The sequence below is a fragment of the Phascolarctos cinereus genome, unplaced genomic scaffold (assembly GCF_003287225.1).
Source record: "Phascolarctos cinereus isolate Bilbo 61053 unplaced genomic scaffold, phaCin_HiC Scaffold_3;HRSCAF=262, whole genome shotgun sequence".
In the NCBI taxonomy this organism is placed as follows: Eukaryota; Metazoa; Chordata; class Mammalia; order Diprotodontia; family Phascolarctidae; genus Phascolarctos; species Phascolarctos cinereus.
In genome coordinates, this window is record NW_027555736.1 from 129,863,788 (window position 1) to 130,007,966 (window position 144,179).

Consider the following 144,179-nt stretch of genomic DNA (forward strand, 5'->3'; position numbering starts at 1 on the left):
GAATTACTCACTAAGGAATGTGGCTGCTGGTAATACCAGGAGGCATCCTACTTAACAGATGCCTTCCAACTACACATTCAATAAGACAAGAACCTGCATGTGACATTGAAAACAGGGTCTATATATTTGCTTATGTGATGTGACTAACCAACTTATATTAAAGTAAAACTAAGACAATGTGTGTAAACTGCTTTGTTGTTATATTGACACATGATAAAAATAGCAATTATCACCATCAATATATAAGCTCTTCGAGGACAGGGAATGCTTCATTTTTGTCCTTGTATCCCCAATACCTGGCACATGGTAGGTCCTTAATAAATGCTTGTTGCTGGCTAGCATCATCATGAATCAACTAGCAATCATATTAAAGGCTTTTAATGTGCCAGCCACTCTGTGAAGTGCCAAAGATACAAAAGAAAAGCAATAAATGACCGCTCTCAAGGAGTTTATACTCAAATGATTATTATATTTTTTTAAATTAGCGATATAAGCATTTATTTATTTACTATAATAGTGATAATAAGAGATAAGTACTAGATTGAAGAATTACCTGGTGTAATGAGGTGTTAAGTGTCTTGCCAAGGGTAATGATGTGTCTGAGGTGGAACTTGAACCCAGGTCTTCCTGTTTTTGAGACCAACACTCCATCCATGCTTTTATAAGCATAATAATAAACAACAGAATAAGCCCCTCTGCATGTTATCATGCTAATTTCTACTCTATCACAGTTAGCTATATCAAGATTTTGGTGTATATATTGTTTCTCATTTCTTTTAATTTTAGAGTTAAGTGTTTCTGTTTGCTCTTACTCTATTATGAATGGTGCTTTTATACATACATATATATTATTTTATTTTATTTTTAATTTATGGAATAAAACAAGCATTTCCATAATTTTATATAATAAAAAGATAATTGCACATGAAACTGCAAATCTATTACGTACAACTTGCTATTCCTTTAAATATATAATAAAGTTATTATGTAAATTTCTTTTCTTTCTTTTTTTTTCTTCCCTCCCCCTTCAACCTACAGATGGCTACCATTAGATGTAAATACGTATAATACGTATATTTGTAAAATCATTCTATACATACTTCTATTTATCGGTTCTATCCGCATCTATATTAAAATGCATAGGACTACCTTGAAACTATTTATGCTATTTACACTCATGGCTTTATAGGAATATTAACGAGGCTTAACATATCTTAGGTTTGTGTCAGTATTATATTCATGAGTTCTCAGGAGATGACTAAGAAAAGAAAGTTTTAACTGTTATTTTTCTCCATTTAAGTTAGTTTCCTGCATTGACCAAATGAAATATGCTATGCACTGGGCCATCAAATTGGATGACCTTTTTTTCCTCTGGAAAGCTCTATTTGAGAAGACATGTAGACATATTTTTACGTAGTCATTAAGTTTAACTGGGGGGAAAATTGTTTCTAACCTAATAACTGAATCAAGTGTCATATGCATGCCATTTTAAGACACACCTCTTTTTTCAAGACTTTCTTTTCCTGTATTTCAAATTACTGTGAAATTACAGACTACACATTTGATTATTAGATAGGAGCATTGAAACTGAGGTAAAATATCTTTCATATCCTAAAAAACCTGATGAACCAAGTCTTTTTTTCCTCCTTTCCTTGTGAACCTGTCATTTTTTCTCAGATTAAACAGCTAAATTGAGCCACGTATGAAGAAAACATTGTGACTTATTTCAAGCAAAAGTAATTCTGGTGCAGATAACTCCAAACTAAAAGCAGAAACCTCCCACACTGCTTACCAATAGGAAACAGTTTTTGAATAGCTGTTTTCTGAGATGCTCTTCAATCTCATCCACAGGTTAAAGGTCATCATCTCCAAACTATTTAAGGTCCTACATGCACATTATGGTAAATGATGGCTATAAAGCCCTCATCAAGCCAACCTGGAACTCATACACTAGAAACTTTTCATGACTGTAGTTGGAAATAGTAGTTATTTCCCAAGACAAAGTTCAATGTAGGAGGCAGAAACTGATATAAAAGACAAGAACTGAGGTAAGTAAATGAGGAATCTAATACCTAGAAAATTGAATTTTTGCATATTCATCTTTGAGTCCATGAAAAACCTAATCTTTTTTGCAAATTGGCAGAATTTGGAGGAAAATTTATTATGTTAATTAAGCACAAAGTGAGGTGGCATTGTAAAACTTTTTTGTTTGTTTTTTTGTTTGGTTTTGTTGTTTGTTTTTGCTGAGTTTGAATTATAAAATGTAAGCATTGATAGGGACCAGAGGACAACTAATAAAATTACCTTGAACAAGAATTCCTTTCGATACAATCAGTGGTCAATCAGTCTTTTGCTTAAAGACCTCTACTGAAAGAGAACTCACAATCTTTGGAAGCAACATATCCTAGGTTTATGTAGTCCTAATTTTTTCATATGTAAAGTTGTAATATGTCTATAGCATTTAACACATTGCTCTTAGTTCTAGTTTCTGGGGCCAAACCAAATTCATGCACAACAGTCCTTCACATACATGAAAACAGCTATCATATGTCCTAGGAGTTTTTTCCTCTTTTAGAGGCAGGTAGGCAGCAGGGTGATACTAGCTTTGAAGTCAGGAAGCCTTGAATTCAAATCCTGCCTCAGACACTTTCTAGCTGTGTGATCCTGGATAGGCCATTTAACGTCACTCACCTACTGTTTTCTCAACTGTAAAAGGGGATAATAATAGTATCAACCTCTCAGGGTTGTTGTGCTGACCAAGTAAGATAACATACGGCAAGCAGTCTTCAAACTTTCAAAGATCTACATAAATCCTAAACATTCTCTGAACATGCTTCAAGTGACCAATATCCTTCTTAAAATATCATGCTCAGAACTAATCATAGGACTCCAGATAAAGTTTGACCAGGATGAAATAAAGTTGGGCCATCTCCTGCTTTGCCTTAAAAGCTATGAGTTAATCTGGGTTCAAATCCCATATCTAACACATAGCACTTGTGTAATCCCAGACAAGTCACAAAATCTCTCAGTACTCATGGGCAATTCTCTAAGACTACAAATTTAAGAGAAGGTGCTGAACTGCATTTTCTTCCAAGAGCTCCTTTCATCAATGAAATCATAGGTCTAGTCAAAAACAAATACTAACTTCATTACTTTAAATCTCCCTTAAGGTTTTCTCTGTATTTGGGTTTGTGCCACCCACCATTTACAGATGGGATGCTTTATTTAAATAGGTCTAAATATGATGTAGCCTATTATAGAATTCTTTGCAATATATCATTGGTATTATTAAAGGTTTAGTTGAATGTTATACACTAGAGAATCTTGTAAAATATATGAGTGCACATATTTTCCTGCATAATATAGTTATGATCACAACATTCTTACAACACTCCAGGGAGGGATGGTATTGGCAAATGTGTGTGGCAAGGATGGTTATAAGAATGACATGCTGCCTCATGAGCTCCATTTCATGCAAGCTAGTTTCATATAACTAAAATCATCTACTATAGCTGGAATAAAATGTGGTGTCTTGACTATTATACTGTTCTGCTAGTCTTTCCCTCATTATATCAGTGTTAAAACAAAATTATTGTCTTCCTCATCTTCAAATTCCAGGATGCAAAGTACCAAAAATGATTTTCCCCCATCTTTATTAGAAAGTTGCTCAGGTTTTGAGTCTGTTCTGGGCAACTGTGATTTACTTGGCAAATCAAAGACTGAGGTTCTGTGGTTAACTGTCTCTATGCAGATAAGACAAAATGATTTTTATGTGTGGTCCAGGCATGACTATTTCTTGCTTCCTAAGAGAACATCATTATGCTTTGACACTTAACCAGTATGTTTATTTAAAAATTTTATTGATCATGTCTAAGACACTTCTAGCCATACCATAAGCTCTTTATATGACTGGTTTGTCCTATCTCTCTTCTTTCCTTTGCTTTGATCAGACTATTGAAAACTCATTCTGTGAAGCCAAGTCTGTATGTGAGATTTCTTTTTTCTAAAGATTTCAAATATAGAGCTTGGTGTGGCTTCTTAAATATTTTGGAAAGCCTCATTTTTTCTTCATAGACTCTAATCCAGGGCCCATTTGTCAATAAATTCAAACCTTTCCAGCATTCTTTTGCTCATTCTCTTCCCACTACCAATCCTTTCACTCTGTGAAGGTCCTTCCATTCCTACAAGGCTGACCCAAAACCCAGTTCCTTGATGACATCTTTGCCACAAGCCCAGGCTACAACTGTATTTCTTTTCTACAAGCTTCCTTATAAGTTCTGTAACATTTACATGCAATATCACTCAATTTATGTATGTAAATATCAATCTAGATTGTAAGGTCTCTGAGGGCAGGAAATATGTCTTATAACTTGTATCTACATAGGTACACAAGAATAACATGCTGAATAAAAGGGTATTAGGACTTATGTCCATTTCTAAAATCAATCAATCAATCAACAAACATTTAATAAATACCAATTACAGTTAGTGTCAGACATAGAATAAGCACAGGAGTTATAAAGACAAAATTTAAAAAAAAATTCCTTAACCTCAAGGAGCTCCTTATTTTCCTTAGTTACCACAGATCTGTCCTGATTATATCCATGGATCTTTTTAAAAAACATGATAACGGAACTAAGCTTTTTTAGAAATCAATGCAATCTTTTTAGGCACAATGAAATTACTCTGAAAACATGTGAAAGGTACAGTTTGGGTTATTTTGTGGAACAATGTCATGTAGAAGAAAGAGTATTGACCTTGGGGTTGGAAGCCACTGGGTTCAAATCCTGCCTCTTGACAATTATACTTTATGTGAACATAGGTTATAAATCATACATCTCTTTAATGCTTCAGGCAACTGTAAGATTCTGAGTTATTGAGATCTTCAGACAGTATGTGACCTTGAACAAGTCCCTTTATTTCTTAGGCAATTCCCTAGAATTACAAATTGCTCAATTTGGTGGAAGGAATTTCTGTATTGAATGTCCCATGTCTGAACCAAAAAGAAAGACTTTGGAATTTTTTCTGACTCACGCGGAAGATTCATCTATACAAAAGATAATATAACATAGTATCATAACTCGAACTCAAAGCATTTTGAGCTCAAGCTTCTCAGAACTCTCAGGGATAAAGTTTGGAAAAGGGTATTATAGTCACAAATTTTTGGTCTCAAGTGACTTATTGAACTGGCCAACAGATGATTGATTGAGCTTAAAATGATGCCTGATGGTGAGGTATCATGCATATTGGATGAAACATACCAATTTCTCATGAACAGGAAATAGCCTCAGGATAAAAATAATCTCCTCCCTTACTGTCAAAATCTTGACCTAATGCAATAAACCATTTGGTGCTTAAAAGGAAGAGAAATGAAAGGTTAGAGATGTGGGCTTTTTAACTTTCACTGTCTTACTTTAGAGATGGAGGTTTAAACAGTTGATGCAAGTAGAGAACCTGTTTGATGAAGGCATGCAAAATTCTGAAAAATGACTTGTTGCACGGGGGAAAAGTAACATAATTCATCAGCACATTTCAACAACGAATACTGTTGGTGGCACTTTATAATCTTCACACATTCCAGAAGTCCCAGTGATCTGCAGCTTCGACCTATGGGATACACTTCAGAAAAGTTACATAAACAACACCGAACCTTAGGCAGAGGAAAATATACACTTTGAACATGTTGAAACTATCCATATTAAGTCAGTTTAGCACTTTGATTAAAGAGTTTAATCAATCACCATCCTAACCTGTTTATTAATCACTTTATCAAGCAGTTGATGCATTGCTGGTTTTAATAGAATCCATTTATTTTGATTTCTACCTACTTCATCTTTCCAAAGGGCTTTCCGAATCAGCTGTGATAAAAAAAAAAAAAGAGGAGGGGGTGAGAAAAGAGAGAGAGGGAGAGAGGTTGGTTGCATCTAAACACTGGCTAGAAATCCCCACCTACACTAATACATACTTCATTATCAACACTCAGCACCGACTTAGCCAATTTATTAAAGAGAAAAAAAATCTCCCTGGAGTGGGGCTTTTGGTGAACCACACGGTTTAGCTCAGATAAACAGAGGCCATTCGTTTGCTTTCACACCTGACACCCTCATGATGTACGATTCTAAGAAGATTAATCTTCTTCTCCCTCCGCCCCTCTTTGTTAAAGGCGTTTTTGTGCTCTTCCTCCTTTTCTTCGTGTACACTTACACCACGTTGGGTTACTACTTGTGGTTAACGTGAAAGCCCCTCATTTCCTCGGGACAGAGAAAACAAGATTTGTAAGAATAATACATTGGTTATGTGGCTTAAATCCTTCTCTGAGGTTTTTAGTTCCCTATGACTTCAGCTCAGTTGAGTTGAAAAGGAAGTGGAACTTGGAAGAGATCCACACAGTGAAATTCATCATGTTTCAGCTCCATAAATATAGTTGCTCAGAGCTGGAAACATGTTCCTCTTTTTATGAGCTGGTCTGCTTAATGGAGACAGGAATTTAAGGAGCACAACAGCTGATGGGATTTTTTTTTAATTTGGTCTATTCTCATGGATTTAAATGGGTGACATTGACCTTTGCTATGCATTGCAACTGACTTAAGCAATATACCCAATAAATGTTTCATCCTTTTTTCCCCAACAAAATAAATGAATGAATGAATACTATTTTCCCTAAAGACTTTCTTAACAAAACTTTAAAATGGGTGTAAAATCAATCAAAATATGAGTAACATTGGCAGAAAGGTGAACACTAATTTGATTTAAAATCCAATTGAGCTTACTGCACATCCATTCTCTGCAACAGAACGAAAGAAAAAAAACCCTCAGGACTGTGAGTTCATCATCCTCATCTTCTTAATTGAATTGAATAAATTAATATTTGTGTTTCTATCATTTACACAAGTAAATGCAAGGTTAGATTGCCATGATTTTCTATTCTGAAAAACTTTTCTTCTCTAAATTTGGTTTTGATTCTGCCACTTTGAAGAGACTGAGAATATGACCTGTAACAGTACTGTTTGTGGTGGGACTTAGGAGCATAAAGCAACTAAAAACTGAAATGTGTCTGAGAATCTGGGTTTGAATCCCTGTTCTGTTTCTACTGTGTGACCTTAAGTAAGTTACTTAAGCTCTCTTGGCTTCGGTTTACTCATCAGAAAAAGCTAGATGGTTCAGTGGAGAGAATGCTGGACTTGGAGTTAGGAAGGACTGAGTTAAATTCAGCCTCTTACACGCATGAGCTATGTGACACTAGAAAAGTCATTTAATCTCAGTTTCCTCATCTGTAAAATAGGGATAGTAATGGAACTTTCCTTTTAGGGTTCTATCAAGATAAAATGAGATCAATTTTGTAGAGTGCTTCATAAACCTTAATGCATTATATAAAAGCTAGCTATTATAATTATTTTTATTCTGTAAAATTAGATCAGACTAGATTAAGTCTGAGTTCCCTTTCACAAACAAAATAGAGAAACAGTATCTATATTTTCTTTGGAAAAGCCTATTGAAGCTGGCATTAGGATATTTTATCAGCAATTGGGAGCTACTGAAAATTCTTGAGGAGGGGAATGATACATCTAGAAATGTACTTTAGGCAGATGATTTTGTGTTGATTATGGCTCAGAAACTTTATAAGGCTAGAAGTTGGGGCCCCAAATAGGAGACTATTGCAATTGATTTGGTAGATTAAAAATTGTACTTTCACTGATGGATTCATAAAGTTCAAATGCCTTCAGGAATACTTATTTAAATGATTTCTGTATTCAACTAATATATGTCAAATTCCTACTGTGTGCAAAGCATCTTTCCAGGCACAGAATAGTAGGCAAAGATAAATAAAAGATGGTCCCTCACTCAAAGAAATACACCTTCTACTGGGGAGTGGGAGAGGGAGAGATAAGACATATATACAAATAAAGGGAATACAATATGTAAGTTCACGAGAGATAAAAAGAAAATATTGTAAAAATTTCTTAAAATGAAAAGTGAATAGTCAAATCCCAACAGTATTAGAATGAATGAGTCTGTTGTATGTGTTTTAGCAATGAAAAAGAAATGAAGTAAATATGACACCACTGGACAACTGAGGAAAAGAAAGGAAGCAAAGAAAGATGAAGTGAGGGAGAAAAGAAATGGGAGGAGATAGGAAAAAAAATACGGTGTGAGGAAAAAAATAAAGTTTTATGATGCAATCTTCCTTGATGACAACTGATCCAGTGGAAAAAACACAGTCTGTGAAGGCAGAGGATCTGGGTTCAAATCCTACACCTCAAACTTACTTCCCTTGAAAAAGTCATTTAATATCCCTGGGTCATATTTTTTTTTCTTTTATATATAAAATCAGAGGGTTGGACTAGAAGACCTCTATCTTCCCTTTCAGTTCTAGAGCTATGATCTTGCTTCCTAGACCAAACAAAAAGGAGTTTGGGAGAGTACTGCCATCCCCAAATTACTAGCATATTGATTTTTGTCCATAATCTTATAAAAATTATTTTTCTTTTTCAGTTGTTTCAGTCACATCCAACTCTTCATGACCCTCTTTGGGGTTTTGTTGGCAAAGGTACTGCAGTGGTTTAACATTTCCTTCCCCAGTTAATTTTATAGATGCAGGAACTGGAGATAACAGGACTAAGAGATCTGCCTAAGATAACATAGCTAGTAAGTGTTTGAGGCCAGATTTGAATACAGAAGTTCCTGACTCTATCGCTGCACCACCTGGCTGCCCATAAGAATTTGAGAATTATAGATTTTATATGTAATCCTTTGCTCCCTCCTATAAGTCTTATGTAGGGTTGGAGGTACCATCCTGTGGCAATTAGATAGTGAAGGGGATAGAGTACCAGATTTTGAGTCAGGAAGATCTGAGTTCAAATGTGGCCTCAGTCACTTACTAGCTATGTGGCCCTGAACAAGTCGTTTAACTTCTGCTTGCTTCAGTTTTCTCATCTGTAAAAGAGGGGTAACATTAGTCCCTACCCTCAGGATTTTTGTGAGGATCAAATGAGATAATAATTGTACAACCCTTAGCATAGTGCCTGCCACATCTTAAGCACTATATAAATGTTTTATTATTATTATATTTGATTGAATAAATTGATAAATTCAAGAATGATGTAGCTCAAGGTAATATTTCCCCAATGTCAGAATTAATGACTAAATGCTCCATTCAATGATATGAAGGAGTGAAGGAGGAGTGCTAAAGAAAAATAATGGTTATAATTTATTTGTTACACATTGAACTAATTAACATTTGTTAAATCCAAAGATCTGTGCTAGGCATTGAAGAAGATAAAAAAAAAAAATTAAAACACGGCCAGCTCCTAAAGCAGCTTAGTCTTTTTGTCTGAACTTGATAGAAAGAGGTGACAACATGAACAACCCCTGGATCCCTGGTTTACACTTAAGCTGTGACTCCTCAACTGGGTGAAAGTAAAACACTCAAAGACCTGTTTGCTTTGGACTCTTAATTTCCAATCAACCAACAAGATTTTATTATGCACTTGCCCTATACCAGGCACTGTGCTGTGTATACAATGAACAACAAAAAAGGGATCCCTACCTTTATGGAGCATATATTCTCTTAGGAGAAAAAATACAATATCTATGAAATAAATACAATACAGGGAACACTATCAAATGAGGGAGTTGGAAAAGGCAATTATTTGGGCATTATGTGAATAAAATCTTTCTTCACCCTGTGCATAATCTCTGCAAAAATTTGATATCATATAAAAGTTACCGTGTTCCTATATTTCAGTTTTAGGAGTCTCAGGATAATCTGCCTAGTAATCAATCATGTTTGCAGAATGCTCTGATGATATAGTGTCAAAGTATTTCATAATTTTTTAATGTTATTTATCCCATTCATTCATTATTTGTTTATCCATTCATTCCTTTATTCTATATACACATTTTTAAGCATATTAAGAAGCACCATGGAATAGTAGATAGAGTCCTGAACTTCGAGTCAGGAAGACCTGAGTTAAAAGCCTCCTACTGATTTTTTCTAGCTATGTATCTCTGGTCAAGTCATTTAACCTAACTTGGCCTCAGTTTCTAGTCTGTAGAATGAGGGGATTGGACTAGGGGGCCTCTAAGGGTCTCTTCTAGCCCTAAATTTATGATTCTACCTGCCTCTAACTATTTATTGGGCTGCACATCATATTTGTATGAGTATTATTATAATGTGGATAACACTATTCAGCCACAGTAATGAGCATGTATTGTTCAGACATTCCAGTCGCGTCTGACTCTTTCTGAGCCCATTTGGAGTTTTCTTGGCAAAAGATGCTGGAGTACTTTGCCATTTCCTTCTCCAGAGTAGTGCGCAGACTGAATTGATTTTTCCAGGAGTGGTATAAATTGATATTGATTCATCGATATTGTTTGGAAAACATGGTGTAGTGGAAACAGCCTGAGACTACAACTCAGGAGATTTAGGAGATGTTATTCCAGCTTCATTTCGTTCATGTCAAATCACATCTGGGATATTCTATTCATGTCCAAACATTACATTATAGAAATAACATCAATAAGATGGAGAGGATCCAGTTCTCAAATGAAATAACATATTTAAAGCCCTCAGTACATTTCATCACACATAGTAGACACTTAATAAATGATGATTCCCTTCTCTCATCTCATTCCTTTCCCATCCATACAAGGGCAGCTAGGATGGTGGAATCATCCTATTATCCCATTATCCCATTATCATATCAATTAAAGGAACTGAGAATTCAGATCCTGGAAAAAATGGTGGTGGGATGGGGCATGGTTACTGTCTTCAAGTATTTGAAGGGATGGCACATGAGAGATAAAATCAGTTTGTTCTACCTGACTCCAGAGGGAAAAACCAAGAGTCATGGCTAGTATCGGTAATGAAGCAAATTTAGGCTAGATACAAGGACAAACTTCCTGACAACTAAAGCTATTCCAAAATGGAATGAGTTGCCTTAGAAGAAAGATGTCTCCCGCCTCTCCCGCTGATAGTATGCAAGCAAAGACTAGATAACTATTCATCAATTACACTGTAGAAGGGAAATCATCTGGTAAAGGTTGGACTGTCTAGATCAAGAGTGGGGAACCTGCAGCGTCAAGGCCACATGTGGCCCTCTAGGTCCTCAAGTGTGGCCCTTTGACTGAATCCAAACTTCACAGAACAAATCCCCTTAATAAAAGGATTTGTTCTTTAAAACTCGGACTCAGTCAAAAGGCCACACACAAGGACATAGAAGGACACATGTGGCCTTGAAGTCACAGGTTCCCCACCCCTGATCTAGATAGCCTTTAAAGACCATTCTAGCTTTGAGATTTTGTGATTCTCTGAAGGTTCTGGTCCTGGTTCTGTCAGTAACTGTGTGACCTTGAATAAGTAATTCAGTGACTCTGTCCGTGATTTGGTTTGTTTGTTTGAATGGGGAAGAGGGCAATGAGGCATGGAACTATGGTTTTATTGGTAGAGGGAACTTCCAGTGCGGAAGCATCAGTGCTTATTGGTATTTTATGTTATAGAGTTGCATGTGCAACTGAGAATATAGGTGACTTCTCCATGGTATCATAGCTAGTATGGATCAGAGGCAGGATTTCATCTCACTTCTGCCATGCTACCTCTGTTTTGACTTATTTTTATATAAAATGATGTCACTGGACTAGACTATTGCTAAATCTCTTTCAACTCTTAAATTCTATGGTCTCCCTTTTAATTAACATATCATGCCCTAAACTCCTGCCATTGAAATTTGACCCAAAATTATGTGTACACTTCTTAATTATATTCTTCTACTCTGATCTCTATTCCCCATTGAATGAATGAAGAATTTTCTTCAAAACATCTTTTACGTACCTACTATGTGCTTGACACCATGCTAGGTGTTGGAAATACAAGTATAAAACTGTTACAGCCCTTGCTTTCAAGGACAGTATATCCTAATAGGGGAAAAATAGACAGGACAGTCATGGTCAAGGAAAGAAATTTTGGTCAGGGAAAGTCAGACGGATGGTGAGTAAAGCCATAGTAAAATTGATTATCATTCCTTTTCCAGAAACAATGGCAGCATTAATTTGATTACTTCCCTCAGAGCAAGAAGTGGAAACTGAGGCAAAGGGGAAGATAGGAAATGGGAGATGAGAAAATTCAAGGGATATGGGGATTGATTGATGAGTAGATGCAAGGTGCAACTTGGTCCTGTAACAGTTAGTTGTAGTGGGTTAAGTGACTTGCATCCACTTACTTCCTCACCTAGATTGCATTCAGTTACAGCAACTGATCACACTGTCATATCAAGTGATGGGCCCTAATGCATGTGCGTGTTAGTACAAAAAAATCATCGCTTTACTACTGATGTAAATATATTATTCTCCTTTCTACCTACAACCACGGAAGAAAATAGAGCTATTTGCAACATTTAAAAATGGAAATCATAGCCTTCATTAGCACAGAGACAGACAATGGATTTTATAGCAGCAGACTAGAAGAATAGTTTCTTGCTACTTTCCTAGAGTTGCTGCCATCTCTTTTGCCCAGTAGTAGGGATGGATGCCCAGGAATAAGCGCAGTTGCCATACTGGCTCCATAGTCTGCACAGCTGGGTCACTGTCCAGATATACATTCTCTTCCAACTGGCTCACAACTGGAACTGAACAGTCACAGGGCTTTTGTCCATCAGTTCCAGAAATATTAATTATAGCTATAACAATGCTGTCGAGTATCTCTACTGCAGACTCCCCAGGCAGTAGATCTGTGGCCCAGCTGTGAAAACCATTTCCAGGCGACGCTCAATTGTAAGAAATGGTCATACAGCTGAATTGTGATGGATCCAAAAATGTTAATTAAGTAGGGGACCCTGTTGTAAAGCAGCAGCCTGTAGCCTCCCTAGGAAGTAGTGGCATAGACACTCGTCATTTTGTAATTTGCTACAGTCGACATGGCTTTTGCTTCCATTCAGAATTTTGTGTTTTGTGTAAAGATAAAACTTTTGAGTGGCTTTTGCCAATTGAGAAAGATGGCACTGTGACAGGGTTATAGGACAGACAAAATTCAAAAGGTATTCTCTGGAAGGATTTGGAGTTTTAACTGAATCGAGTGTTACAATTGCAAATGAGGAAGTATTTTAAAGACCTGGAAGTAAATCAGTGAAGCTGGTCACCCCCATATCTGAACCAATTCATGAAATAAGTGATGTCAATTTGGTTGTCTTCATACCACCCTCCTGATTATCAAATCATCAATTAGCTATTCCCTTATACTCATAGAGTCTAGACAGAGCTGTCTTAAATCTCTGCACTTTTGTGGTACTATGGAGCCAAGGGTTTTAGGAAAATGAGGGAGGAAAGACTGTGCTTTCCACAGTCATAAACACTGCTCAGTGATGGTGTGATTATGGTATGCTCAAGCATTAGCAAGTCAAGGTTGGCCTAGGAACAAGGCAGAGAGAGAAACCAAGAGATCACATTATCCCTCTCCTCCCACCTCCCACCCCCCAGGGTCTGGCAAGATATTCCTTCTGCAAAATCTCATTAAAAGGGTTTTTTAAATAGGAACCTACTAGAAAATCAAAGGTATCCAGGGGTGGAGAATCTGCAGACTTGAGGCCACATGTGGCCTTTTAGGTCCTTAAGTGTGGCCTTAGGACTGAGTCCAAGTTTTACAGAATAAATCGTTTTATTAAGGGGATTTGTTCTATGAAGTTTGGATTCTATCAATATCCCACACTTGAGGACCTAGAGGGCTACATGTGGCCTTGAGGCCATTGGTTCCCCACTCCTGGTAGGCTCTATACATGAATGATAGACACTAAGAAAGACTGGTTGTGAGTAGCCAGATAGACTCTGTGGCATTTTTTAGTGTTAGAAGATGAAATCATTGGATTGAATGACCTTTTTATTTATTTATTTATTTATTTATTCACTCATTTATTTATTTATTTGTTTGTTTGTTTATTTATTTATTTATTTGCTGAACTAGACTATGTAGAGGACTTTGTAGGCACTTGGGTCAAAATCTGAAGTCTAAATCAGCAAGGATTTAAACCCCAAATATATTCAATGTACACATTGATTTAGTATTTTCCTTTTTCTATCAAATTTGGGAAAGGAATATAAAATGTGTGTATGTTTATATGTATTTGTATATTTGTATATATATCAATACATACATATATCAAACATACACACACACACACACACATATGTATATCCTGATGTGTATGAATGTAGGTATGTATGTATGTATCTCTTGGCACCCTTGAATTGGAGACAAAACTACTAAAACTCATATAAAGGGTTTTGGATCAAAAAAGGAATTCACTGTTAGGGAAAAAAAATAATTCTGCTAGCACCTTCACTAGTAGCTGCTCTGATAACACATTTAAAAAAAGGAAGAAAAATAATTCCCTAATTCATTTACCTACCTTGAAGAATCAGAATATTCAAAATTGGGTATGATTTGGAAAAATCTCCTGCTCTTGTGTGACCAGTCATCTGAAGACGTAGGCAGTGTGCCCTTTCTGAAGCCTTTGTACTAAGTTTCAAAGCTGTGTTTCTCTTAGCTCAAAGGCTTCTGGAAATGGTAGTATCCTCTGTCCTTTCTTAGTGAAAAAACTTTGATATTTGAGTTGCTGTTTACAAATATTGAAACTATTATTCTTGGTTTTGCTGAATGGCTTTCCCAGATGTACCTTCTCTCTCCATGTTCTCTCCCTTGATCATCTCATTTGCTGACATGGATTCAATAATCATTCTATTCATAATGCTCACAAATATACATATTCAACCTTAATAAATCTATTGAATGCTACCTGATGGATATCTCCTCCTCTCTATCCCCTCATCATCATCTCAAATTTTATATATATATATATATATATATATATATATATATATTTCAATATAAAGGGATCTTATCATCTTTACTTCTAAATTTATTCCTCCTCCAAAATTTCTAATTCTGTTGAGTGTACTACTATTCTCACCCAGTTTCATAATTTAAGTCCAACTTAAGTCTTCTTTAAAGCTACCACCTTCTCTCTATATAACCAGTTTCCAAAATATTGGTTCTATACTGACGTTTCTTGCACCTGTCTTCTCTTCATTCATATAGATGATACCTTTGTTCATTCTACTCATTCTCCACATAGCTTCCAAAACAATCTACTCAAGATATGTGACTCTATCATTCCCTTGCCTAATAACCTTCAATGATCTATGTTTCTCCTAAGATAAAATATAAAAACTTCATTATAGCACTGAAGGCCCTCTAGATCCTGACTCTCACCTATGTTTCCAGCCTAATTTCATAGTACTCCCCTTCGTGAACCTTAGATTCCAGTCCAATTGTGTATTTATCATATTCAGCATTGATTATCCCACCTTTATAAATGCCTAAGAGTTGTGCCTCATGCTTGATTTGCACTCACTCAATACCATGTGTCAAAATTCTTCTCTTATTTTAAGGTTTAGTTCTGGTGTCACTTTCTCTGTAATGTCTTCTCTTGGCCTCACCTTCTATTTTACAGTTCTTCAAACAGAGTAGGTAGTGCTTTTCCCAGACTCAAATTCCCTTTTGTTTTTGTATCTGTGCATGTGTTACATTCTCCAATATAGAATCTAAGGAGTTTGATGGCAGAAAATATTTCATTTTTTGTCTCTATATTGCCAGTACACAGCTACATGTGATAGGCATTTGGGGAAAAAAATATATTAAATTTGACTTTGTTTATAAAACTGATGTTTTTCTGTAAATTATAAGATATTAAATAATTATGTAATTATCACATGGATAATTGTTATATTTTATCAATTTGGACCCTGTTACTACATCATAGAATGAAAAAAGAAGACTCTGAGTACTTTGGGGGTACACCAATGGAGAGGGAGTAGGAATAGAGAGTTGACTTATGATTTAATTGTTATATAAAACTTCCAAGTGAGGAAACTCACTTCCCCAGTGCAAGTTACTCCTATTCTCTGTAATTTATTATCAGAGAGAGAATTAGAATATTGAAAAGGTAGATGATTATCTAGTATGTGTCAGAGGCTGGACTTAAAACCAGGTCTTCCTGACTTTAGGACCAGCACTCTATATTATATGTCACAATCTCTGGCAGTTTCTTGTCATGCAAGAAAAGTTGGACAGAATACTAAGAATTGGTTATATCTGATTTCTGTGTACTAGCTTATTTCAGTGTCATAGAATTAAAAATTTTGAGAGCCAGGAGAGACATCAGATGCCATATAGTCCAACTTGTACCTGAAAGGAATCCCCAGTAACAGCCTACTCAAAAAGTGCTCTACTTAGAAGTTTACAGCCTCTTTTGGGAATCAAAAAGACTTGAGAACTCACCATCTCTTGCAGCACCCATTCTATTTTTGTACACCTCTAATGGTCAGGAAATTTTCCCTGAATTCAAAAGGCACTGGTCTCTAATGATATATTTTTTGGCCATGAAAAAGGTGGGAGATGATGCAGAATGCCCCCTAATCCTTTGAAACCCACTTTGCTAATTCCTCCAGTGATATAAGTAAAGAGGAAGAAAAAGGTGCATAGAATGTACCCTTTTAAAGATAATTTATAAATTTTTAAATAATAGTCAATTATTAGCATTTGAAATGCAAGTTTCTTTTTTCAGTGACCAATATAAGGACACACTATTGGAATAAGTGAATCATATTCATGTTGAAATGTTCAGTATAAATTAAACCATAAGATAGAAGGAAATTGTGGTTAAACAGAAACATCACTCAAAGGTCCCTCCTTGGAGAGGGAAAGGAATGAGTTGGTACATTTGGTTTGATGCTGCATCCAAAGGCAAAAAAAACCCATAATTTATTCTGAAATTCTGAGATTTTATATTACAATGCTAATGAAGAACACTTGTGATAGGACCACTATAAATTAATTAAAACTTATGTATCTGTATCTATTGCAAAGGATTAAGAGGTACAAAAATTCCACAGAAAAATCAATAAGCTTCTTAATTGAATCAAAGTGTATTCACTCAGTGTAAAGGTGGACATAGAAAATGACAGAGAAAATGTTAGAAAATATGGCTCAGCAGTAAGAAAAAAAGGAACCAAGAGTCTATAATAAGAAGCTTTTTTATGCTGTACAACATATATATACACACACACACACATACATATACATATATATGTATATGTATGTGTGTGTATGTGTACATATAATATATATGCATGTGTATATATATACGTATATATGTATATATGTATACATATATACGTATATATATATATATATATATATATACATATAATTAAAGAAGCACTGAATTTGATGGCAAGCACCTAATAAAATCATTTCTCATCCCAAATAATTTGTTACTAGGAAAAAATCATACTGCAAATAATAGTGAATGTTGTTTCTAAATTGTTGGATTGAAAGATTAAAATTAATACCAAATTCAAAGGAATAATAAAATATGATAAAGACATATTCAAATAAAACAGCTCTAATTTTATATATTTAAGCAAGTTATCAATAAAAAATGAGAAATAGATAAAAGAACAGATAAAAATTATTTCTTAGGAAAATTTAATAAATACAAATTAATAAATGTTAATCAAAAACATTTATTAAACATCTATTATGTGTCACTGTGTTTAGCACTAAGGACACAAAGAAAAAAAAATGAGTCTGCCACCAAGCAGCTCACATTCTATCTTACTAAAGAATGGGGAAAAACAAAAACAAAAACAGGGGAGTCATTAACTGAGGGAATCAGGAAAGATCTTATTTAGAATACAACATCTGAGTTGAATTTTGAAAGAAATAAGTAATATTAAGGGATAAGGTAAATAGGGAATACATTCTATGCATGAGGTACATCCTGAGCAAACTCATGAAGCTAGGAGATTGAGTATTGTGTGTTAAGAACCACAAAGTCATATTGGAGTTGTGACATGATCAGCCCTATGCTTTAAGAACATCACTTTGGCAGCTGTATATGAATTAACAAAAGGAAATTTGAGACAGAGAATAATAAGGATGCTGTTAACAATTTTTCAAGTGAGATGTGATAAGGATTTGAACTATGGTAGTGGCTGTATGAATGACAATAAGTAAACAAATGTAAGAGACATCCTGGATGGAATATAAGTAACAACTGGAAACTGATTGATCTATGTGTTGAATGGAATTGAAGAATGGAGAATTACTCAATAGTGTGAACCTGGATGACAGAAAGGATGGTGGTGGCTTCAACAGAAACAGGGAAATTAGGGAGTGAAAAGGACATTAGGGAAAAAAATATAATAAATCCTTTCGTGGACACAGTGAGTTGAAATTGCTAGAGGATATGCAGTTCAAAATGTCCAGTAGGCAGTTTGTGATGGGGAATCAAGTTCCAGAATAAGATTGGGGCTGGATTTCTTGATGTGGGAAACTTTTGCATAGAAGTGATAATTAAAGTCATGGGAAATAATGAGTTTACCAAGGGGGAGTGTAGAACAAGTTCTCTTAAACTAGTGTTTCGAATATGTTATTTTCATATTTTCATAAATGTGTTACATTGTTATTTGTTTCCTTTGTAATCTTGTGTGTTTTATTTTATGAATATTAAAAAAGTACTATTTGAGAAGAGATCCATAGATTAAACTGCCAATGGGGTAGGTCCAGGAAACAAAAAATTAAGAAACAACCCCTTGTGTAGAGACAGAAGAGAAGAGGCCCTAGGAGACAACCTTGGGGTATCCTCACGATCAGGGGCGAGATATGGATCATAATGTGGTAACAGAGACTGAGCTATCTACCAGATTAGTAGGAAGAGAAGCAAGAAAAAAGAAGTAAGACCTTTCTTTCGAAAACCCATTCAAGAGAGATTATCCAGGAGATGAGAGTCTTCAACAGAATCAAATACTTCAGAGAAGTCATGGAAAATGAGTTCTGAGAAAAGGCCACCCGATTTTACAAGTATTAGATTATTGCTAATTTAGGAGAAATTAGTTTCATTTGAGATTAGGATACAGATTTCAAGGTGCTGAGAAGTGCGTGAAAAGAATAGAAGTATAGGCAACAAGAATATACAGATTTTCCAGGAGTTTGTCTATGACGAGGAGACAATAAATTGGAAAATAGTTTGAATGATAGTAGGATCAGGTGAAGGTTTTAAGTAGAAGGTACTGCTCCTTTTTTTGTGAACATGCTTGCTAAAAGCAAATGTGTGTGTGTGTGTGTGTGTGTGTGTGTGTTTGTGTGTGTGTGTGTATGGAAAGCACAATTCTATATTAAAGAAAAAAAGATGAAATCAATTTGTGAAGGATATAAAGTTGTGTTCCTTTACTATTTGAACAGTTTGGTCAATGAAAGAGATAAGAAAAAAAAGGACTTTTGTCTATTATAAATAAAATCCAGTTATGAAGAAATATTTTTCATTAAAATATGATGGAGATATGGGTTATTAGAAGAGCTAGATAAGTGAACTGAAAGAACCTATTTGAGGAAAGATCAATGACTGTTCCTGCTGGGCATTGTGATCCTTCAACTCATTTGTATGTGAGTTTTGTTCTTGTTTTTAGAGTTTGAGAGGTTAACACTGATTAAGGTGGTAAATCAAATAACTATTTAGAGGCAATGGGAAGATTAAATAAGGAATGTTCATTTTAGAAATCACAGAAAGATGGATTTTATGAGGTATTTTGCCTAACAGAACGATGAGGCCCTACCAGAAAGATCTGACTGAACCATTAGAAATAATGAAGAACCCAGCTGAGGAGGAATTAAAAGAAGCCTAGCAAGAGTTAAGAATGGAGAAATTAGCTCAGTGTGAAGATACACACAGGAACAATTAATTACCTAGCAAAAAGGTTTCAGACACTGTACTTTAGGTCTGCTGATTAAAAGAGAAGAATTACTTTGTGGACTGTCAGAAGAAAATCCTGGGAGCCTGATGATTGGAAGAGAGATTAACTCTGTTGAAGTTTGGGAAAAGTGCTTGGTTGCTGTAAACTTTTTTTTTTCCCGGCTTGAGAGGAAAAGTCAAAAGGGAAAATATAAGCTTTATGACTACTTTACTCTAAGCATAGACTGGTACCTGATAAGAAAACATAAAATCCTAATGAATGATGAGCTGGCTGGTTTCTTTGCACTGACCAGAAAACTATGAGTTTGCCTTAGATGTAAAAAGATACTGAAAACTGATTTATGACACAGCATCCTATTTAGTGAAGAACTGACTGAGCTTTTCTATATTTCTACATTGCTCAGAGAGCCAACTTGAATAACTTGGTAGTTCTTTGGCTGAATTGAACTGCTTGCTACTATAATATATAATATTTTTATGTGTAACAATGAATTAAATAAGCCTGTCACTATTTCATCAGTTTGTAAGTAGATGAAAAATGGATTTGCACTAGCAAATGCTATTTGCATAGCAAGAGAGTAATGAAGACTAGAATGAGAATAGCTAGCAAAGAAGTGGTTCATGTGGGCAAACTGGTCCTGAAAGGACCAAGGTTATAAGGCCTATAGTTGAATTTTGAATTATTCCAAGCACATGGCTTTTCATCACTTCTGGGCCTCCTTAGTTTTCTGTAAATGTGTGCCCCCTCTGCATGCATTTGTGGGAAAACATAATGCAGATTTATGTATTGACTCTGATATTTTGATTATTACTACTTCTGCTTTATATTGCTTAATTATTTTTACTTTTCTTTTGTAATTTAGTAAACACTTTATGTTTGAGTAAATGGTATCATATCGATTAATTTTATGCAAATGGGAAGTACAGTAGATATGGGCTCATCAACTACAGTGACAGGCAATAGGAGTATATCTTCCCCTGTCATGCCTCAAACACAACAAGAATATCTCTAGGACCCTGGAATAATGTTCAGTCATAGCTGTATAGTCATGGCCCATCTCTAGGAACCCCAGAGCTGCCCATATGAGGGCAGATTGGGGCGACTGAACCATCTCAGAGAGTGATTAGGGAAGATATACCCATAAAGGAGTTTCATAAGGATGGGGTAGATCTGGGCATGTGTTCAAGAGGAGACCAAAAGAGTTAGCACTCTAGAAAGGAAATTTTCCATCAATGGGAGTAGAGCCATCATATTTGTTACATGAGAAAGTACAAATGGTATTAATGAAAAGAGAATTGGGAAGAGCAGCTGGACTAGATCAAGTGATGAGTCAAAAGGAAGTCCATGCAGCAGTTATAATAATTTGAGGACATTGAGAGATGAAGTTTCAGAGTATCTTAAAGAGAGGAAATTTGGCCAAAAAAAGAGATGTAGATGTTATTACCATTAAAAAAAAAGTTGTTTTTGAGTAGGTAAACAGAATTAATAATCCATTAGCTAATTTTTTTAAGAGAGAAGAAAAACATTTCCAAAGTTTTTTTAATGAATATTTAATATTAACAATGAAAGGAGAGGAAATAATTAAAATTGTTATAACTTATTTTATTATCCTATATGACAACAAATGAGAGAAAATAAAGGAAATGAACATCTAAAATAAAGTTAGAAATAAAAATGAATATTTATTTAAAAATACATAAATTAACTAATTATAGATCCTATAATGACAAAACACATAAAGAGTTTAAACAAGTTATAATTGATTTGTCAATGCAAAAACTCCAAGACCAGATTGATTTACAATTAAATTCTATCAAACATTTAAAGAACAAATGATTATTATGTTACAAAAAATACACTTTTAAAAACTCCTTTAATAATGCAAATAAAATCCCCATACCAAACCAGGGAGTGGTAAAGTAAATGAAAAGAACTGCAGACCAATAGCACTTAGGAACATTAATGCAAAATTTTAAAAATAAAATTTTATCATAGATAATAAAAAATATATCAAAATATTAATTATGACTACATTAGATTTATAATAGTAGCATAAGTCTAGTTTGACATTAGGAAAAAAATGGCACAAGTAATCATGCAAATAATAAAGTCAAATCATCCCAAATGATTATATCAACAGGTTTAGGGGAAACCTTCAGCAAAATATAGCACACATTTATGTTGAAAATGCTTTAAAAAACACATTTATGGAAAAATAACTCCTTAATGTACGCAAAAATAATTCTGCTACTCTAGTTCTCATTGCCTGAAGATCAGGTATGTTACACTCTCCCTGGTCACCCAGCCTTCCCCATACCCTCGGGAGCTTGGCTGTGGGAGTTTTTCATTCCTGGCATTGTTTCAAGCCACCACCAATTTATTCCCCCACTTTCAGGGGTCCAAGCCCGCCAGTTCCAATCTAAGTGGTTAACTATTTCCACTATTTTCTACTATTTATAATTCTAATATTTCTATTATTTCCAATTCTGAGGGTCTTTTCTCATTCTTGATCTTTCTTGACCTACCTGTAGCATTTGACATTGTTGATCAGATCTTCTTCCTGGATAATCTTGGGGGTTACCCCAACACTACTTTTTTTTTCTTTTTTTTTTTCCTAACACTGCTTTCTACTTGTTCTCCTCCTTACTTGTCTAACTGCTCTTAATTTTTGTTTGCCAAATATTTGCTCCCTCACTGTGGATGTTTCCCAAGGCTCTGTCCAAGGCCCTCTTCTCTTCCCTCTCTATAATCTCTTGATGACTTTATCAGCTCCACAGGTTTAATTATCACCTTGGTACTAACAATTCAGCCTCAGTATTACCCCTGAGGTTTGCTCCAGTGTTGTCAATTACCTAGCAGATATTTCAAACCAGTTTTACTAGAGACAGCTTAAGGTCAATATGTACAAATAGAAATAGTTATTTCTTGCCCTCATACATTCCCCTTTTCCAAAGTTCCCTATTTCTGTTGAAGTTATCATGATTCTTTTATGTTTACAAGTTTAGCATCTTCCTTGAGTCCTCACCCTCCCTTACATGACATCCATTCAGTATCCAAAACTTGCTGTTTCTACCTACACAACATCTTTCCAACCCAATCACTTCTTGAAACTTGCATAACTATGACATTATTATGGACTCTCATCACTTTTTTACCCTAAATGATTGCAACAGCTTCATAATTGGTCTTTTTATTTCAAGCCTCTCCTTACCCAGTCCATTCTCTGCACTGATGCCAAAGTAGTTTCTCTTAATCTTCAGCTACTCTCTCTTTCTTCTAGGATAAAACATTAACTCTTCTGTTTAGATTTTAAAGCTCCTCACAACCTGACCCCAATCTATTTGTCTAACTTCACTAGATATTATTCTCCCCTCAAAACAAACACTGCCCTATCCAGACAAACTGTCCTTCTCTGTTCCTCAGAGACAACACCCTATATCCCATAGCTGTAACTTGTCAGTGGCCTTACCCTATGTGAGAAAAACACTCTCACTTCTCCTCTCTGCCTCATAGAATTATTTTTTCTTCAATCCCTTTTTCTTTATCCCTAAAATATCAAATTATAGTTGAAATCTTATCTGCTAATTCCCAATGAACAATGTCATCAATCCCAAAATACTTAGTTTATAACTAATTTTTAAAATACTTTTGTGTATTCTTAGTACATTTATTATGTTTGTCCTTATTTAATAGAAAGTGTTAATTATGTGACCCTGGGCAAGTCACTTAACACTGTTTGCCTCAGTTTCCACATCTGTAAAATGAGCTGGAGAAGGAAATGGCAAACCAATAATAGTATATCTGCCAAGAAAACCCCAAATGGGGTCACAAAAGGCCAGATATGACTGAAACAACTAACCAACAACAAAGTTGTTGAGTTGGTACTATATTCTGATTAGGCAAATTTAAATGACTGGGTTGCAATAATCTCACCCCTAGAAGTTCAGTTATGAAACATATGAATGGTTGATGATTACGCTCTTATTTGTATATAGAGAAAACTTTCTAACAATAGGCCGAGGAGTTGAGATTCAATCCTACACCAGGAAATATTACTCTTCTTTGTATTGCTCTGAGAGTTGTGCCTTGCCTTCATATCTTAAACAAAGGGACACAAGGAAATATAAAGGTCATGGCCAACCAAAGGCGTTTATAAGAAATAAGATTAAGGACAGACTTAGAAATAGGTGTCAGCGACATCCTGAGGAAGTAAGGAAAGGGAAAGGATAAGGATCACTAATTCTTTTCATCTTTTTTTTCCCCCCTCAGCCCTCCAGCCACCTGAGTAAACTCTCATCATAAAATAAACAAATAAACCAAACCAGTCTTATACCTTTCTGCTTTCTCCTCTCCACTCTCCTGGCTTAGACTGGGAAATGTGGCTATTGCTCCCAGTTCTGCCAAGGCCATGCTGCTACTTCTACAGCTATAGAGTAAGATTAGGGGAGGGGGAGAGGGGAAGAGGATTCTTTTACTTCCTTCTCCCTACGTTCTCTCTCATTTTTTCAAGGGTTCCCTAGACCCAAATCATTTTACATTTCCTGCCTCAGTAGATGATCAACTTCCCCTTCCCCCACCCCCAAACAAAAAACAAAGAACCACCAAGTACCAAAAATCTATTCATATCCAAGTCATTCTTATTACCGTCTAAGGAAGTGGTGTACTTATGTATGTCTTTGTCTCCACCATTAGAATATAAGTTCTTTGCAAGTTGAGATTGCCCTGTTTATTATATTTGTACCTCTTTATAAGTAGAGATTGCCTTATTTACTATACTTGTATCCCCAGCATCTACTACGATGCCTAAGATATAGTAGGAACTTTATAAATGCTTATAGATTTATTGTTGTGTTGAAGTCATCTTTCCTGATGTTCTGCAGGCTACTTTCAATCATGCCCACATTTCTCCATTGTCCTTTGAGTTAAAAATTTAATTCTTCATAATCATAGTTTTCCATGTTTGACATTCATATAGTATCTTTGGAACAATATCCATATTAAAAGATGGATTTTGGGGAATGGGAGACATTTTGGATTATTGAAAATAATACACAGTTTTCCAAATAAAATCCAGTCTGTTCTCTTCCTTCTGTGCAACTCAAAACCCAGACCATTTTTTTTCTGTTCTGATGGATTAATTGAATGAACTGACTCTCTCAATGAGTTTAATAATGCAAGTAACATGAAATCACTGTCCAGTTGGTTTTTCCTGTATAGATGACTCATTTGGTCCCTCTTGAGAGTCTATGGATCTCATTGAGAAGACAGTCTATCATCCTGAAGCATGAACCAATTAGCACAAGCACAATCTGTTTAGTATATCATTCATGATAGTGGCAAATGATTTCAGTGAATATGTCTTTCTGTTCATTGCTATCAGTAAGAAGCACATAGAAGTTTTTGTTTGTTTGTTTGTTTGTTTTTGTGGTTGAGTCTATAAAGTAATTTTACCCAAGCTTAATAAATGAAAAAGAAACATCATGTTAGTATACAGTTTTTAAGTCATAATTTTCCTCACCAAATCTAATGCCTCAGAAAAAAAACAGCCCAAATAATAAATATGCAGAATATTGTATTATCTTTCTTTTGAGTCAACTCTACTTCTGAATTTGTGATTCACTGTAAAATAATCACTCATAATAAATATCTTAGTCTTTTCCTTTTCACATTTTCATCAACGATAGCCTTGTTGTGATCATAACAATTCTCCTAATATATTATAAAGATAAGAAAGTAGGTATATAGGTTGGTAATTACTCAAGTGTTTTGGTTGTATTTCTTGGTGATAATATCATCTACGATTTTTACCATTTTTTTATAGCTTCCTCTCTTTGTTACATTGGAAACCAATTAAAAAGTACCTTAATTTTTTTTTCACCTCTCACGTGGATTTCTTTATTTCTGAGTGTATTTGACTGGAAAGAGTTGCTCTTTGTAACTTGATCTTATTATATGCCATCTTCTCTCCCCACCCCCATGACATATCAGGTCTTATTAGAGTTCAAAGGTGATGATTCCAATATTACTGATGATGTGATAGGTATTTTTTTAGAATCACTAGAAATGTTACCTTTTGCATTGTGTTTTAGATTTTCCTTTCTGTTTCATTTATCAATGTTCTTGAGATAACATAGGGAAGAAAATAAGCATTTATTAGGTGACTTCTGTTGGCCAGATGCTAAGAGCTTTCCCAAATATTACCTTCTTTTTCCACCTGGCTGCTCTCTCATACTTCATGATCTACAAAAACTCATAATTTAGCAAAATGAAATCAATTCTAAGACTCATACCTCCTTAGATCTTTTTCAAACTTGGCTAAAGGACTTCATACCCTAAGTATTGGGCTCCCTAACTACCACACCCTTTCAGCTTCTTTTTATATATTTTCTTCTCTCAGTATGTAGTAATCTTCTTGAGGGCAAGGATTCTTTTGCCTTTCTTTGTGTCCTCAGCACTTAAATACTGCCTGGCATATATTCAATATTTAATAAATGTTTATTGACTCTGACTGACATTTTGTTCAATACTCACAACAACTCTGTGAGGTAGATGACATTGTAATCTTCATATTACAGTTGAGGAAACCAAGACATAGAGAAATTTAAGTGACCTGTCCAGCTAATAAGTGTCTGAGGCCAAATTTGAACTCAAGTTCCCCTATCCAGATCCAGTGCTCTATCTATTATGCCATCTAGGTGTCTAATTGGATGTCATGCAAAGCTTTTGGCACATATGCTTTCTCTTCCACAGATTTTTATTCTTTTGTGAGGCAATACAGCCAAAATATGTCATCATGTAACATGTTTTTCAAAGATGATCATAGTCTAAATCAGTGTTGTGCTTCATTAAGATATAGGCTCTAGCAAAGGAAATCAAGTATTTGCTGACTGAAGTTGTGTCTAAACTTTTGGGGCATCTTTATTGGGATGAATGACTATAAATAAAAAGTATTTCTAGTTTTGTTATGAGAGTATCGGTATAAAATAAAAGCACTTACAACTTTAGTCCATTTCATGCACACTTGCGATTCATTTGCTTTAGTGGTCAGAACTGTCTTCATTGAACCATGTCTAGCAGGTGGGATATTGGCATCCCTGAATTGTTCTGGTATATCTTCCTTTCTTGTGATAACAGAACATGAAGGAGTGTTCCTCACTCTACTGTACTCCATGTCAAATTTATCATCATGAACATTTAAAATAGGGCCAGCCTGCAACTCTATGCCACCACATTTGTTTGACTGACACTCAGGAGCATTTGTGTCATGTTAACTAGGGTTACTAACCCCACCATTGGTATCTCAAGATCTTAACTGATTAGTATTTTAGGGCTCCTATTCGGCCTTTACATCTACCATAGCAGTCCCAGGGCATGAAAACAAAAATAAAGACAACAAACAAACAAAATAAAACAAGCAAACAAAAAAAATCCCTCTTCTGTACATCACCTTGTCTAGAATTCCCTGACTTTTCAGTTGCCCTACACTTTCTCTCCCAATATGGGTGATGGAAGGGGAGCAGGGAAGGGAGATACAGAGGTCCCAGAAGTATGGTTACTCCTAGTGATGAGTAGAGATACCTCATGTCACCACAGAAAATGAAAAGAAGGCAGGTAGGGAAGGTCATATTAATATCCATCTATATCTATATTATCTATAGCTCAATCAGTTGTATATGCTATATATATATATATATATTATATATATATTTTGTCTGTGAGTGGATATATATCTATAAACACATATGCGTATATATACCCATAGGCTTACACATATATTTCACATACATATTTTTATATATATACATATACATATATATATAGATGCATAGACACAAATATACATATCCAAATTTATATATATATATATATATGCATATAGATGTAGATTATATAAATACAGATAGATACTCATATACATATACAGAGTATCCCAAAAGTCTTAGTTCAGTTTTAAAATTTAATAATTTCAAATATAGAAATGCTATAAACTTGCAAAAACATTTGAGAAGTTATGTAAAATTTTAAAATATTTGTATTTTTTTCTATCAAAAATTCGACATGACCACTCTCTTGTGCTGTGCTTTGCTCTAGTAGATTTTCAAACTTTATAAAAATTTTATCATCTGCTACTGCTCAATGACTGAAAAGACTGTACTTGTAATCCTAGCCTTACCATCCAAAGAATGAGATTCTAATGCATACATGACAGTTTTTGTGTGACCGCATGAAAAAAAAGTCTACTGGAGGCAGATCAGGGGACTGAGATGGCCAAGTAAGAGGACCTCCTCTACCAATCTAATGGTCTGAGAAACTTTCATCTAGAAAATATCACACACAACAATCAGGTGCCCTCTCTTGTTAAAATTAAAATTTACTATTCAAAATTCTCACAACTAAGTATGAAAGACATGAAAATAATTTATTTTGTAAGTTTGTAGAATTTATATATCTGAAATTATTAAAGTTTCCCTCAGACTTGTAGAGTATACTGCATATGTACCTATTAGCAGACAGTTTCATATATAATATATTTTAATTTATTATGGCATGTGATGTAGTATAATATATCTTAATAATATATCAAACTATAGCACATATATGTATATAAAATGTTGAATTGGCCCTATAAAAAAGAAAATTCAAACAGGAATCTTTGATGAAGAGGAGTTAGTATGTATATTCATTTTCCATCTAAATTTGTGTTATTAAGTGATGGGGATTTGAAAATCAATGTGATGTTGGTTTCATCAAAATATTGTTTTGACTTATAACTAGATAACTGGATATATCAGTAGATAGGTATAAATATGTAGATAAATATTTGATAGCAGATTTGTTAAACACTTACTATATTCCATGAACTATTCAGTGTACGGGGGGATACAAATACAATGAAATAAGTCAGTCCCTGCTCTCAAGGAGCTACTATTCTAAAGAAGGAAGGCAACATGTGTTTTTCAATTTTTCTTCTTCTTTCTTCAATATTGACTAAATGAAGAAGTAGGATAATTCCAAAATATATTCTTGATGAATATAGACTATTTATTTATTCAGTCATCCATCCATCCATCTATTCATTCATTCATTTGTCCATTTATTTACTTGTTTCTTTGTTCAGTTATTTACTTGTTTGTTACAAGAGTTCAGAATAGTTTCTGTATACAGAAAATACATATTCTTCCAAAGTATCCTGAAACAGGATTGCATGATATAGAAATTATTCAATGCAAGTAAATCTCAAGAAAATAATAACAGCAACAACAAAGCATTGCTAACTTGGTTAAGTTAAATCATGAGTGGTAAATATTTTAAGAGTGGACCAAAAAGCAACCACTTGAAGCAGAAAGTTAAACTCTTAGAAACATTTGAAAGATACACTGATTTGAGGCACTTTTTTTCCCCCAGACATGTGGCCTACTACATTTAAAATGAAAAATCCTCAGACAATCCTAATCACATTGTCAGTCAGATAGTCATCTTCTGAAAGGGGATCCTTCACCTTTAAGAATGCATGTACAATAGTGATATGTAAGCAGCTCAAAGCCTCAATACCCCTTTTTTCTGCAAAGCAAGGCTGGGTTAGGAAAAAATCAATATGTTGGAAGTAAAGGTCAGACAAGGAAAAGTGACATGAAACAGAACTAAGGGAACAATATCCTTCATGAAGACTGTTTGAAGTTTTCTTTACCGTTGTGCTAGCTTCGGTGCATATATATTTTATCCTAGAATAGAAACCTGTATTCTTGCAGAAAAGTTATATTTTAAATATTTATCAATTTTGCAGTGTTCTTATTGCGCATTATCTTAATCCCGTTGACTAAGTTTCAGGAAACAGTGGATGTTTTAAAGTGCCTATTGCATGCTTTCTAGTTTAGTTTAGTTTAGTTTAGTTTTTTTTTAAGTAATACAAGTACACACATGTATTTGCCTACTTTTTTTTTTTAACAGTTCTCGATTTACTTTTTCAAGTGGGCCAGATGTACTACTATAGTCCTTAAAAGGGTCAGGAACATCTCCTTATTTCCCCACTCCCTCTACTTATTGCTTGGGTATAGTTTTAAAGTAGTCCATGAACCCTTTTCACTCTTACAACACATTTACCCACAATTAACAATCAAGCCGTCCTCCCTTCATTCAGGCATCCATTCTCTCCGGGCCTCATTTTCCCTGCCTCTCTCTTGATCTGCCATTGTGCAGAGAGCTGTTTGTGCCATCGCAATCTGCCCTCCTTACCAGCCGCATAAGGATGGGGGGAGGGGGGGCAGCACACAGCATTCAGATGCTGAATAGCAAATTGCTCTTGAGTGTCCTTGCTTCCCCCGGCTCTCCCCCTTCCTCCAGAAGGACAAGGGGGGCCCTGAAAGCAACTATACATTTTGCTTAGTGCTCTTGAAAACAAGCGTTTCACACCTGAAGCCTTTCACGGCAGCCCAGAAGCACCCCTTCAAACCACTTAATTGCCAATTGCTTCAGAGCTCGTTGTGAAAGTCCATTATGTCAGCCAGCTCCATGGCGAGTGACAAAGTATGGCAAATGAAAGAGTCCTCCTTCTTCCAGGGCCAATGCAGCATTAAATATCCCCAGATCACTGGTTTTCTTGTTGTTAACAGACAGCGATTGGCTCCCGTGGAAGGTATGCACAGAAACTGTCTAGTATTGTTTTTAAATGAAAGATGCAATTTTCCTTGTGTTCTTTGTCAAAATAAGATAAAATAAAGAGATACCAAAAGGACTCATACAAGATAGCTTCACACATAACTTGTTTGTGATGGGGTACCTAGTAGAATAGTGTCCTTATCAAAATTTGTGTGGCTTATATGGTGTTTTTTTTTAAATAAATTTTTAAGTGTGTACTGATTCTCTAAGTTAAGAGGCTGTATCCTTGAGGTTCTGGGAAGCGAACAATACAAATATTCTGTATAAAAAGATCACCTTGAACAAAAATGAAACCAAACATTTATTCACTATAGAATTGTTTTAAAGTTGCAGCCCTGGAAATTGGTTTTAAAATGTTTTGGCTCTATCTTCTTCCAGTCACTGCAATAAAATAACTAACTAACTAAAAAAAATAAATAAATGAATGGATAAATAAATAAGTAATGTCACTTTTAGGGTAGATCATCTATCTATATATGTCTATATCATATAATGCTCATAGAAAAGTAAATTATTTGCATATAGTGTTTCTGCATAATTATTCCAAAAATGATGCCACCAAGGTTATGGAGTCATATTAATGAAATATGATTTTGGGGGAGGATGATAAAGCCAAACTGAACTGCCTTAGTGTAGGAGTCTTTGGAGTACATTCATGCTAGGTGTTTTTTTTTTCCTTTGAAAGCAGTCTAAGTTTATATGCTGTCTGTTTTTGTTGATGTTTGTTTTAGAGGAAAAATAACAACATCCTTCTAGTCTGATAATGGAAGACTTTTAGAAGCATGTCAACATATCCTCAGATTTCAAGGACATTGTGTGGTTTATTAGGTATACTTGCAATATGCCTTAGAAAAGCTTTCTGGCTTTTATGGCAGTCTTGAACCCAAGGTTACTATAGAATTCCAGTTTCCCTTCTTATGAAGAGAAAAGGCAGCTGTAGGTGAGCTTTCGTTTATTAAAACATATGGAAAATTGGATGAATACCTTGAGTTGAAACGCTCTTCAATTGTGACTGCACTGAGGGAAGCCTGGCCTCCCTAGTTTACATTCAACCTTCCTTCACAATTAAGTATCATCCTTTTCAGCAAGGACTACTCCCATGTTTCCTCTCCTGGCCCCCCAGTCCCCCCCACCTCTTCACTGCTATTACCCATCCACTCCCACATCCCTTGTGCTTGCCTAATCATTTAGATCAGGCCTACTCTTCAGACTTCTATGGCTGATTCTCTAGGCGTCCTCTTCTTACTGTCATGATAAGCCCCTGTTCACTGTCAGTCCCCTCTTCCCATTTAATTATGCATGCTATGACCTGAAATGGAAATGTAACTGTACCAGACCCAGGCTTTGGATGATTTAGAGACTCAAGTAATTTAAGATGCGTTGGGAAGTAGAGAGTATATTCTCAAGTGGGGAGGGGGATGTGAAGAGGGAATACTGGTTTATGGATCCAAAGCTTTTTAAATAGTAAAAATTATCCCAAAGCTCTTATACCTCACACTTTAAGAAAGAACCTCATAACTGCTGTTCTTTGTCGGGGATCAAAACTCTTAAATCAGTTCCCCAGAAAGAATATATTGGCCCTGCAGAAGACAAGCATGATTTGTTACCCAGGGTATTTTCTGTTTCTTTATATTAGCTTCCTAAGGTCATTCATTTATAAGGTTTGTCTGCAGGAAAGATTCAAATGTATTAAATTTGACCCAGTAACCAGCCAGCAGACTTACTAATATTGTGGTAGGAATGAAAAATTACCCATAGTTTATTTATGTGATAGGCAGTATGGTATCATGGAAAGGAGGGAGTGGCCTTGAAGTCAGGAAAATCTGGGTTCTATTCCTATCTCTGACATCAACTGACTGTGAGGCCATGGACAGTTCAGGTAATGCTCTAAATGCTCTAAGATGATCTATCAACTGATGAAAAACTGTTTATCTAATATGGTAGCCAGAGTCTCTATATCAGGAGTTCTCTGGACACAGATGAAACCACTGTTTAGAAAAAAAGAAAAGAAATATTACAGTGAATCCATAACATCTCTCCAGCCCCACCCTTATACCCCACCTCCAATAGAAGAGGTAGAGATATGTGACTGAGGAACTTTTATAGCTACATTTCAAAAATTCTTATGGATCCACTACCTCCTGATGCAACCTATTCATTTTTTTCCTACAGCACTTTTAATTTTGATATTTTTCCTTACATGGAGATCAAATCTCTTCATCTTTCACCTTAAACTGCATCTAGTTCTGCCCTTTGAGTTCAAGACAAACAAACCTAATCCCTTTTCCACATGACAGCCCTTCAGATTTTGGTATCATAGACGTAAAGCTAAAATTAAATTAAATGGGCATTAGTCTAACCCCCTCATTTTATGGATGAGGAAACTGAGGCCCAGTGAGATTAAATAATTGTTCTAAGGTCACACATGTAATGAATGAAGTGGAAAATTTAGATTTGAGGGCTTTGGTCCTCTGACTCCACATCCTTTGGTCTTTCTAGGGGAGCATCTTGATCTGTCTCCTACAAAAAGTTTGTCCACAGTCTCAGAATGTGCTCCCGTAACTTCTGAAAGACAAGGTAAGATCTGTTGAAGACCAAAAGAAGAACAAAGAAATGACCATTCCCTCACATGTCATTAGTCCTTTGGAATAAAATCTCATTCAAACATATTCAGAAAAAGAACCTGCTCTATTTTCACTGTGCCATTGGATTTAATCTCATGTGTGTGTGCGGGACTATGAGCAGTTAGAGGAAATCCATGAATACTATAGAATACACCATTATACTAGTCTTTCCACATTTGAACCTAGCTTTTAGGGGATAAAGATCTCATGCTAGCATAAGTCAGAGATTTATGTCATATATGAAATACTGCATATAATTTGGGGGTTTGTGAAGGTTACAGACTTGTTCATGAACAAGTGCTTGTTTTTGTGAAATGTGTTTTCTCTCATCTTCCCTTCCTGACATCCATCCCAAATTTCCAGAAGCCTTTCAGAAGGGTGAAGTAACAATTTATCTTAAGGAATACACATAGTATAATTGCTTTTGCAACAAAGCCTCCTTCTTTCATTTCTCTAGCAATCGTCCATTTCCCTTGATAGATTCCTGCTTATGTTTAGACAACATACTCACTCTATCAGCTGTTTTCCTCCCTCTCCCTTGCCACCACTCTGCCAACACTCTCATACCACTTCTCTGGCAGCATTTGTTGACTGCCAAAATTCATAAAAATCTTGCCTATGGTTGAGCTGATTTGTATATTTTTCTGGTACCATATACTAATTCTTACATTGTTACTAGGGTGCTATAGTCATTTCACAAAACAACAAAATCAAAGAGTTTTCAGTCTTCATTGAAAGAAAGGGCCGACACCATTCAGTTGGAAGGTGTCAACATTCATTGGAACCTGAGTTTATACCCTTGGGAAAATTTTAGACTGAGAACATCTGGGTTTGTCAAAAAGTCTTTTCAATCTGTTCCTCCAGACCTTGGAAATATATTTATATTCTCCTTGCATATAACTTTATCTCATAAACAATTTTGGTTTTTACCAAACTTTTGGAAAATAGAGTTCTTGTGTCAATAAGTATAGTCTTCTACATTAGGTGACCCAAAAAATGTTGGGCAGTTGATCAGAGTAAGTAAGTGATCAGGTTACATGGCTTACTTAATAATTTATGTGATTTTTTTCTATTTCTAACACACACACATATAATATATATGTTACATGTATATATGTAAAAGTGTATGTGTATGTGTGTGTGTGTGTGTGTGTGTGTGTGTGTGTGTGTGTGTGTCTGTGTGTATTTACCTTAGGGCGGTCAGTCAAGTAGTATTTATTATACATCTGCTATATGCTAAACATTGTGCTAAGCATTGGGAAAAGCAAGTAAGGCATAAACCTGATATCTTAATGGAAGCAGTACCTATTGTCAGCCAATATGCCGTATCTTCACCCAGCAAATGAATGATTAAAATATTTTTCCCATCAAGGCATGAAAAGAACTGACCTATCTATCCAAGGCCTCATAGATCAGGAAAAGCCTACTAGAAATGAAAGAAGGGATAAGAAAAAAAGAAGTAATACTTTATCCTCTTTATTTTACTTTGTTTTGTGTTCATGTTTGTGTAATATTTTTAGATATGTGCATTTTTTTTAGCCTGAATAAAAGGTGGCATGGAATAATACATGAGAAAGCTCTACCTGGAGTCAGAAAGACCTATATTTGAATCCTGACTTTAACAGTTCTTCTGTGATAATGGGCAAGTGACTTTGGGCCTCAGGTTCCTTGTCTCTAAAATGGGGATAATGATACCTATAGGACTTACCTAACAGAATTATCATAAGCTTCAAAAGAAATTATCTATATAGAATGCTTTCCAAAACTTAAAAGTTAATTTTTTTATTAAATAAATTAAGATATACTATAAGGAGATGTGGAATTAATGAAGAAGAGTCAATATAACTTGGAGATAGAGTCACCATTAATTTTATGGGTCAAATAAATATTTTTGCAAAGTGAATCTTTTTTGACAACTATTTGAAAGATTTGATGATCTGAGCATTCTGTTTGGTTTAGAGAAGGTATAATTAACAGAAATAGTCACATTAATTCCTATAGTCGATGAGCACCGTTTCTCCAATTCTGAATGGATAACTGTTTACGGAATATCAAATTAAAATACTTTCAAGCCATGTGCTCAGTATTGAAGCAAAATGGCAAAGTTTTGTTTTATGTTGAAAGAAAAAATTAAGCTAAGATTATTTGAGGTGTTGTATTCTTTCACTACTCGTAGAAAACAAGTGAATGTCTATCCCTTGATTGGGATAAGTTTTGAGAAGATTTTTGAAAAATTTACATTAACTGCCTCAAGCTAGAACCATTGCCCAAAAACAGAGATTCCCAAAGCCAGTCTTAATACATTTTACAAATCTATAGTAAAATGATTTTTTATGTGAAATATTTGACTAGTAAAGGTGAAGTAAAGAAATAATGCATCTTTTATTGTAACATTATAGAGTTCCTTACAATGCTATTTGTAACAGGAGAAATCCCTCCAAAATATTCTTGCTGACTTGTATCGTGAGCATTTCATACACCACCACTTTAGCAGAAGTGATTACACTGCATTTTGGTTGGAAAATCAGAAATGCTATTTACTGAGATAAGGCTCACTATGGTCTTTTAGTCCTGAAACCATTAGTCTCTCTGAAAATAAAAACACAAAATTTCAAAATGAAAACATTTATTCCTTGTAAAGCTTAGAAAGATAAATCAAAAAAGTATTTTTAAATAAATTGAAAGTCATAGATTTGATACTTTTACATTCTTGATTTGTGTCAGACATATTGCAAGAAAAGAAAGTCACTGAAACATGGTTCTAGTTTTAATTCTTGCTCTGCCCCAAACTACACATGTAACATATTAGCATTAAATAACCCCAAGTGAACCACCAAATCCAACTCCATTCTGTTATCAGACTGGAATGAGTATAAGCTTTAAAAGTAGTTTATTGATTCTTTTTATTTTTATGTAACAGTCACCTCCTAATATTAAACCTTCTCTCACCCCAGATACCTACCAAACCAAACCAGATACGTAACAAAAAAAACAGTTAAGTAGAACCAGAAAAAAAAATGCAACTGCAGTTGACCTTGTATGTAAAATTCTGGATTCATAGTTCCTCACCCCTTTATTGAGATGACCGGAGTATGTTTTATTATGCATCCTCTAGGTGCAAGATTGGTTATTGTACATCTCCAGAATTCAGAACTTCGGCTCGGTGCTAGAAATAGACATTAGAGTTGAATGTAACCCTGTGATCCAAACACTCAAAATAAAATGGAAATTCTATGGGTTTTGAACCTTACAAAAGATAAAAACAAATAGTTGATAATGAGAAAGAAAAAAATAACTGCTAAGGAATATTATCTCTGACATCTATTGAAGAAGACCCCACATTATTACCATATCTTGCAAAAGAAAAGTTCTCGTGGTGATGCATATTTTACGCCCCCACTCTCATGGCAGAAAAAATCTAATTTTAATGTGTGCATTGGCATGTGGTGTTTATGGAAAGAAAGTGTGCATGTGTGGGTGTATACTTAACTACTTGGGAGATATCTGAAGTATGATTCAAGTTTCAGGAGGCTTTACTACTTTTTAAAGTCATTAAACCAAAACACTAAGAAACAACTTGGATCACTCCACTTAACAATCCAAGAAAAGCAACACGGCATTTTCATATCATGAAATTGATTTTATTTTTTATGAATTATTTAAGCAATTCTTGTCACTCTCTCGGCAGATGAGCTAGTTTCACCACTGGGTTCTCTCTTAAATTGGCAGTTGCCTTTGGAAGGCCTAAATCAGACATATTTTGAAAAAAATGTTAATCAAACTATCAGATTAAAATCTGCCAGACCATAAGGTGATCGAGTCAGGTTCCTTGTCTCCGGTATATTTAATACAGTGCCTAACACTGTAGGGATTGAATAAATGCTTATTGATGCATTTTAATAGTCATTTGAAATTTGCTATATTATTCTGCTTTTTGGTGGAATCCTGGAAAATGCTGGTATTACTAAATTAATAGATGAAAATTTTAAGAAACTTGAAGACAAAAGCTTAATGGTCACTGCATTTCATGGAGGCCTAGTGCAAGCTGGTCTGAGAATGTTAAATTAATTAACTAATTATTATTAGTTTTCAACATTCACTTCGGTAAGCTTTTGAGTTTTAAATTTTCTCCCCCTCCCTCCCCTCCTCCTTCCCCAAGAGGGCTTGAAATCTGATACAGGCTCTACATATACATTCCTATTCTACATATTTTCACATTAGTCATGTTGTTGGAGGATGTTAACTAAATATGAAATAGGAAGGGAGAGAAAAGACTGAGATGAATAAAGAATATACCGCACTATTTGTGGTATATTGGTGGTCTTGATTCCTTGGTTCCCTCAGCCAGTAGTTGGGTGTCTATTTTTCCTTTTCTCACCAGTGTTTGCTAAAGAAATCTGTGTGGTGGGGAATCACTAAACTAGATAACCTAACAGGATAGTGTCTGTCTACTCATATTAAAGAAAATGGCAGCTAAGCCCTTGAGTATCCTGCATTTCTAGTAGACTTTTATTAAACTTCCTCAATAGCATTCTTGATAGAAAAGATTTTTGTCTTACATCCTTTTTATGCTCCCTTCCCTTTGAAGTTACAAATACATATAGAGTGTCCCAAAAATCTTAGTGCAATTTTTATCTTTAATAACTTAAAACCACATTGAGATTTTTGAGACACCCTAGATTTTCTGTCATCCTAAAGCATGAATCCTTGAGTTATATAATTCAAATGAAATTCACAATAATTATATGCATAGGAAAGAAGAAATGGGACAAGTATTGAAATGTGATTGTGTTTTAGTTCACTCATATGGAGATCAGATGATACATGACATCAGTAATTCTTACCAATGATGAAGGCATAGATGACATGTATACCAGATTTGTAGATGGCATGTCTTTGCGGGGAAGCTAATTTATTAGATGACAGAACCAAGATCCAAAAAAGTCAATGTATTGAAACTAATTAAATGCAATTGAAAGGAATTACATGTAAAATCTTAAACAAGGATCCCCAAAAATTGACTACTTAAGGACAAAATGAGAGAAATGCACCAAGATAAAATTTATGTGAAAAAGATCTGAGGATTTTGGCAGACTGAAAGTTCAATATGAATCAATAGCATGCAGTCTCAAGGGAAGTTATAGCTCTGATAGCTCTGATGTCTCTGCATGTATATATGTATATATAATCTATTTCAATATCATATTCAGTAGTTGGTACTATATTTTATTAAGGACATTAGTAAGCTAGAGATAGCTGCAGAAGAGATTACTTGGAATGTTGAAGAGATTAGAAACCATGCCTCACAAGAATCAATTGAAAGAGGTAGGGTTGCTTGGCCTGGAGAAGAGAAAGCCTACAGGAGGCATGACCATTGTTTTAATTGATATAAAAGACCATTATATAGACTAGGAATTAGACTTTGGCTTAGCCTACAAAGGGCAACAAGCAGTGGTCACAGGCTGATTTCAGATTGATATGAAGAGTATTTTTTTTTTAGGCAATTGGGGTTAAGTGACTTGCCCAGGGTCACACAGTTAGTAAGTGTTAAGTGTTTGGTCTGAGGCCAGATTTGAACTCAGGTCCTCCTGAATCCAGGGCCAGTGCTCTATCACTGCGCCACCTAGCTGCCCCCCAAAGACAAACTTTTTAACAATTGCAGATGTCCAAAAAGTTAAAATCAGCTATGGTAGGAGGTAGTGATGAAATAATTATGGTCTTTAGGGTCTTCAGGTTAAAGGGAGGGACTGAAGAAGAGACAATTCTTATTCAGGTATGAGCTAATTATGTGACATCTGGGGGCCTTTCTATATCTGACAATCTTTGATTATAGGAAATAAAGATATGAGATATCACTCATAGTTGAGGATCCAGGGCACTTAATATCAAGTGAATACACTTCCTCTATGTTCATCTGCCAGATAATCAGAGTGATATTTTGGAAAGAGTGCTGTATTTGGAGTCAAATGGCCTATATGTGAAGGACTTTTTATTAGCTGTGGGCTTTTTTATTAGCTGTGACTTAGGAAAGTCATTTTTTCCTCTATAGGTTTCAATTTCCAAATTTGTAAAATGAGGAAATTGTATAGATATTTTCCAAAGTCCTTTTAAGCTCTAAGATTCATGTGATTCTATGATTATGGGTCTACTAGAATTCAGCCCTATTTTACCAGAAATTTCTATGACAGGTCCTCAGGCAAATCTCCAACAGAATTTTCATATTTATACATGAGAAAAATTATTGAAAGCCATTTCAGGGGTTTTGCTCTTCTTATTAGGAGGCAGAGAGATAAAAAGAGTGTCATGGGTATATAAAGACATGGGGAAAGGAGTTCTAAGTTAGAGTGACATGCCATCAGAAAACTTAGATTTTCCTCTCACTTTACTATATGACCCTGACTCCACCCAGACAGCTTGGGTAAGAATTGTTAGGGATAGCACTTTCACCTTTGCTCCTTCTTTGTCTCTCTCATAACCTGTGCTACCTTGTCCTCATCTAGGAACAGTGGAGTAGGAAGAGTAACATGGTTGACCATATTGCATAGATGAGCTGGTTTTCTGTGTTCCTTCTGGTGAAGTGGAAGGCCACAAGGTCTCATCATCTGCCTTGCCACTGAACAGTAAGGTCCTTTAATCCTTACTATTTGCTTACCATTATGTCCTTCAGATGTCTAGATATTATACCCTAAGGACTCTTGAACCTTGCTATAACACCCTGCCAATATATCATCTCAATTTCCAGAACTATCTGAGCACCGCACAGAAGACATCTCTTCTAGCTATTGTTGCTCCCAGTTACATTAAGCACTCCTTGAGAGTATGTACAGTCTCACTTTTTCTATTTGTATCTCTAGTGCTTAGCACAGTGTTAAGTATATAGTAGATACTTAACATACTTTCTTTGTTTTTCTTTCTTTTTTGTTTCTTTCCTTCCTTCCTTCCTTCCTTCCTTCCTTCCTTCCTTCCTTCCTTCCTTCCTTCCTTCCTTCCTTCCTTCCTTCCTTCTTTCCTTTTTCTTCTTTCCTTCCTTTCTTTCACTTTGATAAATATTTTCATCTTTGCAGACTTAACTTCCCTATTTGAAAAATGGAGCTAACACTGCTACTATCCAGTTTGTAATATCAGTATCAAGTGAGATAATGTGTCTGAAAACATCTTGTATCTTATGTAAAATGTTGTTCAAATATAGGCTAATATTATTATCATTGCTACTATGGAAGTGTGTAGAAAAACAACATGGATATGTATTAACAGAAAAGGAACAGGAAAGTAGTAGTAGCTTAGGTGGCACTAGTTGTGAAAGTACAAAAAGGACTCCAGATATTGATATGAGAATCATCATCATCTTCACCATAATCATCATCTCAAATGTGTAAAGTTGCTTTAAGACTTCTAAGACATTTTTGTCAAGTAGTAGTTGGAAAATGAAATATAGTAGCATGGCTTAGTAATAAGCCAGATATGTTGGAGCAAAGAAGAGGGTAAAAATTGCTCTTACTTTAAAATTCCCATCAGAATGGAAGTCAGAAGAATAGTAATGGGAAGATGCAGAGTTTTGTTATTAGAATTCATTTGAAAAAAATTGGTGGTTATTCAATAAGGGACATTAAGTTATTCCATGGGTTATTTCAAGCCTTACTGGTTTGGAAAACACCATTCTATAATTGCTTTTGTATCCTTTAAAGAACACATATGACCATCTCACCCATCTACTCAATAAACTACGACGGTTTTCTATTACTTCCACCATAAAATATAAAATCTTCTACTTTGGTGTAAAGCTCTTTACAACCTGTACCCTTCTGAACTTTCTAGTCTTCTCAAACTTTGCTCCCTTCCTCATGCTCTATAATCTAGCGACACAGGCCTTCCTATCTATTTCTTGCACGGAAGACTCAGCTCTGTGACTTTTCACTGGCTATTGTCCAGTATTGGAATATTGTCTTTCTTTTATTCTATCTGCCCCCTGCTTTCCTTCAAGATTGAATTCAAACCTGCCTTCTGCAACAGGACTCTCCCAGCCTCCCCAACTCCAAGTGCCTACTTTCTTGGCTTACCTTCCATTTATATTGTATATATCTTGTGTGTATATTGTTATTTGCATGCTGTCTTCCCCATTCAAATGTGAGCTCCTTAAAGGAAAGGACCTTTTTTTTTGTCTTTGTGTGTGTGTGTCCCAAGCGACTATTTAATACAGTTCCTGCTACACCATAGGTACTTAGTAATTGTTAATGACACACTTTTCCATCTCCACTTGCCTACACTATATCTGGCCACTTATTTATTTATTTATTTGTTTGTTTGTTTGTTTGTTTGTTTGTTTGTTTTGGCATTTGGGGTTAAGTGACTTGCCCAGGGTCACACAGCTAGTAAGTGTCAAGTGTTTGGTCTAAGCCCAGATTTGAATTCTGGTATTCCCGACTTCAGGGGCATTGCTGTATCCACTGCATCACCTACTTGCCCCTAAAGTGCCTTTTTTAAAAAGGTTTTTTTCCCCTCCAGATTAAGAAAGCAGCAACAATGGCCTACCACGTTAGAAAATGGGCCTTTTTCAGAAGCAGTAACCTTGGTGTATATTTTGTCTTGTATAGGAAATGCACTTTTCCCTCAAGGAGCCCATATTCTAGTAAGAGAGAAAAATAGATGTGTACAAATAGCTGTACTCTTAAGTCAATAAATAATAAGTGAGTCAGACTATAAGGATTGTAGAAAGATTCTGAGGAGGGGATCACTTACAAATGGGACACTTGGAGTTAACTGAATGATATTCATGTATCTATATATTTTATGGCATACATGCACTGAGAGACATACACACGTCTATGTACATCTAAATCCATAGTGGCCACTTTGTAACCTAGTGGTCTTATTTAGAGTCTAAGAGGAGTTTGGAAATTATTTAATGAAACTGCTTAATTTACAATCAAGGAAACTGCAAACAGATATGTTCAATGACTTGCCTAAGTTCATCTACCTAGGTAATGTGAAAGATTTTCTTTAGGCATATGAATGACATAAATGACCACCCTTTTCCCAGGCATACAAGGCTGAATGAAAGCATCCTTTGTTACACCTCTCATTCCTTTACTCTGACAAATCCAATCATTTAACAAATCCTACATCCTTTTAAAATTGATCTCAAAAACATTCTTTCCTTCCCATTCCTATTATCAGTAACTTAATTCCCAGTTTGCTGCAATAGCAACCTAAATGTTTATCTAATTTTTTTTTTGTCTCTCTCCTTTCTAATCCATCCCGAACATATCTGACAGATGACTCGTCCTATCACGATCGTTTGATCATGTCTCCTAACTGCCTGAAACCCTCCAATGGGTTGAAATCCTATGAGTAGACATGAGCTCCCTCATGAACCAAAAGAGAAGAGCAAAAGGCCAAAATGAAAGTTGTGTCTTTGAAGCAAGCAAAACCCAACATACTGCAATGGAGATAGTGCTAGCTTTAATGTTAGAGGAGATTTGTGTGTCCTAGCTCTGTCATTCACTGTCTTTGTGACATTCAGCAAATCATTAAACTTCTGTGGACCCAGTTTTATCATATACAAGTGGATAGGGATTGGATGAGATTTCTCTAAAGTCATTTTTTGCTTTAAAGCTATGATCCTGACTACCAGATCACAAAATGACCATAGATTCTTCAGTGAATCTTAATAATCAAATCAGATCAAGTGCACCCAAGGCCATTGAAATATATAGAAACTAGTCATTAAGGGAGTAGATAAACACTGATTCAATTAAGAAAAGGCCAATCCAGTTGTTACATAGTTTCAGCACCAATCTTGATGATTCTTAGTTTGATCAATGGGCATAAGGTTCTGAGGAAAGCATAGGAATTAATATGATTGGTTTCAATGAGAAATACTGTTTTAGGAATATCAGTTTCTTTTAATTGTTCTTGATTACTCTTTATTTTTTCTCTTTCCTTCCTTCCTTCTTTCCTCCATTCTTTTTCAATTGCCCATCTTTGGATATTCTGGTTCCATAATCACCCTTCATCCTTTTCTTCCTCCTCCTCCTCATCAGTGAATATTTTTCATTACAGCGCTTATCCAAAGCCAAACACCTGGAACTTAATAAGTACTAGATTGAATCTGAAACTAGAAAATCTGATGTAAGGCAAAGACTTTTGAATATCTGACATTTTAGACCCTCTAAATTTGAGGAATGATCCAAAGACATAATAAACTTTAACAAATTAATTTTTGAATAATAAAAATATTTACAGTAGATAACATAATAGAAAGCAATGTAACTAGTCTTCCTTTTCAATATGCACATGATGCCAGCTTCATAAAAAGTCCAAAAGAATATTATCACCTTTGAAATGAAAGAAGTCACTTTTTTGGCTTTGTTTGGAAAATATTCACTTAAATGGCTAATTGGCCAGATGATGGTGATGATAAAATATTCAATCTCTGAACTACATGGGAGAAATTTTCAAAATATTGAGACCTAGAAGAGGAATAGAAGTCACATGAGAATAGGTCAAAGTTTATGTCATCCCTATCACCTTGTTTCCTAATGAAGTCATCCTGAAGTTATCAGTGAGTGTATAAAAGCTGAGCTTTCATTACAATATTTTTATTCACCTACATAAACTAGCTATTTAATGTACTTATACAATAATTCATAGAATACTAAATATAAAGGTACAATAACAGGCTAGTGACTATTTCTACCCAAACTCCATTAAAAAGATTTTTAAAATTAGGCTCTATTTCTGTGTGTATGCATACACATATGATTTCATTTTATTAATATGTGTATGTATTTAAATATATATACACACATATATATATATATAATTACATATCATGCATATATAAACAAACTTTTGAATCCTTTTCTATTAATAATAATAATAGAAAGTGAATTTTAATGCTTTGCAATTTCTAAAGTGCTTTGCATACATTATCTTATTGAGACTCAAAAACCATCCTGGGAGGTAGGTACTATACATATTAATAGGTGAGGAAACTGTCTACAGCCATACCATTCTGATCATACTCAATCTCACTGATTTTAGAAGCTAAACAGTCAGGCCTGGTTAGTACTTGCATGGATACCACCTAGGAAAATTGGATGCTGTAATTTTAAAAAAGAAAAAAATATAATAGATGAATGAGGAAATTGAGACTCTGGGAGTGTGTGACTTGTCCATGATAACACTGAAATTAGTATTTCAAGTGGAATTTGAACTCTAATCTTCCTGGCTTTCTATACACTATGCCAGACTGCTTTAAAGAAATTAAAACATTTGAGAAACATTAATTGCTACATCAATTAGGCCCTCATTATCTATGGTTCATTTGTAATTTAAAGATATAAAAACATGGTGAAGTAAAATTGAGCAGAACGTAATATAAAGATATACATACATATGCAGAAAGATTAAACTTTTTCAACATTATTGTAATGGCAAATTGAGAAGAAACCTTCTGGGTTTTCCCCATTTCTAAATATCCTCCAAGTCTTGAAGACACATCAGTAAGTACTATAATATCAGGAATCATGGTTAGTGTTAAGTATGAGCAGAAATCAATACACAATGGTTTGTGGAAGTGTTAACAGAAAATCCCATTAACCATATTGTTCATTGTTTAGCTGTTCTAAAATTAAAATGTGTCTGATGTTCCTTTTCAATATGAACAGCTAACCCAGACATTTGTTTTGTGAGAAAACACACTGTACTCTCTGTGAAACCTTTAAATTTGGGGGAGTAGTGATCTAAAACAAGCTACTGGCACCAAGGATTGTAACCATGGGAGAGATTAAAATTGGTGGGTAATATTATTGCTTTCTCCATCTCATAGCTGCAATGAAATGTGCTAATCACTGAGCAAGTCTGTTTGTTTGTATGTGTATATGAGATTCCCGTTGTGGTGGAAGGTCTGATTGGTCCCAGACCTCCCAGTTTTCCAGGTGGGTTACAGTCTGTGTGTGCGTATGTGCTCATTGCTTTCATTTGGGAACAGCCTGGGTGTAAAATTTAAAGGTACAGTAATGCTAGTTTCTCACTAGTGTAAATAAGGTAAAATAGGTTCATTTCTGCTGGGCTTATTTATCCACTGACTTACCCTAAGATATCATCTAGTTGTTGGGTTTTTTTTTTTGGTTAAGTTTATCATTACTCAAATCTCATCTCTTTCCAAGTCCCAAACAATAAATCTTTTTTGAACTTTTTCTTACATGGGAAAACATAAATTTCTGAAGACAAACACAAAACCAAATGTGCCCTTATCAGTTTCTTTTCAATATCTGGGGAGCAGAAACTTTTTTTTTGGGGGGGGAGAAGAAGGAGATGATTTTAATGCAATGCATGTGGACATTTTTGTAACGTATTTTATTTTATCTTTGTTCCCGTGGAATCCTGATCAGGGTGAACACATTTCTTCATGGTTTTCTCCCTTCAACTTTTCTCTCTTCTTTGAAAGCTATTGAAGTTAGTCAGACTGCTGTTGCCTTGTGGTGTTCAGGCCTCCTGGCCCAGGAGACCCATGGGAATTATTCAGAGCTTCCTCAAGTTACGAAGAAAAAAAATTAATCAGAAAAATAAGTATTTCTGCTGAGATGGAGAAAAGTGTGCATGGCAGAACAGCTGTGGACCACCAAAAAAGTCAACTGGAGAGGGGAGGAAGCAGAACTTTAAAGAAAAATACTCTGAAGGCACTGCTTTAAAGAGAAAATGAATCAGAGAGGAGTGCTGAGGTGCTAGAATGCACTGGCTAATAACTTTAAATAGTCCATTGAGTCTTCCGGAATTTTTTTTGTTCTTCTTTAAGAATAATCTGCTTACATCGTTAAGACCTCAGCTAAGCTCAGTAACACAAATTACCAGATGTTGTATCCCCTAGTTTTTCCATCAAAAGACCAACCACCAAGCTTGTTGAAAGGAAAAGGTCATTGTCCCTCCCATGCAATAAAACTATTTTTTGCAACTCCTAACAAATGAAATGAGAATACCTTTCAGCTGTCGAGGGAACCTATCTCCCGCTTCTTCGAAGTCTCTGTTTGGCTTTGTTATTTTCTAATAATGCACTCATGTGTAAGCTAATAATGTGAACAGAGAGAAAATGAAGAGACTTTAAAAAAAAGGAAAAAAAGCAGAATGAATTAGGGCAATTGAGGTCGCTCTGTCTCATTTTTGCTGGAAGGATTTTAGCCCTAGTTTTTACCTTATCGCTTATTACACAATTTATGATAAAATGAGATGTGATTCCATTCTTATTGTTGTCCTATAGCCTATTGAACATGCATATATAGAATTCATTTCAGATTTAAACACTATCTTAATTATAAACTGAATAAAATGGACAACCTATCAGGTTCTCTAAATTGCATTCTAACAAATAATTTCATTTTTCTATCACATTCCTACCAATGATACATTGGGCACAGCAGTGTTGAGTAAGCGTGCAGTTTCTTGTATAGTTCTAAGATTATACCAGAACAACTATTAGGACAGCTAATAATTTGTTTCAGGGCATGTAAGTTTGGGGACTTCATGTTTTGTCATACTCTGAGTAAGCTTCTTTAAAAGTAACAAGAGAAAATCTTTTAAATTTATCTGTAGTTTGATTTATTTATTTATGTATTCATTGATACATTTAAGCTTAAAAACACATATTTAAGACTTTCTTTTCCTCTTTCACAAATGATTTTACATTTATGCCTTCTCAATGTATAGAATATGCAATAAGTGTAGGTAAAGGAACCATGCATATGTCTAAACTTGCACAATAAAAAAAAACTCAGAAGAGAAACAGTTTTTTAAAAAAAATCTAGTGAGTAAATGAAAAAGACAAAGGACAATTTAAATAAAATAAGCTGTAAATAAAATTTCCTCCAATAATACTAATGTCTCTGAAACTAAGAAGTTTTGCCTTTTGTCTATGGCATAAATATAAACTTTTAATATTCATTTTAGATATGAAATCTCAATAAGTATAAATTATTAATCTAAATATATAATTTACATAATAAGGTACCACATACAATCACAATTTATGTATGATACAAATTCTATGTTTTTATTTTAAGAAAATACTATTTATTTCAACTGTTCATACATGAACAGGAATGTAGTGAAAATGTAAGTGAAAAATTATTGACCACATAATTTGAAACTAAAAACAGGTAAATATATGGCATTTATGGAAGACTTTAGAACTGAAAATTTGTTCTTTGATAAAATTTTAGGCAACAGCACTATTTTAATTCAATTAGGCTTCATTTTCATTCATGGTGGGATCAAAGAAAGTTTTTTAAAAGGTTGTATTTTCAGATTATAAGTTAATATGTCTGATCTTAAAACTAATGCATTCACTTTGAGTAGATATTGCTATTCAGTTTATATTTTCCTAAAAACTATTTAAATACTAAATTTGAATTTTGTTTGTGAAGTTCTCATGACAGACTGTGAAAGCTTCATGATACTGTAGTGTTTAATCAAAGTGTGTAGCTTCTTAAGTTTGTAAGTAGGCCATACATTAAGCAGTTGCACTGAAATTCTCTGAGAACCTTCCTCTGTCCAACAGTGCAGTAGCTCAGACACTTCTGAACATTACAAATAAAAGTCTAGTCTATTCACATCTCTCTCTCTCTCTCTCTCTCTCCTCTCTCTCTCTCTCTCTCTCTCTCTCTCTCTCTCTGTCTCTCTGTCTCTCTGTCTCTGTCTCTCTCTCCTCTCAGCAGAGTTGTTCAATGCAAAAAAAACATAATTTTTAGTCATTTTTTCCAATTTAAATGATTTGCTATCACAGTTACTCCATCTTTTATCTCTAAAATAGTTTCAACCCTGTTAATGTGTGCATGTACTTTTTTCTTATCAGCCTCTCGGCAGCATTTGTGATTCATAGCAGTCATCAAAGTGATAATAAACTCATTCACAATACTAACAAACATGGGGCTTCCAGTTATTTACGAGGCAAATTCACTGGAATGCTGGGCAGTGGAACAGGGGAGAATCAAGATGGTGTTGATTGATAAATTGACAGGTTAATTTACAAGTGGATAATAGGAGTTAGACCCAGAGGGAAAGAATGAAGGCCTGTATTCTAGCTTGGTTGCACTGCCATCTGTCTTATGCCAGGAAATCTGCAGGAGCAGTGGTTGTCAAGATCAAATGCATACACATTCTTCATAACTTAAAGACAAAGACGCCCATTTACTACTATTGGATGCATTTGTTGGCATGGTGCTTCACACAATTGACCCCCAGTATGTCAAGAAAGAGTACCAAATCTCTCTCTCTCTTTTTTTTCTTTTTGCATGAACCACTTAGAACACTCTTTAGGCGTACATTTAGGGCAGTTTTATAACATTAAAATTGAATAGTAATTTGTTTTCTACATTACATTTCATAGGCATGCAGTCTTTTGTGATTCTTAAGAATTTAAATACATTAATTTTAATTAATATGCATATGACATATATTTATTTCCAATAGTATGAATCACTATGCTCTTTTTTCCCACTCATTTTTAAATACAGTATTGACTGTTTAAGTAATATATAACTTTTGATGCGCTTTGGGTATGGTTGCAGCTGATTAGTACATGAACTTTGACAAAGGTGCATTCTTATATAACTTTGTTCATAGATTTATTTTCTGTGGATTTAATTAATAAAACATTCTTTCAATGACTTTTTTTAGGAAGTTAAAGGAAGTAACACAAAAGGAAATTGATCAAGAAATGTCATCAGCTTTAGCTACTTTTTTCTCTTCTAAGGTAAGAGAAAATTTATTTTTCCCTCCCCACTCCTAGCTCTCTTTTTCACTATGGGAAGAAAAAAACTTGTTGGAAGGGAAAAATATTAATTTGGTTATCTTCAATGTCTTCATCAGTACTTAAGTTTCGTGAAAGTTGCAGGACAGTAGTACACGGCAACGATGCCCTCTATTAGTTAGATTCAAAGTTTGCAACTATTGCCACTTTGGAGAGGCTCTAATCTTTGGTCCTCAAAAATCAGCAGGAAGGAGATTGTTAGTGAGGAGTGCAGCTGCTTCCCAGACAGAGGGTCACATTTTCGTATCTACCACCTGTGATTCTGGGGGCTGAAGTCCCAGAGTCACAACCCAAACATTTCCCCTACCTACATAGTCATATTCTAAGATCATACCCTCCTACTGATTTTAAAGTTTATTTAATATTATTGCACTATTAAAATTCAGTAGAGTTGTTTGAAAGAATGCTTAGAACTTTGAAACATTTTCAGAGAACATTAATAAAGCAAAAATGAATTGCCTGTCTACCTCCTTCATTCATTTACTGCTATTTTTGTATAGATTGATGCCTATTAATCAAGCTATTAAACTATTAAAAGCATCTTCTGAACTGAATACCTTGATAAAGTTCATGGAAAATATCTGATAAAGAATTTCAGAAAAATAAAAACAATTAACTTTGCCGACTGAGATTTTAGGATGTTAGAAGACTGAAATGTCTTCTTAAAGGCAAATTCCCTTTTGGAAAGAAAGTCTATCTACATATTTTCTAATAGCTTTTACTACTTTGTTTAAACCTTCAAATGACTTACTAATTTTCTACTAAAAAGTATTAACTTCCAAAAGCCACTTTGTAAGCCTAGGACAACTGCTATATTTTAAAGTGCCTATTTTAAGTTTATGATAGAAATAATTGTTAGGGTTATGAAGTAGTAAATTTATGTGTTGATTTTTAATCACATAAAAAAGTTTAATTTATGAGTAACTTCATATTCTATGAAATATGAGTAAAATTTTCACTCTACATTTAAAAAAAAGACATTCTTAGAGACTGCTTTAACATATGTTTTCCTTTAATCTTCCTGAAATGTTAAGAAATTTTAAAAAAAGCAGGAAATGAAATTCTTTCAACAAGAAGCATATAAGAGACAATAATTTAGAAATTTATAAGTTCTGCTAGCATTTTATCTATGCAAATTTTCTACTAAGAACATATTTTGAAAATTCAATCTAATATTTTAAAGCTTCTTCATACTACTCTAATGCTGTCACTAAGGGCATATATTCCCCCAAGCCTCAATAGAGTTGTTTTCTTTTAATACAAGTTACATTTAATTCTGAACTCAGTTTATATCTAAGGAAAAATACATTTTAGTTGATGCATTTTGCTAACTCTCGTGATTAAACGAGAGTAGCCAGTGCTATAAACATGGGTGTTATAGTATAGAGGGGGGTAAGATCAGATACAGGAGCAGACAGCACCTTTTAATTTTAAATGATATTTAATTCATTATAAAAATAATTTGGTCCCCATAACCACGCTCTCCTCAATGCCAGCCAAGTATATGTTTCTAGCCTTTTATCACTGTAGCTGCTTTAAAAAAAAAAAACTAGGGCTGAAAAGAACAAAAATGTATCAGATCTGAGATTCTGACCAATTTCTGAGTTAAGCCTAGTGACAGGTAAGTTTTGAAGCAGACTATTCAGATGCATTGATTTTTGCTGTTCTTTTCTTCTTATTTCATATGTCACATCAAGGCTTAAAAATTAGATGAATATAAGTTGGTACCACTGATCATTAGTCTGCAGGAGGAGCTTTCAAAGTCAGCTAGCTATGCTTAGTAAAAGTGACCCTGGGTCTATGACCACCCTGCCTGCAGGTAAGTTGAAGTAAACCTCATCTTGCTGCCTTAGAAAACTTGGATACTTTAACTATCAATGTAGCCCTCTATTTTCATAGAAGTCTACTAAAATTATAAAAGTAAAGTATTAAAAATAAAAAAAATTCAAATTGTCTTTGTTCACTTTATTATTCAAAACCCTTTGAAATGAAAGATCATTTCCAATCTCAGTAAACAAATTTTATGAAACAATCCATGAAACTAATACTTTCTTCAATTGTACACTTCCCTGGATAACATGTTGACATCCAATCATTCTGTTTTGAAGAGTTTGCAATAATAAATAATAATCAATGCTAGAGACTGAAGGATACATCAATTATATTTATTTTAGTCCAGCAGCTTCTCTCTGTGTTGTGTATGTGTCCCAATGATTTTTCATATTTTCCTGTAAAGCATACGTTGGTCTAATTGGCAATATAATTGCTGACTGCTGATTGAGACTAAATTATACTTTGTGACCAAAATTGCATTTTATTATAGGAAATACAAAATATTGTCATGGTTCTGAAGTTTGAATAAGATATTGTGAAACAGACAAAGGAGAATTGTAGAAAAGGTATCCTAAAGCAGAGCTCTCCAATGAGAAATGCACTCTGGTCCAGAAAGAGTATATAAAATTTGGATGAAATAAACCAAAGGTATAAAGTTCAGGGAATTATCATGACATTCCAGATTGAAGGTCATTAGCAAGGAAGGTAATGGGTTTGGCAATATCAGAAATTGTCAGCTTATTTTGAAGACACTGACTGAAAACATTCATAACATTCAGAGTCTTAGCAGCTGTATAGTTTATGAAGTCGATGGATGAATACACAAGGAGTAAGCTGATTTTAAACTAAGTTAAGTTATGAGTTCTGTTTAGTTTTGAAGTAGGTAGTAAATCTAATTTAATGAAGAGATATTGATAATTGAATACATATTGTCAAATATAAAAATATCCCAGGAGTTTTTGGGAAAGGGAGGAAATAGAGTATAGGGAAAACATCAGCCATGGCATCTTATTGGAAAAAGCATGCCTTTTTTTTCAGAGGGTATAAAATTTCCTTCCAGTCAGGGTCACATCTTGTACCCTTAAGAAATGGTATGTGAGCCCACAGAATGAGATCTTGCTAAGATTGTAATTTTATATAATTTGAAATGTAGCACCTGCAGGGTCTCCCATGTAGGATCACATAGAAAAAAGGAAAAGTGTACATCTTTAAGAATAGGATATCTATCTAATCATTTTGAATTTTTAAATCCTCTTTAATAAAATATCTTTTTAAATATTTTAGAAGATTATATGTATGTATATAGGCATATATTATGTTATGTATGTATATATTCTTGGTTAATAGAGTATGGATGAATACTAATTGTAACTTTAGAATATGTAGCATATATTTTTAACTTTAGGCAAGTTGTTCTTTAAATTAAAATTATTTGCTCTCAATCTCTTTCCCTCCATGTATGTGTAAATATACACATATGTAAATGTAAATATATACATATGTCTCTCTATACACATGTGTAAATTATATAATATATACATACATACTAAAGGAGAAATTTAATAGTTTTTTTTACAAATTAAAGAAGTAGATTATTTTTACAAAGAGAAAATGAGATAAAATATTAAAATGAATCTGAATTGAATGTACTTTAGCTCGTATAAAAAGGTAAAATTTTTGAAATGCTAGACCAGATTGCAGAATGGACGGCCACTTCTTAGCAAAACTCCTATTCCATCACCTCAAAATGACAAAAGATGTGCCTTACAAAGCAATTAAAAATACAAGAAAAAAGAGAATAAAGGAAATACTTCCACACAATGTAAAACTTTCTGAAAAAATCATAAAAGTTTTGGTTACAGGCTAACCCCACTAATCTCATACATCCTACTCCCAGAAACAGCATAACTGACTCTGAAAAGTATGAAATATAAACTTTATTGTGGTGGCTTCTATCTTGTCTTCTCTCAAGAGGGAAGCAATATGACCTCTTGCCTATCTATACCTTAATGTGAATAAAGCATTGAAATTCTTCAGCACTACAACAGAGAAAGTAAATAAATCAGAACACAAATGAGGATACAGTACAAATATTGGTTGAGTAAAAGGTTGGGGTTTTTTTAATTTTTCTTTTAGAAAAGTATGGGTATTTGCCCCAGATGCAATCATTTCTTCATGGAATTTACCCATACCAGGGATCCAGCTGAACACTCTCTTCCCTCCAGGATGAGAATATTGAAGCTAAGCATCCATGGTTGTCTGCGCAGAAGAAAGAAGGTGCAGTAGAAAGGAAAAAAAATGTCCAAATAGTGAAGAGAAGAGGAGTAGAAGAGACTGGATATAAAGGAATAAATCGATATTACTTACTGTAGACTATCTTTGCCCCCAAACAGTCAATGAAAAAGAAAATAAAACAAGTACTGTGGCCACCTAGATACAGTATAACTAGGGCAGGAAATACAAGAAACATTCATAGGAAAGGAAAAAAGCTTTAAAAATTGTTAGAAGAAAAAAAATTAAAAGAAAAATTAGGGCAGAATTTAATGTAGAAATAAAAATTCTTAATGAAATAAACAAGACAATGGGTAATTAATGAATCTATCAAAAGAGTAGAGGCTCTGAAGAAAACAAGAATTATGATTTTTTTTGAATTTAAATATAAACATAAAGAACATTTGATAGAAAGCCAAAGATAATGACATTAGGAGGACATATGTGTTATATATAAACCAAAGTGACTGATAGGATATAGAGTTGACTTAAATATCAAAGATATCTTAGAAAACATGATAAACAAAATAGCCTAAAAGCCATGCTACAGGAAATAATACAAGCAATTTTCACAGAAGGAAAACATATATAGATATAGAAAGAGAGAGAGAGAGAGAGAGAGAGAGAGAGAGAGAGAGAGAGAGAGAGAGAGAGAGAGAGAGAGAGAGAGATAGGAGCCATTGGCCATTGATAGTGGAAAAAACATAGGTCTAAATCATGAAGAAATATACCAAGTAAGCTTCAGAATTTCACTATCAAACAGCAACTATCGTAGGGAAATGAAAGCCTTCAAATGCAGAGATGAATCAATCTAAATAACCATGCTCTTGTGAGCAAGAAGGCTGCAAAGTCAAAGAACACGCAAAGAGAATAAAAACAAGATTTTAAACGTACATTCTTTTGGAAAAATAAGAGAATCACAAAATAATACAATCTAAGTGTAAAAAAAGTTGGAAATTTACCTGGTATAGCTCTTCTCATTTTATATAGAAATGAACTGTGCTGTGGGGCCCCAGGTAAGTCAATTAACCTCTCTGATCCTCAGTTTCCCATTTGTAAAATGTGTTGTCTAGAGTTGATGATCCATTAACTCTCTTCCAAATCTTGTGAAGGTAGGAAGCCTACATTAGCCTAAAGTCAAAAAGTCAGTCAATATTAGAGTAGTCACAATAATAGATATAGTATTGTTATATGGGGCATTGAAAGTGGCAGTTAAAATTCATCTGTTTTAACAGATACAAAATGGAAAAGAAAGTTGAATTCACATCTTGCTTCATTTTTTGAATCTCTAAAATAGAAATACTAATACTGCATTCTCATCACACACATAATACTTACTAGCTGTGTGACCCTGGGCAAGTCACTTAACCCCACTGCCTAGCCAAAAACAACAAAACAAAAATAAAAATAAAAATAAAAACGTACCTGAAAGGCATATCATCAGAAGCCTTTACATTTAGTAGTTAAAGTAGTCAGATTTTTCCAAGAAATTGAAAGTAGTAAATAGTTGACAGAATGTTTTATATGTAGATCTCTGAACTGTCAGATTAGTGGTTCATTTCATTTGCAATTGCTTTGTGGCAGAACACAGTAAAAGAGTAGGGACCTGGAAAATGATGAGCCAGGAGACATTAGAAGTGTCTGGAATCAAGAATATGGTGAGGGCATTTAGGTCCAGAAGATATCAATGGTTCATAGCCAGGGACCAAAAACTATAGGACTGCTGTTTTCTGGTGCCTTCAGTCAGAAAATTAAGTTGAAGTCACAGCCAAAATAGAGGAAAACAGAAGGAAATATGAATAAACAGATACTAGCGGGTGTTCAGAAATACTAATAAAATAATGTGGCAGAGGCAACATGAAGTTTAAATAAAAAGACAAGGATTGGTTTAACCTATGTGATAGTAGAAGTCTTCAGGAAATCAGGGAGTAAGGAAGTGAGGCCTTAGTGAAGAGTCGAGGTAGAGTGACCAAGTTAGAGAATTACTGGGCAGTGGAGTCAAAACTCAACTACATCATGACTAGGCATAGAAACAGAATCGACACTCTGGGTGACTGGGTCAGAGGGATAAGGGACTAGAAACCCTCCTGAAATTAATATTGAGTCAATCTTTGCCAAGCTAGGGATTCATTATGATCATCATAATCTTCATATTTTGAAAACATTTATCAAGTTCTTACTATGTAAAAAATACAAAAAGAAGCATGATGCCTGGCATCAAGGAGTTAGCAATCAAAATGACTGGCCAAAATATAGGAGTCTCAGTGTCTTCCAGCTCTGAGTCTTAGAGATGAATTCTTTCTCTCTGAAATTTCCACTCCTAATCCTACCCTCTAGAATCAAACAACAACAAAAATCTAATCCTTCTTCTATATTACATATGCTCAATTATCTGAAGATAGCTATGGTGTCTCTCTTAAATCTTTTCTTAGAACAGGCCTCTAGATAATATGATGCATAGAGGGAGCACTGGGCCTGTAATCAGAAAGACTCAAGTTCAGATCTGGTCTCAGACAGTTACTAGCTATATAACCCTGGGTAAATAGTTATTGTTGTTGTTTTTAATGACGATCAATGATATCAAGATGTTGGGGTGAAATTGTGGATGATGGGTGATATCTTGACTTGCTTGCAAACTGGATTTCAGTGAGACAGAGTTGGCAAAGTCATCAGCCTCACCCTTCCAAGGCCATCAAAATCCAAGGGAAGGACAAAAGTCAAGACAGCTGGTAATGGCCCAGGGTGCAGTCGATGAACTTGGTGTCTGATCAAGGTCTAAGCTCTCCACAGCACTTGTTTCAGCTCCCTTTATGGACATTGAACAAATGGTTCTCATCTTCTCATCCCACCGAGGGAAGTCTTCACATGCCTGGCACAGACGTCCCCCTAAGTCACCCATAGGCTTGAGGCTTGTCGGTTATGCTCCACCTGGTTTAGAAATCCTGGGCAAATTAATCTATATTTGCCTCAGTTACTCATCTGTAAAATGGAGATAACAAGAGCATCAACCCTTCAAAGTGGTTGTAAAGATCAAATTAGATAATATTTATAAAACAGTTAGCATAGTGCCTGGCACATAGTAGATGATATATAAGTGATTTTTCCCTTCCCTTCTCTTTTCTAAACTACACATCTTCAACATCTCAGAAGACAAAATCTCCACTCCTCAAACCATTTTCTTCTCTCTTTTCTGGATAGCCTCGAGCATATAGCACGTCAATGCCCTTCCTAAAATATGGTGCCCAGAAATGAACATAAATAGGTCTGAAAAAGGCAGAGTAAAATGGTACTATCATATCACTTTTTAAATGAATTAATGGATTAAAAAAAATCTTAAGACTGTACTTAGCATTAGGGATAAAAATACAAGAGATTTACTGTTCTCAAGCAGCTTACATTCCAAAATATGAAAATACTTATATAGGAACATGGTGGCCAGGGAAGGGTGGAGTCACAAGGGTGCTAAGTTGAGCCAATCAATTGATTGATAGATCTTTTCAAAAGATATGGTAGTGTTGATCTGATATAGGTGGAAGAAACGGAAGAGGAATGGGAATATCCTTGTAGATACGTGGCAGGAAGATGGCAGTGAAATAGAGTTGGCTGGCTTAAACTAACTAGATGAAATCTTTTCCCAACACTCAGCCCTGTATCAGGGTAAATGTAGAGACAGCAACCTAGGATGGCACAACCAGAAGATAGCTCTTAATGAAACCTTGGATCACATTAGCTTTTTTTCTTCCAGAACATACTATTGCTTCATATTGAACCTGAAATCCACAAAATCCCCATGATCATTTTCCTCCATTATAAATAGACTCATAACAATACAAAGTAGACTGTGATGTGACAAATTAGTAAAATCTTGGAAATTTTGATGAAATGGAAATTGAAATCTTGGTCTGATAGACACTTCTCTACCATTATCTTGATTTTCATTGACAAAGATGGAAAGACAGAGGAGCACATGGAGGGCAAAGGCATCCCACCTCCACCAGAGGACTGCATAAGAGTGCTTGTGGTAGTACTATTTTAAGGGCATCTAGGAGAACTTTAGATATGGAGCATGTTTATTTAAATGTTAACCTCTACAATGCAACAGCCAGGAATGTGCTGGTAAATGTTTAACAACCAGCTCTCTTAAACATATGGCATACTTTTAAGTTTAAGCTACATTAACATATTCTCTATCACTTTCTTTTGTTGTTCAGTAGTGTTCAGTCATTTTCAATTGTGTCTGACTCTTCCTGACCCCTTATGGGATTTTCCTGGAAAAGATACTGTAGTGATTTGCCATTTCTTTCTCCAGCTCATTTTACAGATGAGGAAACTAAGTTAAACAGGGTTAAGTGATTTGCCCAGGATCACACAGCTAGTAAGTGTATGAGGCCTACTTTGAAGGCAGAGCTTCCTGATTCCAGGCCAGGTGCTCTATCCACTGCACCACCTAGCAGTCCAATTATAATATGTCAGAAAGAACAAATTGAAAGGTCAAAAAAAAATTGCTGTTGGCAGATACCCTGGCAATAATTTTTGTTTGTTTGTTTTAAAGAGTCTAACAGCTATCTGGAGGAGGGGGAAAAAAAACAACACACACACTCACAAAAGTTCGGAATTCAGAAATGATTAGTGCCTTTTTCTATTAGGGGAAATAGTTATACATGTTATACCACATTCTTTATATATTTATTTTGTCTCATTTGATCCTTGGAACAAACTTATCATCTTCATTTTGCTTAAGAAGTAACTGAAGTACAGAAAGAATAACTAATTTATCCTTATTCACACATCTACTAAATATCAGAGCCAAGACAGAAAGTTTTCCTGACAGAAAGTTCTAGAATCTTTCCAATATGCCATGCTGCTTCTGATTGTACTAAGAGACATCTTTTCACAAGAAATGCAACTTTTCAATCAATAGTAAAGTAAGCTTTGGGTGTTGCTAAACTGTTAGGGATAATACTGAAAAGAAAAATAATCAAGGATACTTAGTATTAAGCATATTTCTATGTTTACAAAAGGTAAATAGCAGAGTTCACAATTCCCATGTGGAATGATCAATATTCGATTTTTAGAGATTTGTCATTAATATTCTCAAAATAAACCATTTTCTCTTGGATTGTTGACTGAACAAAAAATAACTCACAAGGAAAACTAAAAAAAAGTCCTAAGGTGTTTTAGATCCCTAAACAAGACAGCTTTCTTAACAGAATAAATCAAGCAGAATAGATAAGGAATAGGTGCTATTATTATCCACATTTTATAGGTGAGGAAATGTATACTGAGAGATCAGGATAGATATCTGAAGCAAGATTCAAATTCAAGTCTTCCTGACTCTAAAGTTCAACACTATCCATTCTACCACCTAGCGTCATCAGCTGACCTTTGATCTTCACAACTCTGTGATTCAGTTAATTCTCAAATATGCATGTTAGATCATTGATGGTAACATTTCCTAAGTGCCAATCACAGCCATTCCATGCATGCCCATCCTGTGTAAGTCCTGTCTGTGTCTTCTCATAATTTTGTCATAGAGCGCCTAGAAATACACTTAATTCAGCAATATACTAACAGAAGTACCATTAACTGAGAATTAAACTATTACATTTTTTCTGTAAATCTTGAGTTTTTATCACCTACTAGCACTAAGCTTGCACCAGAGGCATGCCAGAGCCAGCTTGAACCAGCTCACAAAAGCCAATTGTTAAATTTTTATCATAATCTTCTACACCTCAGAAATTGTCAAACGCTATAGACCTGGGCTTGATTTATATTGTTTTGTTAATTGTCTAAATTTTTAAAAGTGCTGGAGAAAATGAGAATAATTAGATTAAACTTAACAGTTTGTCAGGATTACTTTTTTCAAAATCTTTTTGAGAGCTAATTGATAAACATTTGCTAGACTGCCAGCTCGATGGTACATTAGATAGAGTGCCAGGATTAGAGTCAGCAACACCCGAGTTCATTAATGCAGCCTCAGACTAGCTGCAAAACTTTGGGCAAGTCATATAAACCTGTTTACCTCAGTTTCCTCATTTGTAAAATGAGCAGGCAAAGGAAATGGCAAACCACTCCAGTATCTTTGCCAAGAATACCCCCAAAGTAACAAAGGGGTCACAAAGTAACAAAAATGACTGAAATGATTGAACTAAAACAAAATGGCAGTGGCTTGGGTAGTCTTGTAAAGTGTGTGATTTCTTTTTGGTAGAATCTATTTCTTTTCAATATCTTATCCTTCTCTCACCTCTCTAACCCTGTAATTTTCTAGGGATCAATGCCGTTGCAATGGATTTAAACTTTATTTCTCATATATTTGGTGTCAAATCTGCTTCTCAGCACCTCTCAAGTCACATTATGTAGAAAGCTGTGTACTTTGCATATATATTCAGTATCTTACTACCCGTGGAGAAGTAAGTTTCCATGTCCTATGGTAATAGCTTTTGTTCACTCTCACATCACATACGAGTATGCTTCACTTAAAGAAAACTCCATTGGTATTTAAAAATCCAAACTCATGAAACAAATAAATAAAGGAATAATTATTCACATCACAAAAATGCATTGCACTATGCAAAGGGGTTCACCACAGGTATTCTCTAAATAAGATCTCCCTTAGTGTACTGCAGTGCTTATTTAGAGATCATTACCTAATGGAGAGGTGGAAGGTACAGAGAAACTTAAAGCAAAAAATGTTAGAAACCTTGTGGATTGAAGATCAATCAGAATTGAAAATAAAGCATCTCTGGAATCACAGTGTAGGTCAATAAGAAAATATGATTCATTCAACAAAATTGATTTATACTAAACTTTTAAGGAACACATTTATCGCTGAAAAGAATACAAACCTGCACCAATAAAGCCCACTGTGCTCTCCAGAGGCCAATAGTAGACATTAAGATTTTAATAGAATTTTGCAATGACAGCCCTGCTGGAGAAGGTCTCTAACTTTAAGATGCGATGTTTAGTTCATGTTTAGAGGTATGCAGAAAATTGATTCAATATTTGGGCTGCCAGGGAATTTCTATTAATAATACCTATAGATTCAGACACATTAGACCATTAAGAAAAGCATGGACTAGCACAAATGTAGCCGTGTAGCAAGCCAATTTGATTTTATATAGTTTATTCAAGATTTGGCTCAGAACTCATGCTTCTATTAAGCCTTCCCATCTTATCCTATCCTGTATGGCCCCATTTTATAAGTGTATAATCAACATTAACATAGGTTGATAAACATGATTCTTTGACTCTGTTAATTTTAGTTTATCATGTGCATATTCTGTCTCAGCAAATTAATGGGTAAGTTCCTTAAAGGCAGGGACTATATTTTGCTTGTGTGACATAACAGGAAGAACAATAGCCTGGGGATTAGGAGACCAGGGTCCTACTGTTGGTTTTATCAGTAACAAGTTGCGTGACCTTGGGCAAATTACTTCTTTGTGTCTTAGCTTTCCTTATTAGAAAAATAAGGAAGTTAGATGTAGAACACTGGATTTGGAGTCTGATGATAGGGTTTAAATCCCAGGTGTACTATGTACTTCCTGTAGAATGTTGGGTAAGTATTTTGTTGTTGTTGTTGTTGTTTGTTTGTTTGTTTTAATTCTTTGAGGCTTCATCTGTACAACGAAGCTGTACTTCATAACTTCTGAAGTCCAAATCCATGTTCTTCTGATTTCTAAGTTTCCTTCCAACTCAATGATTTAGCATCAAACATAGTCTTAAAGAAGGTATTTAATAAATGCTTTCTGAATGAGATGGACTTGAAAGTGATTATTAATCTAATGAATTAATGAATGATATTGATGATAGCTAATACAGATATAATGCTTTACAGTTTATAAAGCCCTGTCTTATATACATCAATCTCATAAAAACAAAATAGATAGCATTAGTATCAATCTTAAAGGTTTGAAATCTCTTTGTATTTGCTTTTCACAACAACCCTAGAAGATAGGTGCAATTATCATCCTCATTTTATAGATGAAGATATAGAGGTTGAGATAGTTCAGTGTAAGTGTCTAAAGCAAGATTTACTCAGGTCTTCTGAACTTCACAGTCAAACACTATATTCACTTCACTGCCTAGCTGCCATAAGTCAAATACATCTGTGATCTCATTGACAGTAATATTCCTTTAACCATGACAATCACAACTTTTCAATCCCTGCCTATCCTCTGGAACTCTTGTCCATTCCTTTCATAATTTTGGCACAGGAAGCCTACTTATATGTTAGAGCCTTCTTTCTCTTTTTTTTCACAGTACAAGCATGTCAATAGAGCGCACGGGGCTGTGTCCATAATGCTTGTCATTTGCTGAGGCCATCTTCTTTCTGAATCATACATTTCTTTGATAACATACTTTACTATAGGACTTATTACTCCTATTTTATATATAGGTGGAAATAATTTCCAGTAGAATTAAATAACTTGCTATGTGGTATAGCCACAGGCAATTTCCTACTGGTCCGTTTCACAGATGACTGATAACCTGAATATTGTACCTATGTATACTTTAGATTCTAACAGTTGGTTTAGGGGAACTGTGTTAAAGCAGAAATATTAGCTAATATGTAGCAATTGTATGCTTTTAAGATTTGTGAAATACTTTACATATGTTAATCTCATTTTATCCTCATAACAAATCTGTGAGGTAGCTGCAATTATAGCCCCCCCTCGCTTAATAGATGAAGAAATTGAAGCTGAGAGAGGTTAGATGACTTGCTCACATAACTATGTCTGAGGCAGTATTTACACTCAAGTCCTCATGACTCCAAGGCACTGTACTGTGCCATCTAGCTGCCCCTGTTTACCAACTAACCAATACTAAAGAATAATCTGAACTTTTCAGATGCTACGTTTTCAATAAAACCAAATTCAGATCTCTAAAAAAAGTATAGATATAAAAGAAACATATATACACATGTAAATATATACATATTCTTTAATTCCAACACTTTTGCCTGAAGTACCAGGCATAAAACTATTAATGCAGAAAATTCAAACATAATGATTAAAAAGAAGAAATACGGGTTCAGAACAAGTAGTATAATTTTAAAAAAATGTATGAGGAAAGAGTGGAACTTCACAGTCAGTCAATGAAAATTTATTAAGTACTTAAGATTGTGCGATCCTTGAGGATTAGAATTGTCTTTTATCTCTTTTTGTATCCTCAGAGCTTAACACAGTATCTGGCATGTAGTAGACACTTAATAAATGTTTAAGTGTCAGTACCAAACACTAGAAAAAAAGAAAAGAAAAAGCATAGTTCCTGCCTTCAAGGAAGCCACATTCTATTGGTAGAGTTTGCATACTGCCCTCTATTTATATTAAAGTTATATTTCTGATAAGTGGAAGATAAGCTTAGATGGCACAAGGTGAGATGGGCTCTGAGAAGGACTCCTGGAGAATAGAGGACCTGGGCTGAACCTTGAAGAAGTTGAGGAAGTCAGGAGGAAGAGGCAAGAAGAGAGAAGATTGCAAGCATGGGGTCAGTCAATGAAAAGGTATTGTAAAGAGACAAAATATCGTGTGTGAAGAACAGCACATGGACTGATACAGTTACATGATAAAAGAACATGAAGATCAGTAAAGTGTAAGAAGACTGGGAAGGAAGAAATTAGACTGTCTGGTTGTATAGATCTTTAAACACCAAGAGGAGTTTGGCAACAAGAGAACTACATTTAATGTAATAATACGTATTCACTAAGCTCTTCTCAAATGCTTCTGGGATGTCTTATTATGGTACAGAACTTCTGCTATTTATGCTATGCCAAGCACAAGTTTTGATAGATCCTACCAAGCTAGAAAGCTTCCAATATAGGCCCAGTGACAGGATATAATCGCACAGTACCGTTAACCTTCCTGGCTATTTTTTGGAGGGTTTCTTTACCAGATTAACTGCAAGGTGACAGATTTTTCCCCCAGTAACTAATTCTCAAAGACCATCTATCAAGTCATAGAAAGGCTGACATTTCCATTGATGGTGGGAGAATAATCATTCCAATGGAATTAGGAATAATACAGTATTGAAATAAGGTTGTGGTCACTCAGATTCCATGAAAATGGCAGGACGTTATCTAAGTTTCAATTATCTGTATTTCCTTATGCTGCTAAGAAATAGCATAGCATAGAGGATGACCTACTGACATTAGAATCAGGAGGACCTGGACTCAAACCTTGCCTCTGACACATACTGCCTAGGTGACCATGAGCAAGTATTTAATTTCTCACTGTCCCAAGCAACTCTCTAAGACTACAAGTTAGAGATGAGTTTCCAGTCTGCATCAGTAGAGGCAATTTCCACATTGGGATCCTTCCACTATAATGAAATCACATAACCCTTACTCTCTCACCCCAAAAGGCAATTCTTATTCACTTAATATTTCAAGTGGACATAAAGATGAAAAACACCTTCTTAGACATTACTGGTATATGCTAGCAGTGTTGTGAATTGGTTGAACCATTCTGGAGAACAATTTGGAACTATGTCCGAAGGGTTATAAAACTGTGCATACCCTTTGACCCAGCAATACTGCTACTGTATCACAAGCAGATTAAAGAAAAAGAAAAAAAAAGGAATGGATAACAGATATTTTTGGTGGCAAAGAACTGGGTATTGAGGGGATGCCCATCAATTGGGGAATGACTGAATAAATTGTGGTATATAGGACAATAGTACTATAAAAAATAACAAGCCAGATGGTTTCAGAAAAACCTGGGAAGTCTTATATGAACTGATGCAAAGGGAAGTGAGCAGAAACAGTAACAGTAATATTGCAATGATGATCAATATTTTAAAAAGAAATTAGTGATAAAAATTTCTATGTACATGCACAGGGAAACATGATAATAAACAGGAGATCATTTAAACAAACAGCATCTTAACTAGAAATTTAAATTTTGTTATACCTCAAACCTTTGGAGACATTACTGGATAAAACACAAAGTAATAATGGCTTGAAAAATTAAACAAGAAGGGAAAAGGAAGTTCTCACTACATAAATAATTTAAGCAGTTTGTTGGATTAGATGCATTATCATTCTATTATCATTTACTAAGCATACACTTGATGATCTTATCTAAAGAGCTACAAGAACTTAAAAGTAACTCATTTTGTAGCTTAAAAAATTAAAAACTAGAACAAGAAAGAAATCTAGTAAATATTCCAACAACATACAATGAAATAGTAGTATGACTAAGTATATAGTCTGGTCTTCGAGATTTTCAAATTGCTAGTTCTATCCTAAATGTCTTTAGGTTCTGTTCTCCAGTATCCAACATAAGACCTAGCTAACCTAAAAATGAATCTGTGTGGAGAGAGTACATGCAAAGTGAAAGCATCAAAATTGGTGAAGAAAGAACTGGGTTTGAGAATTGGCTCTATCATTTACTATCTGTTGTACTTCTGTGAAAATTCTTTCTCTGCCTCTGTCTCTCTGTCTCTGTCTTTCTTTGTCTCTCTCTGTTTCTGTCTCTCTCTCTGTCTCTGTGTTTCTCTGTCTCTCTCTCTGTCTCTCTCTCTCTCTCTCTCTCTCTCTCTCTCTCTCTCTCTCTCTGTCTCTCTCTCTCTCTCTGTCTCTTTCTGTCTCTCTCTCAACTACTAAGTTTCCTCATTTGTTAAATGAAGCTACTGGCGTTATCTCTAATATTCCTTCCAGCTCCAAGACCTAAGAGCTTATTACTTTTACTTTAGTCCCTGTAAGGAGCCCTTAGTTGGCAATAATAGTAATTTTTATGGCCTGTTGTCTGCACTTCTGCTGTCTAATCCAAAAGGAGTGATTCCAATGGTGGAAACTTCAGGTGAGTTAGTAGAGGATAGCTATCCCATGTATCCTCAGTGTTACATTATATAACCCTAGTTAGTTCCTCCCTATTTCTCCTAGGATAAGATATAAACTCCTCTCTTTAGTTTTTCAATACTTTAACCACCTGGACCCAATCTATATTTACACTCATTATATGTTACTCTCCTTCCTGCAAACTGTTATTCAAGCAAAGTGACCTTTTTTTCTGTTCCTTACATGACGCTACATTTCCTATATCAATGACTCACCATCAAATGTCTCCCTTTATTAGAAGCATCTCTTCTTTTGCCTCATAAAATCTCTCTTCTTTCAACACGTATTTCAAACACTACCTTAATTTTAAAATTTCTAATTACATGTAAGAACAGGTTTAATATTCATTTAAAAAAATTTTTAGTGTCAAATTATCTCCTTTACTCCTACCTCTCTCCCCTCATTGAGAAGGCAAGCAATCTGAAATAGGTTATACATGTACAATTCTATGAAACTTATTTCCACATTAGTCATCTTGTGAAAGGAAACACAGAACTCCCCCCCAAAAAAAAAACAAGAAAAACAAAGGAAGTAAAACAAAAACCAAAGAAACAAAAAGAAAAAAACCGTGGTTCAATATGCATTGTTTCCATCTGTTCTTTCTCTGGAGGTAGATTGCATTTTTATCTTAAATCCTTCAGAATTGTCTTGAATCATTGTACTGATTATAATAACTAAGTTATTCAGAGTTAGTCATTACATAATATTGCTTTTACTGTGTACAATGTTCTCCTGGTTTTGCTCACTTCATTCAGCATCAGTTCATGTAAGTCTTTCCAGGTTTTTCTGAAAGCATCCTGTTCCTTATATCTTATAGCACAATAGCACAATTATATACCACAACTTATTCAGTCATTCCCCAATTGATAGGTATCCCCTTCATTTCCAATTCTTTGCCACCACAAAAAGACTTGTCACAAATTTTTTTGTACATATAAGTCATTTTTTTTTTATTATTATCTCTATGGGATGTATACCTGGTAATGGTATTGCTGGGTGAAAGGGTATGCATAGTTTTATAGCCCTTTGGCCATAGTTCCAAATTGCTCTCCAGAGTGGTCAGATCAGTTCACAACTCTACCAACAGGGCTTTAGTGTCCCAATTTTCCCATATCTCCTCCAACATGTGTCATTTTCCTTTTCCATCATATTAGCCAGTCCAATAGGTGTGAGACAGTACCTAAGAGTTGTTTTAATCTGCATTTCTCTAATAAATAGTAATTTAGAGTATTTTTTGATACGACTATAAACTGCTTTGATTTCTTTGTCTGAAAACAGGCTGTTCATATCTTTTGACCAGTTATCAATTAAGGAATGACTTTTATTCTTATGAATTTGACTTATTTCTCTATATATCATATGTATGCATGTATATTTGTGCATATCTAGGCAGTTTGTCTCTAAATTTATCTGTGATGTATGTTTAATTTTTACTTGAAAAAATGGGGGACAGAATGGGAGAAAAATGAAGTCCTAACAGGTGCATCAGTCAAACATAGCTTCATGCAATATAGATCAGAATTTATCTTTTTGGCAACACTCTCTCTGCTGGACCCTGACACTCCATTGTAAAAACAGAGATGATTTTTCCACCACAACAAACAGCTGGTAATTTTTTTCTCCCTTTGCTTCAGCTCAGAGGAAACAACAGACTACCTCTGTGTATGCCTTGGATGGTTATGCTAGTCAACAATTTTGCTTTGCAGTCTAGAACTGTTTGCCCCAAGGTTGGTCCATGTGCAATGTTTGGTGATTTAATATTTTGATTGTGTTCTTCTCACTGACATATTTTTTTCCTGCCCACACAAAAACTGAGTGAATTACAATTAGCTTTGAATAGAATAACTTAGAAATTGTGTACTGAGAGTACAAGCCTCTATTTCAATATCAGCCATCTAGGGAGAAGAAATCTGCCCCTCCCCATTTATTCCAGGAGTTGCCATTGTTGATCATCTATCATGCCAAGACAAAAGGGAATCATGACTGCTAACTTCAGAAATCTTAATTCACAATGTAATCCTCCAAACCTGAAAAATAGGAGTATCACTTAACTCAAATAGCTGTCACTCATCAATCCTTTGTGTTTTCATATCTTTACCAATCAGCAGATTTAAAAAGCAGACACCAAACAGCGCTTGAGAGCAACATTTTTGGGGAGGACTCAGGTTTTTCCTAGTCCTTTAAAGCCTTTTTATTTCCATTTACAATCTTTTCTTTTTGCAGGATCACATTGAAAACCATCATAAAAATCAGAATCTTATAGTCCCAAATAAACACTTATAATAATATCTGGTATTCAACAGAGCCTTTCATCTGTGGATCTCAAAGAACACTGTTGCAATTAGGAAGTAAATATGCTGTCATTGTTTATTTAAAAAAATGTAAATTACATAGTACAAAAAATAAAACCCAAAATAGAACCCTGAGCATCATGCTTCTGACCTTTTTTACCCCCATTTACAGAAACAATTATGTGGGCAAGTCACTTAACTTCTCTGTTTCAATGCTTTATCTATAAAAGGGTAGTAATAATTGAGGTAATAACCTCACAGAGTTGTTATGAAGGTAAAATAAGATTAATATACGTAAAGTGGTTGAAAATCTTAAAAGCCTATATAAATGCTAGATATTAGCTAATATTTCTGATATAACTCAGCTTTCCTAAACCGGTTGCTAGAATCCAAAGTGTACATAGGTACAATATGCAGGTTATCAGTCAAGTCACTTAATTCTGTTTGCCTCTGGTTCCTCATCTGTGAAATGAGCTAGAGAAGGATATGGCAAACCACTCCAGTATCTTTGCAAAAAAAAAAAAAAACTCCAAATAGGGTTATGAAGAGTCAGACATGGCTGAATAACAAAAATTAGTAAATTATTATTAATCGGTAAATGTATTCTTCATTACTTACAATTTCACTCCTTTTATTCCTTCCCCCCTCCATAAATGAAATATGGAACCTCTCTAGTTCTGTAAAATAAAGAAGATACTAGTTTTTAATCAAACTTTTTTTTAAGTTGTAATAAAGTACTCCCATTGTGCTTTGTGTACTGTGCATTTTGGGTCTGATCTAATTGGTCCTCAATCCCTGTTCTTTTTCTACTTCAATATGTCTTAGAGAGTGCTGCCATTAATCTTCCTAAAATTAATTCCATTCATTCTTCTACTCAAAAACTTTCAGCAGCTCTATTACTAATGAATAAAGAAATTTCTTACCCTGGCTTTCTAGGCCTCCAATGATGTGTCCCCAACCTACCTTACTATTCTCATCTTTCAATAATTTACTTCCCATGCATCACTTATCTAAACTATTCACCATTTCCCCAAACATACTCTAGCACTTCCCAGCTCAATTTTATTTGTATTATTCCTACTGCCTAGAATGTCCTTACCCTCCAGTTCTACTTGGCCAATTTCTCCATCATTCAATTCCTTGCTCAGATTCTACCCTCTCCATGAAACATTCCTCCATTCCTATAGCCGGGAGTCATATCTGCCTCCCCTCAATACCCTAACACTTTGTACTTTTGTTTTTGAAATTCTCATTCTACCTTACATTGTAAGTCAGTTATGTACATTTCTTGTATGTTCTACTATTGTGTAAGACAGGGTTGCAATTTATTTATCTTTTTATTCTCTACTGGTAGCATTATATCAGAATGAATGCTGGACTCAAACCCAAAAAGACTAACTGACACTCTCTCTCTCTCTTCTCTCTCTCTCTCTCTCTCTCTTCTCTCTCTCTCTCTCTCTCTCTCTCTCTCTCTCTCTCTCTCTCTCTCTCTCTCTCTCTCTCTCTCTCTCTCTCTCTCTCTCTCCCCTCCTCTCTCCCTCCCTCCCTCTCTCTTTCTCTCTCTCCCCCTCATCTTTCTCTCTTTCTTCCTCCTTCCCTCCTCTTCCTCCATCTCTTTCCCCTCCCCCAGTCTCTCACCATTACTTTCTCCCTCCCTCTTCTATTCCTTAAAGCAGAGCAGAAATTCCTTAACCTGTCTTAATGATAGATTTGTCATTCAGAAGATGAAGTAACAAAAAAAGAGAAATTCTATTCTAAATTTGATTCTCATCAACAAGGAGGAACTGCTTTCTAGGGTTGAAATAGTCATCCACTTGTAGAGCAAAGGATATAAATAGTCTTCAAGAGAAGAAATATAAAATATAATAAGAGAAAAAGCAAAATAAATTGCCCATCATAGTGTGTTACATTTGGTCCATCTATTCAGAGCAATAATTTGAAATGATTTAAGAAAGTAAATTAGTCATACCCTCTGCTCTAGCAATGTAGGAGTTTACCCAAAGAGTTAAAAGACTGAAATTTACCAAAATATATACAGAAACATTTTTTCATGATAGACAAAAAGTAGAAAAATAGCTCAAGTCTATTGATTGAAGATTGACTAAAGAAGCTATAGTAGGTAAACATAAAAAATATAATTTGCATGGGAAGAAATGAGGAATATGATGAATTGCTAGAAACATAAAAATATTTATATGCATAACAAGGAATGAAGGAGCAGAAGAATAATATTTACAATTACTATCATAGTATAAATACAAAAAATTATGAAAGGCAGCTGAATTCAAATTAAATACAGTGACCAATTGATGCTGCAAAACAGAACAAAATATAAAACATATTTTTCTTTTAGTATAAAGGTTCCAGGAACTATTACATATGATATCATTTTTGCTTATAATGTCTATTTGGCCTTGCTTTACTATTTTTCTGTATTCTAAGAAAAGGTTCTTTTTTGTGATTAGGAAATGATTGTGTGATAAAAAGACACCTCTATTTTTTAAAAAATGAATAATGAGGACAGTGGAAAGAAGTAAACAATTCATCTTAAAATTTTAGATAGAGAAAGCAAATCAGGGCATAGCTGTGTGGTAGAATATTGTATACATGGTTAGAAATTATTTTTATACCAGATTTTTTGTTTGATAGCTTTTATTTTTCACAAAAGATGATTCAAACAGAAAGTATAGGTTTTAAGTGACCATGATGTAAAGAGAGAAGTTATCATTTAAGCTTTTTTTTTTAAATTTGCAATTGCACCAAAGTGGTATTGAAAGTTAACAAAATAAATAGCAGAATCAGGAATATAAAAAAACCTGGCAATCTAAATGTTTGGCCTAATCAAATAAGATGGAATTTAATGGGAATAAATATAAAGTTTTACACTTGGGTTCAAACAACCAGGTTCACTAGTACAGAATAGAAGTGGGACATTCCTCAGAAAAAATTTCCCTAAAAATAATCTTCTTATAGTGAACTACTAGCTGAATGAAAGTCAGCAGTGTGAAATGACCTCTCAAATGTGATCTTTGGCTGAATTGAAAGGCATGGTGTCCAAAGCAAAGGTATAATAGCCTTATTACACTTTGACCAGGTCAGACATTTGGAGAATTTGTTTATTTCTAGGTACCAAATTTTAGGAAGCACACTGAAAAATTTGAAAGCACCTAGAAAAGAGTCACAAGATCATGCGCTATGAGGATTTACTTGAAGCACAGAAGAATGTGTAGCCTGGAAAAAAAAAAAGAGATTGAGTCAGGGAATAATAAACTGTCTTTAAATATTTTACCAACTCCCATATGGGAAAGAGCTTAGATGTATTCTTTTTGGTCCTTGGGAAAGAACTAGTAACAATGAGTGAAAATCCTCAAAGACAAAATTAGGATTGACTTTCTAACAGTTAAAACTGTCCAACTGTTAAATGGGCTGTGTCAAGTGATTGGGAGGGAGGGGTGCTCTCCCTTATTTAAGAACTTCAAGCTAGGAGAACACTTGGTGGGTATGTTGTAGAGGGAATTCTTCAAGTTTGTGTTGATTCAGGGGTCTTTTTAAAATCTAGTTTCAAAGGTTATTAGAGCAAAAGAGGAAGAAAATTGATAGAACACAGTCTCCTTCCACAATCCTAGAATACCAATAAAAAAATACCTCTTCTCCCACACAACCCTATTAGCATGGAAAGCCTAAGCCTAGGCTTGGACACCAGAATAAGCAGCTATGAAAGTCGTCAGAAGTGTACGGACTACAAAATAATGGGAGCTCAACATCAAATTTAAAACAAAAATCAACTGACCCACCTGTAAATTACATAGTTTTAAGTATTGATAGGATACTTAGATCCTGGGAAACCTGGTCTCTAGACCTTTTCTTTCCACCACTCCACTTCAATAGCCAACGGTTTAACTCTTTAGATTGTAGTCTCTTTGAGGGTAGGGTTTATACTTATTTTTTCATATTTATATCCCCAGTGTATATCACAGTGCCTGGCACATAGTAGTTGCTTAATAAGCACTTATTGACTGTGTGTCAACCAGATATAATTTACTTTTCCACATTGCTGTATTCTGAGCAAAAACTAAATATATCTACTCCATTACCACTCACAAGGCTCCTAGGGATCCTGCTTAAATGATCTCTTTACTGTGGGAGTGGAGCTAGATTTAGTAATTAATCAACCAACTTCTTCCCCACTTTGAATGTAACACAGATCTGCCACTCAGTCTTCCTTTAACGCCTCCTCATTATGTGAGGGAGCCCCACATTTGGTTACTAAGTCTAGATTCTTAGACATCTTCAAGGTATATAGACACGGGAGATTGGTCATTACAATTTGCTCCATGGCTCCAAATGTTTGGGGCCTAATTTCATTCTACTCATTCATTCCTCTTTCCTGTTTCTATGATTATTAAATTTCCTTCTTTACTCTCATTGCTTCTTCTTTGCTGCTTAGACAATAAAATCTAAGGAGCTGGAGTTAGGAAAATTTATCCTAAGGTGGATAAGAATTATGTATGTACTAAATAGTGCAATCCCTTGTATAACTGGTCTGAATTGAGTTTTCTAATTCTGGAATAAATATTTTTATATTGAAAATACATTTTACAGGTTTGTAAAAATAAAAATGTGGGTCAGACAAAAGGCTGCAGAACAGTAACAAGTAACAAAAATAATATATTTCTCAGAAAATGTCAGATTGGAAAAGAAAGTGGTGTCTGGTCACATAGCGAGAACAAATCACAATAGATAAATATCCACAGTCCTTTCCTGGGACCCACAGAATAAAAAAAAAAAAACCCAAAAGATGACGTCTAGGGCGTTAGACAGACTTATGGGAGAGACTGAGAAAGAAGTATACAGGATGTTAAAAGCATAGGAAAGCTGAGATTTACAATGCTGAACTGATGAAAACATTGAAGTATTGAATAATATTAGAGAAGGAATGACAACTATAACAAAATCGGCTTCTATTATTTGCTGGGTCAACAGTACTTTTGCATGCAAAGCATGACTCATCTAAGAATGACAGTAAAGACTGTAGGAAGATAAGTAAAAATCTCAGAAAAGTATTTCATTAAAATGAAAATTAGGTGAGGGAGGGAAACAACAACAAAAGAAAGATATCTTCAGGACCCTGTGTAATACTTATAAACCAATGATAGCTGCTACTGATTCATGAATCATGTAGGGATAATGTCTAGCTCACAGCACTTGAGTATGTAAGTTACTTCCTGAAAATTAAGATGGATTTTATCCCAATTCATGTATTAAGGATGTAATTGAGACTTGTTTGCTTACCGAGAAGGCAGCAAGATTAAGAAAAATTGATAGCTCATTTTCTTATGAAAGGGTCAACACATTACTTAGTTACCTTTTTTGAATCAAACCTATAGTTTTCTTGGAATGATAATAATAATAGCTAACATTTATATAGGTCTTTAAGGCCTCCAAATCACTTTATATAAATTATCTCATGTGATTCTGAAGAAAGGTCCTCAGAGGTCACTTTTTTTTTTTCGCAGTAGTCTTAGGAAGTTTCCAAGGAACTGAGAAGTTATTTACCCAGAATGTGACTGGCTCAGGATTACATGACCAGTATACGTTGAAGTGTATAAAGATTAAAGATGTGTAGTAGCTTGAAAAAAGTCATAGGTCCTGAACTCCAACTCAGATTTCCTGGTCCTTCAGTCCCCTGTTTAAGCCTACTATCCAGTCAACATAATTCCTGGAATTCTACCACCATCTTCCATCCTTAAGCTTATGGAACAAAGAAAGACATAAATTTACATTACTACTGGGACACATAACATCTCATGAGATGGGCATCCCTCACCTTTCATTCTGTTCATTCATTGTATAGCTCTATGATCTGTCTCTAATATAATTTTTCCCCAGGAAAATACTTTAGTACCTTAAACTGTCCAAAACCCATTTGATGTCTAGACATTCTTTTTCAATCATCCAATAACGAGTCTCTAGAGGAAACACATTTCATACTGATGCAGACGATAGGATGTTCCTGATTGTTCTCTTTCTGCACCAGTAATGCTCCCAATCTCACCTGCACTTTAAAAGATTTCTCAAAGTCAGATCTAATTAATACAAGCTTTCTATATTAAAAGGCTTGGTAATTAACTCATACTTTCTGCTGTTTTAAGATCTTTCTAGATATTATCTATAAAATATACTTTAGTAATGGTAGAGTCTAATATATAAAATATATTTATTCAAAAATATTCTTTTGTCTTCACTCATGAAATCATTTTCACTTTACTCTTTTTAACCAGTCTCCTCATTTTCTATAAAAGCTTTCTCTATATAGATTTTCTTTAGCTTCTACATAAGCATAATTCAAGCCCATCAAAAGTCTGTTTTATGGATATGGTTTTATCTTTTGTTCTCATATCTTTCTAGGAATGACTATCAGTATGTTTTAACATTACACAGCTGAAAAATCATCACAGCATTTACTGAAATACCTAGAAACAATTGAACAGGTGTTGGAGCTATGAATAATCCAAAGAGAAACAGCAAAAACTTTAAAAATTAAAAAAAAACCTAAAGAAGTTTTAATAGTACCTTTAACAGTAGGACAGAAATCCTCATTCAAAGCTACTAAATGGAAAACATGATTTTATTTAACCATCTGATAAAAATGTCATTAGTCATGCTTTCATGTATTGTATTCAGTTTACATAGTGTAGAAATAAATGTAATTCCTGTTCTATCTTAGAACGATGTCAATATTTTGAATTAGGATTTCTTCTTTTTCCTTTACACACTGTCCAATATCATAGGCACATAGATAACTGGTTTTGGGGGATCATAAGTGTGCTTCTAGACAGAAATACAGTGTGAATTATACAAGATGTTAGGAAAACCCATGTACAGAAGACATTATTATGCAGGCAATGCTATGACTACAGTACTGTATTCCTACTGATGATTTCAGAAAATCAAGAAATACATAGATTAGATGTATGAAAACTATAGAAATGCCCCTCAAATTTCTAAAACTCTAAGAAGACAACCATTTATTTCCCTGTAGCTCATTTATGGCGATTAATATTCAAAGCTCCTCTTCCCTTTCCATTGCAAAATTCCAGATTCATTCACAGAAGATAAGAGTAACAGCAACGAGAGAAAAAGCAAATAGCACCTAATAATAATTGATTAATCAACAAATATTTATAAGTGCCTACTATACGTCGGGCATTGTGCTAAGTGTGGAATACAAAAAGAGGCAAAAGACCATTCTTGTCCACAAGGAGCTTGCAATCTAATGGCGGAGACAACTTGTGAACAAATATGTACAGAGCAAGATATGCACACAATAAATAGGTATTAAGACCTGCTAAAAGAAGGAATTTTAGTTGGAACTTAAAGGAAGCTAGAGAGGTCAATAATCAGAGAAGAGCTTTTCATGTATGGTGGACAATCAGAGACAATGTTCTGAGTGAACAATATGGTGTGTCTTGTTAATGAAAAGGACAACTGATCAGTGACAGAAAGAAAGGGGAGAAGTGGATGACTAGAAGTTGGATTTCTATAGAACACTTTGAAGAAATCCTCTGAGCTCAGCCATTATTTCCATTATGACAAAAAGGGTATTAGCTAGGGAAATCAGGGTTGAGTTACAGGAACAACAAAATTTCAACTATTATGGAAGGCAAGAGGTACAATTTAGAGAAGTGTATCTATGTGGAGATTGTGGTAGTTGTATTTCTGTTAATATCAAGTAACAACTGTGTGTGTGTGCACAAAATGAAAGTTGACCTCACTGCAAGAGAAAAATGTGAAAAAGTCATAGGAAGAGAATTGTAGGTGAACTGAGAAGTCATCTAATCCTACACCCTTCATTTTATAGGTGAGGTAATTGAAACTCAAAGAGGTTAAATGATTTGCACAAAGTTGGACTAGTAGTAAATGGCAGAAATGAGATTAGAATCTAGGGTGTCTGATTCCAAATTCATCATTCTTTATACTATACTGTGTTAGAATAACGTGCCTTTACTCTTTTGCCAGTGAGAATAAAGTGACCTGTGAAAAAGTGGAAGAATTAGTTTTTTGTTTTGGTTTGGTTTATTTTTTGTCTTTGCAATTCTAGAGACTAGCACAGTGCCTTGAGCATAATAGGCATTTATTAAATTGTTAAACTTAACTGAATATTTTTAACCCAAATCCTGTGATATGGTCTCTATGTTGTTCCATGCGTAGTACTTTGTACCTCTGTCTATCTAGTCAGTTTTCTTCAACATTGGCCTTCTAACTGATAGTAGTCATTCAGCTGAAAGATACCTGGGCATGAGTGCAACTCAAGTTCAGTGACTTAAGCATTATTTGTTTCACCTAATATTGGGTCTGAAGAGACTGATGAGATTGCATGGTGTTAGTGATTTAGGTTACATCCCCAGCTCTGTCGTGGAATCCTGGAACAGGGAGAGGCTTAGTGCATTAAGGCCTGCTTTGGGGGAAATCTTATTTAAAGTGATGTCAAGAAGAGAGGTTAACTCTTTGAATATGAGAAATTATTTGCTATGCAGCTAGTATCCTCTGCATTTGGCTTTCAGTGTTCTTGTGACCTTCTGACCAGTTTATGACTTGGTGTCAACACAGCTGTCCTGACTGGACAGAGGGTGGATTTTTTTTTTTTTTGCTTTTGTTTTGTTTTGGTGCGGTTGCTTTTTTCTCTTCTTTGTTGCTAGTTTGTCTTATACATTGTTTCCTTTGGGTATTTTATTTGTTAGTACTTGTTCAACAAGTCAACAAGCATTAATTAAGTGCCTACTAAATACCAGTCACAGTGCTAAGAGTTAGCAATATGAGGAAAGTAGAAAATAGTCTGTCCTCAAAGACCTTCCAATCTAATGTTATAGACTAGTATATTCCCATGGCTGGGAATCTATAGGGATGTATCTGTATATTCTCACTAAATATTTGTATTTAGTAAATATTCTTTTTTTCTTTTAATCTACTTATTTGATTCAATCTCTCCAGATAAATGGATTTGCAATTAGGGTGAGTGTGTGTTTGTTCTAAGACATTTAACCTTCAGTTTCAATGTGATATTCTGACAATGCTTATGATTCAGTGATAACAGAGCCGGTCTGACTGGGCTTTGTGTGGATTTTTGCTCTGTTTGCTCTTTCTCTCCTTTGTTGGAAGTTAACCTTATATATTATTTCCTTTGAGTATATATAAAATATCATTTTGGTCCTGATAGGCCCATGACAGTAGTAAGATCAAGGGGTGGAATGCCTTAAGTACTATTTGTTTTGCCCAGAGCATGGGCCCTTGGGGTTTATTAACCTGCATGATATTGAAAATGTGAAGCATTAGGCCTTCCTTTATCATTGAGTTCAGAGTGCTAGATTTTGGCTGTCCGCTGTACTGCCACTGCATCTGGTTCCGTACAAGCTCCCTGTGTGTATTTCTACCTATCCTGGAGATTTCTTCTTGTACTAGGGTTTTCTGCCCACTCTGGCAATTTCTTAGGTTCCTTTCTGCTATTGCTGCTTCAACATACATAGCCAGGCCAATATGTGATCTGGCCAGGAGATTCTTGGGGTGTTTGACTGCATGAAGGTTGGTATTGCTGGTGTCAGCAGCTCTCTTTTCTATTGCCTATCAGTTTCAAAGTGAATGTTTCTCATGGTATCCTTTTTAATCATTATTTCGCATGATAAAAACTTGGGGGTTTTACTGGAACAGGTATAAAAGAGTTGAGCAGGCCACCTCTGTTCAGGTAGCCATCTTGGTCAGAAATGTCCTTGTGCTCAGGTGGTCAGGTATTTGTTTATAGAGAAAATATGGCATGGTATGACAAGAATTCCTGAATTTGAATCTTTCTTCCACCATTTACCAGTAACTGTATTACCTTAGGACAGTCATCAGTTTCCTCATCTGTCAATAGTCTATTAATACTTATGCTATCAATATCACAGGACTTTAGTGAGGATCACAGCTGATGTTATATTTAAAGCCAACTGGTGTATAAAAATAAACCATTTTAAAATTAGGTAGCTCTCAAATTTTTTTTCACAAAAAATATTTAAGTTCTTCCACAGGTAAAACTGAAGATGAATCAAGAAGACATAAGTTCTAGTTCTCCCACAGACGGTTACTGGTTGTGTGTCTCTGGGCAAGTCTTTTAACCTCTTTTGGCCTCAGTTTGTCATGTGAAACTGGAACTGCTCTAGATCTGATGGCCTCTAAGGTCTCTTCCTGCTCTAAATTAAGATGTTAGGAAAACTATTTTCCATTCAGATGATAATCCTAAATTCAGTGCTGATAGCTAAAGAGTCTATTTTTTCAGCCAGGCAGAAACATCTTTAGAGGGAAAATTGGGATAGAAGTAGGGGAGAGGAGGTGATTCAGGAGAATCTCTTTGTCTACTGAGATAGTTAACATACTCATTCATGAGAATGAAAGGGACAATCAAACAACAATTCTATCTGCCTATTGAACAGTAAAATATATTTTCACTGAGCAAAGTCTATTTACCAATATTTCTCTCTGATACATTTGAATAATACACAAGTTCACTTACTTTGCTGGATGTAATTCTTATAATTTTTTTAACTGAAGTTGTCCTGAATTCTAATAATTAGATTCTTGGAGATTGGCACAATTTAACTGCCTGCTTATTAATCTTTACTGAAATTGTGGGTCCTTGAGTTTCAAAATTACATATAAAAAAAGTCAGTTCCATTTGTTTTGTTTTGTTTTGTTGTGTTTTAAGCAGGTGCTTTCATGTTAGAGTGTTCATTGCAAATTGGTATTTTGAGAGTTAGAAGAGCTAGATGCTAATTAGGAAGCTTTTTGGCTAAAGCTCCTCAATTAGTAGGTTAGCATTTACTTAAGTAAGTTTGAATAGAGGAGTTTTAATGGCTTGACTTCACTTTTGTAGTTAAGCTAATAAACGTGTCAAGTCAAAGCAGAGACCTAAAGAAACTTTTTCTGGACTGAATGTAATACCATCCTTGCAATAAATCCCCTTCACAATGATTTCCTTTCTTAACATCCTTTCTGTTTTGAAGCAACACCTACTATTTGTAGTCACAAGGGTACAATAACAAGATTAATTTCTCTCAGTTAACTATGTTATTTCCTGAATTATGAACCATTCCTTCTTTAAAACTGCTTCACATTAATTTTCATTTTTTTTGTGGCACTGCCTTAGTATTTGTGCAAGCTGAATTAATACACAGTAGAATCTCTAATATAAACAGTGAAGGCTCTGTTTTTCATCAGGACTGGGAACTCCTTCCATTTTCATTAACTGACAACAAGCTGCAATGTAAAGGGCATTGTGATGTACTGGATAAGATGCCAGCCTTGAAGTCTAGAAGACAAATGTACAAGTGTGACCTGCCATGCAGTGGTTATGGTGCCCTGGTCAGGTCATTAACCTCTCTGCGCTCTGGGCAACTCTCTCAAAACATAAGATACATACAAGTTGTTGACCTGCATTAGTAGAGGAATTTTCCTCATTTGGGAGTTCTCCAAGCCAATGAAATAATGGGTATCATTCGTATCCTTATGATTTAATAGATAAATCCTGAAAGAGTTGCTCAAGGGACATAAGGGTCAAGTTACTTACCCAAGGTCACAAAGCTAATGAATGTCATAGGGCAAGAGGAACCTAGTCTTATGCTAGCTCAGGTCTCTATTGATTACATCATGCTGATTGTTGCTTTTATTTCTACTATAATTACTAATGCCAATGATAATAGACAGCAAATACTAATGTAGTGTATTAAAATTTCTAAAGTACTTTAAACACAAGCATCTCTTGAGGTGGGCACTGCAAGTGTTTCTGTTTCCATTTTATAGATAAGGAAACTGAAGCTCAGGGAGAAAAAGTGGCCCATAGTTATTAAGCATGGCTGCAGATCTTCTGGTGAAAAATCTGGAGGAGCCTATGGCCTGACAATCCCTAACTGCTTTATTCAAAGCAGTTATATCTGAGCTCCTACTCTACTAGCAAACTCTGCTCTCTTCTTGAGCTTTCCTTATTTCAATCAATCAACATTAATTAAACACTACTATATACTAAGCATTGTGCTAAATGCTATTTCATTGAATAAGGGCCTTGGCATAGTGGAATCAACTCTCCACAGAAGTAGACAAGCAAGTTTGGTTATTGCACACAGTGCTTAATTAGCATGGACTTTATAAGAAAATGAACAGTAATAATGATAAAAATAATGCAATCGAATGGTATCACTTCCCCTGGCTGTCCCACACTCCTGGAAATTCTCAGGAATAAGACCAAGTACAACGTGCTCTGCACAGCTGCTGTACTATGAATGGGCACTCGTTACTTAGCTCATGTTTCCAGGAGGGCAAACCTTTAGATAAAGATGCAGAAACTCCTGACTTGGGATTCTGACTTAGTCTAGGGAGTAGAAGTTGAGACAAGTTGCCAGATGTAGCTCATACAGGGCTGGTGCTTTCCCCATCCTCAGAGGTCTGAATGCTGGCAGGTACCTCAGACCACTTTTGGCTATCACTAGCCTATCATGATGAAGGGTGAATGAACTGAGACTACCCCCTTCCAGTGTACCTCCTATCACGATGATGGCATCTCTTTCCTCCAGTTGCATCTTTCTTCACTTCCCATTGTCACTTTCTAGTCAAAGACCTGCATACCTGAGCAGCTTGGCAGGGGTGGAACATGAGGAATGAGAAGGGTCCTATATAAATAGAACAAAGATTAGACAAATACATAAATAAACATTTTTGACATATTTATCAGATTTTGTGCATAAACCAAATGATAAGTAAGCGCTGTGGAGGGTCAGGTGGGAGATAGGACAAGGAAATTGGATTTTAAAATGAGGGGCCAAGGGAAATCTGAAGCTTTTCTTCTCATTTCACTGGTTGCTCTAACTGTTCAACTTGGTGGCAAACTTTACAAATTCAAAATACTTCCCTCTTTAAGATCGCTAAGATAGCATCATGAATCCTCAGCACAGGGAGCTCATATCTGCATAGGAAAATGTGCTGCATCTCTCTGACTGCTAATGAGACACATACTAACTTTAGGCTTCTGCCTTTATATTATGTGAGCTCTCTGTATAATAATATTATCTTACACAATACAGTCAGATCTACTAGATATGCTTTCTTCCCTTAATATTGATCCTGTGTGTGTGTGTGTGTGTGTGTGTGTGTGTGTGTGTGTGTGTGTGTGTGTGTGTATGAGACTGTTCTTTGCAAGGAAATTTCCTGGAAGTAGCGTTTAGGCAATAATGACTAAAATAGCATTACTTTTACTGTGTTTAACAAACACGATTTAGTACTGGCTGATCAAATATTGTCGGTTCATCTTAAAAAGTATTTAGCAATGAGATGCATTGTTTTTACATATTGTTGCAATTAAGTTCCCTCAGAGGGAAGTTCATTGTTGTTGTTAAAGAATTCTCTAAATATTGACAAAAGATAAGAAATGACTTTCATTAACTCTGAAAATAAAACATTCAGAAAAGGTGATTCCTCTTCTCAAATACTAAAAAAAGTGTCTTACAAAAAGCAGAGACTTTAACATAGATTTGTTCAGTCATTTCGTTGTGTTCAACTCTTTGTGATCCCATTTGAGGTTTTCTTAGCAAAGATGCAATGGTTTGCCATTTTCCTGTCCAGCTAATTTTTTTTACAGATAGAGGAAACTGAGACAAACAAGGTTAAATGACTTACCCAAGGTCACACAACTAGGAAGTGTCTGAGGTCTGATTTGAACTTGGGAAGATGAATCTTCTTGACTTCAGTCTTCAGTACTCTATTCACTACATCACCTGGCTGTGCCAACATAGTTTTAGGGGGTTGTAACTTGAGGGAGTGGGGTTTAGTGGAAAGTATGCTGGCATCAGATTTAAGGGAACTGGTTTTGAGTCCTGGGTCAGGCACTAATTAGGTATATGAATTTAGGTGAGTCCTGTATGACCTTTCTAGGGCTCACTCTCCTTACCCTAAAATGAAGGGTTTGATTTGATGATCTCTAAGATACCTCCTATTACTAAATTCTATGAAAGAGGATGGCTAAGTATTTCCCCAGTTTCAAATTTTCTCAGATTATTTATTTTAAAGAAAATGTATGATCTACATGGTCACTGTAAGGAATGACTAAATTATTCCTCACGCACCAAAAGCCTACTTTGCATTGTGGCATGGCTATAAGCCTGTGCTCTCAAAGACTATGCTGGCAGAATGCACTCTTTCAGGGCTTACTGAGCAGAGAAGCCTATAAGTAAGCATTTGGCAAAGAAAATGCTGGGCTTGGAGTCAGGAAGACCTAGATTCAAATTCTGCTTCTGCTACTTAATAGCTATCCCTTAACTTCTCAGAAACTCAGTTTCCTCATCTGTAACGTGAGGACGATAATACCTGTATGGTTATACGTCAAAGAGTTTTTATGAGGCTCAGATAACATATGTGTAAAATGCTTTGCAAATTTTTAAAGTACTATCTATACCAAGACGGTGATGATCATGATGATGATGAGGATGATGATGACATTCAAGAACTAACATCACTAAATTTATAGAGGTTAACATTAGAAAGTTGACCATGAAGTGGTGAGTTCCGTCAACCACAAGAACTCAAGAATACTGTTTACTTAGGTCTACTAGGGAGATTTTGGTCTGTGATAGTGAAGAGAGTACCCATATGAATGCAATCATAGATTGTTCAAGGATTGAGGAATAGAGTGTTTTCAATTAAGGCGCCCTTAGAAGTAAATTTCTTTTTTAAAAAAATCAAAGACAGTGACCAGAGTAAGGGTTTTCAGGGTCTTCAACTTATCAAAACTTTTCACACTTAGTCTATTGTCTTGGACTGATTGATTAAATAAGATATGTCTCAAATCGTTTTACAGGAAGGGAAACTCTGGTTTCAATTGTATAGGGAGCTGTCATGAGAAAATTTCTCTACCAATGTGAGCTGGATCTGATCATTAAATTATAGTCACAGAGTTTAATAGAACACTGAAATATTAAAGAAATTACTCAGGGTTACACAAAGTGTGTCAGAGACAGGATTTGAACCCCATCTTCTTGATTGATTCTGTGAGTTGCTATCTACACCCTTGGGCATGATGCCTCTTTACGTATATGTATATACATACATGTATACGTATATATATATATATATATATACTTGTTTATAAGAGATTTTGGCTTAAGATGCAAAACTTTTTATTAGATTACATATACCATAAGCACATCATTCACACATACACACGTATATCTTCAATCAATTTTAATCACCAAAGGATGATCACCTTATAGATCTTGAAATGAGGAGAGCAATAGAACTTCATTTCCTCCTGAATTAAAACTCTAGAAAGTTCAAAGAGGCAGCATAGTAAGCAGTGCCCTTGAGATAAATCCCCCCAAAGTAAGAACATAAAGGCATAACAAATGTCCCATCATGCATCGTTCTGCCCAAGGGTACTTTTTATTTTGATCTTTAGCCTGAAAATATTAGAGAAAAATACAAATCGTTATAAGGAGATAGTTAGGAAAATTCATGTTTTAGTACTTATCCCTATAGGCATATATCCTTGATGTTTTGCTGAATTAAAGCAAACCAAAGACTCATAATTGTGTGTTTCCTAGAGCCTATTTCTTTCTGTGAATTATAATTACTTCCCTTCACATCCTCTGCATTCTGTCCAAACTGGCAGCTAGGTGACACAATAGAACAGGAAGTCTTTCCCTCTCCTTGTAATTCTAGTACCTTCCCTCTGTTAATTATTTCCTATTTATCTTGTATATGTTTGTTTTGTATGTATTTTTTTGCATATTGTCTTCCCTGTTAGACTGCAAATTTCTTGAGGTTAGGCACTATCTTAAGCTTCTTTTTGCATCCTCAGCACTTAGCACAGTGCCTGGCACATAATAGGCACTTAATAAATGTTTATTGATTGATTAATTGATAGAGATCTGGTCCTGTCAAATCAAGAAGACCTGAATTCAAATCTATCCTGAGATGCTTAATAGCTATGTGAGCCTGTGCAAGTCACTTAACTTCTGTTCACTTCAGTTTCCTCATGATAACATAAAGGGGATAATAATAGCATTTACCTCCCAGGGTTGCTGTGAGGATCAAATGAGATAATATTTGTAAGATGCTTAACATAGTGTCTGGTACACAGTAGGTCCTCAAGAAATGATTTAAAACAAGACAGAGTATCTACTGTAGTTGTTACCCAAACTTGTTCATTGAAAAACGGTATCAGCATGTCCTGAAACGGTAATGGGGAGGTGGGATTTGAACTAGACTTTGGGTGGGTGAATAGGATTTGGGTAAATTAGAACATCATGAGCAAACAAAGACGGGATTAAAAAACACTCACAGCATGTTTTAGAGAATTACCAATAGAAGAAATCAAATATTCCTACTTGGGCCCAAACTGCCTTTTATTATTTTACTTAAGTAATCATTATATAGCTTATTTAAAATAAATTAAGCATTATTTGTAAGAAACATATTTTCTCATTTTTGCACAGTACTCTGGTAATATGGAAGAAAATGTGAGTAGAAATATGTAGGAAAATGTGTAGTAATGTATTGTCTGTTAGTCTTTTCTTGTTTAAGGACATTTCCTTTATGTGATTTATCCCTATCTGAGAATGTTTTCTGTCCAAAATTGCATTTTCCCATTGAAATATCCTTTGGAAAGTCATAGAGATTGGTCAATGGACTCACCTTCCTACTTTGTGTTCATTTTTGGGTTCATTTCTGTTTTCCTTTTCTTCAGCCTCAGGCATTGCTGTCTGCTCAATACTTTCTACCCCACTAAAGATGGAATGAGATGACGTATTATTTTTTAAACATAAACCACACACGACTCAGAATCAGTAATTCACCTGCTCTCATTTGATCAGTGAATTATTAAGTCTGACATCAGTCAGTGCCAGTTGTGTATTTTTGATAAACCGCCATTGTCTGGCATGTACTGTAACATCTGTATATTTCACACCAGGGGCATCTGTCTTTTTCAAGAAAAAGATGAGGAGCTTGCCAGTTGTGCAAGTAGAAAAATTGATCAAGTGATAGCAGTTATCACCCTAAATACAGTGTGTCTTTTTCACTATGATAACACATGACACATTTGGATCATTTTTTAATCAGTCATCAACATACTTTTACAGAAAATATGTATATACCATCCATGTAACCAAAGCAAATTTAATATTCAGAACATCAATCCTAAAAAACATTATTTCTCATATTTATCTCTAAATTTTGTTTTGTTCTAACACTATCTCTTTTGCCTTTTCAGAGTTTTGCAATGAATTCTGTTTGTAATGAAATCTGGGTTCATTTAGGAACAGCCTTTAAAATATTGCTACTCACAGGATTATTGAATCTTAGTGTTCAGAGGGACCTCAAAGGTTATCTAATCTGACTCAAATATGTTATAAGACACTTTTAAAATTCCCACACACTAAAATTCTTAAACTAAATTATAATTTGGAATACATTATTTTTTTCCCCTCTAATATTCTAAAATTTAGTTTGGACATATATCAAGTTTTGTTAAATTTGTAGTATTGATTAGATCTCTTGAACCGAATATGGTGATATAGAAACTGCCCCTAGAAATCTGGTGTTTGAGGGTGAGCATTCCCCACTTTTATCAGGCTATATGAATTTCCTTTCCCTTCAAGATTCATATTAAGAGCCACATCAGTCTTTTCTAATACCCTGGATAGAAGTGCTTCCTGAAATTCTAGTGCTCTCGGACCTCTCTTTTTTAATACTTCTATCCATTTAATCATTCTAGCTTTCATTGTAGATATTGATGTCCATGTGTTGCCCCTATCCAATTAGATCATAAGTTTCCTGTGGGCAGTGAGTGCCTTGTTTTCACTCTTTGAATCTCTAGCACTTTTTTGGAGAGCCCTGCACACACTAGGTATTTAATAAATGTTTCTTAATTTGAGTCAAATTTAACTGAAATGAGATAATGTATATGAAAGCACTTGTAAAACATGAAGTGCTATGAAAATGTTGTTGTTGTTCAATCATTTTGGTTGTGTCCAACTCTTTGTGACCCCATTTGGGGTTTTCTTGGCAAAAAATATTGGAGTGGTTTGACCTTTCCCTCTCAAGCTCATTTTACAGATGAGGAAACTGAGGCCAACAGGGTTAAGTGGTTTTCCCAGGGTCACACAGCTAGTAAGTGTCCAAGGCCAGATTTGAATTCAGGAAGCTATCTTCCTGACTCCAGTCCCATTGCTCTATCCACTGTACCACCTAGTCATCCTTATGAAAATACAAATTATTTTAATTATAATAAGTATTATTATTATTATTAACAAAAGCATCAAAATAAACTATATCGTATTTCCTATTTGAATTAACAAGCAATCTGTCATTAATTCTTTGGATTTTTGGGTTTCCACAAATGGGATGCACTTATGTTAACAGTGGAAGATATTCTTCACAAATACTTAGCCAAATGACAAATAACAAAGTGCTATGTCATGGAAAATCAGATGCATCCAAATCAGAGTTGCAAAACAAACAGATTTGGGTGTAATCATTAACATAACAAAGGGATCATTGACTGAATAAATGGATTCATCACAGGCCTTCTTTAGATAAATTCAGATATTTCAAGAAAAATAATTCTTCAAATTTTCTACAATTATCTAGTGAGAGAAAGCACATTTTTCTGTAATAATTTGTCTGGGTGATTGATTTTGTTCCTGTTTGAATTAGAACCATAATACTGTGGCTTATAAAGATCTGGAAAGAAACATGTATGTCTTGCTTTTTTGTCAAAAGTGAGACAGAAACTCAATCTATATGTAATGAACACAGAGCCATTCCCCTTGACTTTAATGTCCTCCTTCCTCATCTCTCTCCTTCATAATCTTTATTTTTTTTCAAGGCTCAAGTGCCACATCTCTTGTGAACTTGTTCCTGATAATTCCCATTTGTGAATACTCCCTCCCTCCTCATTTTCCCTGTTCTCTGCCTATTTGCATGCATGTTTTGTCCACACTTTCACCCTAAGTAGAATGTTAGCTCCTTGAAGGCAACAATTGTTTAATTTTTATCTTTTATCTTCAAACACTTACTTCCTTGCACATAATAAGAACTTCATAAACATTTGTCAAATTTGTTGAGATGAATTAGAAGAATGAAACTGTGTCCTCAAAGATGAAGTGAAGAATGGAAATAATTGTCTGGATGAATCTGGTTTGTTTGTTTGTTTTTAATTGTGACAATATTTATTGCTATAATTATGACTATTTCCTTTGTATATTTTAGAGGCCTGGACTATTAGAATAATTACTTTGACATTTCAAAGACTTAATGGAGTTATTGTGTAATAGAAATAATTTTGGATTGGGGCATCAAGATGTCTGGAGTTGAGTCACAGCTTCATGAGCTTGGGTAAGCTTATCACCTGAGCTCACTGGGCCTCAGTTTCCTTATCTGAAAAATGAAGAGATTTCCTATAGGTGTTCTCTAAGGTCCCCATCTATCTCCTACATTCAAAGATCTAAAGAGACCAAATGAAGTATAGAAAAGCAAATTATTTGGTGCTTTTTATTGACATAGGCCATCTAGATATTAAACCACAAAATTCCTTTTCTATGAAAGTAGGCTATCTGACACTGACATATGGAGGACGCTATTCAATTTTTCTCTGAGTTTTACTCCTACCAACATAGACTAAATGATAAAAAATTCACATTAGGAACAGACTTCATGGTTCAGGTATCACTTCAATATGAAAAACACAACTTTGCCTCTGTCTGTCTCTCTCTCTCTCGTGTTCGCTCACTTTCCCTCCCCTCTTTCTCTCTATCTCTCTTTCTCTTCTTTTTTCTCTCTCTCCTCTCTCCATTCTACATATGCATTTTATATATGTGTGTACGTGTATTATACATAAGCATTCATATAAATGTACACATGTGTATGCGTGTATATTATTGTAATTGTAAATGTAAAGAGCAAAATGATACTGTAAATACCTTCAGGTTTGAATTTACAAGGTCAACAATGGCAATATATTGTTAATAGTCTGCTAATAATTAGAAAGTGTTTGCTGCGGTTTTCTAAATATCTTTTGGCACTAAAGGAACAGAGTTTATCATCTAGCCTTTTTTATTTTTGCTTTGTTTTGTTTTATGTTCCCCTTTATTTTCAAGAGCAAAGTCAAAAAGGGTTAAGAAGCTGCACAAAGGGAAAAAAATGATAGACTGGATGAAAACACATAGTAAAAATGGAAGGATGTAAAAAAGCAGAGGAATGTGACTGGGGAATAATAAAATGGGAGAGAAGTTAAACCAGTGACCCTTGTCGACAGTGAAAAGCGGGAGATTAGAAAATGTTTCATGCTAATTTCCATGGAGATTTCTTTAATTTATCGAAAATTACTTTCTTCTGCTTTGATTTGTCCAACTGCCTGCCCCCTCACAGTTTTTTCGGGGTGGTCCTACCCGTCACGCCATGCTGAATATGGGCCTCATGTGCCCCCACACTGGGCCCAAGCGTCGTGAGATTACTGAAGCGGCTCTGACGTCTCTATCAGCTTGCGCCACCACAATGCCCTTTTCCCTTTCTCTCCCCGATACCCCCTCCTTCTCTCTCTCTCTCTCTCTCTCTCTCTCTCTCTCTCTCTCTCTCTCTCTCTCTCTCTCTCTCTCTCTCTCTCTCTCTCTCTCTCTCTCTCTCTCTCTGTCTCTCTCTCTCTGTCTCTCTCTCTCTCTCTCTCTCTCTCTCTCTCCCTCCCTCTCTCCCCCCTCCTCTTCTTCTCCCTGCCCTCTTCTCCCCCCCCACCTTTCATTTTGCAGCTGAGACTTAGGATTCTTGTCACATGACGGCTTCATCGGGCCCCTTACTGAAACATTTTCACTTTCCTCCTGATCCTTTCAGCAAGGGTCTTTTTGCTGCCTGGCATATCAAAGAAGATTTGTGGGTCACTGAGCCATGGACACAGAATATAAAGTCATCAGCCTGCTTGGCACCACCTCTATCATTGAGCACATTTATCTTTCTTGAAGCAGGATATGGTTGGGGCCTCCTATTAGGCAGATTAGTAGATTAAGTACAAATGTTAATGAATAAAGACATTTTTAAAAGGTATAGGTAGAAGCTTGTGATAGTTCACCTTTAAATGATGCATATTAGACACTGCCAATGTTTCTTTGCAGTGTAAAGGGACTAACATGTAATAAAATAATTGCAAACTTTTATTCTTTTTATATACGATTTTTTTTAGCATTTAACTAACAATTTAGTTATTTAGCTGTTGTGCCAATAATATGTTAAATTGGCCATAAAAACACAAATGGTAAATTATCTGTGTATACATATATATGTATATATATATTTGTGTTTTAAGAATCATGATTTTAAGTGACATACAAAGTTTGGGGGGAAAAAGTAAAGCATAATATGTGTTATATGCTTTGTTTTCTATTTTTTATATTATCTTTTTATTTATTATAGGACTTGTGTTTAATGTGTATATGAGCATATAAGCACATGCAGTTGTACATGTATATTCATAAACATATGCATATAATAAGTTACCTTGAGTTTATATCTATCATCTGTGTATCTTCTGTCTATGCGTACATAAAACCATGTATATGTGTATTGGTATGTATACATATATGTGTATGTATGCATGTATCTTCTGTCTATGTATGATTATATGCTTCTCCAGCTAACCCTTTATATGCACAAAACACATACGTACATATATATAATATTATAAATATAAATACACACATTCTTTTCAACCTAATCTTTTATACATACTTATGTGGTGTATGTGGGTGTGTGTGTATAATTATTTTAAATGCTGAAAATTTAATGGTCATCTGTAATACAGGTAATGAAATTGGTTTACTTTTATTATTATGTATTTGTAAATATTATTAAAGATAGTAAATTATATATATTTATAGTATGTAAATCTTACATACACATATAATCACACATATATATGAATAATACACAAATGAACCATTAGGTTTTTTAGCATTTTAAAGTTACTTAATGAAGATTTCTCATATTTAGAAAAAGAGCAGTCCAAATACAGAGATTCTCTCTCCCAGTGACCTCACTGATTCTCTTCTAGCTCCATAATGCATTCTTCTTATAGGCAATGGGTACAATTCCCATTGAAGCTAACACTCAAGCCGGAGGCACTGACTTCAATGGAAAATTTGTTAGAGTAAAAACTATTCTACCAAGTTGCTATTGATCAAACATTCTTACTCAGCAGCAGCCACATGTGAATTTTGCCCATCCTCAGATGAAATTTCTCCTATAATTTACTTAAAACACTCTGGGCCATATTTCCAGTGATGCACCACTAAGCTGTTTTTTCTCATTGCAGAGGTAGTTTTGTCAGTATACTATGGTTATTCACCTCCTGGAAGTAAAGGCCAAGCTGCTTCTGAATTTCTTGTCAGCATCAATATTCTGCCTCTGAAAAGTGACATAATTTTTGAAAAAAAATAAGTCTTGTGAAAATTAGGAAAATATTGTTTATTCAGTATATTCATAAAATCCAACAGGGACAATGAATTCCATTTTAAAATATTTTTATTCAACTATCTTGATTATTATTTATACATAATCCACTAAATTAAATCAACACATGAAGCGCATAACTATACATTTATGAATATCCATATATTTAATAACCATTTATTAAATCTATACTGCTTTCACAAGAGCATGCTAGGTGCAGTGGGAAATATAAAGATGATTAGCTATGGTCTAAGTATTGATTAAGTTTATAACCTAGCAGGTAGCATATAAAAATAAACAGCCAAGAAATTACAATAATTATTTATATACACGTGTACATATGTGAACAAAAAAGGTGAGTTTCGATAAAGAGAAGATAACCACAGTTTTGTAGTATCAGGGTAGATTTGCTAGAAGAAGTTATATTTGAGCTGGACTTTTAAAATTGGGTAGGATTTCAGTACTTGAAGATGAGGATGGAAATGGGGAGAAGACATTCCAGGAATAGGCAACAACAGAAGCATATGGGAAGGAAAAGTTCTGAATGTTTATAAGATGTGGTTGACAGTCCATTCTGACCAGAAGATAGTGGTAATGGAGGTAAAAAACATAAAATACAGCTGTATAGGTGAGGAAGTATCATGTTGTGAAAGGCTTTAAATGTCAGAATAAGAAATCTGGGCCTTTATTCAATAAGCAATAAGTTGATGTTGAACTATTTTGGATAAAAGAATAAAGCAATCAGCAAACATTTTATTAAGCATCTCTGTGCCTCTTTTTAGCTTTTAAAGCCCTATCCCTCTTTCCAGGTTCATTGGACTTCATTCTTCTGGACTCTGAAATCAAGTCAAACTGGCCTTCTCTCTGTTCCTCACCTTAGAACAAAACAAAACAAACAAACAAACAAACCAAAACCTATATGCCTCATCTCTAAGCCTTTACTGCCCATCTCCTGCAATTTCAATGCACTGGCAGATAATCAAATAGCATTTAATAAGTGCCCACTGTGTGGCAGTCTCTGTGTGAAGTGCTTGAGATACAAAGACTCTTTCTAGTCCCAAAAAGAATGAAATCCCTGCTCTGAAGGAGCTCATAGTTTAGTGGAGGAGAAAACATGCAAACAACTATTACAAAATAAGATACATGCAGTATAAATTAAGAGTAATCTTAGTGAGAAGACATTGAGATAAAGATGATTAGAAAGGCTTCTTGTAGAAAGTCTTTAACTAAGACTGGAAGGAAGCCAGGAGGCCAACATGGAGAGGAGAGCGTTTCTAGCATGTGAGATGGACAGTGAAAACACTCAGAGTCCAAAGACTGACTGTCTTGTTCTAGGAACAGAAAGGAGGCTAGTGTTATTGGATTGCAGGATTTGGAAGGGGCAATATTGCCTCCTTACCTCTGCCTCGTGGCATTCCTCTCTTCCTTCAAGACACACCTCAGTCACCATCTTCTATGAGAAATTTTTCTCAAATCTCCCCAATTCCAAGTGCCTTTTCTCAAATGACTTTGTATTTAACACATATGGATGTGTATATATATATATATATATATATACACACACATATATATATATGTACTTGCACATACATACACATGTGTATATGTGCATGAGTTACGTTATATTTATGGTATCTATAATATATATATGTATATATATACACATATATACATATCTTGTCTCCTCTCCCATTGGAATACAAACTCATGGATAGGGACTGTTTCATTCTTTATACTTGTCCCAGTTCTTAGCACAGTGCTTGGCACATTGTAGATATTGACATTAATTGAATGAATGAGTGAATGATTCATAGGCATCATCTTAGGTCTTAGGAATACAAATACAAAAAATGAAATAAGCCTTACTTGCATGGAGCTTATATTCAAATGGGAGAGAAAACAGGTATGCACATACATGTATACATATACAAATACATGTATGTATGTGTGTATATATGTATGAATATAAAAAATAAATTTACATATGTCTGGAAGGTTATTTGACATGTGTATAAGAGAAGAGCTGGAGGACAGAGACATGCTTGGAGGAAGGAACAGTGGTTCAGCTGAGTGGTAATAAGGACTTTACTAAAATAATTTCAGTAGGAATTGAAAGGAGGGGAGAAATTCAATACATTCCAGAAATAGAATTGACAGAACTTTGTATAACTTTTGGTTATTTATGAAAAGTGAGGTAAAGGGAAGAGACAAACATAATGTGAAAGATTGGGAGAACGGTATCGCCATTGACAGAAAAGGTAGTTCTGAAGGAAGAGGTGACTTTGAGGATAGCATCACAAACTTTTTGGGAGAATTCTAAGTTTGAGGTGCAACTGGTACATTTTGAGTGACATTTGGGAAATGTAAGTCTAGAGCACAGGAGAACGAAGGTCAGTGCTGGAAATAATAGACTGCGGGTGATTGCCAAGAGTGCATGACAAGGTGGAAGGGAGGAGAAAGATGAAAATGAAAGTCTTTACTGTTTACATCATTGGCATTATAAAATATAACATTTATGTAAATATATGTGATATAGACATACATTATGGCATAAGTATGTGCGTGTATATATTTATTTTAATGATTACATTAAGACATATCACTAAAAATATAGTTCTCAAAGTAAAACTTGAGACATTAATACTTACATCAACTAAAAAATGTCTTTGGAGACCAGAACTATTAACACCTTTTTATATTTATTTTTCCTGAATAACTAAAGTCTGAGATTTCTCTATCCATAAGAAAATTGAATTTGTTTTCTTGAAATTAAAATTTCATTGTTACATTCAATGGATATATAAGTATGCACACATACATATACATGTATGTGTATGTGTATGTGTGTATGTATGTATGTGTGTATGTGTGCATGTATATGTATATGTATATGCATGTCTCCGCACCAAGCGACTTTAGGCATAGGCCACCCTGTTGTTTTAATGCTCTGTTCTCTAAAGATATCTGAACATTTGAAGAATGCCAGAGGCCTTTTGAATCAATACTTGCATTTGTAAGGATTGTCCTGTCAATTTCGGGTTGGATTTTGAGAATGAGAAAAGACATTGTCATGCAGCATTTCTAAAGTGTAACCATATTCGTTGGCTGCCTGCAGTGTTTAGATATGTCTGTTATAAATAGCCACTACATGGGCCTGAATGGGGAGCCCTAACCAATTACAGGCCTTACTAACTGTTAATGAAAGCCTGCTTTTTACCTATCCAAAATTGTATATTTGAGGGAACTATTAATAACTGCATCATTTTTTCATCTTCTAGGTTTATTGTTCCTACCTGAAATGTATTTTGTGTGATACATTATGATATATCTCTATGTACCTATCGATATAGATGTATTAAAGCATGTACTTGACAGTGGATAGACAATAGTATATGTAACTGAATGTGAATCGGAAAATCTAACAGAATGTGAAATTCAGCTCCCCCTCAAATGTGTCAGTGGATTTGGTACACTATTGCAAAAATGAACCTTTTGCTGGCATGTTGGAGAAAGAGATCAAGCTCTACCCTTTCTACCCAATTAGTGGTCTGAATTTAATATATAATCTGGCTTCTTATATTCCTATCTCTTCGTTACCTCACTATTTTAGATTTCTCTTGTATTTTAATCTGGGCTTAATGATTTCACATTCCCATATGATCAAATACCATCATGCAGAGTTTAAAGTTGGGAGAAACGTTAAGTGTTACATAATTAATTGCATAAATATGAAATAGTAAAATTAACTATTAACTGGTAATGTCTATATTCCATAAACTCCTTCATGTATGCTAGAATATATTAATTGACCATGTGCCTAGGATATTAGATAATTCATTTTTTAAGAAGATTTTCTAAAGGTATTTTTTATTTTGCTTTGTTGGAGGGTTGTATGGATTGTCAAGATAGGAAATGAGTAAAGGGGATTTTGTGCTGTGTCTTAGTGCCCAAGTCAGATGTCACCATTTTCCACTGCAGCAATTTCCCAAGGAACATTCTTTATGGAATCAGAGTCTTTATGATGTGCTTTGATCTTCCTACTTATATGATTCTAGTAAATGAAGGTTGAGGTGTAAGTCAAATACTGGCATATTACATCCATAATGTCATTAGCTTTACTAGTATAAGGTTTCAATATTTAGTCAACATTTGATTGAATAGCTTTTTCTATCATTTTTCTTCATTAAAGCCCTGTATTTAGCATATAATTTGGTCTCCTATATTCATATCTCTTTGTCACCTCCTTACCATTTCAGATTTCTCTTTCTTAAATCTTAGCTTAGTAATTTCACACCATCACATGAATTCCTGAGTAATTTATACAGTAAAGAGTTGTAACATATCTGGTTTGCTGTGAAGACAGTACAAAATCCTTTTTTCACTTCCTACCTTGATAATTCATAATCTTCTCAATTTGAATCTAATTGACATGCAAATTCTACATGAATGAGTGTATTTTTGTGATATTGCTGACCTTTTGTGCCTCAGTTTCTAAGAGTAGAAGATGGACTGCAGTGGCCCTGTGTAGTTATTTAAGAGTAGTTGAGGAAATTTTTTTTGTTAAAAAAAAAGCAAATGAGATTTATAAATGCCAAGCTACATGTATTTAATTTTGAATGTTATCTCTACCTCTCCATCTCACTGCTCTGCCCCCAAAAATAAATTCTGAACACTGAATATCAGAGGTAGAAAGGACATTGAATCCAATAACCTTATTGTACAAATGATGAAACTGAAGACCTGAGAATTTCATGATGTTGCTGCAAGAAAATTGATGACTAGACCTTAGGTCTCTCATGTCCACTGCAGTATTCTTTTTTTTTTTTAACCAAACCATACTTCCCTCTCTGGAGTAAGTTGTACATGCCACACATAAGATATTTAGGATTGAAAGCTATTCTTTCATCCCCTAAGCCTTCACTCTGAATTCTTTCAGCCTATAATAGAAGTAGAGAATAAAAGATCTTCCGGAATTGAATTATTGCATCTACCCAGGAGCCTTTACAATGTGTCTAATTGTTAGACCTCAGTGGCTACTAGAGTCTCTGAAATAGAAAGTGATAGGAAAGGAAGAGTTATTCTAGGTACAGTGTCAACTCAGCCAGAACAGTGCCTTCTTCATTCCACTGGGCAAATATATATTGAGTTTTTTTATGTGCAAGGCCCCAAGCTAGGCACATCAAATAACAATTAGTATCTATCCTCAAGGAATTTTCATTTTAATTGGGGAAATATGACAAACACAAAATTAAAGAAGAAAAAAGAAGTTGAACAGCAATACAAGAGAATGGTGCAATAGATGTTATAAGTCACTATGCAATCAAGTGTTAAATAAGGATAATAAAAAAACAGAAGTATAAGATGAAAATATCCCTGTTGGTGGAAGTAGTCAGTGATGGCTTCATGGAGGAGGTGGACATTAAACAAAGCCTTAAAGGATGGCTAGTAGTTGAAATGAGAAAAAGGAGGAAAAGGCCATTAAGTGTAGGAGGAATGTGGGAACAAAGATGTTGAGACATAATTGAATATCTGGAATTCTGAAGTTCATGAATTGTGAGCTACAAATTCTGTCTCCTTTTAGATTACATGAATATCATCCAATAAATATGAAGCCTCTTATATTGCCCTCAAATGAGGAAAATGTCATTTTGGAGACTATTATCTTTCCAGGTAATTTGGAAATTTTGGTTGATAGAAATGTCAGATTATCCAGTCGCCTCTTTTTTTTCAGTATGGCATATTTTCCTGGTTCCCAAAGCTCAAGGAAAAAAAAATGCTGCCCTTTTAAGAGCAGAAGGAAGGTAAATGTAGACACATTGTTAGTGCCAGTGTTTCCTACACTCTTCTGTGGTTGGTCTGCTTGTATGTAAAGAGAATTTGGCAGAAAATGAGGCTTTGCAGTGGAGTGTGCAGGATCTTTTCATCCCCAATAGGCAGCTAGCAGCTCATTGTATTTGGCTCCTCTCCTGATTCATTACAGTTTTCTATTCTGTTTTCTCTCTCATTCTTCTTGGGAAGCTAGCCATTTCAAAGGAGAAAGATGAATCTAATTTTCTGTTTTTAAACCACATAAAATTTGGATACATATGGATGCCTGAACTTATTGTGACAGCAGCTTCAACCTCAAAAACCCTGAAGGGAATAATGTCTTAGCATGTTGCATGTCTCATCTAATGCCTAGGAGGCTATTTCTTCATGGACATGTAAACTTCACAGTGGGGGATGCAACTGACAAAATGACACATCAGAAGATATAAATTCAGGGTAAATAAGGCAAAAATGACTAGTAAAACTATTTTTTCTCTTGCTTAAGCCTTTCCTCATGTGAAAATTAGAGAATGTGGAGTTACAAGAAGAAAGGAAACTATGACAGAAAATAGGTACTTAGATCTCTTTCTGTTTTGCTGGGTAATTTAGAGATAGTCACTCAATTTCTTTGGGCATTAGTTTCTTTCCACGTGAGATAAGTGCTGTGAGGATTTAACTAATGAATGATTATGAAGCTCTAGGTGACTGAGAAATGATTTCTGTAATAGCCATATTAGGAACTCTAGCAAAATGAAGATAAGACCCTCATATTAATAATAATTATTTTCCAAATTTTCTGCAGAAGGATTCTCCAAGAACATTTTCCTGTTACTCTCAATGGTTAGATACTTTGCTTCTATGGTTATCTTCCAGCTACTTTCTGTAGATCTCTAATATTTTGATATTGTACATATTGTCTTTCCCATTAGGATTTAAGTTCTTTAAGGGCAGAGACTGTTCTTACTCTTTCTTTGTGTAAGAGTGGAGTCAAAATCACTCCCCCAGGGACCGATCACCCCCACCCCATGCTGCGATGAGCTTTCATACCTTTATAAGGTAAGAATACATCTATAGTGTCCATTAGGTATGAACACACCTCCCTGAATGTGACAGCATTCAGACTGGTTAAGGAGGGATTTTGTCAAACCTTCTGGGACCTGCATAAAATCATCAAGCTAGTTAGAATTGTTGGAGCTGAGCAAGCAGTGAGATAGAAGAGAGCAACTTCTAGACCAACCACCAAGAAGCTGAGGCCAGCCCTTAGATTTGTTTTCCTATATATGCTTCCTAATTGCTAATTGGTCGATTGCATAGGGCTTTTAGAAAGTGCTCATCTATATTAACCAAAATATTATAACTAACCCTCCACAAAACCTTTGGGTGCTTCATTGTGATATGATAGTGTGTGGGGTACGAACACCCTTACCAATAAATTGGAGACTCAGAGATATTAGCAAAAAGAATAGCTTGTTTATTGGCTTTCTCAAGAAAGGGCTCCCTCAGAGCACCCAAAAGATGGTGCCGACCAAAGAGAGCAAAAGCATGTTCAGCTCAGCAGATGATATATAGCATAACCGCAATCCCCCCACCCACCCACTGGCTCTTCTTCCCATTGGCTGGGCTTCAGAGCTCACAGTCTAAGTGTGGAAACTTCTCCCCAGAATCGAGGACAAAAGGGTATGAAACAGGGAATGGTTTGCTTCAACAACTAGGGAGGGCATCTGAGCAGGGATAGAATCCCAATGAACAGGATGTGGCTCTGTCATCTGATCTGCTCATGACACTGCTTTCTCAGGGAGGCAGCTTCTGAGAAATATAAGGCAGGGTTCTACACTGAGGGGGCTTCACTATTTCAGCATTCCATTCAATCGCTAATTCTCAAAAGCCATGCATTCTAGTTGAGTTCAAACTCTGTCAGATTCTACCAAGCTGGAGAGTCTTCAAGAATAGTGCTAGTAACAGACTAGGTGAAATCCAGTATAAGTGTGGGAGTAAGTTGACCAACAGTTAATAAACTCTTTAACCATGGCACATCATGAAGCAAACAAAAAATTTAAATGATTTTTAGGCTGAACAGCCCTCTCCCACTTCTTCATTTCTGGAGGCAGAGTTGTAGAAAGAGGGGCAGAGATCCTAAACATCACATTGTTTTGAGGCCATCTGTGAAAATTGGGGCAGCTAGGTGGCACAGTGGATAGCACGTTGGGCCTGGAGTCAGGAAGACTCATCTTCCCAAGTTCAAATCCAGATTCTGACACTTACTAGCTGTGTGACCCTGGGCAAGTCACTTAACCCAGTTTGCCTTAACACAGTTTGCCTCAGTTTTCTCATCTATGAAATGAGCTGGAGAAGGAAATAACAAACCATTCTAATATCTTTGCCAAAAAAACCCAAAAAACCCAAATGGGGTCACAAAGAATTGGACATGACTGAAAACTACCGAACTACAAATGAAAATTGATTCAAAACTTAGATACGCTAAAGATAAGATTTTCATTCAATGGCTGGTGAATTAACATACTATTAGAAGAATTGAATCAGTCAGTGAGCATACACTTCAACTTACTTTATGCTGGACATTCTGCTAAACAATGGGGATACAAAGAAAGAGCAAAAACAGGCCTTGCTCTCAGGAAACTTAATATAGAATCTTTTGTGTATGCAGAAGATAGATGACATCGACACAAAGTGACACATGTAAAATAAATATAAAATACATAGAAGGTATCTGGGGAGACCAGGAAAGGGTTCCTAGAGAAGGTAGTTCTTGCCCTTTTTATATATATTTTTTTCAATCAATAATCATTTATTCTTTTCCTCCCACCTTTCTCTACTCTTCTCCTCCCTATGCCCCCACTCTCGCCTTTACTGGAAAAAGAGAGAAAAAAAAACCCTGTGTAACAAACATACATAGTCAAGCAAAGCAAATTCCTTTATGATCCATGTCCAAAAATAGTCTCTGTCTTCCTGTACCCTGAGTTGATCAATGCTTTCTCAGCTGGTAGTTAGTTAACAGGCTCTATCATCAGTTTTCTGGAATAATGGCTAGTCATTTCATTGATCATCAATCATAAATGTTATGTCTGGTCAAGTTGTTTTTACAAAGTTGTTATTATATAAATTATTTATCTGGTTCTGCTCACTTCACTATACATTACTGCATACAAGTCTTCCTATGTTTCTCCAAAACTGTTCTTTTCATCTCTTCTTATAGCACAATAGTATTCATTTAAATTATTATATGAAAATTTGTTATGCCATTCCCCAATTTGTGGATTAGTTTAGTTTCTAAATTAAATCTGTAAGTTTCTAGTTATTTCCCACTAAGAAGAGCTACTATAAATAGTTTTAGTACATTTTAGTCCTTTTGCTATTTATTTGATCTCTTTGAGTTATAGGCCTAGTGGTAGTCAAAGAGTATTCAAAGTTTAGTACCTTTAGGGGTATACTTCCAAATTGTTCTACAGAATGGCTGCACCAGGGGTGGGGAACCTGCGGTCTCAAGGCCACATGTGGCCCTCTAGGTCCTTAAGTGTGTCCCTTTGACTGAATCCAAACTTCACAGAACAAACCCCCTTAATAAAAGGATTTGCTCTGTAAAACTTGGACTCAGTCAAAAGGCCATATCCAAGGACCTAGAGTCTCCACCACCAGTCTATTAATATACTTCTTTTCTATAGCCCCTACAGTATTAAGAGATTTTGTATGTGTGAATTTTGCCAGTCTGATGGGTATGTGGTAGAACCACAGAGCTGCATTGTTTTGTAATTCTCTAATTATTAGAGAGTTGGAGCATTTTTTATATAGTTATTCATAGTTTAGATTTCTTCCCTTGAACTAAGTCTTTTTTTTTGGTAGGCAACTGGGGTTAATTGACTTGTCCAGGGTCACACCGCTAGTAAGTGACAAGTGTTTGGTCAGAGGCCGGATTTGAACTCAGGTCCTCCTGACTTCAGGGCCAGTGCTCTATCCACTGCGCCACCTCTCTGCCACCTCTCTGCCCCCTTAAGCTAGGTTTTAATGGAAAGTAGAGATCTTAAGAGAAAGAGATTATAGTCCTATAATAAATAAAACCAGAATACAATAGGGAATTGAAGATAAATGGAATGTAGGCTTATAGGTTTTTTTATAAAGGTAATTTAAAAAGTCAACTTAGTTTGTATCTTTACAGATTCAAAGGACACTTGGTTATCTCATTTTCCCATCCTCATGAACATAGGCTTCATGAAAATACTTGTCACTTTTGTACCAACATCTATTACAGAGAACAAAAAGGTATAGAAATTTAACAAATTAGTCATCTATCACCTATCAGGCCTAGTATTAATTCCTGGGAATATAAAGACAAAAATAGAATAGTCCTTGTTTTCAAACTGCTTACATTCTGTTAAAAGAAGAACTTCACACAGTTCTTCCCATTCAAGCCAACATATGCTTTGAACATGGGAACTTTAATATGAAGGTAATCACAAGGGAGAATGGCAAAACTATATCTGAAAACATGGCTGAGTTTTGAAAGTAAATAAGTGACTGATTTGCACATTATTTGGAGGACTCTATATAACAAATCATTTATTTCAGAAGCATGCTCAAAATGAACAGCAATAAATGAACTAACATGATAAGAAACTGACTTTAACTTAACAGATGGGAAATGACTAGTTATTGATGTGGGAGACATTTCAGACAGCTGGCTATGTGTAGTCAGACCATTGACTAGCTAGAACAATGGTCAAAATCAACATAAAAGTAAAAAAAAAATGAGAAGACATGAAATACTTGCAACAGCTTTTTTCTGACCTATTCAAATGAATCATCAATGTTGAAAAATTGGAAATGGAAACAAGTAAAATTATTTTCTTATTTCTTGTGAAATCTTAACCAATCTAAAATAGCTAGAAAACAAAGTCGACAATTGAAGAGACTTAGCGGGCTAGTATGACATTGGTTTAGAATATGCAATCACCAGTTAAATACTCTGGAGAAGGATGGTTGAAGATTATGAAGAGTATTATCTCATAAAACTGATATACAGTGGAAATGAAAATAAGTCTATTGAAAGCTTAGCTTGAAAACCAACTGAACCAGAATATTCCAAAAGTATTGATTTTGATGGAATTGGCAGGAGGACAAAAAATGAATGCAGTTGTCAACATTTCTGTAATGATCTGTTTTCATTATCGGTGGCAGAGCTACCCCCAAATTTGGATTCTACACATTCATTCCACAATGGGCTGTGTTGGTCAGCAGCACTTAGTAAGACAAAGCGGAGAAGAGTGGCTGACTTAGACCAAGTAAACCAAAAAAATATAATACAGGTGCCATTCCTGAAATCACTGAAGGATGACTTTAAAACTTGTGGAAGTGAATGTTGAAAACTAAAAATAAATAAATTTATATTAAGAAAAAAGATTCATTTTGGATGGAATGATATTATAAGAATGCAAAAATCACAAGATTCAAGATATCAAGAAGCCAAATAGAAGAGATAGCTAATACTTAATCCCTAACACAAGATGCCAATTCAGCACTTCTCCCTCCCTCTGCCCCAGTGCTGTGTCAGAGTGATACAACCCAATCCAAGGGTTTATACTGAAACACTGTTAGTGGTCATGTTCAGTTATTCAGTCATGTCTGACTCTTCATGAACCCATGAACCATAGCAAGCCAGAACCCTCTATCCTCCATTGTCTCACGAGTCTATCCAATTTCATGTTTGTGGTTTTCATGACACTATCTTCTGTTCCCTTTTCCTTTCACCTTCAATTTTTCCCAACATCAGGGTCTTTTCCAATAAGTCCTGTCTTCATATTACATGGCCAGTGTATTTAAGCTTCAGCTTCAATATTTGACCTTCCAGTGAATAGCCTGAATTAATTTCTTTAAGTATTGATTGATTTGATCTCCTTGCTGTCCAAGGGACTTTCAAGTCTTCTCCAGCACCACAATTCAAAAGTGTTGATTCTGCAACACTCAACTTTCCTTATAGTTCAACTCTTACAGTCACACATTGCTACTGGAAAAACCATAGTTTTGACTATGCGGACCTTTGTTGGTAAGGTGGTAGGGTGATGTTGCAATGTGGTATAATGATGTGTAATGTGATGTTGTGGTAAGATGATATCTCTGCTTTTTAGTATGCTGTCCAGATTTGTCATAACTTTCCCTCCAAGGAGCAAGTGTCATAATTGCGAGACTATAGTCCCTATCTACAGTAATGTTTGAGCCCAAGAATATAAAATCTGACACTGCTTCCATTTCTTCTCCCTCTGTTTGTAAGGAACTGATGGGACCAGTTGCCATGATCTTATAGGGTTTTTTATGTTAAGCTTCAAGCTAACTTTCATACTCTTTCACACTCACCAACAGGCGTCTTAATTCTTCTTCACTTTCTGCCTTGATAGTATTATCATCTGCATATCTAAGATTGATGATGTTTCTCCCAGCAACCTTAATTCCAGCTTTTGATTCATCTAGCCTGACATTTCACATAATGTACTCTGCATATAAATTAAATAAATAAGATGACAGTACACAGCTTTATTGTACTCCTTTCCCAATCTTAAACCAATCAATTGTTCCACTTTGGTTCTAACTGTTACTTTTTGGCCCTTATACAGTATCTTTAGGAGACAAGTAACAGGATCTGATACTTCCATCTCTTTGAGGACTTGCCACATTTTGTTGCAATCCATGCAGTCAAAATGTAGTCAATGTGCTTTAAAATCCATTCAGCAATTACTGCTACAGTCTCTGCCAGCAACCTCACTACCCCATTCCCAACCACATGCCTCACTCTATCATTATGAGCAAAACTCAACTCTCTCCCATCACCACCCCCAAACACAGACCCTGTGTAATGGAGGTAAAAAGTAAAAAAAAAAAAAAAGGGAAGCTTTTTCTTCCTGGAGTCTCCATATCCCCCAGTGCTCAGCCTGGAAGTAACAGATGGAATGGGACAGGGTCCCAGCATGTTTAGGCTTCCATCAGGCCTGAAATAAAGAGGAGTAGCATTCAGATGAAGCTACTTCTGCCCCCTTCTCCACAGCTGTCACAGATGCAAAGACCAAGGCTAGTGAAAAACAAATGTCCCAGCTTGGGAGAAGGCAGAGACTGTTTTGAGATCCTGCCCTCAGGGGGACTACTAGAAAAAGGATTCAAAAAATAAGCAATAGAGGAATATGTAAAAAAAAAAAAAAAAGACTGAAGTTACCAAAGATTTTGGGAGAAAAACAACTTTTTGAAACCAAAAGCACTGGCAGAAAAACCAATGAGAAATATATTAGTAATAGAGAAGATATGTGCTCCAGATTATCTAAATGAGAACAAACATTTCTGAACAAATATTATAAGAAAAAATGAATCAATACCTTGTCAGGAAGAGAATTCCATGGATTACCAAGAGAGAATGTAAATAGCACAGAGCATACCTGAAAGACTCAAGAAATAGAATTTATGGCCTGCATACCATAAATAATTAACTGAATAGAAAAATTTGAATCCACAGTGGTAAATCTCATCAAAGAGATAAAACAAAAAAACAACTAACTAGGAAATCAATTACGCAGAAGTGAGGGATAATCTGGAAGAAGAAAAACAATACAATAATGTTAAAAGGAAACATCTAGGGAAGTTGAACACAATCAGGAGCTGGTACTGTGGTGGAAACAGACCCCCAAAACTACAGGAACTGACCTCTGTGGTTCAGACAGTTCTTCAACAGATGCAGGACAAGGTTCAGACCATGTCAGACCAGACTATTGTCCAAATTGATGATATGAGTAGTAGCATTGATGATGTACAGAAAAACATCACTGACCTTATGACCCAAGCAGGAGTGGAAGAAATAGAAGGGGAAGGCAAAGCCCCTGCTACACATAATAGTTAAAGGTTTTGTTAGTAATTTAGAGTGAATTCTGGAAAATGTTTTTTACAAGTCAACAGGTGAATAAACAGACTGCTGTGCACAAATATATTTTTTTTGTTATAAAACTTGTATTCCAAGAATATGCGGTTTAGTTAGGTTTCAAGGTGATTTCTTTTTTGATTTCTTCTGTGTGGTAGCTGATAATGTATGACATAAAATATGTAAAGATTAGTTAGTAAACTGAAATTCTGACTACTCTTGGCTAGAATTTCAAAAAATTTAGTGCGTTTTTTTGGTCATCATTTATTATTCCTTTTGTAATAGTTTCAGTTTAATAACAAATTGCTGTGTTTTTTTTAAGAAACGTTATTAATTTTTTCAACTGTTATTAGACTCTCTTTGTGAAGTAAAACACCTAGAGTCTATGGTTTGTAATTCTCAGCACAAAATAACTGTTGTAACAACAACAAATAAATAGTGTGCTGACCGTATTTTTAAAGCAGACACAAAAATATTTGAGCATTTTGTATTTAGATGTCTGTCATTGCTATGATTCTGTGATTGAGAACTATACCTAAGAATCTACTGTAAAAAGCCCTAAAAAGGAGCTGAAATTGATTGACGGTAACTACTGCCACTTTTTAATACACTAGAGGATTTGGATAGTGACAATATCTCCACTCCTCACAAATACTAGGGACAGAAAATAACATTCTATAAAGATGAATTGCATTCACTGGGTAGAATTTTGTATGTCATAATACTTCAGTAATTAGCTACAACATCAAAAGTGCTCACTGCAAGAACCTGAGGGGGTTTTGAAACCCACTTACTCCATATTTACCTGTGCTACTGATTTTAAAAAGCATTTGTCAATTAGAAAAGAAAGCAAGTGGCCATTGTGAATCCTTGTTCTCTTACTGCTTACTGACTGACGAATGCCTTTATTATAAGCTTGGATTTTTTAAAGAAAAATTGTGAGCCTTGTTTACCTTTTTTTCTTACTTAAATGCTTGCAGAATAACACTTTTATAATAGGTTATAGGTGGAATGGAAAATACATTTTTAGCATGATATATTCTTTCTATATTTTAATAAGGAGGTGAGAGACACAGATTGGACACCCAAATGACGGATTCATCAAATTGCTCCTGTATTTAAAAAAAATGAGGTCAAGATAAAGCTGATGGGTGATATAGAGGTAAAGGGTCATTTTTTCCTAGAGAAGAACTTTTAAGTGAATATCTTGTGATTGTAGGAGAAATTTTCTATACCAAAAAGACAGTTAATTATATTGTTATAAATATGGAATAAAACAATGAAACAACAACAAAAAGAAAACATCTAAACCAGCAAAATATATCAATCTCAAAGACAGAATATAATTTAATTTATGTTATTACAATTATTATTTTATTTTATATACTATATATAATATAAATTTTAAATATAATAAATATTATTAAATTATATAATTTAAGCATTATAGGTCTCCCAGAAAAATGCTATGAGTCACAATATCTGAATATAAGGTGAGTAATAAAACAAGAAAACTACCCAGAACTTTTGAGCATAGAAAACAAAATGCCAATCAAGAGAATTCACAAATCATATGGAGTGTAGGTAGGATGGGGAAGACTATTCTGCAGCACAGAAAATAATTTCTAGGGAGAAAACAGAAATGAGAAAATTTGTGTGCAAAGTTATTAAGTTACTCCTCTAAGATAAACTATCTAGGAAGAATTGGAGTCACAATTCAAACTCAGTTGTCTTCAAAGTAAGCCTAGGGATCTTTGTTATCTTATCTTGGCCATAAGCTTTTTATTATATAGATCAGACCACATTACTCTCCTGCTCAAATACCTCAAGTGACTCTCTGTTGCTTATGGGATAAGACATAATTAATGAACCTCACATTAAAGTCCCTTCACTATCTAGTTCCATTCTTTTTGACTATATGCTATTTCAAATTATCACCCACTCCATTAACATAACTGTCTTCCAGTTCCTTGATCTTGTACTCTCATCTCTCATTTTTCTGTGTCCCTGTGAACTACCTTCATGCAAATTATACATACAATCTCTCATCTTCTGAAGTGTTTTTTCTTTCCTCAAGGTACAACTCAGTTGTTACTTCTTCCATTAAATCTTCACTGAAATTCCCACACGTTGCTCTCTCCCTACTCAAATGTTACTAAGGTTCTTTGTCTCTCTTTTTAAAAACAGAACCTTATAGGAACAAGGCAGTACTGTATTTGATGAAATGGGACCAGAATTCAAGCTAGGTCACTAGTCATGTTAGAGCAGCAGTATATGACATGTCTTATCCTAGAGCCAATAGCATCCACAGAGATAAAAAATGATCAAAGATCATACCAAAGAACAAATATGGTATTTTGATTCAGGATGTTTCACATAATTTTAATTTTCCCAGTTGTAAAATGGTCCTTCAACTTCTTTCACTAACTTCATAAACAAGGCATCAGGTGAGATAGTATGTACTGGTTCCTAGACTCAGAAACGCTACTTGAGGAATTTCAGCTTTGTATATGGAGAACTGAAATCTTGGCACCAAATTTAAATTACTGGATTATCCCATGGAAATTGTTATAATAATGATAGGTTGAGAGGGAGCATAAAGTAGTGGATAACAATTTGGTCTTGAAGTCAGGAAGATCTGGGATCTAATATGACCTCTGACCCTTACAGACTAATGACCCAAGGTAAGTCTAGGAGCTCTCAGTGACTTAAATGACTCTCTAAGACTATAAATTACAGAGGAGGTACTGACCTGCATTTGTAGAAAAAGCTTCCTTACCTGGGAATTTCCTATACCAATAAAATCGTATATCTAATTCCTCCCCATAATGACAGCTTCAAGTTTTACTTAATTAAGGTTTTTCAAAGATAAACATTTTTCATGTCCATGATTTTTTAAAAATGCATATTATTACCTTGATAACAAAAGCTCACTGATAAAATTTGTCTGTTTTAGCATTAACATGAGATAAATCTGAGGTAGTGACTTAAATCCTAATTAGTTTTTATTGATAAGCCAAGGATAGGTGACTTTCCTAATTGTGAAAGTGTGACTTTAAGGCAAGTGTTCTTTTTCATAGTAAACTGAATATTTCTTTACTACCTTAGAAAACACTAGAAATCCTTGATGTTTTGTTTGTTAACTTCTTGCTAAGTAAGCATGAATTTTTGTTTTGTTGTTTTGGGATGTTTTTTCTCTGTGAGTATGCATAGTGTTTTTTTTTTCTTTTTCTTTCTTTTAATCCAATTCAGAATGGTTTACCAACAACAGCAGTCTTTCAAAAAAAAAGAATTGTAGGGAAGGAGGACTTGTGCCCCCTCCTGGGAATGTTTTCAAAGTTTATTGATGCCTTTGGTTTACCAACACTGTAAACATTTCCCGATATGCTATTCCTCCAATAGTAGAACTATGCCATGTAATAAATAATGACATTTAAGCAATACTGACAGATACCTCAACTGTGTCTGACAGTACATGTAAATTTCTGTGTCTATAGCTCCCATCTCTCTACTGAGAGGAGAACAGTTTGATTCATCATATATCTTTCAAGACCAAGATTGGTCATTACATTTAATCTAAGATTAGCTACCTTTTAGGGCTGTTTTCATTCACAACAATAAAGTAATATTGTCATCCTGGTGCTACTCTCATCCCTCAGGATCAGTTGATATAAATCTTCCCATAATTCACTGAATTCCTCATATTAACTATTTGTTATGGTGCAATAAAATTATATTACTCCACAGCTTGTTGGATCATTCACCAACTGATGAAAACTTACATTGTTTACAGTCTCTTGCTACTGAAAGAGGTCTGACAAGAATATTTTAGTGTATAGAAAAGCTTTCTTTTTGTCTTTGATCTCCTTGAAGTATATAGCCAGAAGCACGTCAAAAGTTGTGATAGATTTTATAACTTCTTTCACATTATTCTAAATAAATTATTTTGCTAAATAGTTGGACCAATTTATACTTTAACCAGTAGTATATTCATGTGCCAGTTTTCTTATAGACCCTCCAGTACTAATTATTTCTATGTTTTACATCTTTGTCATTTTGAAGATATGAAATTAAACCTGAGTTCATTTAATTTGAATTTGTCTCATTAATTATTTGGAACATTTTAGATGGCTATTGACAGTTTTAATTTTTTCTTTTTTTGAAAACTGTTTTAAAGTTTATAAAAGATAAATGTTCCTCCATATCTATAACAACAACAACAACAACAAACCCTCCATATCCTTAGCTTAATGGAGAAGCTGGTTGACATAGTAAATAGAGTGCTGGGCCTGGAATCAGGAAAACTTATCTTCCCTAAGTTCAAATCTGACCTCAGATACTTCCTAGCTGTGTAACAACACTGGGCAAGTCATTTCACCCTGTTTGCCTGCTTCCTAATACATTAAAAGAAAAAAATGAGCTGGAGAAGGAAATGACAAACCACTCCAGTATCTTTACCAAGAAAAACCCAAATGGGATCACAAAAGGTTGGATATAACCTAAAATTACTAAATGAATTCTTAACTTGGTTACTAAACTCTAATGATAAAATGTGTCTGTCTTAAGTGGATTCTCAAGATCAATATGATGTGCTTTGACTACTTGGTTAGTCACACAAAGCCAATTTCATAACCATATGGAGGGAGCTGGTGGTTCAGTAAGTAGAGAACTGGATCTGGAGTCAGGAAGACCTGAATTCAATTCCAGTCTTAGATACTTATAAGCTATGTGACCCTGGGCAAATTACTTAATCTCTGCCTTAGTTTACTCAACTATAAAATGAAGGATAATACTAGCACTTACCTCCCAGGGTTGTTGTGAGGATCAAAAGATATCAATATTTTTAAAAGCATCTAGTGGTGTGCTTGATACTTAATAGCACTCTATAAAAGCTTATACCCTTTTCCCCACAGACTCATGTGCAATGGAATGTTTTTGGTTGCCAGTTCCACTAAGGAAAGGACAAATTCATTGAGGTTGGAGTTTTGAATAACATCTGTCATTCAAATGAAGGTTGTAGGAAAAAAAAATCTTGGTATTGGATCAGTTATGGTCACTTTTGAGGAGCCTGGATAAAGATCAGAGGAGAGTGGTTTTATAAGGTTTTCTTTTAGTTCCCAACCAGATCTGCTTTTGCATGTTTATCCCTGTATATGTATGCACATGCACATTGCATGAGCCTGTATGTGTTCATGCACATATGCATGAGGTTTAGATGTATTCTTATTCTAGTTTTCTTTGAGGACAAATATGGAACCTCCAGATTCAGCCTTTTATTACTTTTCATAAGGTAAAATGGAAAATAGCATAATCCAATACTGGATCGCAATGAAATATTGTGGAAATGTTGTCATATGGAATTATTAAATATCCCACAGCAAATGAAAAATAAAACCACTATCAATTCTGGATTTCAAAATAGTGACCCATTAATGATCATGGCTTATTTTGTGAGTCAGCTTAGTGATACAGAACTGAAAATGTTCCCTGAAGATTATTTTCATATGCTAGATAGATGGCAGATGAATTTTACTCAAGATGACATCTTCAGATTACACAAAGAACCAAAAGCTGTCCTTGAATTTTGAAATCTTCTAATTTTTTTTCTCTTCAATTTAAGTACTGACCTTGTATGTAGGCTACATTCTTTGAAAAAAAAATAATTATGAGAGATCAGAAAGCAGGCAGTTTACTATCTAAAAGCAATCCAAGTACCAATGCCAAAAAAAATTAGTTTCACTATTTGCTATTTCAGATCATGAAGTAAGACATAGTCTCCTCCCTTCCATTATATAGTGATTTTCTAAACACCATTCACAGAATTAACATGGAGCAGAAGGGAAGGATGACCCAACTCCTCTAAATTTTTTCTTACCTTATCATTTTTTTTAGAGCTAGAATGGGAATCACACAGGACAAAAGAATTTTTTTTTTGATATTAACAGAAATACTAGAAGTGCAAAAATAATTGCCAGAAAGCCTTTTTTTTCCTCTGACATATTTAAGACACCTGTGAAGACTCAGGTGGTTTGTATAGCTCAGATAAACATATAAACGTTTAGATATTTACCTCTATTCATAACCTCTAAACCTTTGACCCATCACCCATCCCTTGTTGATGGGTCATAAATCCTTCTTGGGCTCCCACTAGCTCCTGGAGATTTCTTTGATTATATTTTATTTCTTTAGCTAAGCAAATTTCATTTCAGGTTTTGTTTGAAAAGAAAAACAAATAGTAAAATAGATATTGGATTTTCTTCTTTCTCCTGGATATCTAATTCCTTGGTGGGCTTTTCCATTTTTTTTTTCCTACAGCAAGTGAAACTCACTAAGTTAATGCACATACTTAGAAATGTGCTGAGGTTCAACTTATCAATGACTTTTTAAAAGGAATTATTTGACAATCTGAATTTTAGTAAAAATTAAGTTGTATTAAGGCACTCCTCTGGGTAGATGGACTGATCTTTTTTTCCTCTACTCTCCCTTCTCTTCCCCCATTTCTCCCTTTTATTCTTAACATATTTGAATGTAAAAAGGCAACTTCTTGGTTGAGTCCTATAGTTCTGTTTGCCTAATTCATGTACTGCTAGAAAAATACCACTAATAGTTATACTCTACATGCATAAAGACAGGATATGGTTATTCCATACTTTTAGCAAGTGGCACTTAAAATTTTCTAGATGGAACTGGAGCCATGGTGTCTAGAATACTACACATTCTGATAATCTTCCTTAAGTGCACCAATTGGAGCTTCATAGATATGTACCCATGGGGCTTGTACACTAACAGCATCCTCTAACATTGGTGCTATATGTTAGGAATGTCAGAGGAAGTCTAAATTAAATGGCCAAAAACCCGTGTGCCATAGGTCTTTGTGGGATATCAGTACAGAGACTGGCCCTCTGTGAAGAAGAAAAAAAAAAAGAAACAACTCCCTTGTGAAGAAAAAAGTCAATGTACAGGATCTGTATAGAATTGATTGTATCCATAGTAAGACATTGGCTACATATGGTATCAATTAGAGTTTTATTAATAGGTGCAATTTCAAACCTTAGATTGACATTAATTTTAATGAGGAAGTATATCAATCAAAAATCAGACCCTAGTTGTTTACTATTGATTCTATAATAGGTACCTTTAATAAATTACTATAGCACAATGACTCTCTACATCTTGAAAAAAGAAGGGAGAAGGTTATGTCTTCTGTCATTTACACCTGCCATATTGTAGTAACATTATTTATCTTATGCTTTTCTTAATGTCATCTTGCATGCAAGTAATATAAACATAAAACTTATCTCTCTGTACACAGAAGGGGTGGTTTTAAAAAGTTCAGTGTATTTTTTTAAATTTTTTGCAACTTAAAATATCATAGAAAGATATTAAGAGAGCTGGATATTAAAGAAACATTTGTTGTGAATCAAGAGGCAATATGGTTTAATCTAGAATGTGCTGATCTAAGAGTCAGGAGATTTGGGTTTGACTCCCACATAAAATATCTACTGGCTTGTGGTTCAAGTCACTTGACTTCTAAGTTTCCTTCTCTGTAAAGATGGAGATGATCATAAATGCTTTATCTTTTTCTTAGGTGTTGGGTTTTTTGAGGAAGATGTCACAGACTGTGAGTTCTTATCATTTTGCAAAGTACAGAAGGTTTTTGTGTTGTAAAAAATCTCTCCCCTCTACCCTTTGTCTTTTCTGATACCTATCATTCATATGGACACATCTGCTTTTTCTTGCAGTAAAGCACACTTCTAAGTGCAAGCAAACCTACATCCCTGTGAGATATGATGTGGTATATCAAAAGCTTGGAGCACTATACATTCAATTAATCACTCAATCAATAAAGATTTAACAAGCATCTACTGTGTGCAGGGCATTGTGGTAAGTGCCAGAATACAGAAAAAGTCAAAAGGTAGTGCCTGCCCTATCTAATGGGGGAGATAATATGCAAACCAATATATACAAAGCTAGCTATTTAAAGGATAAACAGGAAATAATTAACAGAGGAAAATGAAGAGAGGTAGAGGAAGGCTTTCTCTAGAAGGTGGGATTTTGGTTGGGAGTTGCCAAAAAGGTTGTGCATTAGAGAACAGGAGGGAGAGAGCTCTAGGCACAAGACAAAGCCAACTATACTAAAGTTATACAAAAGTTGTTGTCATTTGAGAACTCATAATAAAATAGCTAGCATAAAAACTGTACACAAATGAGAAAATGTATACAAAAGCACTTTCTTTGTAAACTGGGAAGCATTATACAAATACAAGGTATAATTAAGCATGTAATGAGTAAAACATACACGTTTGCTGATTGAAATTAATATTACACATGAAGGGGTAGTTTTAAAGCAGCCCTCGCTAGGCCTCTGAGTTGCCATCTGCAATTTTTCTACTTGCACTTGTTTCTTACTGAAAATACGAGTTGTAACAACTACCCAAGGAAAATGGAAGGTAACTCATTTTAAGTTTTGCCTGTGAGATTTTTAATGAGCACCATTTAAGAGTTTTGGCCTACTCTATTCAGCTTTACATGCCCCATTTGCAAAATAGGTGCTTGCGTATACAAGATTTCCCTTTAAATGTACTTCACAGCTCAGCTGCTATTCTTCTGATTAGCCAACACTCTCTTAAGCTACATGAAGTCGTGAAGTTTATTTTTTGTAACATTCACTCAAGTATAAAAACAAGCATTGCAAACAGTTATTCAGGCATGCTTCTTTTATTCCAGGTTTATCATGCAAGCTTGCAGATGTTGTTTACATGAAAGACATATTTTTAGAAAGAAGGTAATATTGACAGATAACATCTGTTTTAAGGGACAACTCTAAAGTATGTTTTAAGGCTAATTCCATTTCTTTGGCTATATTTTCCACAACTGCAACTGGCTTAGTCATGAATGTTTAACCCATCGCTAGAATGTTATTTCCCCTAAATTACTTATCTCTTAAATTCAAGTCTCAGGTTCCAGTATGCAGGAGCACAATGTAATTGATCAAATTTATAATTCAGCTCTTATTGTGTGTAATAGGCTATGTAAATTATAAGAAGGTATGTCATGGTTCCTTCTCTCAAAGAACTTGCAATCTACAGTAGTGAGGAAATATGGCCCCTAGAAATGAAAAGACAGCTATGAATATCAGGATGTGCAAAATGATTAGTGAGTGATACAAAAAATCTAAGTAACCTAGGAGGCCAGAGGAAGGAGAGATCATTTTGGGTTGGATTAGTCTGATCAGGAAAGGTTTCAAAGAAGAGTTGGGCTCTGACCTGGGTCTCAGAATAGTGGAAGTATCCAGGTAGAATGAAGGGCATAAACAAGGATTGAGAGTTAAATGTGTGTGTGTGTGTGTGTGTGTGTGTGTGTGGAGAGAGAGAGAGAGAGAGAAGTTAGAGTTGTATATAGTTTTATATATAGTTATAGTTATTTGGATATTACACAAACCATATTGCTTAATATTTTGGGAGTATGTGATTTCAACATTGTTGTTACCAAGTGGTTCTGATCACAACCTATCCGGGTCTTCTTAACCTGTTCAGCTCATGCCTATGTCCACAAATACTCCAAAGCGGATACACAAAACATTTTGGAACCACGTTCTAGGTCCGTGAGTTCCAGTCAAGCATGAGGGTTACATATCTAATTATTTATTTTCCCTTGATGCTTGACTAGTCCATTTTCTATAACTCCTCCCTCTGGACTCCTAGGTTACTTAGATTATCTGTCCACTCACTAATCATTTTGCAGGGATTGTAATGGAGAAAGATGACAGACCACAGGACTCCCCCAGACACTATTACCACCGATTCTAATTCCTTGCTCTGATAAGCTGAAAACCTGATCATTTATCCTTTCCTATGACCCCCATCTTATTTCTCTTGATGCTTCTTGCTGTACTCTCATGGTACAGAGCTAAACTCTATTCCTCCCCCTAGTCCTATGGCTCAACTGTGGAATACTTCATTCCTTGTGTCAAAAAGTGGAGAACAAATTCTCCTCTCCAGGTTTCTTTTCCCAGAAGCCTCCAAAGCCAAGATCAATGAAAGGCCCATTTCTACATTAACACTCAATGCAGAGAGATGCTATACAACTTTAAATCATTACTCCTGCTTCTGGAAACAAACATCACAAGTGTAATTCCTCTTCTTAACTACAGCCCTTCAAATATCAAATTTAGGGTAGAGCAACTAAAGCTTTTCTGAGGTATCAACATCAGGATAAGAGTAGCATGATTTTTCTCTAGAAGAGTACATTTTCCCAATGACTTACCCCTATGTGGAGTTTGGTGGGATGTCAGGCCCTGAGAAAGGGTGAGAGAGCAGAGGTGTGGGCCAATGAAGATTCAGGAAGGAGAAAGAGGGAATGGACTTCCCCTTTCACCTAAGATGGTGCCCTCAGTTGTACCACAACTCTCTCCTCCATCCCCACCCCAGATTATCCTCTGTTCATGTCTCAACTTCTTTTTTTTTTTGCCCCAAGTGAAATAATAACTTGTTACTTCTCTGCCTCATATATAAAAAAAATGACATTTTCAATTCCTACCTCACTGGGCTTTTGTAAAAAAAAAAAAGTGCTTTTTAAACCACAGATGTGTGTGTACAGTGCGTATGTATGTGTGTGTGAATAGATAGATAGATAGATAGATAGATAGATAGATAGATAGATAGATAGATAGACAGGCAGACAGACAGACAGACAGACAGACGGACGGATGGACGGATGGACGGACGGACAGACAGACAGACAGACAGACAGACAGACAGACAGACAGACAGACAGACAGACAGATAGATAGATAGATAGATAGATAGATAGATAGATAGATAGATAGATAGATAGATTGATTGATTGATTGATACATTTGGGCAACTAGGTAGCAGAGTGAATAGAGGGCCAGGCCTGGAGTTAGGAAGACTCTTCTTCCTGAATTCAAATCTGACCTCAGACACTTACTAGGTATGTGACCCTGGGCAAGTCACTTAACCTTGTTTGCCTCAGTTCACTCATCTATAAAATGAATTGGACAAGATGACGGCAAACTAATCCAGTATGTTTGTCAAGAAAACCCCAAATGGAGTCACAGAGTTAGGCAAACTGAAAAATGACTGAACAATGAATGCATATAAACTTTATATAAACATATATTTGGATAAATATGAGTAATGATGATGGTTATGAATAATTTACGTGCATCAGAGAATGAATGGTAAATGACTACTATGCTGCTTTGCTCTCTATCAATGTTCAATAAATACCTGCCAACCAGATAGATTTGTTAGCTAAATAATTAAGATTTGAGAGATTAACCTGAACACAGCATATAAAAAAATTTAGTGAAATATTTTTACTATGTTATTAATGATTTTAGAAAGGGCCAAATACATTGAATTGAATATATTTGACCATTCATACCAAGGCAGCATGATGTAGAGTGGATATAGAAATTACCTTCAAATCAGGAACCTGAGTTCATGTTCTGCCTCAGTCTCATACTGATTGTGAGACCTGGAAAAAGTAACTCATGGCATCAGGCAACTCTCTAAGACCAAGAGTTACATTGGCAAAAGAAATTCCTCACCAGAACCCCTCTTATACTTGTAGAAATCACCAATACTGTGGATAGAGTCCTGGATTTGGAGTCAGGAAGACCTGAGTTCAAACATGGCCATGGACACTTACTAGCCACATGATGCTGAGAAAGTCACTTAAGAATTCTCAACCAGTTTCATTTTCTGTAAGATTGGGATAGTTTTTTATTAATAAGTGAGAATATTTGTTAAGCATTTAGCACAATTCCTGATTCTTGAATACTTGTTTGTTTTTAAATCGCTAAATATCTTTTTACATGAGACTTCTAATAAAACACAAGCTTAGTGTATGGTTAATGCTATGAGAATTTGAGGACAGATGTTTTAGTGAACTAGCTATGGAATTTGAGGTTGATTTTCTTTTGTTTTAGTCATACCCTATACTTTTTGGGTTGTTACTGTTGTTGAGTTCTACAAATCAGTGGAATTAATTTTGCCTTCCACTTCTTTCAGTTATTTACATAGAATGAAATTTACATAGATGAAAATCAAAGGCTTTCACTGACTTCAAGACATCATTCCATCTTAGGGGATTGCCTTTGTTTCTTCATTTGACCACTCTAGGTATTATATTTTACTGTCCCCCATTTAGATTTTGTGCTGAATCTCATATATACATATATATGTATACATATTACATATACACATCTGTATATTAAAGTGTTCATATAGTAACTAGAGAACAGGCTTAATTTTTCAGAGCTATTTAATTGCAATTTTGGGCACAAATCCTCAATGATGACCAGGGATTTTTTTAAATGTTGTAGCTCAACTGTACAACAGACTACTAATTAGTTCATTTATTTCGGTGCTAAACTCATCTAAGAAGAGGGGCAGTGCCTAATTAGAGAAACCTCAAAGGATTCTAGACTGCAGTCTTTAAAGTTACATTGTTTCTTTAAAAAAAAATTAACAGAATCAACATGGGTAGTACACCCAAGTATTCTGTGATAACTGCTAATTAAACAAAATTTCAGTAGCTGTCTGGTGACCTGGTTCTGGGAAAGGCAAACAAACAAATAAACAACACAATGAACTCTAACTTGACCTCCAACTGAACCATGTACTCATTTTTTCCTTAGAGTGTAAAGCCTGATGAAAGACACCCAGCAGAACTTAAGGAGCTAATGGAAAAAATGGTTTCAGGTATGGTGATTCTTCTCTGATGTTTTCCTTCTATTTTCCTATAATATTTTGATTCTCTGGGATATCAGAGTGTGTTTTCTATAATCTGGGCTTTGTGTTATGTGAGTCTAGTGATATGAGCAGCTGCCAAAATAAGTTGGTAAGGAGGTATGGGCTAGTAGTGTTGGAAAGTGCAACCATATTCAATTCAATTTACCAGACAAGTTATTAGGTACCTATTATGTCAAAGTAACGGGGGAGAGAAGAGAGGAAAGAAGGAAAGAAGGAAGGAGGGAGGAAGGGAGGAAGGGAGGAAGGAGGAAGGAAGGAAGGAAGGAAGGAAGGAAGGAAGGAAGGAAGGAAGGAAGGAAGGAAGGAAGGAAGGAAGGAAGGAAGGAAGGAAGGAGGGAAGGAAAAGGAAAAGGAAGAGGAAAAGGAAAAGGAAAAGGAAAAGGAAAAGGAAAAGGAAAAGGAAAGGAAAAGGAAGAAACAGTTCCTACCATCAAGAAACTTACATCCCAGTGGGAGAATATATGCAAACTAGTCCAAAGTTATCCATGATAATTTCAAGTTGAAAAGAGAATTAATGACTAAGTGTTTTGGGGCAGGGGGAATCAGGAAAGGATTTATGTACTGGTTGACAACTGAGCTGTGTCTACATCCAGAGGCAGATGTGAGTAGGGGGTGCATTTCATACAAGGGCACCACCTGTCCCATAGTCCAGAGGCTAGAAATTGAATGTTTTACAATTAACAGACTGGTTTAACTAGAATGAGAAAAAACAAAAGGAGAATCATTTGAAATTACACCCCACTGCACCCCCCCTTAATTTTAGTATTTATTTCATTCTTGTATAATGTGATAGACTTGGTTCCTCTCTGCTGTTTCCTAGAAATACAGAATCATGGAATGAATACTGGGCGATAAACTTACAGATTATCTAGTTTACCATGCTTAATTTCAGATTGAAACCAGAAGGGTTAGACAATTTGACCATGATAGTGAGTTAGGGGCTAAGGAGAGATGAGAAACAAGGATTCTTGACCCTAGTTCCACCATACCACGTTACTTTCCACCACAATACATTATTCCTCTTATAAGAATAATATTTAAATTCTGTCATGTTATATCATTTTCAACGAAGGACTAAGGAACTCATGTGTTATAAGTTTTGGCCTTGCTTGTCACTAATTTTCTATATTACAAGATTATCCCTAAGTGATTTTTTTAATGCTTGAAAAAATGTGCATAATTGAAGAAATTCACATATTTGCTATGTTCAAAAATGTCTTATTGTGCATCTTGAGTCTATTAGCTCTCTTTCAGAAGGCATGCTGCATTATGGGTCCACTGTACCCTAAATTCTTCATGTTTCCATGTTGCCATCATCTTCTGTTTTAAAAGAGAGGAGAAGGGGGGCAGCTAGGTGGCACAGTGGACAAAGCACCAGCCCTGAAGTCAGGAGAACATGAGTTCAAATCTGGCTTCAGACTAAACACTTGACCCTGGGCAACTCACTTAACTCCAATCGCCTAAAAAGAAAAAAAAAAAGAGGAGAAGTCAGAGACCTAGAGTGAATTGGCCAAATGCCAAACTTCAAGTTGTTTTATTCTTTGAGTATCCAAAGCTATGTTGAGCTGCTGTTATTATATATAGGATTTGTGAATTGATTTGCAAAATACATAAATTATTTTTATTTATAAATAATTTATATCACATGAAGCTATGGTGGATTTTTAAGGGACTTCAGAGTAATATTATTTAGAGCTGAGAATACCGACATATTGTTTTAAAAGATTGCATAAGCAGGAAAAAGACAAACTTTGAAGGCTACATGAGAAATTCTCGGTTATCTGGTAATTTTTTAAAGTGAGAATCTGCCAATATTATAGCTAGCCTTAGCATTAACTGATAGATCTCGATGTTAATCAAAGTGAGAAGGCAAGAACCAAAAACTTCTGGTTCAGGACACAGAGATATTTTCTTGTTCCTCTCTCCCTACCATGTTGTTTTCTTGGACACACCAGCCATCAACCAATGAATACAACTATTGTCAAGATAGGAGCTTTCTAATTTTGACAGCCATGGTTCAAACTATAGGCCTCAGGAAGCAAAGAGTCAGTTATCCAGAGTTCCGGGTTTTATCTGTTTCAAACCAAGAAGGTTTTGTTAGGTTCAAAGCTGGCCCCCACCCCTGCCCACAAGCCAGTCAAAAGTATTGTGCAGAGTACTATTTTGAGCACTATGTAAACATACAAGGCATGGGGGGAGAAAGGATTCCCTGCGTTAAAGAATTTTTCAAACTATCTGCACTGTAAACATAGACAATAACAGATTTTCAGATGTACAGGAGATCTCAAGCAAAGTAAGAAATGTTTGAACATTAAGTAAACATACTATCTTACCTTGCCTGCTCATCATATTCCTGAACTTTACAAAAGTCCTTACTGTATAAGGGGAAGCTAGGTGGCACAGTGCTCTAAGTCTAGGCCTAGAGAGAGGAGGACCTGAGTTCAAATTAATCCTCAGACACTTACTAGCTATCTGTGACCCTGGGCAAGTCACTTAACCTGTTTACTTAAGTTTCCTCATCTGTAAAATGGGTTTAATAATAGCACTTACCTTGAAAGGCTGCTGTAAGGATCCAATGAGATGATAATTATAAAGGTCTTGGTAGAGTGCCTGGCAGATAATAAGCACTAAAATAAATAAATAACTGAATGAATAAACAAAAACAAATGAAAATAAACAAAATGCTAGCTATTATTACTATATAAGATTTCATTTGGTAGATTTATATGTGTGCATAAGCCAAGAAACCCTGTCAATCCATGTAGATTCAAGACATATATTTGTGCTCTATGGGATCACCTGCAAGGTTGGCATCTTTCTTTGTCGTTCCAAATAATCAGGGCACCTGATGGCCTGAAACAGATAAGGAACAGAAAAGAGGGCTTTGAAATACCTTGGAATAAGACCTCAGTTCTATTTTGTTGGTTTTCAGATCTGGGGCCATGATTAAGAGGGACAACTGAGGGCATTCGTATTGTTCTGCTACAGATGAAATTCTTGGACTGGTGCAAGACAGACCAGAGGTAAAGCATTTTTCAAAAATGTTTTCATTACTCAGGAATGAAAGTCAGAAGTTCAAAGACAATCAGATACCATAAACAATGCCAACTAGAGATATGGTGGCATTATTCCCATTACCTGCCAGGTAGCTTCCAAGAAACCAAAGTCTTTGGGTTCTGGGGGGAGTATGGTTGTAAAACTGAAACTCAGAGAAAATGATGGAAGGACACCACCAGGGGTAGAGCCTAAGGCTTAATTTGACTCAACACAGGAAACCTTCCCCAGCCTGTGCATAGTAAGGAATGACAGATTGAGAGCTCTTTCTCAATTCTGTAGGTGGTGTTGCATGACCTTTCTTAGTTGGTAGAGACATTTGTCTGGTTAATTCTGATCATGAAGGACACTCTGCCAAGCTAACTAGTTACTCCGGATTTATTCCTGTCTGGAAAAGCAGCTCTCAGTTGGAATTTGGTGGCCAGCCCCACTCTAAATGCTTGATAACTTGGGATGCCAGTAAATTCCATTTGTCCCATTTCCTGAGTTTGCCAGGATGAAGTCCAAACCAGGATTTTTTTTTTCTGGTGAGGCAATCAGGGTTAAATGACTTGCCCAGGGTCACACAGGTAGTGAGTACCATGTGTCTGAGGTCGGATTTGAACTCAGGTCCTCCTGACTCCAGGGCTGGTGCTCTATCTACTGAGCCAGGATTTTCTTTTAACAGCAACCCTACTTCAGGTTGCTAAAGGAAAAGATTCTGGGAGGAAGCTGAGATGAGAGGATTTGGAAGTCTCCATCATGTCCCTAACCCCTGCTTGCTATAATAGAGATTTTAGACACCTTCCCTCTGGGTGAGATCTTGGACCCTCTCTCAGTCTCACTGGGTTTCCTTGATCCCAATAGGATAGCTCCTTCATGATGTATTACCTTGTATATATTTTCCTATGTATATTTCTCTTCTGTTTTCTATCAATTAAATCATTGGGTTTCCATTAGATAAATGGGGAAGAGCTGATATCAGCTCTTCCAAAGATGAAGAAAAGAGAGCTAGCCAGTCTGCATACTTTATGCTACCTATTCTCATGTAACTGACTAGGCCCAGTAGATATATCCCATCGGAAACTCAAGCAAAAACCCACTGGAGGAATGGGAAATGGCACCTTCACTTAAACTGGCCATCTCTGGAAGATGAAACTGTAGTTATTGCTGGACAAAAGTGAAATATATACATGTGTATATTATATTACTTCCATGCTTAGAGGAGGGCAGAGTCTCATTAAGGCGAATGAAAGTGTAAAGGACAGATCATTACTCAGCAGCTAAGAACATGGCTCTCATCACCCCCACAATATTGTCACTTCGTTACATACACACCAATATAGTATAAATTGCGTAATCAACTACTAATGAAGGGATAAGTACAAAAGATGAGTCAGCCAAGGTCTACCTAGAGAAAATCAACTTTTGACTGATTGTGAAGGGAATGAGTCACCGGTTATATAGATTGTCAGAGAAGAGAGTTAGGGTTTTTTAGGTACAGATCTAGAAACAGAAATGAACAATTAATTATGTCTGAGGGAGGACCACAGATTAACTTGGCAAGAAGGCAGGATTCATGGGAGTGAAGTGATGAGAAATTAATTTGGTGAGGTGACTTGAGGAAAGTCAGCGTCTTTGAGTGAAAAGTCATTTTGTCTATTATAAATACCCAAATTAACTACAAAGGACTTGTGAAGTAAGAAACTCTCTGCATCCAGAGAAAGAACTTAAAAATAGAAGTATGTATAGAATACACATACATACATATTTTATTATATATGTGTATATATAATATATACATATATATATATATATATATACATAAATACATAATTGCACCTAATGGTAACCATCTCGAGGGTGATGAGGAGGAGGAGGAAAGAAAAAAGGGGGGAAAGGTAAGTTATATGATAACTTTAATATATATTTGAAAAGAATAACAAGTTCTACATAATAGATTTGCAGTTTCAAGTACAATTATCTTTTTCTATTCTACTATGTTATAGAAATGCTTGTTTTATTTCTTAAGTTCAGAATAAAATAGAAAAAAATAAGTCTTTAAAAATAAATAAATAAATAATAGAGAAAAAATGAAAAAGGAGAAATATGAGAAGAGAGATCCCTGGTATGGCAAGGTGGATAGTAAAATTGTGAAAGTTGAAAATAAGCCATCTAAGGTAATCAATTCGTCATCAACATGTATATACAATTATTAAACATATATAATATGTCAGGTACTGTGCTAGAAAGGAGGATAAAAAACCAAATGATTACATGTATATGTATATATACATATATATTTGTGCATGTGTGTATGTGTATGTGTGTATGAAATAGAGACAGAGACTTACTACAAAATAATTACGAGGCAATTTAAGGTGGGAGTGTAGTGGCATTTGGTGGTAGGGGTGAAGGAACTGAAGGAAATAAGGGATTCTATAAAACATGGATGAAGATAGCATTTCAGTCATGGGACTGGTACTAAGGAATAGAGACAGAGGTGGTATATGGCTATGTAAGAAGTAGGAAGAAAGCAAATTGGGTTAGAATCTAGATTGTGGAAAGGAGAGAAATGTGTAAGGAGTTTGGGAAGGTGGACTGACACAGGTCATGAAGAGCTTTAAAAAAACAAAACAAAATTTCTATTTCATTCTAGGGAAATAGGGAGCCACTAAAATTTACTGAATAGGAAAATGGTGTGATCAAATCTATGCTTAAAGAAAATTATCTTGGCAGTTTTGTGTAGGATGGATTAGAACAAGAAGAAAATTAGAGCAGAAGACCAAGACAGATGAGAAGAGTATGGATTACCCAACCTCTAGGTGACAAGTACCTAACCTGAGGTAAAGGCTGTGTGCATATTAAGAAGCGTATGAATGCAAGAGATGTTGGACAAGTAAAAATGACATTAATTGGCAGCTGATGGGATATAATGAAGTAAAGAAGAGAGAGGAGTCAAGGATTATGCTAAATTTGTGGACTTGGGAAGTTAGAAGAATCACAGAAATCGGGAAGTCATATCTCCCATACATTCAGTGACTCATAATTTTTTATAAGTTGTATGGTTCTTCCCAATTATGAGTTGATAAATAATCATTAGAAGTGAAGATAGAAACAAGTGCGGGGGGGCAGCTAGGTGTCACAGTGGATAGAGCACTGGCCCTCGATTTAGGCAGACTTTAGTTCAAATCTGGCCTCAGACACATAACACTTACTAGCTGTGTGACCTTGGGCAAGTCACTTAACACTCATTGCCCAACCAAAAACAGACAAACAAAAAAGAAACAAGTGTGTGCCATGCTTCTGGATCTTCTGATTTCTCCTAAGCTCAGCAGGAGATCTGGTCAAATACGTAGGACAGTTCCAAACCAAAACATCTTTCTTAAGTCTGAATTCAAATAATCAGTCTTTAAGCATTTGATTTGTACCTGCACCTAAGAAAAATATTACTTAAGGCAATAAAGTGACCTCAGGAATTTTTAAAATATAATAATAAAATATATAATTAGGCTAATTACAAGGAGAAAAATGTGTGAAGACCAAAAGATGCCTTCCATTATAAATGCCATACTTTTAACATTTTTAAAAGGTTATGAATTTCTCAAAATAAAATAAGCTGTTAGAAATATTTTATTCAGAGGTGGTTTAGTTCTCTCTTGGGTATGGTTCTTTTTTAAATTATTTTCATATATATACACATTTTTTTTCTTTTCAATCTTTTCACTGATTTTAGGTTCTTTCCATGCACATGCTTTTCTCTGGTTTTATGTCAGACTTCTTTTTTTCCTATTACTGTGATCTCCTAGTATAGGTTAAAGATGAGGACTTTCTTGAAAATGATAATTCATCAGTGGTAATTCCAGTCAAATATTTGAACTTTGGAAATTCATACTTCAAACATGGCTTTCCAACAGTGGGATTTATTCAATGCTAACAAGAATGTAGCCTGTTTTATTATCTGTAAAGCTACCCCCCCCAGTTCAAATTTTTGGCAACATCCAGGTGAAATACAATACCCATTAACCCTCATTAACCCTGTAGAATCTTCTGTTAGAGGGAGGAGTTCCCAGTACGATGAGAAGAACTCAGGTTGTGATGAGAATGCACTGCTTGTTGAAAATTCTTTAAAATCAAATCTAAAATGGGAGTGGGGGTGGGAAAGGAAAAAGGGATAATAAAAAAAAGAGACAGTATTGTTGCAGCAAATGCTAATTTTATTGTTGTTTACCTCCAGCATGGCAAAGTAGCTAGGCATGTCTATTTTGCTTAATTGTCTGGTTGACCTCAGAAAAAAAGGAAAGTTGAAGTTAAATGCATAACATTTCTCCTCATCATATTTTTTCCCTTCCCCCAGTTTCCTTTCTGATTAGTACCCATGTGGTTTCTCTGCTTCTGAGCAGAGAGAGAGCCACAGCCATCTTAATAACCCCAGAGAAAGTGCTTCAGGACGGATTTTCAGAGCTGAGGTTGCCATGCCACAGTCTTGTCTCCTTACCATGCTCCAGATATTGAACCTTCCCGTAACTACAATTACAACATAAACCACAAAATGTAGATTTACAGATTGTTTTCAGCAACACCCATTCAAATTTACTTATATTTACACTAGAAAAATTAGGGTAAGTGCTATTGTGACCAGAGACACAGACCAGGATCAATAGCCAACCAATTCTTGGCTAATAAAGCACTTCTCTAAGGTCTATGGTTGCTTTATTCTGACTTTGAGGTTGGCCTCTAATGTCTTATCCATTGACTTTTCCCGTAAATATGTCTAATAGGGGCCATGCAGGACTCTAAAGAGAAATGATCCACTCTGTTTGGTAAGAATTGCTAATTAACTAAGTATGTAAAACCTGTAGCTACTTACTGTTCTCAGCATTTCTCCTGTGGTGAAATCTCACACATGATATGGGTAGGAAAGTCAAATGTTAACTTCTCTTTTATAGTTAAAATTTTTAAAATATATATATATTTAAAGGTTCAAAACCAATATTTAAAATATTTTCTTCTTTCATTTCCTTTCAAATATTTCTTAAAGTTACCAGATTGTATGCCTTTGAATAACACAAGATAAAATCATTTAGCCCCCCTTTTAAGTCAAATATTAACAACACATCAGAAAGGACAAGTATAATTAATTTCATTCCTTGTACCCTTAAATCATTAATATGGCACAGGTAACAGATAATAGGTATAGAATAATTCTTTGAAATCATTCTTTGAAATAGACACTAGGAAATGTAAATAACAAATGAGACAGTAAAAGAAAGGGATCTTTAAAGCACATATAACATAAATATATATGTACATATATCATACATAAAATATAAATGAATAATGTATTGTATGTTAAATGTAAACATAAAATAATAAAACTTTCCAGTAGCAGACTATTGGGGAAAAGTCTGAAAAATTAAATACTTTCCCAATTCAGTGTTCCTTAATGAATTCCTAGGTTTGCCTCTTGTATCACTCTCTATGAATATTTGCCTTGGTTAATTAGAACATGGTGTGAAGTTTCTTTATCTTGTAAATTCTAGGACCAGTTAGTTTTCATCCTATTCCATGACTACTGCCCAAACTTCTTAACCTTAACAACTATTTCATAAATGTTTGCTGTTGACCATAAGGATTGTACGAGAAAGAGTGAGTCTCTCAGTTCCAGTCAATCATCTCCCCTGGAAAAAAAAAAAAAAACATTTCCCAAATTTTGCCTTTTACTGATGGGATAGGAGTGACTGGCAAATAGGAGCCTCTTAATAAATGTTTATTAAATTGGATGCAAGTGTTTTGATAAAACAAAACATATATAGTTGATTTTCTAGTATATATCTCTTTTTTTTCCCCCTTAGCTGCCTTTTCTCCTTTGATATAGGTCAGATGTTGATTACTTGGTTGTAGTTCTTGGGAAAAGATCTGGGGACTATATTTGCCATGATATAAGCCAACATTTAAGTCAGAAGTATGGCTGCCAAAAAGGACACCATTCATTTAGGAAACAATACTGAAAGTGGAGCATGGGGACAATATAGGATAGTGTTAACTTTGGAGTGTCACATTTTAGACAGAATCATGACAGTTCACCAACCAATCGGGATAAGACCGCCAATCAAGATGGTGAGGAACTAAAGGATATGCCAATGAAAAATGACTGAAAGAGGTGGGGATATTTGGCCTACAGGGAAGAATAAAGGAGATATTATTGTCAGTCTTCAAACATTTGAAGGGCTGCCAAATAGATGAGGGAGTACACTTGTGTTGTGTTGGTCCAGAGACTGGGACTAGAAAAAAAATATACAGAGAAACATTATAGGAAAATAATTTTCTGCTCATAATAATGAAGAATTAACATTGGAGTTATTCCAACTATTTAGGCCTTCAGGCAGCTGGGTGCTTATTGAGTGGTTAGTAAGTGTAAGACACCATTTGACATCATTGTGATACATAAGACATAGTTCTTTCCCTCAGTGAGTATACTTGATCTAATTGAAGAGAGAGTCCATACACACGAATAACTATGATATATGTGACATGTGCCATAGGTACAAATAAAAATAGTACTTTCCTGATAAGGAAATATCACTTACATCTAAATCTAGCAAGGAAGGTATATTGAGGAAGTGGCATGTGTTTAAGAAATGGCATATACAACATGTCAAGGATATCTCTGACTACAAAAGGAAGTAAGCCAGGCATTTAGTAAGAATAAGAAATGAAAGATGGACAGCCCAAGTATGGCAGCTGTTACCTGTAAAATATTAAGAGATTTTAAAAGGAAGGCCTCACCCACTTTGAACAGAGCCTGTGGTGGATTTATGTGAAGATGTGGACAAGAAATGAACGAGATCAAAAGGTATGGATGGGCTGTAATCAGAACCAAATAAGAAAATATCAGCATCAGTGAAACTGTGGTTCTGCGGAAGCATCAAAAGCCATTTGACCATTTAAGAATTACATGTTGTCTTTTTTTTTTCCATTTTATACAACAGTATGGAAATTACGTTTAATATGAATCAGGAAAAATAACTTTAGCACTTAAATGAGGCCTATTAGATTAGGGAAGGTCACTGGAAAGCCCTTTGTTTTGAAAATATCATGTAGTATTTTATGTCTTACAGAGTGCTTTTCTCCCAATGATCCTTTAAGGTCAATAGTGAGAGAAATTCTCCATTTTTACAGATGATGAAAACGAGGCCCAGAAAGATTAAGACATTGGCCATTGGCCACACAGCTGATAAGTATCCAAGCTAGGATACAAATTCAAGTTTCTCCTCACTCCAAGGCCCCAGAGGTTTTGGAATTCAGTGCACAGCTTTGGGATCAGGGAGTTGCCAGAGACAAAACTAAAAATATAGACAGAAGTTATACTGTGGGGACACTGGAATATAAAGAGTTTAAAATTTATCTTATCTACAATGCAAAGTCTTTGCAGATTTTTGAACAAAGAAGAGCGACTTGCTAGATTTAGGAAATCCCAACAACAATCTTCAAATTAATTGCATGGAAGGTCTCCGCATCCTCCCCCCACAATCCTTCTCCTCTCCCTTGGCCCCCACCCTCCCCACGGTGATCACTAATACTCCCCTTCCTCTTCCAGAATATTTCAAATACACAGAAAGAAAAACTGAAGTACAGCATAAGGTAAAGGATATTTGTAATATCATCCCCTTCTTATTCTAGGAAAGGATAGTTTACATGCCCATAAAAGCCTATGAAAATTTTCACTGGAGCTGATAGATTAAAAACTGGCATTCTCTGACTGGTTACATTTTCTTTCAATCTAAAAACAGCAGAATGAAGTTCAGAGATTGTACACAACCACTGCAAACGTCTTCAATTACATGGAATTTCTTATGAGAAAGAATGGTGTGGTAGCTAATTAATTTAAAGGACCTGATGGATAGCCACATATAAACTGATCTTTACTTCCATCCAGAGTACCATTAAGATCAGCAAACAATTCATTCTATGCATAACCTTGCCAATAACATGAAGGCTTGTTGGTTTGAAGGTTGTTCAGTGCTCATTGTTGCTGTTCAAATTGCAGCTGATAAGTATAGGATTTCATAGTTCCGCAGATTTAGAATGGGAAGGGTTCATCTAGTCCAAAATTTTATTTTATTATTATTTTTTCAATCTCCTCTTTCTCATTTTACAAATAATGAAACTGGGGCAGGAGAAGTTAAGTGACTTGCCTGAGGTCATACACATAGTAAGTGAAAGAGCCTGGAGTTCTTCTATTTTCAAACCTGCACGTAATCATTAGTCATTAATGAAGTCTAATAATAATAATGATGACAAAGAGATTCCTTAATTTCAATGAATTTACAGCTTAAGATATTTTTACTTAGTATGTGAAAGCACAGCTTGCTGCTACCCATTTGTGAGACCGAAAAGATTTCAAATAGCAAAGAGATTTAGTTTACATACAAGAACTTTTGGATAGTGAAGACAGTTGGATAGTATGCAAGGTAACCCAACAATATTGTGCTGTTTGGGTTTTGGTTTTGAATGAGTTGAGTTTGGTTTGTATCATTTCAAGAGTACAGGTGTCTGGAAGGGCCAAGACATCCTTGTGCAGGACAAAGTAGATAAATATTTCTTATTTCTATTGTATAATTACATAGAGGGAAGTTGAATACTAATGAATATAAATGTGAACAAAATCTACTTATTCTCAATATCCTTTTAGAAGTCCTTCCCCCCCCCCTTTCTCCCATAATTAGTGTTAGGCACTCCCCACTGTCTAAGAAGATAATATACAAATTCTTAGCCAGACACAGAAAGCCCTCTACAATATGACCTCAATGTGTCCTATTTTTATCCTGTAATACTTTTCTTTATTAATCTTCAGCTCCAGCCAGATGAGTTTCCCAAATACTCCTAGCATATTCTCACCTCTGTTCACACCATCCTCCTTCCCCATCTAGAATGTCTTCCTCCTTCTTTTCTGACTATCTGAAACTTCCCTATTTTTGAAGCCTATTAGCACCTCTGGAAAGCCTTACTCAAGTGATAGCTCACAGTAATCTACATCACCAATAAATACCTGCAGCACTTAAAAATATTCATGGTCTTTATAGCACTAAACATTAAGTCAAGTGAAACACCATTTCCATTTGATAATCATGGGTTTCTTGTTTTAAAGATTTATTAGCATTCTAGAAACAGCATTCTATAGTGAACAGAGTACTAAATTTGGAATCAGGAAGACCTAAATTCAAATCCTGTCTTCTGATACTGATTAACTATGACATATTAGTCACAACCTCCATAAGCCTCAAACAAATACTTTGAGCTTATTTACTAATCATAGAGAAGTTGAGATATGTTTTGGTGAAAGAAGTTTCCCACAATAGTGAAATCAAGAGATGTGTATAAATTTATCAATTTTCTATTTCATTCCCAATCAGGTTTTCTTCTAGGCCAATAAGTCAAGCTAAGTAAAATGTGAAATTGCTTTAGCAATTTTCCTAAAACATTATGCCCTGATTTATCAACATAGTTTTACTGCAACCAATATAGTGCTTATTAAAAAGAATTAAGGAAGGAAAGACGTTTATTAAGAGTCTATACCCACATATATAAAAATATTTATAGCAGCTCTATATGTGGTGGCAAAAAATTGGAAATTGAGGGGATGCCCATCAGTTGGGGAATGGCTGAACAAGTTGTGGTATATGAATGTAATGGAATACTATTGTGCTGTAAGAAATGATGAGCAAGCAGACTTCAGAAAAACCTGGAAAGATTTGTGTGGACTGATGCTGAGTAAAGTGAGTAGAACCAGGAGATCACTGCACACAGTAACAGCCACAATGTGTGATGACTGACGTTGATAGACTTAGCTCTTCTCAGCAATGCAAAAGTCTCAGGATGAAAAATACTATCCACATTCAGAGAAAGAACTATGGACTTTGAATGCAGATTGAAGCATACTATTTGCTTTTCCCCCCCTCTTCTGTTTTGTTTTGTTTCCTCTTTCTGGTGGTTCCTCCTTTTGGTTCTAATTCTTCTTTACAACATGACTAACGTGAAAATATATGTAATAGGAATGTATAGGTAGAGCCTATGTCAGATAGCATGCTGTCTTGGGGAAGGAAGGGGCGAAAATTTAAAACTCAAAAGCCTATGGAAATGAATGTTGAAAACTAAAAATAAATTAACAAAAAAACATTTTTTTAAAAGAGTCTGTGGACTACACATTGTGATAGGTGCTTTACAAATATCTCACTTGATCTCACAACCACCCTGGGATATAGGTACTATTATTATACTCATTGTCCAGGCAGAGGTTAAGTGACTTGCCAAGAATCGCACAGGTGGTATCTGTGGTCACATTTGAATTCAAATCTTCCTGACTCCAGGCCCAGTACTCTGGATCACCTAGATGGCTCTAGAAGTCTCTAGAAGGCTAAGATGAGCACAAATGAGCTGTCTTGAAAACTTGATTGCCTTACCTTTCCTTGATCAAAGAGCCTAATCAAGCATTTGGATAATTCGTTACTTAGTGAACAGTAAAATGCTTTGAATATTTTTTTTATACTTTTTTGATGTTCATTTAGCACTTTTAAATTCTTTATTAATCACCTAAAAGGATTATTATGTATAAATATTAAATATGGCATTGGCTATTTGGCCAAGCCTTTCTAGCAAAAGCATTTGTTTTGGCAGTAGATAAGCATAAAGCTCTAGTCTTAAGGAGTTATTGTGGTTTTTAAAAGGTCATATTTAGCTGGCCATAATTTATTCTGAATGTCTTTCAGAAACAGACAAGAGTGATTCAGTTGATAGAACATGATTATTTTTTCCATAAAGGATTTCACAGATCATCATAAGGAGGTCTAATTTTCAAGCTACATAATCATAGAAGAGAAGAAAAATCAATATGATGGATTGGAAAATGAAAAGGTAACAAATTTGAGAAGGCTAAACTAGTGCACAATATAAAAACCAAACAAGTATAAATAATCTACTATTCCTCAACTGAAATATCTTAAGGGTCATAAAAAAAATCTGATTTATTTCTCATATTCCCATAGTTTTAAACTTATACCCTTAAAGAAATGGAATTTATAATTAAGACATTTTGAGTTAAGTGGATATTAGAAAATTTCTAGTTAAATTTTGTTCTAGATGCCAGATCCAAACCAATCATTTTCAAGCTCTAAGTGGGTTAATTTGGGTAAAGTAAGCATAACCTTATATTTTGGTCAAAACCAGGATGTCATACTAATGCAAAATTTCTGAAATTTGCAAACTTTCAGAAAAAGTTCTTTTTTATTTACAGTCTTTCTCATTTTAAAATTTTCTTTACACTCTAGTTTGGCTAGAAAGGAATGAATAGCTTCTAAACTATAATACAGTGCTATTTCTGACCTGCCAAGAATAAAGAAATGCACCAAGACCTTTTCCAAAACGACTTAAAATTAAATGACACTATGACAAATTTCTGATTATGAACATTTGGTGAGTTTTATTTAGAGGCAGCATGGTTTCCGTAGAATGAATCTTGAAGTTGTAACTAGGTACCCTGGGGTTCAATTCTCACCTCTGTGTGCCTCAGTTTTCTCATTGGTACAATAGATGATGTTGAACTAGACTGGGGTTGGCCTCTAAGGTCCCTTCTAGCTCTAAATCTATAATCCTCTGAACTATCATTAGGCAGCATGGTCTACTGGAACAGACAAGGTAGTACAGTGGAGTCAGAGACCAAGATTCAAGTCTTAGCTCCAATATTTACTAGATATGTGACCTTGTATAATTAATTGGTCAGTAGGCATTTATTAAGCATCTCCTATGTGCCAGAAACTATGCTTAGTGCTAGGGACACAAGGGAAGGAAAAAGACAATCCCAGTCCTCAAGGAGCTCATAATCTAGTGGAAGAAATAAATAAATATGCTCAAATGAGCTATATATAGGATAAATAGGAAATCATTAACAGAGCAAGGGCACTAGAATTAAGAGGGCTTGGAAAAGGCTTCCTATAGAAGGCGGAATTTTAGCTGGGACTTGAAGGAAGCACAAGTCATTTTATTTCTTAGAACCTCAGTTTTCTCATCAAAAAGTGGAAATAAAATGTGCATTACCTAAATCATAGGTTTTTTTTAAGGAAAGTATTTTAAAAACATAAATACTAATCTGTTTATCTTCTTTCTGTCATGTATCTATCTATACCTACCATCTCTCAAGAAATAAAATATTCTTATGTTATGATGTTCTTTAAAGACTTCATGACGCCCCTGATACAGGGATTTCTAACAGTGCAGATAATCCACCTGTGACTTTTCTTACTGGAGTGATTCTAACCCACGAGTTACTGTAAGTTCTCCAGACAGAGTCCACCCAACAGTCTAGAGGTTTTCTAATATCGCAGGGGCAACTGTGCCAACATTCAGACTTTATCTCTAGTTCTTGATGAACTCATATTCTGCTTCCTTTTCTGACCATTCTCCTTCTGAATAACATATTTTATTCCACTTCTTACATTGGAATTATTTGAAGGGAAAGTCAAAAAGCACTTATTGGGCCCCTACTACGTATCAGGTAACTGCTACATACTTTACAAATATCTTATTTGATCCTCACTACAACCTTAGGAGGTAGATGTTCTTATTACCTTCATTTTAGAATTGAAGAAACTGAGGCAGACAGAAGTTAAGTGACTTGCCCATAGTCACATAGCTAGCAAATGTCTAGGGTGGGATTTCAACTCGTCTTCCATGTCCTGACCCAGTTCTCAATCCATCATAGCACCTGGTCATTGAGAGTCTGAGTCTTAAGATATCTGATACAGGAAAAATATAAACAATGAGAAAAAGCAATAGTAATATTGTCAATCTATTTTTTGAAATCTAGCCTAGCTACATGTGCCTAACTCTTCCCCAAAAGGCTGTGTACAGTTGATGTCATTTTTCCTTACATGATCTCATAAAGCTGTCTGCTTAGGCAGAGAGGAGGTTTCTGTATCAGAGGAAGCACTTACATTGATGAAATCAAAACTCCTTGAAGTATTGCAACATTATTACCCTGTGCTGCAACTGATTTAACTGTTTCCTTTTTACTAGTAAATTTACTTAGAAGTTTATTTTCTATTCCCCAACACCCTAAAAAAAAGTCCCATTTCTGAGTTTAGTATTGATGCAAATAAGAATCTGTTACAAATGACTACATGAAAACACTTTTTAAAACTGTTTTTTTTCAATGATAAGTGAAATGATGAGAGCAAAGTAATTGAAATATATGTCAAAGACCTTTTTTCTGGAACTCAGCCTTAGTTTCTCTCTCTCCCTCCAAAACCAGAATGCTGAGCATAACTATCTGAATTATTATAAAATGTTTTTATTGTTGTTGTTATATGACTCTCTTGCCCTACAATTTTAAATGGCTCCCCACTGCTTCTAGAATAAAGTACAGAACCCCTTGCCTATCGTTCAAGACCTTCAGCAAAATAGTCCCAGTCTAACACTTAACCAAATCCTACCTATCTCTACTGGATTACATGCTACCTTATTTTAGATTTCTGCATGACGTATTTGCAGCAGATATAGTAACTGGAACAGCTGCAGTTAATTGTTGTGCCACTAGATGACAATCATTTGCATTTTGGTTGCTTAACTGAGCAATTTTTTTTTTCCTCTTGGGATTGGGAGTGGGGGAGGTGAAAAGGACATCTTATAAGATCTAAAATTTTCAAAGGCTAAAAACAAAAAATCTTTTAAAAAATGTTTTATGTTTATGTAGCTTTATAACTAGCTCTCAAAGAAGGAAACTAGAAACTCTATTTTAAGGTAGTATCAAAAAATAATTAAAACTATTCTGACAGGAGTTTTCCATCTAATCTCTGGTCCTCTGGCTACTTACTATAGGTTCTTTTATATTTTTGATGAAATACAGTGTGCTGCTATAGGATGTTCTGCAGATAAAAATACATCAAAAGTCTCTTTCTTGTGTTTCTTCGATCTGCCTCTGAATGTTGTAAGCATCTGCTTGGTACCTTTAACATAACATCCCTCTCCTCCTCTCCACCCTCTTAACTTAGCTTGCCCAAATGCTCAGGCTCTTTAGGCTCTGTTCATTAAATAATTAGTAATTGTTTTTCAAATTAGATTACTCTCATTTAATCTAAGAAGGGAAACGCCGTGGAAATTGCTCCTTAACTGTCTGTAGAAGGTAACTGTTTCCTTCTTTCCTGTTATTCGCCTAAAAGTTTTGGTCATAAAATCATAGAATGTCAGAATGGGAGTGACCATAGATAACAATCACATTCCATCTCCTTATTTTACAGATGTGGAAACCAAGGATCCCAGAAGCCCTGTAATTCCCCTTAGGCTACACAGATATCAACTGGCAGGTCCTTTGATTCCCAGGGCATTTGGTACTTGGAGAATTTTTCTTCTACAACTATCCAAATGTCCCTCTAGCCTCTTGGGAGTTTTATTGCCTTTGTTTATTCCTTTACTTCATTGAGGAAGAGAAAGTTTCCACACAATTTCCTTCTTTACCAATCTTTCCCCTTCTTTTAGATGACAAAAAAACTTTTTTTCTTGGGAAAAAAAGCTTATTTTTCTTAACTACCAAAACTTTTTTTTTTTGGTAAGGCAATCAGGGTTAAGTGACCTGCCCAGGGTCAAGTGTCTAAGGCCAAATTTGAACTCAAGTTCTCCTGACTCCAAGGCCAGAGCTCTTTCCACTGTGCCACCTCGCTGCCCCATAACCAAAACTTTTTTTAAAAATGACTTTAACCCATTGTAAAACCACACAACAAAATATAAACAGATGTACTTTTGTCCCACCATCTTTCAAAGCCTAGATCAAATTTTATCTGCTCTGTGAAACCCTTCCTCAGTTTTCTGAACTCACAGTTAACGTCTCCCTTCACTAACCCTCTCTGGTGTTGATTTTTTTTGTGTCACTCATTTTGAACAAACTGATTTGTATTTCTTTATCACATCACTCCAACTAGATTATAAATTCCTTAAGGGAAGGATGATCCCTCTTTGTATTCTGTAAGGAGGCAGCAAAGCACTAAACACAGAGTGAACATATATTAAACATTTTGGGGTAAATTTTTTTTTATGATGTGCCATGTATTTGTGTGTGTGTGTGTGTGTGTGTGTGTTTTCTTATTCCCTCTCATTATTTAGTGAGGGTGTGTATAGGTATTTCTTATATCTACAGTTTGACTGGAAGCACTTTAAGAGTAGACATTATTTATGTGCTCTGAGCCTTTGTATCCATTATGGTTTCATTATCTTAACTCTTATCTTATAGCAACAGATACTCAAGAATATTTGCCCTTTTCAACTGTATATAAATGTGTGTCTGTACACACATATGTGTATATAATAGTCATAATTAAAGGAAATGCTAAATTCAATTAGAGATTAGTGAAAAAATATATGTGTATATATATATGAAATATATGTGTGTACACATATCTGTGTGTATATATGTATATGTGCACACACACACATATACACATACATATATACTGAAAGTATGGAAAGTATATGTGTGTGTGTGTGTATATATATATATATATATATATATATATATATATATATATATATATATAATTTTCCCATCCAAACTAATGAAATCTATCCATGGAACCCAAGTTAAGAACCCTTGCTCTAATGTATATTTTAATCCTAATTTTATTAGCCCACATATATATCAAGCAACTGAAACTAAACTTTTTTAGGTAATCATAAGCTTGGTGGCTTCTGTCGCTGGAGCTGAATCACTGTGTATATAAGCTAGCCTTTAGAGGAGAAGGAACTAAGAATGATTTTGTTGCAAGATTTCATTTGCATTGTCCACCATTCTGGTCAATTTCAGGATGCTTTCTGCAGTGTTTTCATTGGCACTTTTGTCACAATCAAGATTTATCAAGCTCATAATGCCTAATGTATTCTAAGAACCCTAGCAGGAAGCTACACTACCAGGGTTTTGACCTTTTCACAGTTTGTGTTTCAGCTGGCTGACTGTTCCTCCCCTTCCCTTCATTCTGGTGAGATGGTTATAAAAAGGAATGAACTGAAATGGCCAGCAGTCCAATTACAGAATATTGGAAAGGTCAAAGCAGGACAGTACACTAAGGTATTTCATAAAGCATAGGAAGAAGCACAATTTTGTGGCTTCTTTCTTCTTTATTACCAAGGAGAAGAACGACAAGGAAAGTAGTCAGTACTGAAATATGGAACCCAGAATACAAAATAAAAAAAAAAACAGCAACAGCAAAATAAATGCTGGAACTCAATCCCTGTTCTCATTATGCTTGTCAATCTGGAATCTTTAAGATCCTCTCCTCCACTCATGTTAGTGATGGGGTTTTTATTTATTTGTTTTATGAGCAAGTATTTGCAAGACCCAGTTCTACATAGAGCATGCACAAACATTTGGCACTCATTGGTTTCACACTAGGAGAAGCAGAACAAATTTAAATGTAATTGACAGTCTTATCAGTTTTTTTTTTAATTTTTCTAAATGGAACTTCTGAATTTGAGGATGACTAGGCTTTCAGGTGATGGAAAACGGAGCTGGTTCTAAGACTCTCATGGAAGTGGTTGGAGGGTTCCATTTGAACAGTGGTGTCTTTGCTTGGGATAGGGAACACTTTCCAATGGATCTTATTCCTTATGAAATTGGTAATGTTGGTAACAATGAAGAGATCTCCTAACACAATAAACAAAACAATTAATATGTCTTTAATTTGCACCTAACAAAACAGAAAAGGGTGCATTTATTCCATGTGACATGTAGACAAATTTTTCTTTAAAAACAAAGTTTCACGCTGTGACTACAATTAGTGTAATTGTCAGCTCTTCTCTAAAAACAAATATGTATTAAGAGAAAAGCCAGCATTGTGCCCTCCTCTGGTGTGAAAATGAGACAATCAAAATCTATTGTAATTACCTCAGTGATATTATAATTAGCAACGATTAAGTTATTCCATGCTGCTTTATTCCTCTTGGCTACAATTAAAAAAGTATATATCTTTCTGCTGCACATTACTGCTGATCATTTTACCTCAATACATGTCTGGTAAGTGGATAAATTAGAAGTAATTTTAAAGCACGACTCCGTTAAAACATATATCTTTCTATTTAACTGCTTTAACCCTCTAGTTGCATCTTCATTCATCTCCACTTGGGGGATAACGGATTTTCTTTTTGTTTTCTCAGTCACAGATCTAGCATACTTTTAAACTGTCATTTCTTGATAATGACCTTTTAAAAAATAATTTAAAATTCTGAAAAATATGATTAATCGTTTGGTTATTCCTTGCCCTTTCTGCTAAGATCAGAATGTTTGAGTTGTGCATTAGCAGTAGGTTTTCAGGCATGTCAGAATAGATGAAACAATGAGAATATCAAGAAAGAAAACTAAATGTTTGACTACCTTTTGAGTTGGAGTGCTTGTGCAGAAAAATGAATAATTATTATTATTATTATAATCAACAACAATAATAACAAGCATACATCTTATAATACTTTAAAGCTTACAAAGCACTATTTACTGTTATCTCATTTGATCCAGACTACATACCTGTAAGTTAGGTGCTAATATTGTCCCCATTTTACAGATGCAAATTGAACTGAAAGAGGTTAACAGATTTGCACAGTGTTCTGTAGCTTGAAAATGGACAAGGCCACCTACTTTAAGGACCACATCTAACAATGTAGATAACATTCAGCCTTCACAGTTACCTCATTTCAAAGAAGATGGAGGTAAATTTCATTATCTGTTTCAAGGAGCCATTTTTTAAAAAAACTCCCTACAGCTCAGCTCTTCTTTAGTAATAGAGATTTCTACATACAGAGGGCCTTATATATCATCAGGGGCAACCATCTCATTTTATAGATGAGAAAACTGATGCACAAAGAATTTGATTGACTTGTCTAGGGATAAGTATCTAGGGAAAGTGCCCGAGAAGTGATTTGAACCCAGATCTTCCAGATACTAAATCCAAAGTCCAGTCTTAACCCCAAGTCACTCTGACTCTCATTGATTGGCCAACAATCCAGGCCAAGTCCCACTTGGTCATTGTTTGGGCCCTGATCAGATCAAAACAAATGTAAATAGCAATTGTTTTTGTTTTGGCCAGAAACCCTCAGGGTCTTCCCCTCTCAGGTTGATTTATTTTTAAAGAGGCCATTCTCTGCCTTATTTCTCATTAAGCCTTAATCACTGAATAGGCATTGCCTCAGTCACCCTGAGACTTGTTAAAGACCTTAGCTCCAGAACAGTCTCCAGTGGTCCTGATCTGTATCTGGCCACCACTGGATGCAGATGACTCCTGAGGAGAAAGTGAAGCTAGTGCCTTTGCACAGCCCTCTTTCACTTAAATCCAATTTAATCACATGTCAAGGCTTCACCTCCCTGATGCCAAGGTCCTCTTCGAAAATGAAGGACAAACAGAAGCAGCATTTCCCTACCCACTGCACTATGCTGTCTCCCTATCATTTCATTTACTTTGTTCTTTCTGGTTCTGCTTATTTTATTCTGCATTAATTCATAAATATCTTCCCATGCTTCTCTGATTTCCTCATATCTGTCATCTCTTACTACATAACTATATTCCATCATATTTTCTTTGTTTTTATCAAGCATATTGTAGGACTAGTTAGTGATGTTTTGATGAGCAACTTTTTAAAAAGGCAAACTACTACAGTAAGCAAATTTCTCCTAATAAGTCAAGCCAGTGGATACCACATTCCCTATTCCTTCAAACCCCTAAACCTCCTTTGCAGGAAAAGTGATTGAAGATGGAAAAAGCCTCTTGTTTTAGCAAAATGCATAATTTCCCATGCAAATTCAGAAGCGGAGTCTTCCAAGAAGCAGAAAATATCGGACTTACTGAATGACAAGCTGAAGGAGCACTTTGTTGTTGAAACTAGATGAGTTAAACACTGAAATTGCTGCTACAAGAAATAAACACAGGTTGAAAGTGATTATGCCTCATTTAAAACTGGTCCAAATAGCCAAAGGTCTCCTTTCAAGGAGGGAGGGAAGTTTTCCAGTTACTGTGCTTTGAGTAAAAATTAAAATGGGAGGTTACAAAATTCTATTCTAAAAGACAGTTGGGGTGGGGGGAATTGGGAAGGGACATAAATAACAACCAGGTAATTTGACTACCTAATATCACTCTGCTTGGAGGATAACACAGCTGTGGAAAGATAGGAAGTTAAGTGTCAACTTTCATGCTACCATCCATCTGGAATGGTTTAGCTAAAGCAGCCAGAGGCAAGGAGATAACTACATGGACTAAGAGAATGAACTGTTTCTGTAATTTAGGCCATACTGGAGAAGACACTTGGGCTGCACTAAAGGAATAGTTTTAATTGATGCAAACATTTCCTCTTCTTTGTCAGAAGCTTTAAGCTTGTGTGTCTGAAAGGATTTAGAGATGTTTTTAAACAGGCCTGCAGAGCCTCATTCACAAAAACTGAAACAAAACCAAAAAAACATCTCTGGCATCGAACAGAGGGGATTCCAAATATAGAAATCATGAAATTTCCCCTATAATGACAATTGACTAGTCTTGCTTAACTCTGATAGTGATATGAAATGCTATTCCTGTTAATATCCATCCTCACTTGTACATGACATGTGGGAATTGAAAAGCACCTGTACTCCCCAGGAAGCTCATCAATGCCTTTGTTTATATAGCAGCTCCCTACAAAGTAAGGCGAATGGATGCTTGACTTGCTCTGGATACCTTGTCACCCCCTCACAATTCTATTACTCTGTGGTTTTGGTTAATACTTCTTATTTATTAACAAGTTGACAGCTATTATTTTTAAATGGATATCGCTTTGCTCAAGAAAATCAGGTTGCAGCTTGGGAAAGAAGACATTTCTGCTAGCGCAGGCTCTTGAAATAATGTAAGATGAGAGTAAAAGCAGGGCTTCAGATACCCTGAGACATGTAATGCACTCTCATGCAATTTATTCAACCCACATGTGATAAGATGGTTCACATAGCATTGGACATAGAGGTTTAAGTAGATGAAAGTGTAGATATTACCATGGATAAATATGCTAAAAATCCCTTCTCTTCTCTAAGTACTCCTCTTCCTCTTAAAAACTAGGCCCTTTACCAGCTCTTTTAACATCTTCTGGACCTTATTCACTAAGCAATATCTCCTCTCTCTATCATCTTTGATTCCTCTTTGAAAATCTCACCTCTCTTGTACTCTCCTGGATGCTTGCCTTTTCCTTGATAAAATCCTTCTGTCTCATTCATTGATTTCTATTCCGCCTTATTCCCCTTAAATATGGCCATTATTCAAAAGTCAATCTTTGCCTCATTTGCTCTACTCTTTTACCTTTGAAATTACATTCTCTTTCAAGACTACAACCATAATTTCTATGCAAATGACTCTGAAAGTAAATATCTTCAGACTTGATTTACCAAGGGCCCAATGCCCATCAGTAAGCAGCCCTTCTTTAGGTATGGAGAATTAGGTTATAAGTTTAGTTGGTCAATTAATATGGGCAGTCCTACTCTGAATATGAAATACTTATACATCATCACTAAGTCCTCCCACGTTAGTATAGATTATGTGTGGTCTTTGGATAGTAATACCTGTAAATACACCCCCTCCACCTATCACAATCAAGACAGAAAGGTAGAAAGACCTAGGCCTCAATAGGATGGATGCCATAGGTTCATCATTCCTCCCTTCCTGAATTGGGCCCTCTGTCTTCATTTACCATGGCAGTCACTTCCTAGCACACTCTGCTTATCACCATGTTTAGGTCAACTTGAATGAAGATACATTACTTCCCTTCATACTGCCATGGAACCACCCCAGCTCCTTTACTACCACCACCACAGGTGCTCATAGATTCTGAGTCTCCTCCTACCATGCTAGTTTATTACTTTCTCAGGTGAATACTCTTAAGAACTAAGAATTATGACAATAAGATACGGAAGCCTTCTATGGCTTCTTCATCAGAATCCCCTAAATGATGAATCAGAATATGGAGGTCAACATTAGGACCCAGTATAACCTCAAATGTATCAGTGGGTTACAGAATAGGACTATCTGCTTCCACACGATTCCTTATTTTTTAATCACTCTGATACTCTCTATATGGAAGTTCATCTAAAAGGACACATTGCATACCCACTTGGGATCTCAAATATCCCTTCAAATTGCCCAAAGCAAAACTCACACAAGCATTGATTCATATTCTACTGACAGTACATTGACTCACAGCCCCACACTTGCATGTACTTTTATGAACTAGCTAATAACTTTCTCCATTTCTCCATCCTCTGCCTACATAAATTCCACTCAGAACATGTTCTATCATAAATGGACAGGGACCATTTTTCAACAACATCTCCTGTCATCAATAACTAACTTCTGAAGAATATCTTACTATTCTCTTATAATCTGTAGTCTAATCAATCACTGTTCTGAGTAGCATTAAGCAATCTTCACATTGCTCCCTGACTTTTAAGTCAGGCTTTCTCAGTGTCGAACAGAAGTACTGATACTAAGAGTCTTCCATATAGCACCGGCACCTAGGGAGCATCCTAGGGGACTTCTTGCTTGCTAGACAAGGTACCACCTTCACTCTCTCTAGCTTGCATCCCTGAAGTACTTCCTTCTTTCTTTTATAATGACAAAAATCTCTCTTCTCCTTAGAACAAATCCTATGCATCCATCTATTCACTGCATAGTGTGATTTGGGATTCTGCTATGCCCTCAAATTCTACATATCTCAACTCAAACTCATTATCACTTGCTCTTCACTACCACCTCCACCAAACATGACTTTCTGTTTACTGACTGTCATCACATATTTCTCCCAGGCACCCAGGCTTGAAACCTTAGTCATTCTTCTTCTCCACATCTAATCAGTTATCAAGTTCTATTGATTCTTTCCTTGTACTGTTTCTTAACACCCCTTCATTTCCCTTCCTAGTGCCACTGTAAGAGTGCAAATGCTTATCACTTCAGATCTGGATTATTGAAATAGCCTCTTGTCTGACCTCCTTGCTTCTAGTCTCCCCCTTCTCCTCTGCCCCAATTTATCCTCCATTCCACTGTCAGATTAATCTTCCTCAGACACCACTTGCATCATGTATTCAAAAATATCTTACTATAGGAAAGGCAGTATGATATATAGGATGTAGAAATAGACTTGGAACCATAAGACTTTGGTTTGAGTTTTGACTGTCATTTTATAGCTGCATGTATGTATCATGCGTATGTGTGTGTGTGTGTGTGTGTGTTATCTCTCTTGAAAAAATGTAGATCTTACAGGGCAAGGACTAATTTATTTTTGTTTTCTTATTCCCAGTATCTTTTAGAGTTCCTAGCAATTAGTAAGTATTTAATAAGAGTGTTGATTAATTGACTGAGTGAACAAAATGGCACGAGTTTACTATAAAAAGATTAAGTAAACAAGTATGAAACAGTGATTTTTGCCATATGAATTTTATATAAATGTGACCTATAATTATAAGGTAAGAACCATAATTCTTTATTTCTCATTCATATTCTGTATAATCTGCCTTTTCAAACCTATGTCCTCCTATTTTCCAATTAAACTGCTCTGCTTTGTTTAGTCTGATTTTAACTAATGGTTCCTTGGAAATTCTTCATTTGTGGACACACAGGACCAAAAAAAATAGTGTATTAAATATATTTTCCAGATGTTATTGAATTTAAGACCTCTCAAAAGAAGAATCATGTGCCATATACGGAATGATTATAGCTGAATCTATAGGTTAAAGAAAAATTAAAAATCCAATAAGGTAAGATACTTGTTGATTAAGACCAGAAGATACCCCAAAAAAAGCACAAAAGAGGAAATCTTGATAGATGGGGTAGATAAATTGAAACCCAAAAACATTACAGAACTGATAAACAAAGCCTAAAGGTTTTTTTTCTTTTGAAAATTCAACAAAACTGGTAGCATTTAGAGACTGTTAAAAAGGATAAGGAAGAAAATCAAATTAACAAAATTTTAAAAATGAACCTTTAAAGTGAAATCACAACAAATCCAGAAAAAAATTAATAAAGGAACTTTCATTTTTTTTTGTACCAATGAAGTGGAAATTCAAAAGGAATAGAGGATTAGCTACCAAAAAAAAAATGCTCATCTCTGAAAAGAAAATTGAACTAGCTATAGACAAACTATAAAAGAAAAAAGAATCCTTTTTTATGAATAGAGTGTCATGAGGATTCAATTTAATTTTGAAAAAAGTAATTAGTACTTATACTACAAAAATTATTCTTAAAAATTGAGAAAAGCATACTACCAAACTCATTTTATAAGACAAATGAAGTCCTAATACCAAAACCAGGGAAGGTTGAAACAAAAAGAAATATATATAAAATATAATTATTATTGGTTTAAAATTTTTAAGTCCTTGCAAAAGGACCACAGCAGTTCATTAAAAAAAAGATTCTCTTTGATCAAGTTGGATTTACACCAGGGTTGGAAGAATGATTCAAGATTAGAAAAGCAATTAACATAATTAATCATTTAAAAACAAAAATGTCTAAAACCACATGGTTCAATCAATGAAGAGCAAAATCTTTGTAGAAGTAAAACATTCATTTTTACTATAACAAATTATGTCAGAAAGTATAAGCAAAGAAGGATCTTTTAAAAATATGACAAAAAGTATATATCTCAAAAGGAATCCTAGAATTATATGTAATGAGTAAAAACTAGAATATTTCACAATAAACACAAGGTTAAAGTAAGGATGCTCAGTTTTCTCTACTGTTAACTTATATGGTTCTAGAAATGCTAGGAATAGAAGTAAGGTAAGAGGAAAGAAATTAAAAGCATAAAGATGGGCAAAGAAGACACCATATTATCCCTGTTTGATAACATGTTGGTTTACTTAGAGAAATGCCAGGCAAGCAGCAAAGAAATTGATTGAAGAAATTTAATACTTTCAGGAAAATTGCCAGTTGCAAAAAATAATAGCATTTCTATATATCAATATCAAAACCAAGAAGTAATAAAGGAAAACTAAGTTATGTTTAAAGTAATTATGAAACACTTCAAAATATCTGTGATTCAATATATCAATGCACACTTAATTCCTATATAGGTGTAATTGCAAAATGTTCCTTTTTAAGAACAATTTAAGTAACTGTCAGGATATTCAGTGCTTATGATTAGGCCAGTTTGATACAATTAAAATGACAACATAATGAAATTAATTTATAGAATTAGTAATAAATCAAATTACACAGGGATATTTAAAAAAGCTAGATAAAATAATGAGAAAATGTGTTTTCATGAACAAGAGTATTTCTCTGTTTCTTTTTCTATGGAATAACTTGCATTACCTACCTTTCAGATGTTTGGTAAGTATCAAATGAGATAATGTATTTGAAAATATTTTGTAACCAATAAATAGGAATTTATTATTATTATATAGGAGAATTTTTTTGTTGTCGTAATTTTTTTTTTTTTTTGCACAGGACCCGACTTGAATGAGATTCTTGAATGGCTTTTGAGAACATGTACACCATCTTTTTTATGCTAACAGATTAGAGTGAAATGGATCCTCATTTTCCTTTGAAATTCAAAGTTGAAATTCCATATGCTTTCAAAACAATGAAAAGCATAGAGATGAAAGCAAAGCCAACCAAGCAAACAAAAAACAGTAACACATCAATATCTAGTTGTAGTAGCTCTTCTGCCTATTTATTTGGTAAACTGTTCTTCATGTCTGAATAGTAAGAAGTGCAGGTAGAATGAAGAGTTAGTTAAAATGAACATTATACATGTGATTAAGATAAGAAAACTGTATTAAGTAGCCTATGCTAGGCTGCCTTTTGTACACAAAGAAAGACTAATCCCATTAAAAGTAATGGCCTGCTATTGCTCACTTAAATACTGTTAATGAGTTAATAAGCTCCTTCTGTCTGTAATGAGTCTTCTGTGTTCTTTTTGTCCTTACAGTTGGTACAATGGATTGCAAGAGCCCCCATGAAAACAATTATGAAATCAAAATTTTGAAATTC